Consider the following 142,109-nt stretch of genomic DNA (forward strand, 5'->3'; position numbering starts at 1 on the left):
ACTCGGGTGGATACCCGAGTAATATTGTGCTATCATGAATAATAGTAGGATTTCTGGTGAGATCTTCAACTAGAGATGAGATAGATCGAAAAGAAATTAATAATAATCTAGTACATTGACCGTTTTTTCCCTTTCCTTAACACTTTATTGTGCCTGATTTACCAGATGGAAGACGTAACTTGGTGATTCTTGAGAACCAAGGCCAACCTCGAGCTTCTCGTGTCAGCGTTTCAGCCCCGCAGAGGGAATGTGCATCCTACAAAGTATGAATAAAACAGCTGAGATTTTACTCCCAACTTTTTAGTAAATTCCTTCATGAGAAGTCAGAATCTCTCTCTAGGGACCTTCTGTGTTGCAAATATATTTAAAACTTGCATTTGCACTGTGGTTTGCAGTTCCGTATTACTTGCATCTGCACTGTGATTTATATTGGCATATTAAGAATGAAACGTTTGGTGCCCTGAAGACGTGCTTCTGCTGTGGTCCCGCTGCAGCTGCAGGTTGGGTGCAGAACAGCAGTCGGTTCTGTCGTGTGTTCGAGGACCTGGGCTACTTGTGCAGTAAAAATTTTGCACAGGGCTAGATTGAAATTGAGTAAAAAGATGGGAAATCTCCTAACTAATCTCTGCTAGAACTGCCATAAAAGATGCCCGTGCTCTGATTCAGAATGATGGGAGTGAAATCCAAAGAGCTTGAGGCTGGAAGAATTAGCTGCTAATCTCACATCTCTACAAAAAGACTGAACAATTCCTGTTTTATAGCCCTGAAAACGTAATGGAGCCCTGGGGATCACTGACACAACAAGCTTCTGAGAGCCACTAGCACTTAGCAAAATTGACTTCAGTTAATAAAAAGATTCTTTAGGGAAGAAAAAAAAACCCAACAAAACCCCTGCTGGTTTGGAAAGCTGCACAACAAGTAACGGTGTTGATGGTTAAAGAAATTTCAGTTCCTTGCAGTGGGGCTCAGTGACCTGTAATGACGGTATCTAATGGGCAAACTTAAATGGAAGGAAAAGTAATTTAAGTGCTAGACTGGTGGGGAAAAAAAGGGAAAGGGAGGAGAGCACAGTGGCCCTTTGCTCACCCTTTATTGAAACATTTCTTGAGCGAGTTGTGTATGAATCTGAAAGCACATGAGAGACTACAGCAATAATAGGTGCAAAGAGAACAGGATTGTGCAGTGTGCGAGATCTGGAATATTAACATGCCCCATTATGAAGAAACATTTGCCATTATTCTGACTCGTGCCATTTTCGGCTAGTCCCAGGTAAAAGAGAAGCACTGAATTATAACTGATACCGTGCCGTTCTTGAAAGTCCTTGGCTTTGTTTTTTAAGAGCCCATGGTGAAATCTCGTGGGATTCTAAACTGGCATGTAGAATTGAGGCCAACTTAGTTTTAATAGTGTCCCTTTCTTAGGAGAAAACACATTTTCTGCTTTTAACTGTTGAGTACTAGAGGTTTTAAGAGAAATTCGGAGGGGAATCACCCTTTCTATAGTCTATTGAAATGCCCAATATATATGAAGAAGGCAGAATAACAAAAATGGGACAAATATTGCAGAAAACAGCTTTGAAAAGTTTCCATTTGCCTTGTTTAGGGACTTAAGACTGCAAGGAACCTCCTGTTATCAGTCACGAGTTCATACATATAATCTGTCACATAATACTTGTTTTTTTCTGAGAACAAATGTGTTATGATTTATATGTCCCACAGTAATGGAATAAATGTTTTTATCTCAGTGGAGTTTAAAATAGTCACTTGTGAATGCCAGGGGAATTTATCTGCAACAGCAGTTCCACCATTATAAAACAGCTTGCAGCTTTTTCTTGCTGAATATGCCACTGTAAAACAAAATTTTAATTTTGGCTCTCTGTATGTGTTGCAACGCAGATGTCTCCCTGTAACCTTCCTCCCTGACCAAACGCGGAACAGTTGGGAGTGGGAATGGACACAGTTTAGAATGAGAAGCGTCATTACGGGAAAACACCTCTGTTTTCCTTACCTGAGCAGTATACTGGGAGGAGGAAGAGGGGAATATAAAGTTCAAAATATTTTCATTTAGTCTTGGATGTGAATGTGAAATCCTAGGTGGTTGTAGCAGGAGAAAGAAAACTGAAGTCTCATGCAAATGTTTTGCACTGTCTTCCAGGGGATGATACGTGGAACAGACTAGACTGTACGTGTGGGTGTGTTGTGAAATAGAAGTGGAATAAAAATTGTTATATATATCATTCCAGTTGCTGTTTAGTGTTTTTCTATAATTTTGCTCTTTATTTTGATCAGAGGTTGCTGAGAGATAATTCAGTCAGATAATCAGCCTTCTCAGCCTTTTTATCTACACGCAGAGATAACTGTCATCTTCTCCCGTGCTCTCAAGCTCACTAGCAATTCTTCTCGCAGAAGCTCTGGGGCTACTGGAGGCTCCAGGCTATGTCTCTCAGCTCTTTGAGCATCTGCTGGTGTGAACTTGGTGATTCTGGCCATGCAAAGATGACTTTTCTCTCCATCAGGATGAGCTATTTGAATGTTGCTTAATAAACGCTGTCATCTGATGGGGGGAAGGGAAGAACAGCTCATGCCTTACAGGAAAACAGGTGGGACCAATAAGAAGAAAGATGAGCCAAAAATCACGCAATTATTTTGTGCTGGCTTAATGGCTGCCTTGTTCTGCCCAAAGGTAAAGGCATAGTTATCAGCGCCATTTATCAGGTGCACCATTTTAGTATAAACTTGTTTAAAACAGGGTAGAGCCCCTTTTTCATCGTAATTAGACAGTAACCCATTGATTCCAAGTGGGCCTTCATTTTCTAATTATTTAGTACATCATATAATGTCATTAAACATCTTTGAGAGGACAGGATTGCTCTAAAAGCTTTAGCTCCAGAGCTCTAATATTAGGCTTTTGGCATTCATCCCTGTGTGTGAAAAGCAGTCAGTTTGTTTACCAGGAATTTGGATTCGCATTACTGGGGGAATTAGCAGCGAGCTATTAGTCTGATTCGAGCACTTAACAATCGCTGATCATCTCCTCCCAGCCTGGGGATAATGGAGGTGATCAGCTGTAAATGGAAAGCACGTGGGGCTATTTTCATGAAGGCACTTGGAGAAAGTGCTGCATCCCCGACCTCTGCCAACCCTGGGGTTTGCAGAAACCCAGGCCCTGGCCGCTTCCTGGAGAAGGGATGGTCGCTGGAAGAAGAGCTTCCATTAGAGACCAGCCCACGCTGCGCCCGCGGCGGGAGAGAAGTTCGGCCGCAAAATCCCCAAGGTAGCGGTGATGATTAGCTGCTGATTGAGGTAGTGGTGATGAGCTGCTGGTCGAATTTACCAGTGGCTCTTTCCATGGGGGAAGGAGCTGGAAGCGCGGTGGGTCGGGCTCCGTGGCAGTGCCGAGGGATGTGTGGAGCTCAGCGGTGGGTTCCGGCTGCTCCGCTGTCGTCCCCAAAAGCTTTGTCTTGTTCATGGACTCCTCAAAGATTACTTTGAAAGTTTTATTCTTGTCTGTGTGCGAAGTTGCCTACCTTGTTGGCAAATGGAGTGACTTGTGATTTTTAGGATGTATTGAAAAAGATACTTCCGTTCTTTGTAGGGGTGAACCTGTCCTGGTCTCTCCTCAACTCAAAGTGGCCTTTTGCTGCCGCAGGTTTAGAGACGTGCCAGAGACGTGCCAGAGAGCTGCAGCCAGGAGTTACCGTTTGAACGAAAGCTTAGTTTTTCCTCATCTGCAATAGATATTGCGCCCCCTTTAAAAGGAAAACTGCAGTCACTTGATTCTTACTGAAACACGTGCCTTTGTTGGAGGCAGTGGGAATGATTTTAATGAGGCAAGGACACAATTTTGGACTTCCAAATTCAAGGCTTATCTCTGGCAACGCCTGGCTCGTGACCTCGGGCGAGAAACACGCGTTGCTTCTGCTTGTCACCCAAGGAACAGCTTCCCCAAGGCAGAGCCTGAGCTGCTGCTGGAGAAGGAGGGGGCAAACGCCCTTTGTACATGTCACCTTAGACCGCGTTAAGGGATCTAAAGCCGTGTCAGAGTTGTAGAAGCCGGGTCTGAAGTACCTGACAGCGAGTGATGTCTGCAAAAGCTGTCGTTAAGAGATTCTGTTGAACTCTGTTCTTTAAATGTCTTTCCTGTAATACCTCCGGCAGAAGGAGACAAGGCGTGTCGCTTCTATTAAATGTGAAGGAAGGCAGGAGACTTCTAGAGTTGCAAGATAAATTTTATTAGTGAGATTTGGCATTATTTTAAAAATAATCTGCATTACAACTAGAAGGTTCCCTCCTTTTATACACTTGCTGAGAGCTCAATGTTAAGACTGTCAGGGCAGAGAATTTCTAATTTTTGTATTTAGACCAGAGGTACTCAGGGGATGATGTATTCCAGATTCCGGGGAGCAGAAGCTGAGGGGTTTTTGCACATTGCTCAGTCGTAGGGTTAGTAAGAACAGTTCTGAATGGGTTTAGGTAACCATGCCAGTCTCTTATCATTGCTGGCGCTAACGAACTGAACTGATACTGGCATGACATTTCTTAGTAGCAGTTACACTTGTGTGTGCTGTGTAAGTGAGTGACTGTGATATTTGGAGATCAGGTGTTAAGGAAGTCTAAGTGAAACTGGGTTTGTACTCATCACAGGTGAGTACCTGTGAACGCAGGTGTCTTTAGAGGTGAATTTTCTTTGCAGTTACTGATGAACAAAGGTGCGTATGTACATGTGAAAGGGACATAGGACACTTGGGAGAAAAATCCAAACTGACACGTTTTGCTTTAATTAAATCTAGAGTAGGATTTGTCTGAGTGTCAAGCATTTTCCTACATAATCCAGGACATGACAGGAGGCTGCAATTGCAATCTACAACCTTCTTAGGGGCAAGGGGCTACGGGTCCACAGCGCCGTGGACGTGAGCAAGATGCTAATCCTGTTTTCCATATCAACCTGTCTTAGAGCACTAAAGGGGGGAAAAGACAAAGGTGGCGGTGCAGAGGAGTGGAAGATGGATGCAGTACACTCTGTGTGTGTGGTACAGATGGCTCAGGGAAATCTACTCCATTATTCTCACAAATACCATCACTGATTAGTGGAAGAGTGGAAAGAAAAACATCTTCGCTGTCACTCTCCACTAAATTCTGGAGATGACAGACGCTGTTACACTACAGTCAGGAGTCTTGACATGTTTCTAGTCCCACCATAAGGAGGACGGTCTAATGTAGATACTAGAATATGGTAATGTGGACTCGGTTTTCATTAAAGAATGGTAGGAAACGTGGGAACAGTGCTGTCTCTTGATCCAAATAGCTGTATTTCAGTAGGTAATCGGAAATACCAGAATTCATATTCCTTTATTAATAAGACATGATATTTGTTCCTACTGTGTGGAAATAAGATGTTGCCTCCCTGTGCAACAGAGGAGATGGTTCTGCTCCACGCAGCCATTTCCTGGCCCTACCTTCCCAGGACGTAAAAAGAAGGCTGGAATTTGAAATGGAAATATTGCCACTGCAGAAGGACGATCACTCAGCTGGTGCTCCCCTGGCAACAGGAAAAGCACAGGGTGAAAAGAAATACCCACCCATTCTGCATCTGCTCAGTATTATAATATTGTTTGGCTGTTTACGGTATCGCTCGGGTCTGCCGTACCCAGGATGAGCGAGGGGCACCACACGTGGCAGAGGAGGATTTCAGCTGCCACCCTGAAAGCCTGGGCTGGCGGATGAGGCAACTCGTGCACACAATTGATTGTGGACTATTAACCTAGGCCCAGAAATCAATATTCACTTAACACCACATTTTAACAGGCAAATGCAGTACAAAATAACAGCAGTTACACAGTGCACACATTTACACTCGGAGTAAACAGGTTTATGAAGCAGAGCTCGGCAGAGGAGGAGGAGATCAGGCAGGCGGCGTGGAAGGGACAACGACAACGAGAGCACATGGAGAGGTACAAGGTAGTGGCAGCTTCCAGAGATTTTTGCAACTGAATGTCCTGGGGGGTTTGTGGTCAATACAACTTCAATGAGCTGTATGTATTCCCTAAGTATTACTAAGAAGGTTCATCCTAAGGCTGGGAAAGGTCATCCTTTGCTGGAGAAGACTACATTTACTGGAGTTGAGCACAGAAGTCCATCTTAACCCACAAAATCCAAGTCTGTTGCTAGCCGTGATAATGGATTATATATATATATGTTGCAAGGGGCAAAACAGAAAGGAGCAAGAGTATAAATTGTAGTATAGTATCCTTGATCTGGGATGGTCTTTTTCATATACTTAAAAGAATGGATTTGAAAATGGGATTGAAAGTAATCCAGAATTGCTGTTTACCAGGGACTTTATGTTTATTGAACTTAACTTGCAACCCACCCTGGAACGTGGACTTGCAGTCTTTAGGATGGAACGCTGTGCTCTGTGCCTTGACAAGCTTGAGTAGTGGACCCATGTGAACATCATGAAGTTCAACAAGGCCAAGTGCAAGGTCCTGCATCTGGGTTGGGACAACCCCCAAAATCAATACAGACCGGGGGATGAAGGCATGGAGAACAGCCCCGCAGAAGAGAACTTGGGGATACGGGTAGATGAAAAATTGGATGCGAGCCAACAATGTGCGCCTGCAGCCCAGAAAGCCATACTGTATCCTGGGCTACGTCAAAAGCAGTGTGGCCAGCAGGGCGAGGGAAGGGATGCTCCCCCTTTACGCTACTTGGGAGTCCTGCGTCCAGCTCTCGGGTGCCCAGCACAAGACAGACATGGACCTGTTGAAGCGGGTCCAGAGGAGAGCCACAAAACTGATGAGAGGGCTGGAACAACTCTCCTATGAAGAAAGGCTGAGACAGTTGGTGTGCTTTGTCCTGGAGAAGAGAAGGCTCTGAGGAGACCTTATTGTGACCTTTCAATGCATAAAAGGGGATTATAAGGAAGATGGAGAGAGACTTTACCAGGGCCTGTAGTGACAAAACAAGGGTAAATGGTTTTAAATTGAAAGAGGGTAGGTGTAGATTAAACATAAAGAAGAAATTTTCACTCTGAGGGTGGTGAGAGCCTGGCCCAGGTTGCCCAGAGAAGCTGTGGCTGCCCCATCCCTGGAGGGGTTCAAGGCCAGGTTGGACGGGGCTTGGAGCAATCTGGTCTGGTGGGAGGTGTCCCTGCCCAGGGCAGGGCGGTTGGAAGAAGATGATCTCTAAAGGTCCCTTCCAACTCAAACCATCCTGTGATTGTAAGCCTGAGAAAGAGCTCCAGAAGGTGGGGTGGTAGGACACACTGTGTCAGGTCCCTCCCTGCAGTCGGAATGGAACCCTGCCCAAGTTCTGACAGAACTTGGACCTTTGTTTTAAAATATTGTGCTGGAATATTAGCCTGACTGTTACTCAAACTGCGAAGGTGGCAGAAGCAATACAACGGTGGTCACTGTATCTGCAGAGCTTGGTGCAAACCGACCGGGGGAAGGTCAGGGGGAGGATTTCAGTGTCTGCCGTTCTGGGTTAAGGCTCTTCCATTCCACTTTTCCGGAAGCCTTCTCTTTCCCAAAGGTAAAATAGTGGGAGGTGCCTGGATATGGAATACGGTTAATAATATGGGAAGGAAAGATGCTATTTATGCCAAGTTAACGTGAGCTCAGCAACAGGGGCAGGAACAGAGCCAGAGACGGCCAAGAAACAGCAGCTCCAGAATAGACAGAGGAGGCCATGGGCATGCTGCTGTGTTCGGAGACGTCTCGCTGTGCCTTCCCTTCAGCCACCTAGGAAAGGACAAGGAGGAATGAATCCAAGTTAAACACATTTATGCTGAAATGCTTGGCTGCAGAGCCCCCGGTTCTGAGTGCTAATGTGGGACTACAGGAAACTCCTGTGGCCTCCTGTCTCTGCTCGTCTGTTAAGGAGTAGCTTGAGGTAAAGAGGTCCAGGGCTCTGCATGCACGTGGCATCCCTTGCTTTGGTGTCCAAAATCGGACATTTCCAGATCCAAGGTTTTCCAGCTACTGTCTCTATACCACTTGACTCGCTGCTTTGTGAAGGCAACAAAGCAATGCATACCTGGGACATCTCTGAAGCAAGAGCTGTGCTGGCACTGTCTCCTTGGAAGCTTAGGGAAGATGAATAAAATAAGTCTTCCTGCCTTTCTAGAGCTGTCTGCTTCAGGTGCATTTGAGACCAAATGGTATTTTCTGCAAACAGAAGGAAAGCAAGAGTCTTATTGTGCTTTTCCTGTGCATACCTTGGAGTCGTGAACAGAAGCCTAGGGAAGCTATTTTAGGAAATGCACTCACAGGCCGCGTGGCTTTGATTTAGAAAATACGTATTCTCTGTTCAGTCAGTGCCTTGTTGGCTTGTGGGTTTACTTGCGAGGTCGAGCAGATTTGGTCAAAGCCAATTTGCACTGTACTTGAGGACCTTTGGGTCCCTCTGGGATTTTCCCAGCTGTCTGTTTTGTAAGGGGCAGGTACGTAATACCTCAGGTGGGATGTTTAGGTTGAAGGTGTATCTGTAGCGCTGGGTGCAAGGCTTTTCGATACAGCAGGAGGTAGGTTTAAATATTAATCATTTATCTAATGCTGCTGGTTTCTTTGATATCCTTTGGAAGCTTTTACAAACATAAAATATTTAAATCTTATTAAGGTCTGTTGCTAAAATGCTAGGGACATAAAGAAATACAGACTTAGGATTACATGGTTGCATTTAACAGGGTTTTTGTAACTGCAGTGCTGCTGAATCCAGTGACCTGTGTCAGGAGCTGCTTCTCTTGACTAAGTAAGTGAGGGCCAAAGGCAAGCACAGGAGAGGAGGGGGTGGGGGGGGGAACCCAAACCCCATAATCCTGGTGCACTGACGTGGTTACAGCAACCTATGGACGCAGCGTGTCTGACCTCCCCGCGTGGTGGGAGTTTTTGCAACCCCTTCGTTTGAATGCTGTTTGGAAATAGCTTCATGGGGTTTGAGATGAACAAAAGTGTTGCCAAAATATACAGAAACAGTTCTGAGAACAGATCCAGGCTGGTCCCATAGGTTGGAAAGGAGACCACAGGGACACAACGCATTGTAGGATCTTGAAATTAACAGGATTTGAGTTTCCCTGTGCTGAGCTGTTTCTCTCGTTCTGTGATGTTTGATGCTTACCGAGGCATTTGTTGCTCTCAAACATGCCGAGTATCTGGTCACACTTCTCCTTCTGGTTGCCACTGCTCTCGCATGTGCACCACAGGGAGATCTCCACGCTGGAGTTACTGATGTAGTTGGGCGTCATGGGCGTACCTGTCCCAGACCCCCAGAAACTGCAATCAGGATTCACGTCACCAAACAACGGCAGCCTCACGTGTCCTATTCTACTAAAGGGAATGCTGCCCCGGGGGCAGGGGCCCTCACCCCCGCGGGGTGACCCGGGCCTGGGGACTCTACATGAACTCTGCTGTGCTGCCAGGATGTGCGGAGTTGCTGCCCCTGACTCGGGCAATCTGGCGGAGGCTGCGCTGGTAACTGAAGCTGCTGCAGGTGTTGGATCGAAGGGTGAGAAGCACCCGCCGGGACATGGCAGCAAAAGCCGGACACGCTGCGTGGCCAAAAGCCTTTTGCCAAACGAATGCTGCGCAGCCATAGTGTGCCGTTCAGCCAGAGTTCATTTAGCATAAAAACAGCAAAGACATCCGGAAAAGCAGAAGGCACAGCCTAGATTTAGAGCTTCTGAGGTACTGTTCTTCTTTGCAGCCACTCTGAAAAAGCACGAGCAGGTTGGCAGCAAATGCCTAAAGCCAAAGATGACCTCCCTTCTCGCGGCTGGTGGTGCCATGTTCTGGCTGGCTCTGAGAGGACAGTGTGTGCGAAGCTAACAAACCATCAGGAGTCAAACCGTCAGGGAATGTCCTGTCTAATCCCTGTGATGGGATGTGACTCCTGCCACAGGAGCAACTTGGTCCCTGCAGGTCCTGGTGGCCAGGCCTTCAGAGCAGTTTGCGCCAGCTGATGGTGTAGGTGCTCAGAAATCTTGGGCAAGTGCTGCTGATTTGACAGCAGAGGATGGGACAAAGGAGAGCGATAAAGGCCATGGCAGAGCTCTCTTTGGGCTGTGTTTACCTCGGAAGCAAGAGGGAGCACCAGCGTCAATCGGGCTGAGGCATATTAATCGTCAGACTGAGCACTGTCTCCTGCGGGAGAGCAAGAGGGTCCTTCAGAGCATCAGAGCGTGCCTGCGAGTTTGTGGCCCAGAAGCATCCTCCCCGTGCGCTGCTGCGTGTACCACTTACCGATCATCCCCATGTAAGCCTGCAGGCAGGCGGCGTGGCCCTGCGGAGCGCAGCCGTCCGGAGACGTGTCCGCGGGCTGACAGTTCTGTTGGAAGTCGGCCAGCCGGGATCTGTAGGAAGGAAAAGGAGACTATCAGTGCCTACGCTTTGCTCTTCTTTTGGCTAATGCCTGCTGCTGCTGGACCTACTTGCAAATATGGTCTTCTAAGCAGGAGTCCAGAAGCCAGAGGCAGTTGGGTTTGGTGTTATACTGGAAGGAACAATCAGGAACAATAGTTTTCCGGCGTCGTTCTCCACAAAGTTCATCTTGACATGGACAGAAAAGGATCCTTTTGGTGAAATCCTCAGGGACTTTCTCAAAGAAGTTCCTTAGCCCTCTGTGGCATTTGCGGCGGTCACACGTGTCCTCGCTTCCCGCTCCCTTGGTGCAGATGGAGGCGTACTCTGTGCGCAGGCGAACGCACTTCTTGCTCAGGTTACAGACATGAGTTGCTTTCAGGCACGGATTTGTTCCATCTCCTGCTAACTGTGAGCCTGTAAAGCCAAAAGAAACCCAGAAAGAGTGAAGCAGGTCTCCAGAAAATATTCTGTGTGGAAAAAGGAGTAGCCCTTACTTGATGGTCAGATTGGGAACATGAAAAAGAGCAAAGCAAATTAGTCCTGCTGTGTGCCTGTAGCGTGGCAGTGCAGTTACCCCAGTTACAACATCGTATTTCCTACTGGTTCATGTCGGGTGTTTGTTTCAGAGAATGCATCATTGTGGGTTATTCCCTGCTCCATGGGCCTGGATCTGTGGCGTTATTTACACTTGGGGGGGGGGGACAAACTCAGGCAAGTATCCAGAGCAGGCGTCCCTCTGATTAAAGGGACCATCACCCCAAACTGGTCATCTTCATAACTTTCAGCCCCTGAAAAGGTAAGAAAGGGCAGCATTATGTCAGGAAACCATTACAATCCTTACCTGATAACAGAGCTGCCAGTTTATTATAATCTGTCTTCCAGTGTTCCTCATTTGCTGGATTCTCATAAGGAGAGGTCTCCAAATTGAAATAACCTAGGTGAGATACAAGATATTTTATGCAGTGGGAGAAATGCTTTGTGACCAGCATTTGTTTGGGTTTTTTTAAAACTGATTTTTTTCTTATTTGTGCCTGGTTGTTTCCTCAGGCAGTTCAGAAACACTCTGTCTTGCTGAAAGCCAAATGCCAAGAATGGTTCTGCTGGAGATGCAGGAGTGTTACCGTGTCAAAACGGCACTACGTTTCGTTGTGAGATTTCCTCTGGCTGGAATTTGGCCTGCAGCTGGGGCAGCCTTTAGCGGGAGGCCAGGCAGCAGCATCCCACCAAGGCTGGAAGGCAGCAGCGTGCTCAGGGATGCCGTTACAGCGTGTGTCATAATGACACACCTCCGTTTTCAGTGATGGACAGACGTGACCATTTTGAGGTGATTTTCACAGCGGTCTCCCCTCACAGCACTAACTCTGTCTCAGAGTAGCTATCTTTGTTTCTTAGGGTCTCTGGTGTATTTGAAGGGCCGGCCCCAGAGGGGATCAGTTTTCTCTGCTTATCAAACAGAGCAGCAGAGACTCCTCCACCCCGGGAGATGTGGCTCCAGAGCGATACCTGCAGTGCTGGGGAGAGGCCTTTTGCAGTTGTTTTCAGATGGGGGCAGGGTCGAGCCTTACAAGTACCTTGTAAATTCGTATTATTTCATCTCACCATCTGTCATGCTGGAGTGAACGGTCCAGAAAACGCGTAAGCAGTGCTCCTGCCTCTTCATGCGGCGGTGGCACCTGCAGTGCAGCAGAGAGCTGTTCCCCAGGTCCAGCTCCGCACCCAGACACCTCACCCTGCCCTCCTGGTCCAGCGGGAGGAGGCGACTCTTGGCCAGGGCACAGCTCTCCAGGACCCTGTAGGTCGCGTTGCAGGTAGAGTCGGAGAGACACTGCTGTTCCGCCGCGATGCAGTCGCTCCTGGGCAGAGCCAGGAGGTCTCCTTCGAGGAGGGAAAAGGCCGTTAGGGTTACAGTCGTGACGTGTCACACGGGCACCTTGTCGTTGTTCTGTGGGCATCCTGCATGCAGCAAGGACCCCTCTCAAGGGGCAGAACGGGTTGGGGTCTTTCATACGGAGTAGTAAGGAACAAGAGCTGTCTCCATTTAGAAACAAAAGGATGACTATTAATGTATGAAAGAGGGAAGAAAAGGTTAAAGAAAAGTCTCAAGAATAATTTTGCTTAATAAACCCTTTTTTAATCACCATTAACTCTTTCAACTTGGCCAGGATCAGGGATGGCTCTGTATTTTATGGACTAGCAAATCCCTGTGGAAACCATGGCATTGCTGAGGCTTGCTCTGAAGAAGCTCCACTATCTGGGTAATGAAAACCGCAGTGCAATAAGCACACAGCAACACGGTGCTGTGCTGTGAGTCGGTGCTGCTGCCACTGCTAAAGTATCTACTGGTCATTAAGAGATGTACTGGGAAAGCCATTTGTAGGGTGTAAAAATAACTGCTTTCCTGAGCTTGGAAACGTAAGAATAAGAATGGGGGGTTTTTTGCATAATAGAAGAAATCCTTAACATAAGATGCAAGTAATTTCTTATAGAAGTGCTGATACACAATAAATTTAAGAATATAGAACCCAGTCCCTGAAATTCCTGCCAAAAATGCTGGGATGCAGGCTTGGCCTGCCAGCTTTCATCTGTTGGTTGGTTGTGAACTCTGTATCTGTGTGTGTGTATTTGCATAACACGTGCATTGATTACACACATACATGTACCACCTCATATGGAAGCATTAAATAATCTCAATTTAACAATATAATCCTTAAAACTAGACTTTTTTTCATCTTTTTTAAATTTTTATATGGGCTGTTGTCTCCTGAGGATAATCCTGGGGTAATACCTAGCATGATTTTGTCACAGGTAGGTGAATTTAGTCTGTAATCTTTCTTAATTTCTGTAGTATATGAATCTGTGTTTATAGTACAAGTACAATGAAGACCTGGAACAAGACTGTTTGCTAATAAAATTTATATATAGGCTAGTATGGTTCTTCCCCTCAGGACAATATTGCTTGGCTGATTTTAGGAAACGACTGTGCTGAGCCTTACATCTGCCTTTAATGTTCTTTGTTCTTTCATCTAATTTTTTCTCTCACTTCACTTTTGCTGGCTTCATCAGTTTATTTGCTGTAAGCAGTAGGCTGCATAATTCTATGCTCAGCTGCTTCTCAATCTTTCTACTTTTCCTACAGCCCAGTAATACTATTTGGGTGTCTCTATCACAGTTGTACAAATTTCTTTGCTTTTCTAGCAACTTATTGTACTTTGTTCATCTGGCTGTTAAATAGAGACTGTATGACTTTCTAAACACCCTGAAAAACCAGTCTCTCATCAGAAATGCTTTGTACGCAGCGCAGTGGGTTTTGGTTAAGCGTTACAACTAGGCACAACCTTAATGAATATCACAGAACTGATCTGTCCCACCAGGCACCAGGATGGTACCCAAAGTACCATCTCCCCCAGCATCCCATCTCCAACAGTGGCTTGCAGCAGCTGCTGAAGGAAGTTCGTAACAGGATGGGCTGTATTTTCCCAGCCTTAAGAATTCTGCTCAGCAAGCAGCTGAGCTTGAAGTGGCATTTTTTAAAGTGATATGGTAATTGCCAGGCTAGAGCAGAGCTGGGTGGAAATGGAAGGACTGTGTTTCTACCACATCTATAGCAGATGCTTCAGGTGAAGCTGCTGTAAACCTCAAATTTAAAACAGTCCTCCTCTACAGACATGGCTTAATAGCTATGCATTGTCTTAAGTCCTAATACTTGATGTGTTGTTTCATTTTCTAAAACCTTGTCTTAATAATGTGAAAGAATGAGAAAGCTAATTCTTTCCTAGACCTATGGGGTAGGTTGCAGAGCATGTTAAATATGCATGTGTATGGGAGTCCCTTCTGTAGTTAAAAAAAAAGTTAAAAGGTAATAATCAATTCACAGACTATGATTATTTATACCTTAGAAAAAAAAAAAAAGAAAAAAGGCTAGGTAATAAAACACTCTTTTATTCTCCTTTTTCACTGAACGTCCTGTCACGTATATATGTATTGTTTTGCTGGTGCACCATGCTACTGATAGAGAGGACGACTGCAGAAGGGAAACCTTTCCTTTCTAAGCACAGTCAGCAAAGAAGCATTAGTATTTGGACACGGGAAATCTATTGTAATCGTGTGGCCGCAAGTGCTACCGAGGTCTCGGTGCCACAGCCCGGTTTTATAGCAGTCATTGTGATATTCGGCAGCTGCAGCTTTTTCTGACTGCGAAGCACCGACATCCCGTAGCCGGGTCCGGGAGCGCTTCAGAGCGGGTCCGTAATTTCTGGATTTCTAGTCTAATCAGCCATGAAGATGGCACAGGAGATGAACTGGAAAGAGGAGTTATTTCTCTCCTCGGCTCCTGTGACCTGGCAGCAACAGGAGGCAGCGCGGAACGAACCGCGGCATCTCCGGGATGGTCCCCGCGAACCCAGCCGTCCCCCAGAGCTCCCGGCCTGGAGCGGCTCCGAGCAGGACGCGCGGAGGGCGGCCGGGGCAGCGAGAGGGGCAGGAGAGCTCTGCTCGGAGGGTCCCGCCCGCGCTCAGCCCGTTTGTGTCCCGTCTGCGGCCGTGGGGGCTCAGCCCCGGGCTCCTGCCCCCGGGATCCCCGCGTCCCCCGGCGCTCGCCGCCGCGGCTGCAATCCCCGCCGCGGCTCGCCCTTCCCGCCTGGAGCGGCCGCCCGGGGCAGCCGGAGCCGCTGGCGGGAGAGACGGGCGGCGGGGGGCACCGGCCCGCCTCCCCCGCCGCGCTCCCCGCCGCTCTCCACCTCCCCCCGCCCCGCCCGCCGCCCCGGGCGCTGTTACCGGCTCGGGAGAGGAGCAGCCCCAGGAGCAGGGCGAGCCCCATGATGGAGCTGGAGCTGCGGCTGCAGCCGGCGCCGGCCGTCGGTCGCTCCGCGCTCTGGGGCCGCAGCCCGCTCACATGCCGCCGCCGCCTCGGCCCGGCGCCGTCTGCCCGGCACGGCCCGCCCCGTCGAGGTGCGGGTGGCGAGCGCCGCCCCGCGGCCCGGCCCGGCCCGGCCCCCCCGTGCCCGGCTCCGGCTTCGGGGGGAGCGCCGGTGCCGGCGGGCTGCGGGGCAGATGGCGCGGGGGCCCGGAGGGGTCAGGTCGCGGGGGTCAGGACGCGCCCCCCGTCAAGGTTTTGCGGGGGCGTTTCGGGAGGGGCGCGTGTGAGCGGGCCCGTGGGGAGTTTTGGTTGTTAGTTTGTCGATTTACAGAGTTTTGATCGTTGGTTTGTCGGTGGTTCGGGGAGTTTTGATGGTTGGCCTGTTGATTCCCGGGCGCCCGGCGCCGAGAGCGGAGGTCCGGTGGCCCGGCGAGGAGCTGCCGCGGGGGCGCGTCGGTGAAAGAAAGCGCGGCTCAAACAGCGGGGGCGTTCCTGGAGGGGACAGACACCGACGGGCTCCTGAATAAATCCCTTGGCGCTTCTCCGGTCTGCGGGAGGGACGCGAGAGCTTCTGGCTCCTTCCCGTCAGCTTCCTTGGGAAGGGTCTTACTCCAGCGTCTCGGGTGTTGCTGGCTCTGCCTCGGTCGAGCTGTTTGTGGCCACGCTGAGGGTGGCATTTCTGAGTGCCTGGCCGGCATTTAGGCAGCCGTGCTGCTTTTTGAACAGATCCTTTTTTTTTGTCTGCATCTGAAGTTCAAATTAGCCAATCCGAAAAGTAACAGTCCAACATGTGCACGTCAAACATTAGTATATGAAAATGAGGCAAACAAACCTTTTGTTGGTCAATTGTTTGCACAAGTGGAGACCGACCCTGTTTGCCCAAAAAGCCCAACAGAAAGGCTAATAATTGTGCAAACACATTGAGTGTTCACAGTCCGATTCAGCGGTGCCCCCACTCTTGAAAATGGTAAGTCCTTCTGCTCACTGCAGGGAGCTGCTGTGAGAGAATTCTTCTGAATGTGAACAGGTTGTCCACAAACACTGGAGGCCTCTTAACTTTGTGCTTAAGGAGAAGAGAAAATTCCTTCTCGCCATGGCTCAAAGTCTGACCAAAGTCTAAGAGTTGGAGGAGCTTAAGGAAAGTGGTGGATGGGACAGAGCCTTTTTAACTTTGTGGGGAATTGTTTGCAGTTACCATTCAGGAGGAGGAAACGGAGCAGTTAAACTGAAGAAAAACTAGGAGCAAAGAGGCAATAACAACACTGAAAAAAACCAAGTGGCTCGGTCCTGCAAACTTCTCAATGTTTTTGTGAGAAATGATAAGAATAAAGTGGATCTGGAAGCTTTTAATCATGATCCAGATTGTAACTGTGGCGCAGCAGAGACATGTTTGGATGGTGACTATGGCTGGGATATTAATACAGTAGTGTGCAACTTGTGGGGAATAACAGGCAGGAGAAGAAGAGATGTTGCCTTCTATGTCGTGGATTTGTATACTTGCTTTGAGACTGTAGGAGCATCTTTCCTAAGCAACATGAGTGATTGTTAAAGGGAAGAAAACGGGGCACTACATTTATGTTCCAGGCTGCCTGTCAGTAAAACCAGTGCAGAGCAGCGATAGATGGCAGCTGCCCAGATGTGCCCTGTTAGAGCTGAATGCTGCAGCTATGAACTGCAGCAGTTTTCACATTGCATTGGCAAGTAGACAAGTAGAGGAACCCCAACTGAACGTCTGGTGAGGGTCGGCCAATTCACTACTCTTCACTCAGCGTCATAGCCTAAGACTGCAGTGGACAGTCCCTTTCTCGATTTTTGCATGCTTATGTGTATTGTTGCCTGAACCCATGACATACAAGGTTATTTGGTTATTCCCCCTCCCCACACAGACACAGAGCAGCACTGTAACCTCATTACAGGTCTCAGGGAGTTGGATAATTACCAGTCTCTCACAACTAGAGCTTTCATCACTCTTTCCATTTGAAATTGTATAGGCTAGCTCTGACCTATGGGGGTCATCTACCAGTGTAATGTATAATATCTCAGGAATTAGTTTCTCTGATTCCGTGCAAGGTCCAGGCCTTTGACCTTCTCAAACAGCTGCAGAAACAGTGATCAACTCTGATCTGATTTCCTCAGCTTTTAGCACCAGTTCCATGGTTTATGTTACCTCTGTTGCTCTTTGCAGGTTCAGCTATGTCCCGGCCGATTCGGGTTAGTGATGTCCACAGGTCCCGTGATGAAACAGCTATGTGAATAAGGCTCGTAGTAAGTAAATTCTTGTCAGATCTTTGCCAATATTTTGTTTTACTCAAAACTGAACCTTGGGCATCAAGGTTGCATAGGGATTAAATGCATGCAAAAATTGGACACCTTGTTCCTTTCCTTCTTGTCCTGGCAGATTTGTCCATGGCATCTTGTCAACATCTCCTACAGTAAGCACCATTCCATTCATAAGGCTTAGCAGTACCGGGGCAGCGTATCATCACTCAAATACTTAAACACAAGCTTGTGAGAACTGTTACCATTTATACATGGGGCCTTGAGGCAGAGTTGACCAAACTCATCAAGGGAGTCAATTTGCAAGCAAAGTCTTTGAGTCCAGAGCTATGCAGTCACAGTCATGTCTAGCAAAAGGGTATTTCACCTGCTGATCCTGGAGTGGTACTAGCACTCACAGAATCACAGAATCACATGGGGTTGGAAGGGACCTCTGGAGATCATCTAGTCCAAGCCCCCTGTCAGAGCAGGTCCACCTAGAGCAGGTTGCACAATGTGGTCACACTCTTCCTAGTGTCTAAAAAGAGTTTGCTCTTCAGCAACTGGTTGCAGGGTGTCGTCCCTGCACGTATACGAGTGACGGGCTGTCAAACTTCAAACGAGCCAAGGGAAACATTCAGTAGAGTAGTCTGCCATGGTGAAGTAGGCAATCCGTTACCTTGCAGAACCAGAGCCAGTGTTATTACAGAGCTGATGTTCCTTTCCACAGAATCCCATGAAGACAGAACCTGCGCCATGACTCCAGAGTGAACCATCTTCCTCTGCTTTTATTCTGGGAGGTAAATGCTGCTCTGCCCGAAGCGCATTGAGATTGGAGAGGACAGCTGCATGCAAGGTGATCAGGCATCGGGTTTGCATTGCCTGTTCCACCATTATTATTTTGTCCTCATGGAGATTTTGTAGTTTTGACTGTTACACTGAGAATTATCAGCCAAAGAGAGCAACTGCTTTTATAGCAGCCATGGAAACTCTCCCTCCATCCCGGTATACTACAGGCAGCATGACCTGTGTAGCTTTGTACGTGTCCTCCCCTCACCGCCCCACCTTCCCCCGGAATACTGCCTTACTCTGCTTTTCATTTTTGTTTTATCATTCCTGAGTCTGGATCCTCTGGTCCTTGCAGCACAGATTACAATCCAACTGCCTCCAATGGAAAATACTAGCACCAAACCTCATGTTCACAAAATTCATTGGAGCCATCACAGTTTGTCTTCTTTGAATCACTTTGAGGCCATGAAGGACTTGATACAGTGCATGAAAGTTTTCCTCTGCCACATGAAGAACTCATTCAGCAGGCCTGGACACATGGCAGGCGATGTCTATATTATGTCTCATCACAGACTGTGTGTCAGGTGCACGCAGGATCCTCTGTGAAACAAGATGCCCGTTCACCACGCTGGTGCTGTTTCCTCATTAGTTGCTCCTCTCCTTGGTGGCAGGAAGATCCCTTCAGTACCTGCAGGAGGACAGTTTCCTCTTCTGTTCAAATCAATAGCAATGAACAGTCCTTTCCATTACTGGGGAGCCCTTTTGAGCGAACTGAGAGCACAAATCACTGGTTTCCCTCTGAAATGACTGTGTATCACTGTATTAAAGCAAGTGGCAGTTCCAGTGACGTGTAGGCATTTCTTCTCTCCATCTGCAACTGCCACAGCCAGTGAGGAGTGGGTTTGACCAAGCAAGTAATTTGTTTGCAGTATGTGCTGAGTTACTTAGTTGTATCTTATTTTGAGTAGTAGTAATCTTATGAAGATTATAGCACACTGGTGCTTCTGCTGCTTTTTTCAGGCTTTGATCACTGCAACCCTTCTGGAGTTAAAGCCAGAGCAGGTTACTGCACGAAGCAGAAGATGCTGAGGCCCTGAGAGCTGGTCCTGGGGCGTTTGTAGGGATACAACGGGAGCAGCGCTGCAGGAGGCAGCAGGGAGGAGGGCTGTGCAAACACCCCTCTGCCTGGGCTAATATTTACAGCGCCACACTCTGCTCTCTGCAGGGCTAGAGGCAGACAGCAGACACTCACAGTTCATATTAACACCTGTACACTACAGAAATATTACCCTAATGCAAACAGCCTAGCAGAAGTTAATGTCTATATTCATAGAAAACTAAATAAAAACCTCTCTCATTTCCTAGCATGAGTGGTAGTGCCCCAAACAGCTCCGGTGGCTCATTGCCAAAGAAGGTTCAGGGGTTTGCCATCCATAGCAGCTACCCAGTTTTCTGCTTCAGTACCTGTGCTACTTGGACACTTCTGGCTCAGATAGTTTTATTCTTTTGTTCCTATGAACAAAGCATTCAAAGCTGCTCTTGTATTTTAGCCTCAGCGTGGTTCACAGCAGGAAGATGGGAGATATCTAGGTGTCTGTCTGGGTAAATACAAAGTCTCATAGTTAATGGATAGACTATATCTTTGGCAAGAATAACTGTAAGTTATCCTGCAGGAAAAAGGAACTAGTAAATTTACGATGATAATAACTCAGGGGGAGCAATTGACATGCTGAACAACAGAGCTTCAATCCAGAGGGATGTTGAGAAATGAGAGGACTGAGCCAACAGGGGCCGTGTGAAGTTTCGGAAGGAGAGTGGGGTTCTGTAGCAGGGCAGAGACCCCAAGTCCCTGTTCTGGCTGAGGAGCAGCCCCGCTGAAAGGGCCTGAAACTGCTGTGGACACCAGTGAGCTCTGATCCTGAACAAGACAACCCCACACCACACTATGAGGAAGAACATGGCCAGAGCCTGAAGGAAGTCATTCCTGTCTACTTAGCAGTGGTGTGGCCACTGCTGTGCACAGCTCCCCACCCCTGAAGTTCAACGGGGATGTGGAGGAACTAGAGAGGGCCCAGTGGAGGGCTACCAAAATAGTAGCAGGTGACCTACAAAGAGGTAAGTGGAGCTGGGCTTGTTTGCTTGGCAAAGAGAAGTTTCAGAGGCGATCTATTATCAGCCTACAGCTACTTGAAGGTGAGTTGCAAAGGCAACAAACCCAAACTCATGTTGGCAGTGGCAGGTCACATGAGAAGCGACGATGGCCACAGTTTCTAGCTTGGGTTGTTCAGGCTGGATACTATGAAAAACTTTTTCGCTAAGAAGCTGGTGCTGCAGTGCTAGAACAGATTATCCAGAGACATGTTGGAGTCTGTTTCCAAACGTGTAGCAAAAGCCACAGCTGACTTGCTCTTGTGTTGGCAGTAGAACTGCCTAGCACATAGGGTTTGGATTAGAGACTCTGTAAGTTCCCTCCCACCAACTAGTCAGGGCAATGGTGAGTGTGTGCATGCTTGGATGACAGATTCAGAAGCAGTCCAAGTGATGAGCAGCTCAGAAGAAAAATTATTAGTAAAAGGAAAGCCAAAATATTTCTTCAAGAGAAGAAATGAAGAGCTCCTTAGAACAGCACTGCTCTACTACCTTAAGTCTATTTTTTTCGGAGACAAGAACATAGAAAAAGTGCGTAGCTTTAATAATGTATTACAGTAGATTTTGGTTCAAAGACATTTAAGTGATGCACTGAGAGCCCATTGTTTGGATCCTGGTCTATCTATGGCGTACATTGTCAGAGCAGCTACTCGCTCTCTCCTTGTCTCAAGTGAAGCTTGGTTAGGATGCAGGACAGTGGATCTGGCAGCAGCGAGACAGACCTGGGGCAGCAAATGTTCAGAGGCATGTGCTAGATTGAACATGATAACAGGCAGAAAAATAATGGAACTGAAAACAAGATTTTACTGTTCCTGTAGGTTGGCAAGGTACTTAAACAGGTATGAGAGCAATCAAGGTACAGAGCATGTATTAGATTATTTCCCCTTGATTCAGTAGCAGCCCTACAGCTGCTTTCCACAGTGAAATGGGCTGGGTTTCCATTCATTCAAGCCATGAGACAGGGGCCTCCAAGGTGCGTTAGGCAGCAAACATCAGCGGTCCCACAACCTTTCAGTGCTGTGGAAGGCAGCACAGGAGGCAGCAGGCATCCTGTTTTTCTGTTGGGTTCTCACAGCTGCTTGTGGTAGGTTTGTATTTTAATCACTCCTGTGTATTTTCTCCTCTTTACTTGTAAAAGAGATGGGCACATGGCAGGGAGCAGCGCAGGGGCTGTTTACTTTACATCTTATCAGCAGCATTAGGTGCTTTAGAGACTGCCAGGAAAGACCTGGGTACGAGCCGCTCCCAGATGGCAGGACTTTGGACCACAGCATAGAACTGCTGTGTCCAGATGGACAAGGCTGTCTCTACTAGTTCTGCCCCTGGCAACAAGGTTTCCAGGATTTCCAATTCCTTTGTCTTTCCTCAGAAAATCCCTCTTTTCTCTCCTATCCCTCCTGTTCTTTTTAAGCATCCAACAAAGTACTTACCTTAAGAGCTATCAGCAAGATACAGCTGGGGGTCCAGGAAGACACCCCACTGCGCTCAGAGAGGCTTTAACTGAGGTGTTCACACAGCGGGGAAGGTCAGTCAGTGTAAGTGTGAGGGGAGGCTCCATGTGCCGCACACGGTGTACTCCAGAGCACTAGGGCTCTTTGGCCAGTAAGTGAGAGGCAAGCTTTGCCTCTGAGATCTTGCATGCAAGCCAAATGGGTAAAGCTGCCTTTTTTTTTGTAGTAGTAGTATATAGACACTGTTGTGGTGGTGTTTTTTTTTTAACTAACCCATCCTGAAAGGAATCTATGCCAATAGCTGAGGCACCATGGCAGGTATGCTCATGCACCTCTTTTTCCCCAACGATCTAGGTAATTTGTGATAAAATGGAAGATGTTATGAGTCTTATGAGGAACAGCTCAGGGAGCTGGGGTTGTTCAGCCTGGGGAAAAGGGGCTGAGGGGAGACCTTCTCGGTCACTACAACTAGAGGTTGGGTGTGGGGTGGGTTGGCCTGATGAGGCCGCATGTGGAATACTGTGTCCAGTTCTGGGCTGCCCAGTTCCAGAAGGACAGGGAACTGCTGGAGTGGGTACAGCAGAGGGCTACAAAGATGATGCCTGGAGATGCCTGGAGCATCTCCCTTAGAAGGAGAGGCTGAGGGATTTGGGTCTTTTTAGTCTAGAGAAGACTGAGGGGGGATCTGATCAATGCTTATAAATACTTAAAGGGTGGGTGTCAGGAGGATGGGACCAGTCTTTTTTCGGTGGTGCCCGGTGGTGGGACAAGAGGTAACAGGCACAAACTTGAACATAAGAAGTTCCATCTAAACATGAGGAGGAACTTCTTTACTGTGAGGGTGGCAGAGCCCTGGAACAGGCTGCCCAGAGAGGTGGTGGAGTCTCCGTCTCTGGAGACGTTCCAAACCCACCTGGTCACGTTCCTGTGGGACCCGCTCTGGGTGGACCTGCTCTGGCAGGGGGTTGGAGGAGATGATCTCCAGGGGTCCCTTCCAACCCCATATCATTCCGTGATTCTGTGAACTCCCTGAAAGGAGGGTGTAGCCAGGACGGGGGGGGGGGGGGTCGGTCTCTTCTCCCAAGGAACGGGAGATGGGATAAGAGGGAACGGCCTCAAGTCCCACCGTGTGTGTGGGGGACACGGGTGTTTAGATGGGGAAATTAGCAAAAATTTTTACACCGCACAGAGCCCACGGCGGCGGCCGCCAGAGGGCGCTGGGGGCGGTGCGAGAGGAGCGTTTCGATTGGGCAGCCGCCACGTCACTCAGAGGCAGCGAGCCTATCAGAAGGCCCCGCCCCGCCGCTGCGGGAGGAGGATGCTGGGCCCTGAGCGACGGGCCGGTCCCCCGGCCCGTCGCTCAGGGCCCAGCATCCTCCTCCCGCAGCGGCGGGGCCCGGGGTCCCGGAGGAGCCCCACCGCGGTGATTGGGGCCTGCAGCGTGTCCCCGCTGTGCCCTGGGGCTGGATGCTCCTTCCCCGGGCCGGGCCGTGGGGGATGAGCTCTTCCCGCAGCGGAGGCGGCAGCAGGTGGGCGCTGTGGGCTACCAGCTCTACCCTTCAGCAAGTCCCCAGGTGAGGCAGTTCTGGGTCTATTCGCTCTCCTACAACCCTTCTGCTTCAGTTGCAGGTATTACTGGGGAGAAGTACCCGAAATGTCACTTGAAGCATCCCCTTTCCCTTTAAATGAGTTAAAAGCAGCTTCACTGCCCTTCACTGCCTTCACTTGCCCCACCCCCCACCCCCCCCAAAAAAAAAAAAAAAAAAGGAGGAGAGGGGAGAGGAGGAAGACATTGCTGGATGGGAAGGGTTTAAGAAGGTTTCTAGTCACTTGCGAGTGCTGTGCTTTGCTCTCAGGGCTGCCTGGCAGCCAGGTATGCTCATACTCCAAACAAGTAGAAGGAATAAAGCTCTCTTGGGACATGCAGATCAAGCTGTGGAGACAAGCTCTGTCTCTGTGTCTCTGTGCCTGGGAACCTTCTAGCAAGTATCCTGGTCAAGATGGACAAAGACTTCTGGAAAACACTTCTGTCCTTTGTCCTAGGAGCCTATTTAGTCATACGTAAGGAAGGTGCCCTTTGAGGGAAGGGGGAGTGGGCAAAGTGGAGCTATGCTTATATTAGACCTCTCCAAACCCAAGGACCCTCCTCTGGGCTGTCACACTTCTGTTCTCAGGCAGCCCGAGCACACTGACCAGACCTGGCGTGCATCTTGTGAGACTTTGCACCTCGGGTCTCTTTAGATGAGAGATTAATACATTACCCTGATGCCTGCTGGCTCTTCTGAGCATGACTTCCCTCTGCAGTGTTCAGCATCAGTTCTCCCATCCTGCCAGCTGCTTTCTGAGGACTGGAGAATAAAGTGCAGAGTCTGCTGTGCTTGCAGTGTCCTGTCTCTGTCCCATCAGCGCTGTTGGGGCTGGAGTTTGACACACTCTGGGACATGCTGATCCAGGTGATAGGCATCTGTTGTCCTGATGCCACCTAGCAGATGTTCTGCTGTGGCACAGAGGGACCACTTCACCCTATTTCAGAAACACAGCTCTGCTTGTAACAGCCTCAGGGAACTTGCTGTTTCTTGCCTGGGCTGGTGAATGAGAAGGGCTGGCTGCTCTCTTGGATCTGCAGCAGCAGGCTCCAGTGACTTGCAATCTCAAGAAACCCTGCCAGGAGAAGCCATGGAGGGGCCAGTATGTCTGAGCCCAGCTAAATTTAAGAGTCATCAGACCCAGTGAGCCTGAAAATATCACATTTTTCTAAGCACTTTCTACATTTTTATTGTCTGTATCTTTGCCAAACATTCTTACCTTGTTACTGTTTAACTGCCCTAGTCACCAGCTCACAGTTCCTGTTATCGCCACGTTGCCTTTTGCTCACCAAACCCCAACACCACAGCAGGAGAAAGGCCCACAGGCTTGTTAAAAAAAAACAGTGGTGTATCTGAATGGAATTTGGGAGCTATTGAAGAAAAGGGCCATGTTAAATTATATCAGTTGTATGGACTTCAGGTACATTCCTGTTTGTATAATAAATGGCTTGAATTTGTTCTTCAATAAACTGTACAACACTTGCTTAGTGCTGTTACTTCCCCTGCGCTTGTCCTGATTTATGTAGTGGATTCTCAGGGTGAATAACTTTTTCTCCCTTACCTGGACTAATCCTAAAGTTAACAGATGCTATGATGTGGTATGGGATCCGTTTACTTGATCAAGGGTTTTTTTCTACGTTGCCTGGGAAAGACGGCAAAAAAAACCTGATTTTGAGGCTTTTAGAGAGGCAAAGCTGGATATTGCATTGAACCTGGCTGTAGTCAGCAAAATGTATGTTGTCTTACATCGTGGTCAGGCACAGCAAGGGATGTGCCTCTTTTGATCAGGCTCTCCCAGGGACTTCGTGGTTTCTGGGGAACACAGTAAACAGCAAGATGTGCAAGGGAGGCGGGGGCAGAGACTTTACTCAGAGCTGACCATGCTGATTCTGTGCATTTAAATTTTCTTTTTCTGAATTTACTCTTGCTTGTGCTTGTTGTGCTTTCCTGAGGAAAGGTACATGATCTGGGATTTGTGGAAGGTACAGTCACGACATGCAAAGATGGGTCCCTGGGAAGCCAAGACCCTCCTCTCTGAATGGCAAACTTGCATCTCAAGCACCTGCTGAGGACTCGCTTACTTTGGACTAGACTTTAGTTCCCCTTTCCAAGAACCACTGCAGGGTTGAAGCAGAGCCAGGCACAAAGAGCCCATGTTCTCAGCTTTGGCCAGGCCTCCAGCGTCTCTTTTCTGCAGGCACAAGGCAGTAATGAACAGTCCCCTTTCTTTAGCCTGTGCCAGAAACTCCGTGTCATTGACTTTCTGAGAATTGGAGACATCTTGGATCTTTACAGGCTGCACTGCTTCCTCTCATTGCTGCTTTTCATTCCTGCCCTTCCACGAGAGTTCATGTGCTTCCCTGTCAAGAGTGCTGAGATGTCAGGGGCCTCAGGGGACACACGGGAACATGTCACAGGCCCCCACTCACAAGATGATCCACCGCGGTGGTGCTGGAGGGCTGAAGGGCCTAAAATGGCAGCGTGGCCTAGCTGGGCTTTCTGTCTTCTCCGTTTCTGGACGCGGGGTCCTGCCTCCACTGGCACAACACACACAGGGAACAGAGGGCCCCCCCCCCGGAGCAGGCTCGATGTCCCTTGCCCTGCGCTTGCCCGGCCGGTCGCTGCTGGGGCCGTGCTCTGAAGGAAGGGCACAAGGGCCCGCGTGGTTTTCCCCCACTTGTGTGAGCGTCTGTCAGGGCCTTTGGAGGTTCAGATCCCGGGGCTCGGAGAGGCGTCTCTCTGCGGCAGCGGCAGCTCTTCCCACGCCCACCACTCGGGGCTCCCAGGAGGGCTGGCGGAGAGTCCCCGGCCGAGCGGGCCCGGGGCGAGGCGGCAGCCGCGCTGGGCCCCCGTGCCCCGCCGCCCGCCGGGCCTCCTTCGCCGCAAAGGTCTGTGGGGCGGCGGTAGGCGCGGGGCGGAAGCGGAAGCGGAAGCGAGCGGAGCCTCAGGCCGCGGCGCCTCTGTGGCGGCAGGGCCTCTGGGCCGCGGCCCGGCCCTTCCGCTTCCTCCCGGGAGCCGGCGGCGGCGAGTGACGGGCGTCCCTGCGCAGCGCTGAGGGGCGGCGCGGCCCGGGGCGGCCCATGGACCGGCACAAAGTGAAGCGGCAGCGGCTGGACCGGATCTGCGAAGGTGAGGCGGGGCGGGCAAGCAGCGGCGGCGGCGCCTGGGACCGCGCCCGGCAGCGGCCCAGCGCTCGGGCGATGGGGAGTAGTGCAGCCGCAGCGGCCCGCCTCGCTGTGGCGGGAGCCCTGTCCGGCCGGCGGCGAGCAGGGCTGCGGGCAGCTGGCCCGAGTCCTTTGGCCGCGGGCGGGCCCCCGCGGGGGCGCTAGTGCAATGGCTGCCGGAGCCCTACGAACGTAGGAGTTGTTCTGCTCACTTCAGGGAGGAAATAGAGCCGGCGTCCGAGCGTGCTGCAGTGGGAGAGGGGGCAGGTCAGCGGGGAGTTGGCCTGGAGCGGGTTTATAACTGGTTTCAGGAGCCAAGACTTAGATGGCGTGCTTCTGAGGGCACCGCCTCTATTGTCTCCTTATTAATAAAACATGCTTTATTTTTCTTTATATAGTCGTGGCAGAGTATGTGTTTTTTTCCCCTACCTTCATTTCCCTGTGTTTGTTTCCTTTTTATCTCTTTTGTTTTTACTAACTCCTTCCTAAATACTATAGAACTCTAACAGAACTAGTGACTTGTTGGACTAGCAAATGAGGGTTCCAGAACTCTTGCCTTTCATGTAATCGCTCCTGCTGACTTTCCTGACAGGCATACGGCCTCCTATCGTGAATGGCCCGATGCCAGCACGGCCACTGGTTGCACTCCTGGATGGACGAGATTGCACCGTGGAGATGCCCATCTTGAAGGATGTTGCTACAGTGGCGTTTTGTGATGCTCAGTCAACTCAGGAAATCCATGAAAAGGTGCGCAAGAAAATTTGCAAGTATTCAGACACAGAGCTCTGCCTCTGAGAGTAACCAAAGCAGAGACTGATTTGGACTTGGTTTTGTTGTAGGTGCTGAATGAGGCAGTAGGAGCTCTGATGTATCACACCATTACGCTTTCTCGTCAGGATCTGGAGAAATTCAAAGCCCTCAGGGTCATTGTGCGTATTGGCAGTGGCTATGACAATGTTGACATCAAATCTGCGGCAGAATTAGGTATGATGACAACATTAGGGCTCTGTTGCGATCAGAACTGAATGTGAAGTAGAACTCTGCACGTGTTTTTCAGTTTTATAGCTGAGTGCATTTAAAACCTTTTATGTAAAAAGATCTGGAGCTGCTTAGTCTCAGGCATCTTTAGGAAGCTGACCAATATCGGAGCTGGTAGGTGGCTTGAAAGAAAGATTCTCAGTTCTCAGAATGCTTTGCTGTAGGTGTCAGGGTCTTTGCTACTGCTTGGGATTCAGAAACCTGAATACAGTGTCTAGATAACTTTTGGTGAGGCAGCTTTGTGGTGTTTGTGGAGAAAGATCTTAGCAAACTGGTGTCTGAAAGCAGCCTGCAAATGCTGATGCAGGATAAACTCACTGTAAATGTTCAGTAAGTGAGTTTTTTATATGCAGGTAGGTTCTGATTCAACATTTTATTAGTGATCCCTTTAGAGACCTAGGCATGTGAAGAGTCTTTGGATCAGGTGACAAAAAGCTGCTATTTATTAAACGTATGGCAGTGAGACTTTTGGACCTTGTAGTCTTCTAGGTGAGGTGGATCATCTAAGTACTCTCCCCATTCTTCTTTAGGTTTGTGTCAGTGGTTTGAAACCTTTCTTAATGTAATGCAGATCAGATTAAGTTTAAATCAAATGCAAGTATTTATATATAAAATTGAAATAGGCATTACAATTTCCAGATTGATAAGAACAGATGAATTGCAAATAAATGAAGAGTGCTTATTTGTCTAGTGCTTGAATTAGGTCTAAAGAGTTTTCTCTCTGGGTGATTCAACTGAATAGTCTCAAGAGTTCCTGGCGAGGTCTTTGACTCTTATCCAGCCATTACATTTTTGGGCTCAGTTTGGAACCTAATCTACTCTTAGGGTTCTCTACTTAAAATCACCATCCATATCTTTGATTCATTCAGATTGAGAGCTTTCCCTTTTCCCCCACTCCACACTCATTAACCCAAGGAAAAATGGGTCAAAGTTCTTTCACCGTCAGACTGCTGCTTACCGCTTTTGCTTTGGAGCAAAATGATGATGACCCTTATGCGTGGCCGGATTTGCTTTTTCATGGACAATTAATGATTATTTTCGTGCTTAGCCAGGCCCTTTAATTCATTCTGAGGTAAGATACTGTTCCTTATGTGTTCTGAATCTTCAAATCAGACCAAAGGGCTGTTGTGTGTGTTTCTGTTTCCTTATATTTAGGCATAGTATTGCATGTAAACATAAATTTGTATCTAGCTGTGTAAGAGATGAATGCACGTGGCTTGTTTGAAGTTGAATGAGATGGTAACCAGTGAGATTAAAAGAAGTTACATTTCCATTTCTCCCCTCCTCATGTCATCCAGGTTGTCTGTGTGGCATTATGTTGTAATTGCAAAGGATTTGATAGAGGAAAGGAGTCAGATATCTGGGACTGTATGTGGCCATTGCTCTCCTAGTTCTCTTGGGAGAGCGTGGTCTAAGTTTAGTCGAATCTCTCCTCTGTAATAGACTCATAAAAGAGTGATGCATTTCTGAATTTTATGTGCCTTCAACCATTGCCTAGATTTTAATTCCTTTTTGTTTCTTTGTTGGTTTGTTGAATGAAGGATAGCAGCAGTGATGGTGCCAGCTCCACCCCCCCTTTTTTTTTTTCCTTTTCGTAGACTGCTCAGGAATTACTAGATTTTGCTACGTTTTTCCATCTTTCCCTTTCCTGACAATAATTTATTCTTCCAAGACCTCAACTCTGTGTGCATTAGTAATCTACCTGATAGTTCTAACCATGGGTTTTATGGTCCCTTGTGGTTATTCCAGAGTGGGAGTGTTATGTGTTGCTATTTTTAAGCCTAACTTCAAATGGATTTAGAGAGGCTCCTGTGGCTTCTCTCTGCATTTAATGAGTTAGTTACTTATTGTTGCTCCTGGGGAAGCTGGTGCTTGCAGTGAGCATCTGGACTGTGAGGCATGAAAGAGCTCAACCATCTGTCTTAACTCTTCTACAGTCTGCCAGTTAATCTGTTAGGAGTATCTCTGGAATGAGTGCATCTTTTTGGATGCAGGTCTTCTAAAACAGTCAGTTTGTTGAATCACTTGTATGACCCAGTTTTCTCCTATCAGCCTGTTGGGTTTTTTTCTGGTGCGTGTATCAATCAAAGGGGTATTTATAAGGAAAGAATGGTATTTCCTTGGGGTTAAAAAGCTGGTTGGGTGGATCTGTGTTGCTGTAGAATGAGCTTCTGAAATGAATCTTGTGTTTCTTGGCAGTAGTTCTGGAGCACTGAATTGTCTTTCAGCGCTTATGCCTGAACAGCTCTATGTTGGTTTAACGTTGTGATGCTAAAAATCTCATATGACCTCTATGGCTTTGTAGGCATTGCAGTTTGCAACATCCCTTCCTCCTCAGTAGAGGAGACTGCTGACTCCACCCTCTGCCACATCTTGAACCTCTATCGCCGTGTTACTTGGCTACATCAGGCGATGCGGGAAGGGAATCGAGCCTCCAGTGTAGAACAGATTCGAGAGGTGGCTGGAGGCGCTGTGCGTATCCGTGGGGAGACTTTGGGCATCATTGGACTAGGTAAGTGATGGGAATTGTTAGATCGAAAAATGAACCGTGAAAGTTTTTGGGAAGCTAAGAGTCGTAGACTGAAAAAGGTGATAATTTTGTAGCTGTTTGTTGTGAAACACACTGACTCATAAGGAATGTTAGTGCCCTATTCTGTGATGCTGGATATCTTCAAGAGTTGGGTGTATGTCATGGGATTGGGGACTTTTTTCTCATATTCAAATGGCTAGAAGAATTGGCATATTCAGACAGATCTCAATGACTGTTTCCCTGTGTGCTAGGCTCTGTATCAGTAACAAAGCCGCCTGAAAGCTATCAATTCTTTCTCGAGGTTCTTGTAATCAGATTATTATTGCCTCTGACTCAGGGTCCAGATTTGGTTTGAAAAACAGCTCCTTCTAGGCTAAGCTCTGACTATTGCATGGGGAAGGACTAGAATTAGACACATGGGATCAGCACAGAATAACCTCCTGGATCCCTGTGTCAATCTGACGGGTTTCCAGGGCTTCAGTACCTTGGGCCCTGGCAGTAAACTCCAGTGTAGGCTCCCAGTCTGCCCCAGTATCTTGTCTTTAAAATTTGTTTTACCTTTCCTTGATGATTGTGGGTTTTCTTTTGTGAAGGCCGAGTTGGACAGGCAGTGGCTCTGCGAGCCAAGTCCTTTGGCTTCAACGTGATTTTCTATGATCCCTATCTGCCGGATGGAGTGGAGCGATCCTTGGGTTTACAACGAGTAGGAACCCTGCAGGATCTACTAATGCACAGCGATTGCATCACATTGCACTGCAGCCTGAATGAACATAACCATCACCTCATCAATGACTTCACTATTAAACAGGTGCAGCAGGAGCTTGATTTCCCCCACAGAGCACTGTGGAAATGAATGCAAACAGAAACTGCTGCTTTCACAGAGGCTGAGAGCGTGTGAATCCTGCTGCCTCTGTCGTGTGCCTCCAGCTGCCTTTGGAGGCTGGGAGCGTGTGGATCCGGGTGCTTGTGCTTTGTGCTGTATAGAATTTCACGTTAAGAGAAGAATAGGATTGGCTCTTTTTGCCAAGTAATTTCATTTATAAAGAATGTTTTAGGTGATTCAATAATTTCAAATTACCTTTAAAATGCATAATTGACTCTGCTGTTTAGAGCCAGATGTGGTGTGGTTGGGACTATAAGTTTCTTTGCACAGCTCTGCCAAAGCCTCTCTGCCTAAGCCCACTGCAAAGTCAGTCTCGGGCTCTACTCCACTAGTCTATGAATTCAGTGGTTTCATGAGAGACATCTGGACATAGTAGTCCAGTTTCGTATAGCTGGATACTTGATTCATGTCCTCTTTCTTTTTTAATGTAGTAGGATGAATATGGAGTGTAGAACTTGAGAGGTCCGCTTTTGCCCTCGTTGTCGTGTGGTTTTGTTTGTTCATTTTTAAAGCAATTTCTCAAGCATTGCTTGCAGGCATTTCCCCTGTGGTTAGCTTTGCAGTGAGAGCACTCCTAGTTCGTCCAGGCCTCATCTAATCACTGCAGGCTCCTGCTTATTTCCAGTAGACTTCCCAAGATTCACTTAGCTTCCATGAAAAGTCTCATTCTCAACCCACTTAATATTTTTCTTCTTCCAGATGCGCCAGGGCTGCTTCTTAGTGAACACAGCCCGGGGAGGGCTGGTAGATGAGAAAGCATTAGCACAAGCCTTGAAAGAGGGGAGAATCAGAGGAACAGCATTGGATGTGCACGAGTCTGAGCCTTTCAGGTAATGCTACACCTGCATGCCTCTGCTGTCCTGTGACTCACTACACTGGATGATCCTGTTGTTTTTTTGTTATTTGAGTTACAGTGATTCCCAAGAGGACAGATGAGGTTATCACTGCTGGAGAGAAACCACTTTTTTTTTTTTTTTTTTTTTTTTTCCCCCTCCCCACAGCTTTGCTCAGGGGCCCTTAAAAGATGCACCCAACGTGATCTGCACCCCTCACACTGCCTGGTACAGTGAGCAGGCTTCCATTGAGTCCAGAGAAGATGCAGCTAAAGAGATCCGCAGAGCTATTACAGGTAATGAGGAAGACTGTGTGCTCTGCAGCTGCTGCTGAATTAGTATTCTTTTGTTACGTTGCTGCAAGGATTATGATAATTGTTCTGAAAACTCAGACTCAGTCACTGGTTTCTGGAACTGGAGCATAAGTTGATAGTTGTCTCTTTGCCTTCTGAGAACCTTGTAACTAATGCCGGAGTGGTGCTTTCCCTCCCTGGAAAAGCTTTGTACCCAGTACCTCTTCCAAATCCTTTGGAACAGTTATACTGTACACCTCTTTTCTGGAGTAGTACATATTGTCTCTTGGGGAAAGTGAGGTTTCACAATTGCGGTTTCTGGCCAGTAATTTCCACAAGATCACAGAAGAGGGAAGGAAGGATCCATTTATTTTCTTCTCCAGAGACCAGTTGTCAGAGGAGTCTCCCCAGCCCAGTGTTATCCTGTGGAGGTAGATGGAAAAGATGTTGCACATTTTCATTCTATTTTCCTTTGTAAATGCTTCAGGGAATGAGCCCCTCCTACTTGTGTCCTGGTTTTTTTTTGTCATTCTTGGCGCTCTTGCAGGTCACATACCTGATGCTTTGAGGAACTGTGTTAATAAGGAGTACTTGCTGTTAGCAGCTCAGTGGTCCAGTATTGATCCTGCAACTGTCCATCCAGAACTCAATGGAGCTGCAGCTTACAGGTGAGACACGTAGGTTGTCCAAAGTTACCGCTTCCAGGGCTATCTTCCTACTGAAGTAGGCAAACATCCCTCTTTGGGTTTGAGAACTGCTTGTACTTGCATGCAGGTATGTTTCTGTTCCTATATACTATGTATATGAGCTCTTCCCAGAATCTTAACAGCAGCACTCCTGAAGCTGTACTAGGATTTAACATTTACTTGGTCATATTTAGTTCCAGCTGCATACTGGTGAATTTTTCCAAATCCTTGCAAGCCCTGCCCAAATGTAAGAAAGCCTGCTGAGTGCTTGAAAAGAGGTCTGGATCTTAACATTTAGAAGTTGTGCGTATCATTAGGGCTGTATAAACAAAGCACAGTTCTTATCTGTAGCCCAAATATGGACTATTTAAAGAGACATTGTCCAGTGGATTTGGGCAGTGGCCTAAATAGGGTGTATTTCTGTTTATTTGTCTGTTACAGGCCTGCCAAGTGATTGTGGGCAGGTTGCTTCCCTTCTGTTTTTCTCTCATCTGCAAAGTAGGAAATACATTCTTTTCCCTTCTCTGAGACTGCAGAGGTTCAAACATATTTATGGAGAAGGCAGAATGGAAGAATGGTTCATTGGCAATTTATGAGTATCACTCTCCTGTTTTTCATCTTAGATCTAGCTGGTTTATTAGTTCAACTCCTTACTTTTTCTGTCTTACAGCCCAGTGAAGGATAACTGGCAGCTCTCACTCCTCCTGCTGTTGAGGAGGGAATTCCAGCTCTTCAGGGTACCTTCATACAGTGCCTCATGCTGTTTTCCACTGGAGATAAACGTTGTACCTGTTTTCCAAATGCTTACTATGTGACCTGAGACAATCTCTGCCTGCCTGAGAACAGGGGTCATTTGGTATTAGGATATCACTGCCACTCTTCAGCTCCAGAGACTTTTCCTGTGTTCAATCTCGGAGCATTTCTGTTAGAAAGAGGGATTCGTGTTCAGCAGGTGCCTGAGGGCACAGCTCCTTTCCCCTTGTGTAAGTCTGTTGGGCAAGTTGGTAATTTCTCTGTTTCTGTTGGTTTTAGGTTTCCTCCAGGAGTAGTGGGAGTAGCCACCCCTGGGCTACCAGAGCCGCCAGTGGTGGAAGGGATCGTAGCTCATGGGATCCCATCTGTTTCTCACTCTGCACCACGTACCCCTTCCCCGGGAGAGACGAGCAAACTGGATGCCGACAGAGAGATTCCTGCTGACCAATAGCAGCATCTTTCTCTCCTCTCCTCTGGCAGCAGAAAAAAGTAGGAGGGTTTCTCCTCCTAGGACCTTCTTTAACACCCTACAGAGACTATTTCCTGTTCATACGGGACGGGAGAATGCATTTCATTACTGGCAAACTTTAGCTCTTGCCTTTATTTTGTAACCCTTTAGTTTTAATCTCTCAATGAATCTTTCTCCTTCTCTGGGGCAGGGCAGCAGTGACCTTGCCTCCTCTCGGAAATACTTGGTTTAACCAATGATTTTTCCCATGTGTCTGCCTCGGTTGTCTGTGGCAGGGAACTGTCCTTGTGCACTTGGAAACAGAAGCAGAGCTGCCTGATCAGGGATGGCCCTCGGTGTTCCTGACACCAGACTTCAGTGCACACTTTTCAGTTGTGACTTGCAGCTTAAGTTTAATTTGGCTGAACCTCTCTAAGTGCAGGCATGGGGAATATTAGAAAAATATTAGTGAATTGGAGAAGTTGTGACTATTGTCTTTATTATGCCCTTGGTAGAATGCAGCCTAGGCTCAGCTCTGTGTATTACTTTGCTTGTTTTAATTAAGATTTCCTGTGAGAACAGACATAGCACAGGCATTGCTAGTTCTTGACCATACAAAGTTTTGTCTATGCAGTACTAGGCCTGAAGTTAAAAGCAACAGTCTCAAGGCCAGCCTTGTGAATAATTTGGAAGGGAGTAAAATGTCATCAAATGTGTTCTGGTGGCCACTGTGTTTGTGAAGCTTCAGAATAGTATGCCCCGGAGTCCATGTAACTTGGAGAAGGCAAGAGAATGTGGAAATGGGAAAAACTTGGACTGGGAGACAGCAAGTGGCAATTATTTGCAGCTTTGGTTGCTGGTTCCTCACACACAGTATGGCCACATTTGTCCACAAGGTGTCTGTCATGTTAGAATTCTAACCTTTGTGCTACAGTGGGTTTTTTTGGTGGTGTGGTGTTTTTTTTTTTTTTTTTTGGCGTAGCTCCATCAACTAAAAATAACATACCAGTGCTAGCGACACTTTCTCTGTGCTGATGGAGAAGGCAGCTTTTAACAATTGACCAAATTACTTCAGCTCTGCCAGCATATACTCATCTCCAGTAGCGGGCAGGGCAAGACAGTGGGTTTCCACACCATGCTTTGTGATGCTAAAGGAGAAAACATTCTCAGCTTGTCAGCTGAAGCCAAGGCAGGATTGCTGCTCTCAAGTCTTTTCCCATTTCCCAAATGATTGAATATGAATCACTTCTTTGAGGGGTATGGAGTCTTCAGCAAAATAGGTTCCACAGGAGAAGATTTTCCTTAATTCCAGATCTTCCTTTAATTTAATCTTGTTACACTTTAGTTACAGCCTTTCCATGCACAAGATGTAACAATCCTGACTGATTTGTTCATGTTGTGTGGGTACATTACAGTAGGGGCTATCTGGGAGGCATACCTTACGCGTGGGTCTGTCTGCCTCCCTCAGTTTTTCCCTCGGTGTGTGTCTGTGACTGGAACCTGAACAGCTGGGAACAGACTGAAAATACACCTTGAGGTGTGGACAAATTCCTCTTTTTAGGCTGTTAAGAGTTTGGGAAGCTGAGGAAAGCTTTCGCAGTCACCAAGTTTTCAGTTTTTTTGCTGGTTTTAAATTTTTCTCCAATACTGTCTTTGTATAATGGCTTACTACTGATACAGTGAAGTGATTCATTCCTTTCTCCTCCACCCTCTCACTCTCCCCCAGCAATTTAAGAAAGGAAAATAGGCAAGAAGTAAACTCCAGGTGTTTTCTTACAGATTTTACACTTTAACTGTTTAGCATTAGTGAGATGATATTAGTTCTCTAGTGCTGAGTGTCTTTTTTGATAAGGTATTTGTCTCGGTGAAGGTTCTTGGCTTCTGTGTTTTCATGGATGATGCTGATGCTACTTAATTCATATACCTCCTTGGCTGCTCAGGTTTAGCAGATCGGACTGGGACTGGTGGTAGGCACAAGTTACAGAAGAACTTTTTCTGAACAAAAGCTTAGAGCTCAGAAGCACTTTGATTGCAGCTGTACCTAAAATAACCAGCAGCACTTTCCTGAGTTCTCTTATCTCTAGGAAATCTAAATTTTACAAGCTACTAGCTCAGAAAGCTGTTCTGACAGGCAGATGGAAAAAGTTTTCAGGGACTGAGAGCTTGTCTTCTGTCTGTCACCGCTTTAGGTAAGCAGCCTGTCAATAACTACTCTGTCCTTGTTTGCTGCTGAAAATTCCCACCCTGCTTAAAAGTTCAGGTCTCTGATTATTTTGTGGTAAGGGGCTTCTCGTCATGAGCTTTGTGAATACAGAGGATTGGAGTACATTGACTTTGTCTCTTCTAGAGCACAATGCAAGAAAAATTTATTTTTTTAAAAGAGGCAGCAATTTTTTTTTCTTCTTAACTGCAAGTATCTCTATAGACTGGTCAAATAACTGAGCAGAGGAAGAGTGGAAAGATCTCATTTGGGGGACACAAGTTTCTCAATTCTTATTTTTGGTGCCTAGATATACTGGTGACTAGGAAGCATAGGAATGAAATAATTTATGTCATAAGAAACATTTCCAGTTATGGGTACTAAGGAGTTGAAGCTGACAGCACTGGTAGTGGCTCTGTTCTGTCCAACACTATGTTGGCTTGTGATTGGGTATGAAGGCAATTTTCCCCTTGATTAAAGCTACAGCAGAAAAGGTTTAGGTAAAAATGAACAGAACCCTTATCAAGACCTGAAAGAAGGACTTTCTTTGTGCTTATAGAATTCCTCTGCCTGTATGCCATTGGTACCTCTGCTTACAGACTGAACCTGTTCTCACCAGACGAAGGCTGTTCCGAACAGATTGCTCAAAGGAAAATTGACCAGAACTAAAGTACCCTGTGGTCTGCTCCATCCCCTGGGTGCCACGTCCTTTGTTAGCACTCTCCTGTCTGATACGCTGACTCACAGCTCCCTTCCCAGGCTCAGCGCAGTGTACAGGAGTGGAAGGATTTTTTTTTTTTTTTTTAAATGCCTTCATTCAGAACTAGCGCAGAGCTTTAATCCCAAAGAACAGAAGTCTCCCAGGGTGAGGCAGGAGTGCTCTAGCTGCACTAATCTGCTTACAGGAGGTGCTCACACTGTCCCAAGGTACATTCTGTTTGTCAGGGTCACTGCTGCTGACCAGCTTTTTTATAGAGGACTCAGAGTTTCAGAAATATATTTTTGTAGACAATGACTAAACTGTGAAACATTGAAATAAAGCATGTAAACAAAAACTTACAGCACTGTCCTCTGTACAGATGTTTTTCTCACTTCAGTTCTCTCCTGACTCATTAGAAAATGTTTGATTACTTCTTGGATATATTTTAATAAAGTTCTCCAAAGAACATGGCTGCTGTCTATGGAAGGGGTGGCCTTAGATACAATATTTAAGGGGAGGGTTGAAAACCTGTACAGCCGACTCTGCGTCAATCCTGCTTTTCTCAAAGTAGGTAAGTTGGATCTTCCACACATCAGCTGCTCTGGCAAGTGCCTTTCTTTGGATTCTGGAGCAAGGACCATTGATCGAGGCTGGGATGGTAGCGGACTGGAGAAGAAGCCATCTTCAGTGGTCAAGAGACAGCTTTGGTTGTAGCCTCGTGGTTGCTTACATGAGTTCTCACAAGCTGAAATTGCAGTAGCTGGTTTTGCAGCCTTTTAAGTATGTAGTAGCTGTCTTCACCCTTTTACAGTAAGATAGTATTTGAAATTAATACACAAAATTAGCCCTTGAAACTAATTTTTCTAACATCTAGTAAAAGTCAGTGCAACAGAATTAGCATAGAAAAGTGGTTAGGTATTTCATAAATTGAAGTGAATTCATGTTTTATGGCCTATGCTCCCTGTGTTGATCATTAATGGAAGTTAGGAAGCCCCTTCCTATTCTTGGTGGGTTGTTTGTCTAGCTGGTGCTGCGCCCCTTTGGAATATCCAACACTGTGCTTAGGAGATGGGATATGGGAAATGCAATTTCCGTCTTGGAGCTGGTGGAATGAGAAGGGGACGTTGGACTACTTGGAATCTTCCACAATGTGGCACTATTTCTAATACATAGTTGATGATCTTGTTTCCATAAAGAAACTTAAGGCATGAGGGCAAAGCCTGGCCTTCAAAGAATGTAATACTGATGGTGGATTTACCATGGCAATCACTTAGACGCAAGGCATAAAGGCTCTGCTGCTCTTCAGTAATGTTTAAGGTAGATGTTGCCTCCTGTACTTATTTTTTTTAAAAGGAGGTGGGTGTTAATAAAGCAAGTGGTGTGCAGCAAATCAAAACTGGCAGATGCTGTGCAGCAGAGGAGGAGACAGCAGTGTTCTGATGTTAGTTCTTAAGTTCTGTGTTACTGTTCAAAATACCGAAGTCAGACCCTTTTGAACCTTCTCTTGATGTGAAAATCTGTCTTAGAAGCTGCTCAGTGTTTTATCTGTGTGCCACATCAGAACTAAAATCACACCATAATGAGTACAGATAATGGGATGAAGTATGCTTGTGAGGACAGGTACTTTGTACAAACTGGTGTTGGGCATTGGCTAACCCGTTTCCCAGTACAGTAAATTGCATTCCTCTAACCAGAGAGTAACAAAGATGAAGTATTATCAGCTACTTAAAACAACCTGGTGCAATCATTTGGAATAAATGAAAGTGAATGCAAGCGATTCGCCCCTGCTGCTGCAAATTGTCAAATGTGACTTCCCTCCGAGTGAGGAAAAAGCGCATGCACAAGATAACTAATTTCCATGAGAACATCCTTGTTCTGGTATGGAGCACAGCACCTGCTCCTCGTTACAGTTTCTGTCAGGGCTGGTGTGTCGTTACTGCACCAACCGAGAGAGGCTCAAGTCGCTGGTCGTTTCTCTAACTGTAGGATTTTTGAGTATTTTGTGGCATTCAAGTATGTTGAAAAGGAGCAGGTTACGGCATTGCGCTACTCTATGTGAGAACTGTTCAAATGTATCAGCTAATCGTGACACCTGCATACATTAACATAATGATTTTCCATCTTTCTCACCCTTTAAGTAAGTACCTTTTCAAGACCTGCCTCACTGAAAAGCAAAGCACCGAGACCTGTGACGGGCTGCTGTTACTCTGGGGCCAGCGGGATTTACTCCTGCCAATCTGAAATACTCAAAACCCCAACTCAGATCCCACGTATCAGCCTGTTACTGTACTGATTTTGTGAGTGTTTACCTCGAAATTTAGGTTAAAAGCTCCCTAATTTCTGTGATAATTTCGGGTTTTGATCTTGGCGATAACGAGAGGCCCTTGCGGCAGGAAGGCCGCCTGCTACGGCTCCTCCCGGCGGCCCGGCTCCGCCGCGGGGCCTGTGCCTCCCGGCGGCCCCTCCGCTGCGCGACTGGCCCGGCTCCCTCCGCGGCCGCCGCCAGCCCGTCCCGCCGCCGCCCCTCAGAGCCTCGCGCGGCCGCCGCGCGCGCGGGGCAGTGTGGGGCAGAGGAAGCAGGGGGGGGCGGGGAGGGGGGCGCGCGGGCGAGGTGCATGCCGGGATCGGGGCGGGCGGTGCGCGGAGGCCCAGCGCGGGGCAGTCGCTTGCTCGGTGTCTTGGGGCGGCGGCGACCGGTGGGCTTGGGCCGGCGGCGGAGGCGGCTCCTGCCCGTCGGGGATGGCGGACGCGGCGGCCTCCCCCGTGGGGAAGCGGCTCCTGCTGCTACTGGCGGCGGGGCCGGGTGAGGGCGAGGCGGCGGGGCCGGAGCCAGGGCCTGCGCTGCCCTCCCGGGCCTGGCGGAGCGGCACGGTGCGGGCCATGAGCGGAGCCGTGCCCCAGGACCTGGCGGTGAGGCCCCGGCAGTGGAGGGGGGGTGGGCTGGGGGCGGCGGGTGGTCGCGGGCGGGGACGCCGCGAGCCGGGCCTCCGGCGTGTGCCGCGGCCTCCCGCCGCCGGAGCGGGCCGGGGCTGGGGCCGGGCGGTGCTGCGCTGCGGTCGAGGCGCTGGGGCCGGTGCACCGCCTTCCCCGGGCGGGCGGCCTTCTCGGGACGCGCGGCCTGCTGCCGGCCGGGGCGGGCTACGGGGCCAGGAGCGGCGGGCCCGGCCTGCGGCGGCGGAGCAGCCCTGGCGGACGGCAGGGCAGGGGCCGCCCCGAGGCGGGGAGCGCCCGCAGCCGCTGTGCGGGGGTTGGGAGCGACCCGGCTGGGGAACGAAGGCGCCTGGGAGGTTTCTGCTCTCCGGTGCCGATGGGTCTGTGTGGACCTTGCGGGTGGGGGGTTGCGGGACGGCGCTGGTCAGCCCAAATGACACCCCTCTTCTGAAGGCGTAGTTTGGAGCAGGGTTTATCGATTTCATTCTGTCTTAGATTTTATTTCCTGCTGTAGGAATTTGTGATTCCTGTAACGTGTTTAAAGACTCTTTAGCATTTGTCTGGTTTATTTCTAGTATAGCTCACTGAGGGGCTTGGGTGGAGATCTTAAAAAGAGCTGTTAAAAGATACTTGTGCTGCTTCTCTTTGCATGGCTCAGTTCTGTGACTATTCGCTGTAAGCAATGGCGTGCTTTGGAGAGCTGATGGCATGCTCTGAGAGCGGCAGCTGTTAACATGACCCATGTTACCTGTGGGGAGTAAGGTTCTGTGTTTGTGAATAATTTTGTTAGTTCTTTTTATGATTGCCTTTTTAAAAAATTGTTGTTGTTATGATAAGTTCTTTGGGCTTCTTTGCAGAATTCCAACTTTGGGAAGTTTCCTTGACTTCCTACAATCATGCCACTTTCTTTGGCCTTTTTTAGAACCACAACTAGGGCTGTCGGTAGGAAGTAGTATGCTGATTTTAGTTTTCCAAACCCTGTATCTGCAGTTGAGAGCTGTGGTGATGAACTCTAGCTGCTCCCGCATTTGTTTCAGGTGGAGGAAAAAAAAGAGCATGCAGAAGGGGGATCTTCAAAAGGAAAATGGGATAAGTGTTTGAGACTCTGAACTGTGAAGATATATAGGGGCTCACTAAGACTTGGTCTGGAGAACTAGTCTTGTAGCAGGCTGCATTTGACATATGTACCATCAGTGCTCTTGCATTACGGAATCATCCATCCCAAATACGCCTATGATGTAGCAAACTTTTGGTGTGCCTGGTCTTACTACTGTTTTGGTGGAAGGACTGGTGGAGTGTTGTGCGCTTTTTTTTTTGTGGGTCTCTGTCCAGTAGAAGCTAGTTACTTGTTTCCTGGTTAGTCATTGCTGTCCAACCATGTGACACCTGTTAAAGTACCCTAACAAAACAAAAATCAACTTCTGTGCTTGATAGTGTGGGAAGAATAGGGTTTTTTTGGTGTGTGAATTCATTACCTTCGTTCAGCACTGCAGTTCTCACTCCAGTTCCTTTCATCAGTAACCTTCCCCTTAGCACAGTACCAGTGATGCAGCTCTCTCTAAACAGCATATTCTCCAAATCTGCACAAGAACTTTTAAATGTGAACTGTGTAAAATGCTCAAGTTTTTTCAGAGTTCTGTAATGTGGAATATTTAGTGTTGCCATGGTACCTTCCATGCATAATGAACACTGCTTTGACAATGATAACGATGTACTATCAGAAAAATAAGTCATCTTTCTAAACTCATTCTGCCAGAAGAAGCGGTGAGTTGGCACCAAGCAGTCAACCACAGTTTAGGAAATACTCATCTGAGGTAAAGTAATAGTGTGGACTAGGTCTGAAAAAGACTAGGAAAAAAAACCTATTCTACTCTTTGGGTTATTGAAGTCTGTGCTTTCTCGTGTTTTCCTGTAAGGATGGTTTCACTTACTAGCCCATAGTTTCACATTGGGCTTTTAGAAATACAAAACTGTAGTCTGCCTTTCCAAGGCAGAAAACTCAGGAATGGCCAAGAAGTGTAGAACTTAAAGCACTTCAGAAAGCAGCTGAAATAGCTTGCTTTTATTATTTCTGCCCCCCCCCCCCCCCCGTATTGGAATTTTAGGAAACTGTTGCTTTATCTGGTGGGGTAAAGCCTCTGAAAAGGTTTTGGTTTTTTTTTTTTCTCTGTGTAAATTTGGTTACAGAGAGTAGCTCTTAAATATTCTTACTTTGATAAAATGTGAAATAATCTAACTATGGTTATGGTCAGTTCTAGTTGTGCCCTCTCCAGAGCACCCAGAAGAAATCCAGAGGAAAAACTGTGCTGCTATTAGAAAACAGCTTTGCCTCTTCTAACTAGAAACAGATCTTACCCTTTTTCTCAAAACCTTTGTTAGGACAGAATCATAAAAGACCTGTCAAACTTCAGCTCAGTTTTGTCCTAATATCATAAAAGGACATGTTACATGTTAATGGTGAAATATCTCAATGTGTCATACGCAGGACAGAACTGCTTTTGCTTAAGTGGAAAACAAGAGTGTGAGAGATGACTATTTTAACGCATAGATGAGCCATAAAAATACCCTGGAAGTTGGAAGGCCTAGGACACAAAGTGTTTTGAATAGGACTGTTTTGGAATAATCCACATATGCTTGTGGTAGATGGTAGAGAAAGAATTGGGTTGGGTTGGTTTTGTTTTGTTTTCCCTTTATGGATAGTAAAATATCTCTCACACAAGTTTTTTTTATGTCTGAGTTTCTATCTTTCTTACAGTAATCTGCACATATAATTGAATGTATTCTGAAGACATTTTTCACTTGTAGATGATATGTACATTATACATCTTAATGAAAACATGTAGTGGTCTAAAGTATCTTATTCATAAGGGATTTCATTTAATAAAGTTGATATTTAGAAATTATCTGAGTTGTAGAATGAGCTTAATTTACTTTGCAAGTATCAGAGCTGTTTGAGTTAACCATAACTATCAGGGTGTTTCAATTAGTTTTCTAACTAGGTCACACTGGAAAAGAATATCTTCCTGTCTGGAGACTGTGTGTAGTAGATGGGGGATGCTGGAACCCTGCAAGGCTGGATTTAGATTTACGTGCTCTCAAACAGTTTTCAGATGCTACTTCAAAGTCATCTTGACAGTTGAGAAGAATGTGGGAAAAAGAGCGTATACTGTCTGTTTGGGATAGGCTGTGCAGAGGTTCCTGCCAGCTGTGCATTTGTGTCTGCTGCAGAATTTCAATTCTCTGATTGGAGCCGAGTGGGGAGTTTGTAGAGGCTTTCAAACTGGAACAGATATGGAAAGAGGAGTTTTCAGACAGGGAGCTGAAACTGGAACTCTGTGGAAGTGGTGGGAAGGTTCACAACAAGCTGGGGTTGTATGAATCCAGGATGTCTGTGCCACTGTGCTCGTCTTCATTTCCTCCTGTCCTGCAGAGGTGGCCATATTCCTGTCAGCAAGGTGCTTGTGTGCATTTGCATAGTGAAAGAGAATATGAGGGGGACGGACCACAGAAAGGGGTCTAGGCTTTGACTGGCTCATGTCTCCTGTTGCTGCTGTTGAGGGTAGAACACTGGGCTGGAGGAATGTTGGTAAGACCAGGAGGCCTCTCTTTCATGCTTCTTATTGTAAAAGAGATGTTTAAGAACAAACAGGATGATGATCATTTTTTCTTTTCAATTTTGACTTGCACTGGAAGTAAAAGGCAGTTCTTCGAAGGAGAGCTGACTGCAAAAGTAGTGGATGTACATTTTCTCCACTTATTCTGTGATACTTTATTGGTGGCCTAGCTACAAAACATTACAAATCCTTGTTATGCCACAGCTGTTTATCCTGATAGCCTTTCTGTCTTCCCATGTGTGACAGACAGGCATCCTCACTGAAAATTTGCATTCATATGGTGAGCAATGTCTTCTGTGGCTCCAGTGATTACTTTTCTCGGGGCTTAATGGGATCATGAGGGATTCTATAATCATTTGTGCTACTGAAATGCAAGCACCAGAGGTGATACGAGGGGAGTGGAATACATCTGCATTTGAAGCTTTAGTAAGTATAAGTTTACATGTTTTATTAAAAAAAGGGTCTTGGCTTCTTTGGCAGTGTAACTGCAGTAGAGGACCCTCAAAAGCCTCCTGGCAGATCTGAGGTGGTGTCCTGATTATTATGTTATAGGTGAGGAGTGAGGTGGAGACCCCAGCTCAGGAGTCTTCCCTGATCAGCAGACAGCGAGGGGCAGGGCGGACGGTGGCTGTGGAAGGAACTGGGAGGACTGGTCTTGGCAGTGGTGTTACTGGGGCTGGCGATGAGCCTGGGAGGTGAAGGGCTGTTCCTCCAAAATACAGGTTATAGAGAAATAACAGTAGCAAAATTTGTGTGGCAACGTGCAATAGAGGCTTATTCGCCTGCATGCATTTGGTGAAGCCCTTTGCAGAGTTGTCCTTACACAGCACTCCCTGATTCCGTGTCAGCCGGGTACTGTCTCACCCTCCTGTCTTCCATGTTTCTGTTAAACAATGCACACCAAGTTCCTGTCTTTTTTTTTTCCTCCCCTTTTCCTTATTTGAAGACACTTGTTATAATTTCTTGACCGGGTAGTAATTACTGTACACGTGCAGGAGTTTCACTTGAACTGCTTTATTTCTGGGGATTATGGAAATGCCCACTTTGAAGGCTCACTGGGCCTATGTGGCATTCATGCAGTGTTTCTGATATTTTAGAAAGCATCACGCTGTCAAACGCATGCTATGTTGATCTGCACGTGTGCAGTAATTTCAATACATTTTAAACCTATCAGACTTGCACAAAATAAATATGTTTGGGGGAGTCTAGGTAGAAATATGGAAGCTCTAGATTGAGAAGGTAAGCTTCTAAGGTAGAGAAACGCTGCCTTTATACAGCAGTCTGGGTATTTTACATTTGTGTCACTGAAAGAGCTGTACTGGACAAGGTGGAAGGCCCTCCTAGTCCCCTCTCTGCCCTGTCCTCTCTTGTGCTGATCGGATGTGGATGTCCTGACACAGCTGTGGAAGCAATCAAAATTGTTAACCTTCCAGCAACAGGCTGCAAGGTGGGAGTTTTAAATGATGCTTAGCAGCAAAACCACACACAGCATGACTGCTGTATGTTTGCACCAGTGAAGGGCTGTAAGTTTTTGCTTATCTGGTGGTGGATGCTCTGTAGAGATCACTGATTTGTAAATATTGGACTGACTCTGGAGGGTCGGTCTCTTCCTCCTCCTGCATGGTGTTTGTTGCAGCAGAATCAAGGATTTCATATTCCCTAGTTCAGACTTAGTGAACCATGGTTATTTGACTTCAGAAAATTGCTGCTCAAGTGGGCTTACTGCTTAAAATGTATATTCAAGGAATCTCTTACTAGAGTTAACTCATCTTCTTTATATTTAGTGGTAATTGCATCTACAAGTTTTATTTATACTGATATAAGCGATAAAAAAAATTGTAGTGTTCTTGCATGTTAAATTCATAGGAGTATTCAGATCCAGCTTTTGCAAGTGACAGCTGGAAGGTTACTGTGTGCTGGCAAAGTCTGTCTGCAGGAAGCTCCTTGGAAGTGTTTGCGTTTGCAGATCAAACTGTTTGCCTTTGAAGAAGTTGAACGTTCGAATTACAGGCACAAGAGATTTAGAGATTTCATCAAAATTATTTGTTTTGACCTTTTTGAATATTGTTTTCTAGTGTTGAAGTCTAACAACAGAAACAAGGAAAAAAGCTAGAAAAATAACATGTACTTTGGCAAGACCTTAGATTTTTTTTTTTTTCCCCGTCATTGTCAAAACATAGCAGATTTTTCCTTTGGCAGTTTATTTTCTTGGGTGGACAGTGTTGACATGGTATGTACATGGCTTGCTTTTTACCAAATAAAATGCCATAAGCTGGGAAAGTAGAAACCTTATGTTTTACAGTCTGTTTGGTGAATATACCATCACTTCATTTAGCTGAATTTTTAGTTATGGCTGCAGAAAGCAGTAGACTCAGTAAGAGCTGTGCAAATAGAGTAAAATTTAGCAAATATACTAGTACATATAGTCATAATTTAGGTCCCTGTCTTGACACGTTTGTTGGTATGTTTTTCTCTAAGGTGGTTGCATGTGTCACACTTCAAATAAATCCAAAAGACAGAATCTTTGTAATGACAGTAGTACAGTGCTGTAACCTGTAAGGGTTCTGGGCTACAGGTTGGCAGCTGGGTGTCATTCAAATGGCTGTAGAAATTCAGGTTTCTTTAATATCCATCCTAAGATGTTTTCTCAGTTTTCAGTGGAGGTATCAGTGCATATACTAGAAATTTGAAAGGTTTCTTTCGTTTGTTTATGTTTCTCAGTGTGATGCAGGGCAGTGCCTGATGCAGGAATTCCTGTGGAATACTAGCAGTTGCATGCTTTATTCTGTCAAGTTTCAAGTGGAAGACTGATTATTTTGTAGGAAGTGAAAACACAGGGACTTGTGGATATGGAGCAACTTCTGTTTGAAATGCAAGTGATTATGACAAAGTTACTTGGGGTTTTTGTCTTGAGTTATTACTGTGTTACATCTCTCTGCTTTGGTGGCAGCCCATTTCCTAAATGTTTTGGATGAAAAAGGTAAGCCACTGTTATAACCAAGCAACTGCTTCAAGAAACCTGTTTTGTATTTTTAACTTCTAAAGGTACAAGACATTCTTTTTTCTTTTTTTTTTTATTTTTTCCTGTAGGAAAACAGTCTTCTGCATGTAGTTTGTATATACATATTCCTTGGGCAAGTTCTGTGTACTGAGTGGCTATTTTCCTTTGGCCGATCTTGTTCTGTGCTTCAGTGAATTCCTTGATTATTAATTAGACTGACCATTCTACTTCAAAGTCTGTGTTGTCATTGTTCACATTTCTAGGGCTTTTCCATGCACGTATTTTGACTTCTCTGTGTTGTCACCATGTACTTGAGGTCTTTACAGAGCCCACTTTTTAACCCAACTTCTAAGCTGTTGGTGGCTTCAAAAATATTTCTATATAGCCACATCATGTTCTTACAGAAACGTTTGGAGAAATCTCTTTTCAAGAAGACGTAGCCTATGTAATGAAAGCTTGTGTATCATGTTTGCATTTCGTAGTTGAATAGATTTCTAATGTGGTTGTAAAATACATTTACTCATACAGTAACTTCTCTCGGTGATGTTAGAGTGCTCTTTAAGTAGTCTTAATGCTTCCCGTTTCAACTGCTGATTACAGGACCAAAACAAAACTCAGTTTTACCTACACATAGTTAGTGTCCTGAGGTCCCTGTGCTTGTGACTCCAGTTTCTTGCGCAATGCTTCCTGCTTTCCCTGTGAAGTCGCCGGTGCTACCTCCTTTTGATTAAATGCGCTAACTAAGGTATGCAACTTCTCAATCAGTGGCAGATTTATTTTCTTTTGTAGTTTCTAAGTATGTTTTAATTTGAAACACTTGATATTGCAAGCTTATCTGTCATTGGAAAAAATCTTACTACTTCTGTCTTGTTCTCATTGATAAGTGATGGTGCTCTTCTGAGGTGGTGCTGAAAAGGAGTCCCTTTTCAGTGTCCCACCTACTCTAGATGGTGACATGCCACTGGCAAAACACAAAGAAAGATGGGGAGGTTTTCTTGTATAGTCAAGTTTTCTTTGCAGTTTTTGCATGCTTAGCAGACCTTCTGCCATCTTTCTGAATTTCCTCCAAAAAGCAATGGTTTTGTTGATGTCCACCTAGTTCATTTTGACATTAATAACTGTATTCAGAGATAAGTTTCATTTGTTAGAGTTGCTCAGTATGCTAAATGACATTGAAGTGGGTGATTTTGGAGAGAGGCTGACAGTTTCTTTGACATTCTTCTAAAAAATAGCATACTTTTCTACTTGAGAAGAACACCTTTGCTTTCTTATTTTCAGATTATTGAGAATTTGGCAATAACCTCCAGGTTAAAGCTGTTCTTTGAGATTGAGTTTAACTGTGGTCATGTGGTCTATCATCCAATAACTTAAAATAAATTTTTTACTTTATCCAATTTAATCTATAAAACTCAGCAAAAATGAGATGTACTACTACTTTATCACTGATGTTTTTTCAAGGAAGATGCCAAACTTGGAAAGCAAAGGAAAAAGAGTGAGGCAAACCAGAATTAGCAATTGGAATAGTAAATTTTTAGAGGCTGTGACTGTAAGAACTTCCAAAAGCTCCTCAGATTCTTCTCTGGTCTGCATAAGGTACCATTAGACTTGAGGCTAGAAATGTGTCGAAAGAAATTTTATGCCAGCTTTATCAGTGACATTAATAATTATGTGGCAATAATAATTCTTCTGCTCCAATACTTGCCATTTTAAAACAAATCATTTTAATCCTGATTTTACCATTCCTCTTAGACTTTTGTTAATCCCACTCTTACTCATTTTTAATGCAGTGCCATTTAATGCTTTGGATACAGTAAGAGAAAGTCCTTCATCTCATATGCAAGATGTGTAGTTAAAACTTTCTTTCACTTTTCACTCCTTCCATTTGTTGCCATTCATTTTTTTGCAGCCCCCTCCCCCAGCCCACACCTGAAACTTATGCTAGTATTTGGCAAGCCACTAGTATTGTCTCAATAGACTAAGAGTTACCAGGTTCGTTTATTCTTTGTCTTATACAGGTGTTGTATTTGCCGCTTGCCAATTATACAGCTACCAATTTTAAATTGTTTAAAAAGTCAGGGTATCAAACCTGCAATTTAAGGTGTTGCTTTTCCTTCAGAGTTCTGACCTGGAGGTCCTCATCCTTTTCTTGCCAGGCTGTGGAATACTTGGGATTAGGAACAGCCTGCTTGGATTTCTAGGTGATTTGTTTTGTGAAACAAGATAATCATCATCTCTATAGTCCAAATAGCTGCAGAAAGAAACAGTCAAAAAGGATTGTCTTGCTATTGTTTCACTGAAGTTGTTTTTTATGATACTTTGATTGGGATGCAGGCAGACATCGGGTAAGGATGCATTTTAGAAGAAATAGCAAGAAAAAGCACACTATTTGACAAAAACATGTACATGTTTCCAAAACAAATTTATTCTATGAAACTCACACTTTCCAATAGCTCAAGTATGTAGAGTTACTAATAGCAGAGAAAATTCAGAACTATTAATTTTAGTATAAATTAAGGGGAAAAGGTGTCACTTTTTAAGGATAGGTCTGGGCAGCGGTGAAAGAGTTCTTAGTGTTCAAAATGGGCTGGTGCTGCTTCAAAAGATAGTCTGTCTCTGGCTGCACAGCAAGGAGGTCTCCAATGGCAGGAAGTTTCTGTAGGAACGCAAACATTTTCTGAAATAAATTCCTCTTAAAAAGCAAAGCAGAGTGATTAGCATATTTGGCTCTGCCTGCTGTAAAATACACCACAATTACTGGATTCATTTCAGAGTGGGAGGGATTTTACATACATGGCTTGATACAGTGTGCATGAAGTGGTACTGTGTCTAACAAGCACAGGCTGAGGTTTCTGATTCAGCTGGCTTGATAGACTCGTGTTGACCGTGAGCCACAGGGCAGCGAGGTTCCTGCTAGATTCTAAATGTGACTTGGATAGCACTTGTTATCTGAGAGAGATTCCTGGCATCGTCTCTTTGTTTTTTGGAGTAAATCATAACTATCCAAATCAGCTCCTATCTGGAAGCATTCAGCAGCTCGACAGTATGAGTCTTGCTGCATAAAGTGGAAAAAAGCAGTGCAGCATGTGGGAGAGAGAATAGTCCAGTAGTTTATGTTCCTGCTCCTAATGTGTAAGAAAAAACTTGATGAGGACTTCAGCGGAAGAGTTTGGTCTGATGTTGTTATTGAGTCAATATAGTGGCTAGCTACTGTGAAAAAAAAAAAAAGATAATTAATTGCCCTTCCTATCTCTTGTGCATTGTTGCTTCATTGGACCCTTAAGCAAGCAGCACGGAGGACGATGGCAGGAAATGGACCCTTCCTTGTGTGTGCTCAGTTTCTGTGTGTTTGCTAAAGGTACAGGCTGTGGTGTGGGCGGTGGGACTGTGGTGACAGTGGTGAGGCCGTGTCCTGCTGCTCTCGGTGACAGCCAGCTGCTGGAGTGGGATCTGATCTTCAGCTAAGCTGGTCTAAGGGCTTTTACCTATCTAAATTTCAAAAATGTTAACTACATAAACCATCTAGAAAGAATCTCCAGCATTTTCTCAAAGTGCTGTTTGGAAAGTAACATCTTAAAGATACTTCGCACACAGAATTATAAATGCATGTATTTGTTACTTGCAGTGTATCAGGAGAATAAAGCTACTTGACGACTTTCTAAATTTTCAGTTTTGGAGAACTGTTTTGCTTCAACGCATGCCCCAGTTTGCATGGTGACTGAATCTCACGGGGAGGGGGCAGAAGTGGGGAGGCCACCCCTTTTACGTTTGGATTGTATTAAGTGGAGTCTCTGGAGTTCCAGGCTCAGTGCAGATCTGCTTGTGCTTCACCTTGTGTTGTGAACAAAATTGTACATTGGTTTTGAGTAATACCTTGTTACGAGGGTGAGGTAGTGTGGACTGAACCAAACCGGATGGCTCGCACGATCATACCTGTGGTAATGAAGGTTGTGGACAGAGCGCTGTGGTAGATTCTGTTTGCTATGGCACTTTGTCATTCTTCCTTTCCTACCTGCTTACCCTTTTGGAGGGTAAGGTACATACCTTTTTGAGCCACTGTGGCGGATTGACCCTGCCTGGACGCTGGGTGCCCACCAAAGCCGCTCTCTCACTCCCCTCCTCGGCTGGATGGGGAGAGAAAATACAACAAAAGGCCCATGGCTCGAGAAAAGGACAGGATCACTCAGCAATTACTGTCACAGGCAACGCACACTTAACTTGGGGAAAATTAATTTATTACCTATCCAATCAGAGTAGGGTGATGAGAAATAAAAACTAAATCTTAAAACACATTCCCCACCCCTTACCCCTTCCTTCTTCCTGGGCTCAACTTCACTCCCCATTTCTCTCCCTCCTGCCTTGAGCAACGCAAGGGGACGGGAATGGGGGTTGTGGTCGGTCCATCACGCGCTGTCCCGGCACTCCTTCCTCCTCAGGGAGGACTCTTCACGCTCTTCCCTACTCCAGCGTGGGCTCTCCACAGGGTCACAGCCTCCTTTGGGCATCCCCCTGCTCCAGCGTGGGGTCCTACATGGGCTGCAGAGGGACTCACAGGTTTTGTGTTTAACTCCTACTTTTGTGTGTATTTAGTACAGTATGACAGTAATATTTTACAGAAGTAAAGAAAAAATAAGAAAAGCTTGATTGTTCAACAAAATAATAATTTTATCAAATCAGATTTGAGATAGACCTGTCATTTTTATAGTTTTGTTTTCATTTTCATGCTGTCCTCTCTATTTTGGCCGGAACCACACTGAGGCTAGTAATCAGATTAATTCCTCGTCCTTTTTTATAACTGGCTCCTTAACTGTTGAAATAGTTGAAAGGTTTTCTAAAAATTCTAAAGTACATGAAGGCAGGTATTTTATTAAGCTCTTGCAAAAAAAGATTACTGTTCCCTGGGAACCATTGATTCATAAACATGTTCATCTTTATTAGAAATCGTTAAGTGCTGTTGTAGATTACTGTACACATTGAGTGTTGACTCACATGATACCAAAGCTCATCTTCAGTCACACTTACGATAAATATTTGTGGCCATTTATTAGCAGCTCGCTACTCCATGAGTGAATGGCTTTAGTAGAGTTATGATATCGCTAGTTCCTGCTGGTTTAATTCTGTTTCTGCCCTAGATCCCGTCAAAAGTGTTTTTGATTGTTTTGCTTAATTATCGTTATGCGTTATAGCAAAGTGCCAAGGAAATATAAAAACTATGTATATTTTTTAATTTTAGTAATATATTTAGTGTCTTCACTAAATATATAGTGTCTTAATCAGTATCAGCCTTTAAGCATAATTGTTTTGTTTAATAACTGTATTTTCTTGGTTATGTGATGAAATCTACTTTTTGTCTGGTTCAACACAAATTATTTCAGAGGAAGATTTTTCTCTTTAGTTTTTTTTTCCTAATTTTCCTGGCTTTGGGAATCAGCTGCTGTAAAACACCTAGTGTATGTATATGTATATTTCAGATTGCATTTTTTTGCCTTTGCTTGTAAGAAAGTTTGAAGCACGATAACTAGATTGGAAGCTAAAAGTTTTCTAAGCATCAGTGTATACATTATCTTTGTCTCACATAATGGATTCTAAAATAATACTTTGATTGCATTAGAAAATTGTTAGAAAACTACTGTAGTTTTTTTTTTTTTTATCTCATTTAATGGTGGTACTAGCTGCATGAGATCTCGGCTATGTCTCCCAAGTTGAAATCTCAGTATCTACCTTCTCTTCTTCCCTCTCCCACACGATGACATCGTAGTTCTTTCTGAATCATGAATAAGAGGTCGTGGACCAACTTGTTACCCAGTTTTACTTGGTAGTCTGCAACAGATTCCTACCAGTGCCTCCTTTCTGGGCATAAGTACTATTATTCCAATTTACAGATGGGGAAACTCAGCCAGTGAGACTAAAGGTCAAGGTCATGCAGGAAGCCTCTGAGGAAGCAGGGAGTTGAACCTGGGTCTCTGGCTACTCTCTAGCAACTGATGGACCATCCTTCCTTTCAAAACTAGGTAAAATTTATTTTAAGGGATATTTTTGAACTTGGATTTTTTTGCCATCTTCTGCTTTTTCTAACATATAAAACGTGAAAATGTAAAGATTTTATGTTTTTCATAGATGGCATCAACATTAGACCTTTGTGCAAATTCTAATGCAATAAGCTGCAGTATTTTTTCTATTATAAGCCATGTTTAGAGCCTGTGTGTCACGTGATGAAAAAGACCAATATATCTGTCTTATCTACACTAAGGTCTTCCTATTGTTGCTGCTTTTGTAGTGGAACTGATGTTGGAAAACTTCAGGGGAAATTCCATTTGAACCAGACTATACTCTATAGTGTTTTAAGGCCTGAATGTTGGGGTAATAGCTAGAGAAGAATGTGTCTTCTGGAAAAACGCTTCAGGCTGTCTTTGTATATCAAATAAAGCAGAGCAACAGCTCTGCTTTCTAGTGTCGCTTTTTATTGTGACAGGCAAAAAAATAAAAGGGGAGAAGGGGAGAATTAAAGGTGTGTATTGCACCCTCCAGTTGTATGCATTGGGGAAAAAAAAACCCACCTGATTTTGTAGATTAAAAAAACCCAAACCACCAAAGCATAAAAATCTACTGTTTGCAATTAGATATTGCTTAGGGAACGTGTTTTTCCCTGTAGGAGAACTTGGGAAGTCCTGCAGGTGTATTTTTGTCTAAGCAGCAGCATTATATTTTTTAGTGTGATACAGACGTATCTGCACTAATTGCATATCTAGTTGCTGTCATCAATACTGCTGTTCAAAGGCAATGGTATTAACAAAACACCATTGCTGTTCTTATCAATGGCTTGTCTAAACTGATTGTGAGCAGAGTTCGAAGGGTCAGCAGAATATATTGTTGGTAGATGTGACCCTATGGGTTGTAGGGTCGCTGATACATTTGAAGGGTAATTTATTCTGATGTAGGCAGAGCTTTAGCATATGGATGTTTTCCTCTTGACTCGGAACTACACAGTTTTCAAGTCAAGATAAGAAAAAAAACAACCCAGAGAACTCAGTTATAATGCAGCTGCCTTGCTTAAGGCTTCTGGGTTTTTCAACAGAAGTAGAATATTTTTGTTTGCCACTTTAAATGTCAAAGGGAAGTTCACTCTCAAGTCTGTCTCATCTGTCCTTACTTTCCTTGCTTTAGGCATCTCTTTCAGGATTCCTGTAGTGTTTTTCTCATAGAGTCTAAGCATATTGGACATCAGTTCATGAATGTACTGTAGTTATTTTCTGTAGTAACACAAAGTGGTTTCTATACAAACACTCGATGTGCTGTGCAACTCAGCTTCTGCTTTTTGTGCTGCCAGTACACAACATGATTTCTATCACAGACTCTGGAAACAGAAACTGAGAATGTTGCTGTGTATATTGAGCCTTTCATCCTTTTTGTTGTTGTGTGATCTGTTGGAAACTACTGACAGTATCATGTGTGGCGTTGCTTGGATCTGGAACAGCTGCCCTGCATATCTGTGTATAAGAAAATACTCTCTTGGGTATTGACTTAAAAGTAGTAACACCTTTTTTTAATGGTTGTAAGTCAAAGTTTGGCAGGATTCTATTGCTTGTGTTGATTATACGAAGATGGAAAAAACCTGAATATTGAACATTGAACATAAAGTGTGTAAAACAAACTTGCCATGACTACTCTGTTTTGCAGGGGAGAGAGATGATCTTAATATAATAATGTTGTGAGGCTTTTGTCTCTTTTTGACCCAGTTCATGGGTTTGGGGTTTTAGAAAGGAAAACTATAAGGTCTGTTTTCCGAGTTAAGTGATGATAGAGTAGTTCAGTTGAAAGGGGCCTACAACGACCATCTAGACCACTGCCTGACCGCTTAAGGGCCAACCAAAAGTTAAAGCATGTTATTAAGGGCATTGTCCAAATGCCGTGTAAACACTGACAGGCTCGGGGCATCGACCACCTCTCCAGGAAGCCTGTTCCATTTGACCACCTTCTTGGTAAAGAAATGCTTCCTCATGTCCAGTCTGAACCTCCCCTGATGCAGCTTTGAACCATTTCCAGGCGTCCTGTCCCTGGATCTCAGGAGAAGAGCTCAGCACCACCCTCTCCATGTCCCTCCTCAGGAAGCTGCAGAGCAATGAGGTGGACCCTCAGCCTCGTTCTCTCCAAACAAGACCAACCCAGAGTCCTCAGCCGCTCCCCAGAGGATGAGCCTTCCAGCCCTTTACCAACTTGGTTGCTCTCCTCTGTTCCCATTCGAGGACCTTCTCATCCTTCTCCAGTGGTGGATCCCAGAGCTGCCCAAAGAGCTCCAGGCGAGGCTGCCCCAGCACTGAGCACAACGGGACCATCCTCTCTCTGGACCATCTGGTCATGCTGTTTGATGCCTCCCCCCAGCTGGGGTTTGCCCTCTTGGTGCCAGAGGACACTGCTGACTCCTGCTGAGCTCTGCCCACCATCACCCCCAGGTCCCCCTCTGCAGGGCTGCTCTCCAGCCGCTCCCCTCCCAGCTTGTACTTGGGTCCGACGTTACTTCTTCCCAGGGGTGGAATCCGGCGTTTGTTCTGGTTACATTTCATGGCACTGCTGATTGCCCAATGCTCTGATCTATCTACATCCCTCTGCAAGGCCCCTTGTCCCTTGAGAGAGTTAGCAGAACCTGCTCGTTTGGTATCATCGCTAATGGCGCGTTCCACTCCTGCACCCAGATCATGGATATCAGACAGCTCTGGCCCTAGGACTGAGCCCTGAGGAACGCCGCTGGTCACTGGTCGCTGGCCAGCTGTAGCCATATTCACTGCAGTCCTCGGACCCCTGCCGGTTCTTCGTGCAGCGCACTGTGAACCCGCTTATCTTGCAGTTGGACAACTTGCCCACAAGGATGCTGTGAAGGGCAGTATATAAAGCCTTATTAAAGTCCAGAAAAACTACATCCACTGCCTTGCCTTCATCCACTGGGTGGGAGGTCTTGTCATGTCATAGAAGGAGATTAAATTAAACAGGACTTTACCTTAGTGAATCCATGTTGTCCAATGATTGCGTTGTCCTTTAAATGTCTTTTAATAGCACCCTGTGTGATTTTCATAATTTCTCCAGGCGCTGAGGTTAGACTAACAGGTCTGTAGTTCCCCAGGTCTCCCCTCGTGCCTTTCTAGTAAATTGGAATTACGCCGGCTGGCTGCCAGTCAGCAGGGACCTCCCTGGACCTTTAGTAGGTGATTGAGAGGGCTCTGGCTGTAACCTCTGCTGGCACGTTACAGACGGCATTGCTGCTGCTTTGTATGTGATGAGTACACAGTATTTGTCAGAATATTTAGGGAGCCTCTTAAATGTGGAATAGTCATCTTGAGGTTCATCACAGGGTATTTATTTCAGTTTTTTTCTTTTGTCTTTTTCTTTCTTTCTTTTTTTTTTTTTATAAACCAGGGAGTATTATATTAAATTTGGAGCTAAAAAGTACAGCTATTCCACCTCATCAATTTATGATGATTCATAGAAATGTGAGGTGTCTTATGGGCTAAGACTGAAAGAAATTTCCTTATAGTCTTACTTCATGTGTGTCAGAAGGCAAATTCAGTTGTTTATGTCTTGTGTGAAGTAATAAATTAAACATAAACCTAATAGGTATCCTTATTTATTTGGGCCAGAGTGGTAAGCTGCACTTCATGGCTTGTTTGAATTTTGTCTGCCTTTAGTGATCCTTGCCATCTAGTTTAAGGGGACATGCTAGTGAGGGGTCCTGTCTTTGTAGTTATTTATAAAATCTCCCCTCCTTTTCATCAAATTCTTAAATATCTTGCTAAAATGCATGTATTCCAAAGTCAGCATTGTTCTGATAGTTCTTTTTGACAGCCTTTTTTCATATAACCTTTATGATAAAAGAATCATAACAAGATGTTTACCTCGCTAATACTGTACACATAAAAAAATAATTCCGTTTTGTTATTCTTACGTGACAGACCTCTCTTTATGTCGCATTCGGAAAAGGTGTTCAGTACAGTTTCTGCTATTTTGCTGAAATGTGTTGAATTGAAGGAGGGATATCTTGAAAGGTCCAGTCTTTCTCTGCAGGGCCGCTTGAGCAGTAATGGAGTTCGAGAATTCATCAGGAGAGTTGCTTCATGTTCTCTCCCTCTCCCCTGGAGTCTGAGCTTTTCAGTCTGGGGGAGGAGTGCATGAGTGGTCTCTAATACCCTTCAACGAGGGTCACTGCTAAAGCAGAGGGCTGTCTGTCTCTGGTTAGTACCCTGTTACCCACAGGGATCTTGTAATCATTACAAAACTGGGTTTTGACTGTCCAGCTTAAGGTGTTTCTTAGCTGATGAGGAATTTCTTGCTGGTCGTCTGAAACGTTTGATTATATTTGTGTAGGATATAAGTTCTGTAGATGGAAGATTGGAATGTGACTGTATTTTACCATTTAATAGCCCTAGTTGTTAGGAAGTGGAATGAGACTTGTAACCTGTGTTCCTGTTCTTAGCATTCTTGCCATGTAATTTCATATGACTTTAACATTTGTCCTTTGTGATAGAAAAAAAGAGGATGGTATCTCAGAACAGTGATATAGAATTGTAATGTGGTTTATATTGTCGTGCTTGGAAGTAGGGCAATGAAAAATCTAGTGAGTGGGTATTTCTGGATAATTTCATGCCATCCAAAATACTCGCACTTTGTTCAGGGAGTTTACTAATGTACAAGGCAACGCAAAACTTCTGATTGAGACTGGATTTCACAAACACAAACTTTCCTGGCACAAATCCTGAAGGATTTAATTCTGTGAATGTCAGTTAACCATACTGATACAGACTGCCTGTTGAAGTGCCAAAGAATTGTGTCTCAATTCTCTAAAAAATTCCGATGTAAAAGAGTCTTGCATTGGATCATCAGCTGTATTTTGGGATAAACGATTTTCAGATCTTCAATTTTGTATGGGCAAGTGCAGCATTTGGAGCCAGTGGTATGTGTTTGGGAATAAATGATTTTTCATAGGTTAGTAATTGCTGTGAATTTGATTCCTGTTTCTTTTGTAATGTTTGATAGCTATGTAGATGTGATGTTCTCAGTGTTATCATTACCATACTTACCCTGATTTTTCTACTAAAACTGTCTCCTTATCCATAGGGATTGTAGGAATCCATTTTTTTTAATCAGTGTCTGAAAAGAGCTGAAATGCCTTCTAATTTATTTTTTTTTTATCAGATCTTTGTGGAATTCGATGGTTGTAACTGGAAGCAACACGCCTGGGTGAAAGTCCATGCTGAAGAAGTTATAGTGTTGTTGCTGGAAGGATCGTTGGTTTGGGCACCTCGAAGTGATCCCGTTACGCTTCAGGGGACTCGAGTCTCCCCGGCACAGTGGCCTGCGCTGGTGAGTATTTGGCCGAAATCTTCTCTCATCCTCAGAGGTTTACATCAACTCTTCTGTGAAACATGAGGCTTGTATATCATACAGGGCACTGTGGCGAAAATAAGGGCAGACAAGGAGGGTTATAAACATGCTCAAGTGACCTGCAGCAGAGGTGTAGGAAAACACATACATCACACTAATTGTTGTTTAGTCTTGTGTGCTTGACAAGTAGAACATAACATGGGTCTGTAATAGAGGCACCCTATTGAACACGCTCGAGATTTCCCCCTGCCCCTGCAGTTTAATTTCGTCTCGGAAACTGTGTTTATGCAGGATCAGTTTCTTTCAGGTGATTCCCAAGTGTCTTGATATCTGAGTGATTTGGGGGTGTTACCATAGTCGGCGTGCTGACTGTGTAACGAGTTGTGTCAGAACCTGTTAGAAAACTGTTAGAAGCAAATATGGGTCCACTAAGATCCCAGAGTATTTTTACTGTAACTCAAGCTATATCTTGCTGAAAAAAATGTTTCCATCCCCTGTACTCTGGACAGCCACATGACTAGTCAAGCTTTCACTGAGGACTGGAGGCCTACCCAAATAACTGGATGGGAATTAGCCAAAGCACCAGCATACATAGTACAATGTAGACAATTCTGGGAAGCCAGATATTTAGCATTACGAAGTGGATGGTTGGGTTTTTTGAGGGAGTGATTTTGGGTTTGGGTTTTTTCTTGACATATATCACTTATGCATGTGTATTCATCCTTCCTCATCTCTTTCTTGTAGTCATGTTCACTTTTAGGAGATAGTTTTACATAAACTGAGAAAATAAATTTTATATTAATACTCTCGTGTGCAGGGTAATGGAGTGTGAACAAACGGTAATAGCTGTTAAGGGAAAAATGTCATGAATACTTGTGTGTTAAAATCATGTAAGTGTGAGACAGATAACACGTTCCAGAGACTCCAGTGGTTGGCAGCTTTCTCTTCCATCAGCAGATTACGTTATAAGGTTATAATTCTGATTCTACTAGGTATTTTTAGTGATTTATCCTGCAGCTTGAATATCAATAGTACACTTGTTACGAACTTCAGTTTTGCATAAAACACTAGCAAAAAAAGCTCCTCTTTAGTAGTATGCCTATAAATTACACCTGACTTCTGTATGGGAATGAAAATGCTCCTTTCAGGAGGCTATAACTGAAATATATAGAATAGTTTGAACCATTAACCAAAGCGTTTTTTTAATCTGAGCATCAGAAGAAAAAACAAATACCACAAAAGGTGTTTTCAGCTCTAAGTTCCAGTGAAGCAGTGGAGACAATTTTCTGTAATTCCTATGCCATGCTTGCAAAAGTTATTGGCTTAGACATAAAGTGTAATAATTTGCATTAAAACTCAGACACTGGGTGGTGCAACTTGAGAAAGGAAACTTTTTATTCGTTGTGATACTTAAATAGTATGTGAAAACAACTGTTGTTGGCCTGGATGTGTGTACAGTCACTTTTATAACCTTTGGTTTTTGTTTTTCATCACAGACCTTCACTCCTCTAGTAGATAAGCTGGGTTTAGGCTCTGTGGTGCCAGTGGAGTTTCTTCTGGACAGACATTTACGTTTCCTGTCTGATGCCAGTGGATTGCGCTTGTTTCAGGTATTTGAACTGTGTTCAGTTAAAGCGCAAATTTAACTTTGTGCTCTGTTTGTCAGATTACTTTTTTTTTTTTTTTTTTTGCCGTTCCACCTACATAGTCTTGTCTTCCTCCTTTCGCTGCCCTGTCATGTATTTATGTTTGTTTCCCTGCTCTTCCAGATGCTTACGCTAACCTGCATCTGTATTGGAAAAGTCCTAGTTCCTCTCCATATTGGTCAGTTGGAGAGCAAGCTGTTAAGCATTGTGTAGCTGATAATTGCAATGGAAGTTTTGCAACAGCTTTTGCTTAGCTAGTCCTTTTTTTCCTCCTTGCATGTTCAGCAGTGTTTTCTTAATTTTACTTTTTTTTGGATTGTCAGTCTCTGAGAGCAGTCCAAGAAGAGCTGTCCCTTTAGAAACTAATGATTCTATTACCTTAAAAGACTATACTTATGTTAAAACTGTTTATTTTCGGCAGATGGGAACAGAGAGTCAAAATCAGATTCTGCAGGAACAGCCTTCACTAAGAGAATCTGTCAATGCATTGATCAGTGACCAGAAGCTTCAGGAGATATTTAGTAGAGGTGAGACCATTTCTCTCTCAGAACTACTTTGTCATGGAAGAGTTAGACTATGCTGGGATTTATGAAGGAGAAGTGTAATAGTATCTGTTACTGGTTGATTTGGAAGGTGAATTTTCTGTATTGTTTTGCAAGTTCTTTACAAAGAAGTGTTGTTTTGTCATAGATACAGGTGAGCAGTTGCTGAGATAAAACCAGAAATATGATCACTGAAGATGTAGTTAAAGTAGGACAACATATTATTGATAACGTCCATGTGTTTACAGCTTCTCTTATTTCAAGTTATAGTTTTGAATTTTTAAAATTGTAGTCCTGTTGTATGGTTCTGTTCTGTAATTCTCGAAACTTAGGAGTGAAATTTCTCTGTAGTTGATGATCTTTAAAAAAAAAAAACACACCAACAAACCACCTTGTTATGTCAAATTCAAATTTTGGCATTTTGATAATTAATACATAAATTGTTTAAGTTGTAGCATGGCTGTGGCTGCTCAGCATAGAGTTAATACCTTAATTGTTGTCTGGATTGTGTATTAGGGTTAAGCCTGATTTCAGTTTTTGTTGTCAGAGTGGAGTAGTGAGAGTTCAAGAGAGTTCAAGTGCTAAAAAGATTTTCTACCCAGAGTTTGAGGTCATGGGCCAGGTGGCCACCCTTGATGTAGGCCACTGTATTACATTTGAAGGACAATGTAATTCTTCATTGGGGATTTGGTGCCTTTCAGTTAAATAAAATGTTTATTGATAAAAACGCTATGAGGACAATACTTCTTACGTGAGCAAGTAGCTTCAGAATTGCTGAGTTGGGAGCCGCCTTCTTAAGCGCCTAGTTGTGGTTGTATCCAATATAGGCTGTTGGATCGTGTGCATTTTGGTGACCTAATATTAAGGGGGTTTTTGCCTAGAATTAGGGTAGGAGGAAAGCTCTGCATGCTGACGTGGAGGGCGATGGCAGGGTCAGAGGAAACCTTTCTGTAGATGATCCCTTACCCATGTCAAAGAACTAAGATTGATTTAGAGACACTGGATATTTGTGCAGTTATATTAAATTTTCCGTGGTTACAAATACATGCTTCTGTTCTGAACTGCATGCAGTTTATTCTGGGATTTGATACATCTGGACTGAGTCAGAATGCTATGACTGTCCCCTGGGTTGATGCTTCATAATTAGTGACTTGTAGATTAGAAAGCAAAAGGTTTTAATTAGCAGGGAGCCCCTGTCTAGCTTGATTTTGTGAAAGGAGTGAGTTTATTTTGATCTTTCGCATTCTTTTTTTACTTGTAAACTCCATTAATTTTGTCTTTACAATAGCTTTGAGTTACAGCAGTGACGGCTTATTGAATTTTTACAATAGAATGCTTGGCTTATGCAGGATTTGCAGCAGAAGCCCTCGCATTTTAGTTTCTTTCCACCTGAAAGGTGACACTTCAAGCCAGAAGAACTCTTTTTTTTTTTTTATTTTATTGTGTGACTCTGAACTAGTATGACAGAAAGCTTGGCTGGAAAATGTGCTGAAAGTCCTTCTTTTCCAGGTCCTTACAATGTCCAAGGCCAAAGAGTTAAGGTGTACCAACCAGAGAATGAAAATAGCTGGCTCTGTGGTGTTGTGAGTCATCAAGACCCAATGACTCGTCTTATGGAGGTGTCTGTGACTGAGGTAAAAATACGAAACGCTGCTTTGGTGTTCCTAAAATACCATTCCTCAATATCTCATGGAGAATGACAGCTTCACCAAAACTTGTACTTTTGGTTCTTTGTTATTTGATTTAAAAGATGTGTCATTATCCATGCTGTGATTCACAGATTTTTTAAATTTTGTTTTGTTATGATGACTTTCCACAATAAATGATGATACGTAGCCCATTTCTATAAAAGAAGCTATCAGAACTTCTTTGAAAATGAGTGCTGTATCAAAAAATACTGGAAGTGGCTTTCTGGATGGAAGAGGGTGCTGATGTGCAGAACTTTCTGGGTCTGTTACGGTGTGGTCTCCCTGTGCCTTCTCTCGGCTGCTACCTGACAGCGGTACAAGAGGTTTGAAACAAATGTAGAATAGACAACAAAGTCTTAGTCTAAACAAAATTGATTGATGTATTTTAGATTAGGCTCTTTACTTTTGCCCTGTTCCTATCAGTAAACCTGGTGAGTGTTGTAAACAGCACAGAGCATCTGTGCACTGCTGGAGTTGTCTGGTTTGTATTTTAAGTGTGGTCTGACAGTTCAGTCTACAGCAGCCCGCTCAATGGCTTCCATTTCCAGGACCAGATAGGAACACGTCTGTGGTGCTGTGTGTAAATTGCTGTAGCAGCAGCACTCTTCTCGGGTTTTTGGGTCCTGTCCTATGTCCCAGGCCCTTGTCCCCGTAGCCTTTTCGATATGCGGTAAAATTCATGTGCAGAACGAACGCACTGAACATGCCCAGTAAATCTTGTGTACACATGCAGTGATCCTGCACTCTGACTAATGGATTAATTGCTGGTGCACAGGAAAAAAGTGTGCTACTGTGGTAAATAAATACAGTACTTTGGAGAGGCACTGAAATTGTGGAGTATATGTTTTCAGCAGATACATGCTAGGAAGCACGCAACTTACTGTGTATCTCAAAAGGTAACCTCCAGGTGCAGTTGCAGAGGTTGGGTATTCATCACTCCCTTTCGTAGAGTCATAGAATGGTTTGGGTTGGAGGGGACCTTAAAGATCATCTAGTTCCACCCCCTGCCATGGGCAGGGACACCTTCCACTAGACCAGGTTACTTTTATGGAGACGCTAATGAGGATAGTTAGCACAAGCTGGTGTGCTTCGTTCCAGAATGTGATGAATGCCTCTGGAGACACTCAGTGGAACAAATATGCAAGGAAACAGTGGTAGCAATCAAATCTGAAAGTTTTTGAAATAGAGAAGGAGCAAAAGGATAGAAGGTAAACTGGAAAGGTGTAATATTATTAAGGTAGTGGGACAGAAAGAAAATGGGAGGGGGGCTGCAGAGTAACCCTGTGTTTAAGTGTCTCTTACGTTGATACTATATATTCTGAATTAAAAACTAACCTCTTTTCTTCCTCCTACCTCTTCAATATCTGTCTGCATAAAAATTAGAGTGGTGAAATAAAGTCGGTGGATCCTCGACTGATTCACGTGGTGATGGATAACGCTTCTCCAAGCGAGGTACTACAACAATTCGGGTCTCGTATATACAGTGTGAAACTCCATAAAGATTAAGATATAAAACATCTAAAACACAGAAACAACTGAAAACTTATGCTGTGTTCACCGTGGGCTTTTTGGGAGGAAATTGGTAATTGGAAGAGGAAAATTTTCTTTACCACTTTGAGAGATGGTCATGGCTTTGTTTAAACAATCTTCTCTTTTCATTCAGGCCTGTTTTACTAAGTTCAGCATGGATCTTGCGGGAGGGGTTCAACAAACATAGTTGTTGTGCTCCGTTTTAAAGTGTAGCGCTCTGATAAAGAGCGTCTCTGTGCTCACTGCCTTTTTCTAATGGGATCACTCTGTGCTTCTTCACAGACCTTTTAGGCACTTCTAAAAAACACCCTCTGGCTTCTCTGAGGCAGGCTTGTGTGCTTGTGGCTTTTCATTCCTCAGTTGAGAGGTTCCACGATAGCATTTAAACCTGTGTTTTTACCCTAGGCTAAAGGGCAAGCTGTCTCCTGTGCTTTGGATAGTGGACAGGAAGCGTGCCCTTCAGAAGGACTGTGGAGATTAGACTTGTAGCAAAAATTAGTGTACAGATAATTTTCATACATTAGCAAGAACTATGTTGGAGTATTACCATGTTGCATGTTTCCCAAAATCTGCCATGAATGTGGTATGTGCTGCTTTGCTGTAGCTACTCAGCTAGAAAGTTTATTGTGAAGATCCTATCCTAGTACAAAAAAAGACAAGACTACTTACGCTTGTGTTCTGTGTTCACGTAGTGTCTTTTCTTAGATGTCTCAATTTGTGATTAAATGTTCCTAACCTTAAAAGAAGCGTAAGTGATTCTGTTCTAACAGCAAAATGTTCTTTGAGCAGGTATCCTGATTGTTCTGTTTAGTGATTGTGTGGTTTTGTCTGTTGTAGGGAGGGAGCCTAAAAGCACCTAAGTCATCTAAAGGGAAAAAGAAGAAAGAAAGTCTGGAGGGAAAGGATGGACGGAGGAGGAAAAATGCTTCAGATTCTGGGTGTGATCCTGCAACAAAGAAGCTGAAGGAGAGGGGTGAGGTGGACAATAATGGTAGTGACGGAGGCGAGGCAAGCAGAGGTCCTTGGAAAGGAGGCTCCAATAGCGAACCAGGACTGGATCCAAGGGCCAAACAGTTGCCTTCATTCATTCCTCAGATTAATCGCAGTATTCGCTTTGCCACTTACACCAAAGAGAATGGCCGAACACTAGTAGTTCAGGATGAGCCGGTTGGCGGTGACACACCATTGCCCTTCACTCCGTTTTCCTCTGTGGCTGGGCAAGCGTTACTAGTTGGATCTGGATGTAAAGAGACAGGAAAATCACTGGAACAGGGTGGCCAAGGCACAGTGACTTCTGCAGCTGCAGTTACTACAACTGCTTTGACGCCAACAACTGTGAGAATCTCTGATACCAGTTTGCCAGCAGTTACTGGGCAGGAGAAACTGAAAACAGGCCGATTGCAGGCCCAGGGAGAGGTGAGTAGGTCACAAATCCAGCATTTGTGGATTTGCAAAGATCTGTTGCAAAGACGTGGATTTGCAACAGATTCCTGTTAGAAAGTGTGTCCTTGGTATTGAGAAAATTACTTTTCTCTGATGAGTCCCCCCCTCCCAAAGGAAGCCTTCCTGTTACCTGATCTAAGAAAGAACTCAAAAGAAAATGAAGATAACTTGGTGGAGGAGTTGCAAGAGACAAATTTTTTTATCACTCTTACCTTTATTCAGCCTTAATCTGAGAAATGGAGCCTTAAAATCACTTTAAGCACTGCACTTGATATAATTAATTTTGTGTCATGTGGAAGATAATCTACTCAATATCTCTTGCCTTTATATAAACAAATATGCATGAGAATGTGCACTGAGTTGAACATTTAAGTTACTTAAAAAAAAGCCTCCAAATCAGAAAGACAATGAGTCTACATTTAAAGGACCTTTTCTAGATGCCCAGCTTCTCTGTTACAGCTATGATATCTCCGTAGTAGAAAAATGAGCAGTCGCATCATATACAGTCTAGGGCTGAAAACAAGGAAGTAAGTAAAACATTTGAGATAGGTACCTTTTAGAATAAATTTTAGTAAAGAGCTCAGTCCAGAAGCAGCTTGAAGACCTTTTAGTTATGCCTTTGTTTTCAAGGGGAAAAGTGGAAAAATAGAAGGGAAATCCCTAAAATCAAAATAGAAGACTCTTTAAGTAATCAAATGAAGGCTTATAAAAACAAAACAAAACCCCACCTCAGTAGGTATAGCAAAAATTAAGAAACCCATGGTCTACTATATAAAAAAAGTGAAGAAAATGTGAGATACATTAGAGAGCCCAAGATGATTGCCAGGAGGTTAAATGGGTTACTTTCATCCCTGTCTTTAGTATTAGCTAATGGAAGGGGGAGAATGTGGGGTGTTTACCTTGGGATAAGGATTCCTAGATGGTGAAGTGTAAAGGAGAAATAGAATTGTAGAAGATAGGAGTGTTGCATAATTAAGTTGTTATATGGCAATATAACCTGCTCTCTCTTCCACCACCCCTACCCCCCAAATTAAAAAAAGAAAAAAAAAAAGAAAAAAAAAAAAGAAGAAAAAAGTTCAGAGTGGGACTACCTAAAAATTGTGTAGGTGAACAGTCATATCATCAATGGTATTAAGGAATAATTTTAGTTGTACTGAGAAATTTTGGTACCATGTCTTCTTCCTTCCTTCTCTCTACCCACAAATCATTATTTTAAATCATTATTAATTATCTGGTGTCAGGATATGCAGGCAGACCTCTAATCCATTTCAAACTGTTTTCCTTGAGGGAGGGAACCTGACATAAATCAGTAAGAGTGTTGTAGATAGTTCACATGTATTATTGCTTCAGACTGTCCACTTTATCACAGTGTGATTTGGTCCCTGAGATTACTTATAAGATTGGTTTGTATTCATATTTATATGCTTTTTAAAATTGTTAGAACTCAGTTTGTGAAAATTACTTTGGCTCTAAAAAGAAATATCTGAAATCCTAATGTCTGGGGCATGTCATGGGGGACATTGATATGTTATTAAAGTTATTACAGCTGGAGGCTGATAGCAAGGAACAAGCTAAACATTAGTTTGCAGTGTAATAGGTATGCAGTGACACTAATGACCAGTAAGATATGTTGTACAGAGGCTGTGGTTGTATTTAACATGGCCTTGGAGTATAAGCGTACTAATCATGAGTATTCCTCATGAGAAGAAACCCAAGGAATAGAACTGCTGAATGAGTTGCAGAATATAATCAGTTACAGTAGGACTGTAAGAATTGGAAAATCTGAGTAAGTATAAATTGAGAGGAGAACAAGTGAATATTCCATATCACAGTTACAGGTCTAGTAGAAATCTGCAATAGTAGTTTCTAGTAGAAATCTGCAATTCAGAAAACTTCCCCAGTATTTAAAGATTGTAAAAAATTAAGCCCTTTATGCTTAACCTCTACTGAGTAATTCCCTGGAAGGCACCATGTCATAGGCATCTATCTACCTGTCGGCAGCCATGGAACAGTTTGTTCACTAACTGCTAGAGGGCTTTCTTTGTTTAATTAACTTTGTAAACTAAGTTAATTATTTCAAGGGTGCTGGTTAAGTGGGAGAAGCTCCAGGGTGATCTTGGGGGAGGGTGAAAGAGAGAAAATTATTGACAAGCAGTTTCATTTAATGTTCCCTTCTTGCTGATTTGAATTAAAACAATCAGCAGTTTAAATAACTTGGGTTTTTGTGAATTATTTGACCTTGAGTCTCACTTTTGTTCTCAATCATGATAAGAAATTCAGTGTTCATTTTCTCCATGTGTATTTAGCATGTAATGGACACTGTTAGCTCATTAATTTCAATAGCTTGTAGGCAGGAAAAATTAGTCTAGCAGAATCTTTAAAGAAGTTCCTTCATTGTAAGTAATTCTGCTGGAAGTTTCTGTTACAGGTGAATAAGGAGAATGCTAATTGTACAATTAGATGAACCACAGTATTGCTGAATCAAACAAGAATCCTTCAATAGACTAATGCTTTTTAATTTTTTTTTTTTAGAATTCCCGGAATTCACTTTTGGCCTCTTCTGGATTTGGAGTGTCTCTCCCAAGTGCTCCCCAGTCCTTGGTATTTGGGGGTGGAAGGAGCCAATCAAATGGAGTGATGACTCCAGAAAGCAAGCCTTCTGGATTTCCTTTTGGCTGTAGTACTGGACAAGAGGCTCAGAAAGATTCTGATCTGTCCAAGAACTTGTTTTTTCAATGCATGTCCCAAAATCTACCTTCCAGTAACTACTTCACAGTCATTTCAGAGAGCTTGACTGAAGATGCTTCTAGTCGGGACTCGCTCAAGCAGTGTACAGAGGGTGTGGGTGCTGGGATCTGTAAAAGTAAAATTCTTTCAGCGGACACTAAGCCAGGAGGCCAGTCTGGCAGTTCTATGGAGCGGAAGCTGCCTGTGGAATCTATGCCTACCCTTACTCCAGCCTTTTCACGAAGTCTATTGAATACTCGCCCCGCAGATAGTCATGAAAACCTATTTTTACAGCCCCCAAAGTTATCAAGGGAGGAACCCTCAAACCCTTTCCTGGCATTTGCTGAGAAAGCAGAACTTAGTCCTTTCAGTGGCTTTGCATCTTCATCTCAGACAGGAGTTTCTACTCCGTCTGTACCTGTGGGTCATAAGGCTACTTCTGGCTGGCCGGAATCACTCACCTCTGCAGACTCTTCTCTAGCTAAGAAGAAAACCTTGTTTATAACAACTGACTCCTCAAAGATGATCTCCAGTACTCCCGGTTCAACAGTTGCTGCTGGCGTTCAGGGCCCTTCCACTGTAGGGAATGGCCGTTCCAGCTCACCAACCACCAACCTGACACAGCCTATTGAGATGCCCACACTTTCCTCCAGCCCAACAGAAGAAAAACCAGCTGTTGGACCTGGGCAGCAGGACAATCCTCTTCTGAAAACTTTTTCTCATGTGTTTGGCAGACACCCATCTAGCTTTTTCTCTTCACAGGCAGAGTTTCCCCAGGAGAACAAAGCTCCTTTTGAAGCTGTGAAAAGGTTCTCTCTAGATGAGCGGAGCTTGACATCCAAACAGGACTCGGACTCCAGTACCAATAGTGACCTGTCAGATTTGAGTGACTCTGAAGACCAGTTGCACGCCAAGGCTTGTATGAAGGGAATTCCAGACCACCTGATGGCAAAGCTGGGCCCCAACGCCGAGCGCAATGCTGAGCTGCTGCTAGGCAAAGGGAAAGGGAAGCAAACCCCAAAGGGCCGCCCCCGCACAGCTCCCCTAAAAGGTGATGACTTGAATGCAGGGTGTCTTGGAGGCCAAGGAGGTGGGATACTGGGATATCTCCTGTGTGATGAACTAACCACAGGTGTAAACCTCAGTAGGCAGGACACGGGACATTTACAAGGCTTGAGTTTAATGATTCTTGTACGTGAGTTAACATGTTCACTTTGAGAAATGTTTATGCATACATTTATCAGGACAAAAGTGTGGTATGCTGCAGATTTGAACAGTCTTGTTGGTTTTACACAGGTATGAGCGTACAGATCCCTGAAAATATGTTTTTTTGGGGCAGTATCCTTTTGCTTTTGCAGTTAACTAATGGATTTTTACTTCTACTTTGCCTCACCCAGTTGGCCAGTCTGTACTGAAAGATATGAGTAAGGTGAGGAAGCTGAAGCAGTCAGGTGAGCCTTTTCTCCAGGATGGGTCTTGCATCAATGTAGCTCCACATCTGCACAAGTGCCGGGAGTGCCGTCTGGAGCGGTACCGCAAATTTAAGGAACAAGAGCAGGACGACTCAACTGTGGCGTGTCGCTTCTTCCATTTCAGGAGGTGCTCAAATTCTTCCTTCCTTCATATGTAGTCTGTGGACAGAGCTTGGACCATGTCCAAGCACAAAGTAATTATCTTTTACTTACTTAATGTGCTTGGGTACAATAAAGAAGACTTTGAGTGTCTTGCATTTCCTCACATCACCTGAGTGGAATTCCCTCCCTGGGCAGGAAGAGCTGCTGTTGGAAAATACAGCCATGTGCTACGAAGTGAGCCTCCAGGCCCAGCTCAGGAGATGGAATTTGCTTTATTGTGTGGAATTTAACTGCTGGGTAGCAGTTTGTGTGCAGTAACTGTTCTCTCCCTCTTTCATTAAGGCGTTCAGAACAGAGATAAAATTTTAATTTGGTCAACAAGTAACTGAACATTGCCAGCATGAGGCTAGTGTTTGACTAGGTTTTGTTGAGTACAGAACTGATTTTTAGTAGAACACTAAAAATGTTTTCTCTCTGTGTTCTGTGCGTCTTCCGGTTCTTTGGCCTGTCCTGCTTCTCTTCATCTTCCTTAACTGACTATTCTAGCAAGTGCTATGCATCTTTTTCCAAAAAGATGTTTTTGCACTTTCTGGCATATAAATAATGAAGTGAATTTTTAGTAAGGATTATAGCTGCTTCTGTTCCTGAACCTGTTAAAAATTAATCTAGCTTTGAGGTTAAAGACAAGATTGTTTTTGCTCGAAAATGAAGTTACCTTTAATATTGGCAGGAGATGTTCAGGGTTCTGTAACTTACGTTACACCTTTTATGACACAAGGACTAGGAGGGTCAACAGCTACTGATCGAACAGTTGTGACTTGTCTCTATGGAGAGCAGTGGCAAGAATAAAATACAATACATTTTTGTATGTCTTGTAATGTGAACTGTTAGAACAGTTGCCAAGTGCTAGTGGCCCTAACCAGAACTGAAATATTGGTTTCCCAACAGTTGGGAAATAACTTTCTCCTGAGTTAAACTAGAGAATGAGAACCATGCACAATTTTACAAGCAGCAAATAAATTGAGTTTTGTCATCTCTTTCTATTAATAGTATAGAGAAATACGACTTACCAAGCTGTAGCGATTTCCTGTATGTGGAATTTCCCACCAATGCTTACTGGGACCTGGGGATTCATTCTAGTGGGTTTTGCGGCCGTTGCCTTTGTGTACCTTATTTTCTGTGTTATTTAGATTTGCGTAATAATTGTACTGGCTGTATAGTATAGCACTCTAGCTTGAGCCTTTTTTCCCCCCTTCTGGGTTTATATGCTGACATAGATGGCATTATAAGCTAGCTAAAGGTGGTTGAGCAGCTTCTCAGTTACTTCATCCTGTTTTCTGCAGGCTGATATTTACCCGGAAAGGTATTCTACGAGTAGAGGGTTTCTTGAACCCACAACAGAGTGACCCTGATGCCATGAGCCTATGGATTCCTTCCTCCTCCCCTGCAGAGGGGATTGATCTGGAAACTTCCAAATATATCCTGGCCAACGTTGGGGACCAGTTCTGCCAGCTCGTTATGTCAGAGAAGGAGGCAATGATGATGGTGGAACCACATCGTAAGCTGGGCTTTTGATGGGTTTTTTGTCCATCTTCTCTGTGTAATGTGTGTACAATGCAGTGGAATAGAGTTGAAAGTGTAATGCAATTTCTTGTTAAAATGCTGCTCCTTCCAAAGAGAAGGCTACGTTCACTTCTTTGGGGTGTGTGTAATTGTGGGACCAGCATTTGGGATTTTTCTTTTGGATCAGTGCAACATTGCTACCAAGGAAGCTAACAGTAACTTCCCCAGACATCATTAAATTATTTTTCAATAAATAAATGCAGAAATCAGCTGATCCATACTCCTAAGAAAATAGAAATAAGTCCAGAACACTTACTACAGTGACCGCCTATGCTTCAATGAGCAGCTTTACTTACATATTCCTAACCTGTTACACTCCGGGGACATCCCATAAAAGCTCAGGGCGTTCTAGGGAGGGAGCAGGGCCTGTGTTCAGCCTGCAAGGACTCAGCTGAGCAACCAGTTGCCAGGGTTGCTGCTGCAAGGAGAGTGGGTTTAGAAAAAAATTTCCTAAAGGTACCCAGTTCAGCCTGTTGCATGGGTAGCTCTGAATATCTGATTTTTCCATTTAGCTTCTGGGATGTACAAGGGCAGCCATTTGGAGAGGACTTCCCCTTCCTCAGCAAATGTGTTGGTTTAGAATCCAAAGAGTTGATAGGCATCCAGTTAGTAAAACTAAATATGCTTGCTTTATAGTTTTATAAGTTCATGTTATTTGTTCATAAAACTAGCAGAAGTTTTATGATTTTGCTGTAAGTTCCGTAAGTGCTTCTTGAAATTCAGTTACTAGAGAACTCTGTGCATTTTGGGACTTGACCTTGCACTTAAAAATGGGGATTTTAATTGTGTCACAGGACTAGGAACTCAAAGAACTTGTCTCTGGGTGTAAAAAGTATGTGTTTCTATACTCTGAGCTCAGGTCATGTTTCTGTGAATTATTTATTTATCAATGTTACTGTGATACTCTCAGGTGGGAGAAATGCAAAATGTCAAAGCAATGATTTCTAATGTTCCCTCTCTTTATAGAGAAAGTGGCATGGAAGCGAGCAGTACGTGGCGTGAGGGAAATGTGTGATGTATGTGAGACAACACTCTTCAATATTCATTGGGTTTGCCGCAAGTGTGGTTTTGGTGTCTGTCTGGACTGTTATCGGCTGAGGAAGAATCGTCCACGTAGTGGTGAGTACTGGATTTTTTTCCTCCCCACTGTAATCTTTGACCTGGCTGCGTTTCAGCAGGGTTAGTTTCTGGGAAGCTGTTGAAGGTTTTGTGGGAGAGTTAGTAAGTATTTGCTTGGGAGGCTGGAGGTTTGGAACTTTGGCAATACTGTCTTATGCTGCTGCTGTTCAGTTCTTTGTTTCCTTAGATGCCTGTGTTTTATCTATTTGGTTAGACTTTGATTATTAAAATTACAACATTAGCAGGCATAGGCTGTGTACTCAGAGAGACCACTTTATAGTTCCATTTTTTCCTCAGGGAGTATAAAAGAAAAATTAAGTAGTATCTTAACAGCTTGGAACCATGACAAGATGAGCTAGTAAACAGACGTTGCAAAGATCTCCTTTCTGTAACAAGGAGTTAGATTGATGCAGAAACATTCTTTATTGTAAAGTTTTAGTGACTTTTGTACAAAATTTTACTTTTTTTGTGCCTTTATTCCAGAGACGGAGGAAATCGGTGATGAGGAAGTCTTCTCATGGCTGAAGTGTGCAAAGGGTCAGTCTCATGAACCAGAGAATCTTATGCCGACACAGATCATTCCTGGTACAGGTAATGCTTAAAACCTGAAAGGAAAATTTCCAAATTTTATCTCAATTCTGAGCAAGCAAGTGGAAAAAATACTAAGATGGTTGGCGTTCTGTGTGATACCTCTTCTAGCATGGATTTAGAGGAGAGTTCCACTTGCTACAGCGGAAAGGTTGAAGGGAAGGTAACCCAAGTCAGATCAAGCCGTGAGTTTCAAGTTAACACCCTTCACATACTAGCTGCGACTTCTTGCGCTCAGCTGTTTTTAGTTGTATCAGTAAATTTGGTTAACTTGCAAGAAATATCTTTTCTGTTGGGGGGAGGAAAAGTGGTCAGTGCTGACCATTAACTTGACTGTTTACATAAGTGGTCCTAAAGATCATGGAATCATAGACTGGTTAGAGTTGCAAGGGACCTTAAGAATTATCTAGTCCCACCCCCTGCCCTGGGCAGGGACACCTCCCACCAGACCAGATTGCTCCAAGCCCCGTCCAACCTGGCCTTGAACCCCTCCAGGGATGGGGCAGCCACAGCTTCTCTGGGCAACCTGGGCCAGGCTCTCACCACCCTCAGAGTGAAAATTTCTTCTTTATGTTTAATCTACACCTACCCTCTTTCAATTTAAAACCATTTACCCTTGTTTTGTCACTACAGGCCCTGGTAAAGTCTCTCTCCATCTTCCTTATAATCCCCTTTTATGCATTGAAAGGTCACAGTAAGGTCTCCTCGGAGCCTTCTCTTCTCCAGGACAAAGCACACCAACTGTCTCAGCCTTTCTTCATAGGAGAGTTGTTCCAGCCCTCTCATCAGTTTTGTGGCTCTCCTCTGGACCCGCTTCAACAGGTCCATGTCTGTCTTGTGCTGGGCACCCGAGAGCTGGACGCAGGACTCCCAAGTAGCGTAAAGGGGGAGCATCCCTTCCCTCGCCCTGCTGGCCACACTGCTTTTGACGTAGCCCAGGATACAGTATGGCTTTCTGGGCTGCAGGCGCACATTGTTGGCTCGCATCCAATTTTTCATCTACCCGTATCCCCAAGTTCTCTTCTGCGGGGCTGTTCTCCATGCCTTCATCCCCCGGTCTGTATTGATTTTGGGGGTTGTCCCAACCCAGATGCAGGACCTTGCACTTGGCCTTGTTGAACTTCATGATGTTCACATGGGTCCACTACTCAAGCTTGTCAAGGTCCCTCTGGATGGCATCCCTTACCTCTAGTGAATCAGCTGCAGCACTCAGCTTGCTGTCATCCACAAGCTTGCTGAGGGTGCACTCAATCCCACTGTCTGTCATTGATGAAGATCTTAAATAGTATTGGTCCCACTAAGGACCCTTGAGGGACACCACCTGTTACTGATTTCCAGTTGGACATAGAGCCATTGACTGTAACTCTTTAGACAAGGCCATCCAGCCGATTTCTTACCCATTGAATAGTCCGTCTGTTAAACCGGTATCTCTCCAATTTAGCGGCAAGAGTGTTGTGGGGGACTGTGCTGAAGGCCTTACAGAAGCCGAGATAGATGACATCTGTTGCGCTTCCCTTGTCCAATGATGCAGTCACTCCATTGAAGGAAGCCACTAGACTAGTCAGGCACGATTTGCCCTTGATGAAGCTGTGTGTCTGTCTCTAATCACCTCCCTGTCTTCCATGTGTTTTGACATGTCTTCCAGCAGAATCTGCTCCATGATCTTACTGTGCACTGCCATGAGGCTGACTGGTCAGTAGTTCCCAGCGTCCTCCTTTGTACCCTTTTAAAAAAAGGGTGTGATAGTTCCCTTTTTCCAGTCACTGGGACTTTCCCTTGCCAAATTCAGCTTCAGCTGTGCCTTAGCTTTCCTGATCCCATCCCTTTACTTCCAGACAGCATCCCTATATTCTTCCCAGGATACATGTCCCTGGGAACAACAGGTACAGTAATGCTTCTCCTCAGGTCGCACAATCTATCTCCTGGATTAAAAAATCATCTTTAACACACTCCAAAAGTCTCCTTGACTGCTTACAGCTTGCTGTGCTGCTTTTCCATCAGGTGTCAAGGTGATTGAATTTTCCTATCAGGATCAGAGCCTGTGAGCATGATGCTTCCTGTAGTTGAAGAGAGAACACTGTGCCAGCAGGCGCCCCTTGGTTAGGCAGCCTGTAGTAAACACCAGCAGTGAGGCTTCCTTTGTTGGCTTGGCCCCTAATTTTTACCCATACGCTCTCAACCTGTTCATCACTGTTTTCAAAGACAGCTCTGTGCGATCAATCTGTCCTCCTCCATAGAGAGCAACCCCGCAGCAGTGCTCCACTTGTGCGATTTGTCCCCTCATGTTTCAGTGATAACGATTAGATCATAGCATTCTAGCTGCACAACAAATTGCAGCTCCTCCTACTTCTTCCCCACGCCGCGTGCATTGGTGTATTGGCACTTCAGCGGGGCTACCAACCTTGTCGGCTCTTGAGAGGAACATGCCTAAATTCCTTTGAGGCATTTCACAGGTGTTTCCCTAATGCATTGGTTCCTAATACATCAGCAGCCCCTGGCTCTTCTCTGTTGCTCAAATCTCCATCTCCTTCCCCTACTAAATCCAGTTTAAAGCTCTCTGTGTAAATCTGGCCGACTTGTTGGCAAAGACTCTCTTGCCCTGCTTGAGCAGGTGAATCCCATCAGCTCCCAAGAGACCAGACTTCTCAAAGGTAGATTAGTGGTCATAGAAGCCAAAACCTTGAGTATGTCACCAGCCACACCGCCAGGCGTTCACCTCTTCAGTTCATTACCTCCTTCCTCTTGCTGGGAGGACAGATGAGAACACCACCTGCACTCCTGATCCCTTTTAATGTTGCTCCAAGGGATATATAGTCTCTTGATGGTTTGAAGTTGCCTCATTGTGGTATCATTGGACCTTACATGGAATAGTAGGAGCAGATGATAATCTGTAGGATTTGCCAGGCTTGACAGCCTCTCAGTGACATCGTGAAATTAGTGTTAATACAGTTCTCCTCACTATTCAGAGACAAATGTCTTGTTATAGTATGTGGTCCTAAAGACGCTTAGCAGTAGTACTAAAAAAAAACCCCACCCCTCTGAATATATATTATAGGTAAATCCTTGTTTTAGATTTCTTCATGTGTGATATTAAAGATTGTCATTTTTTTTCCAGCGCTTTACAATATTGGAGACATGGTTCATGCAGCACGAGGCAAATGGGGTATTAAAGCCAATTGTCCATGTATTAACCGGCAGAACAAATCGGTGTTGAGACCAGCTGTCACTAATGGAATATCACAGGTATGTAACTTGAGGCTGAAATTGCCTTGTTTGACACTGTATTTCTAAGATCTATTAAAACGTTAGGTCGTGCAGACTAATCTGTCGTGAAGCGTAAACTTAATTTTTTCTGTATGTATTCTGACTGTTTTAGCTTAGCAAAAATCTTCTGGGACAGTTTTCAGGGATGTGTGCTTCAACTGTTATTTACTAAGTGGGTATTTGGGCTAATACTTTTACGTGGAAGTTGAGTAGGAAGCTGTTCATGTTGATGCTGTATCTTGACACAAACCACTATGACTAGCTTGCAACATGTGCATTTATTTTGTTCCACTTCCGGAATGTTATGCGGAATCTAGAACAGTTTTGGTTTTGTTCACACAAAAGTCCTCCTATAAAAAAAGGAATCAAAAAGCCTGGGCTTGTGTTAAAAGATGACGTGGTAAGAATTCATACCACTATACAAACTCTGATGCACACAGAGAAGCAGCTCCTGTACTCTGCTGCTACATAAGCATCGAGAAACTCTACTGTGCTCTTGAAGCAAACGAACAAACAAAAAATAAATGCATTGGATAACTAAAATGTCTCCCAAGTCAAACTCTTCCCTTTATTCAACATTTAGCAGTTGTTTATATTTTTGTTTTAGCTTCCGACTGTAAATACTAGTGCATCAGCCTCTGGGAATGAGAGCACCTTTTCCTCTGGAGCAGGGACAGCAGGAGTGGGGCAACCAGAAACAGACACTGCTCCAAAATCTGAAGCAGCTGATAGTAGGATAGAAGAATCTGCAAAAACAGAGTCGTTACCAACCAATAACACCGGTGAAATAAAGACTAACAGACCGCTCTGTCCAGAAACGGCTCCATCATCAGCCTTACACTGGCTTGCAGACTTAGCAACGCAAAAAGCAAAAGAAGAAACAAAAGGTGAGCAGAAGACATGCCCTCTGGGGTTGGAACTAAAAGATAAATGATAACGTACTGCTTGGTTGCTGTTCTTTGTGAGAGTGCCTAGCCCTAAATAGAAAAGAACATGGTCATTTTTCTTCCTTTGCCTCTTAGAACAAGTTTTATTTTACACGCCTAGAAATATGCAAAGCTGGAAAGATGATGATATCACTGAAGATAAAAATATTGTCTTGTCACTCCCAGTTTATTTCAGTGCCAGTTCTTGTATTTACTTTCTAAGTAATAAGCAGCTGGTATCCTGATGTAAAATGATGGTAATTAATTTCACATGCGGCTTTGTCACTTTACAACTATTGAAGTAAATAAAGCTGTTTTGTGTGCTATGGGAAGAGTGCATTTCTGAAGAATTGAGAGAGTAGAGTCCACTTGGAGGGTCAGATGAAAGCTTAGAACTTCTTTAATGTTCAATAGTTTGAGTGTGATTCTTAATATGAAATAACTGTTTACAGAATACGCCTCCCAGCTGTCAGAGGTAGCATGACTAACACAGGATTTCTTCTTGTCCGTATGTCTAGCATGAACTACTTTATATGTCGATGTTGAATGTTGATGACGGTTCCACTAGTTTTGCAGGGGTTAGTCACTGTAGTGTTTTGACTACAGTTAAAATCTGAAATATTTCATATTGAAACATTAATTCAGAAAGTCAAAGAAATGTTTTTTAATTGACTCTGTTAGAGTTGTGTTTTCTTGTGTATCAAACACATTTAGATCAAATCTACTGTGTTATTCAAAACCCTACCAGCATACTAAGGGTAAAATCTATCTGAAGTATGCAGCATCTTTGATTCTCTTTGAGGTGCCTCACTCACTGTTGCAGTGATAATTTACCTTTATCACAAGATTGTGTCAATATCGTATTTAATGCAAGAGCAAATAATTTCGGAGAACTTTGTGATCATTTAAACTTTCCCTTTTGTTCTTTTTTTTTTTTTTTTTTTAATGTTGATATTTATCTTGCAGAATCAGGATCACTGAGGTCAGTGCTTAATAAAGAATCCCACTCGCCCTTTGGATTGGATTCCTTCAACTCCAGTACAAAGGTTTCCCCACTAACCCCAAAGCTGTTCAATAGCCTCTTGTTGGGCCCTGTGACGTCCAGCAGCAAAGCGGAAGGCTCCAGCCTCAGAGACCTGCTGCACACGGGGCCAGGAAAGCTTCCTCAGGTCCCACTCGACACAGGAGTCCCCTTTCCTCCTGTTTTTTCTGCAGCTTCTGCGGTAAATAATTTTGTATTCCTTCAGTGATACCTGTTCTAGGAAGGAATCGCATGAGGATTTAAGTTTTCATCTAAATGTTTTTATAGTATCTTATTCTTAAATGTTGAAACAAATGCAGTATCTCACCAAAGCTCACCTCCCCACAAAGTTGTAGAGAATTGTGATGCTAATTGTTAGTTTGTGGTTTGGTTTATTACTGCTCTGGAGAAGCTATTCCTTGCAAGATACCAAGAAAGTTAGTTAAATGCAGCCTTTAAATTGTTTAAATTATAATCATCATCCCTATAAAAGCTCACTTTAAATTCCGCATCTTTAAAAATATTGCAAGAGAATACCACAGAAAAAGACAATAACCTATGAGCAAATCAGTTCCTTAAAAAAACTTATGTATACTTGAAAGGCATTTAAGGTAGAATATGAACTTAAAAAATTAAGATGTAGTTGCTGTTTCTGGATGCCTTTTCTGGAATAAGGATACTTTGTTTCTCTTCATCCTGGAAAAGAGAATGCTTTGGGGATCTGATCGATCTTATTTTGCTGTAAAGAATACGGAGGTATTCCTTTTACAAGGATGCATGGTAACAGGGCAAGAGGCAACGGACACAGGTTGCTTCAGGGGAAATTCTATCTAGATACAAGAAAAAATTCCCTCTTAACGTTCAAGCAGTGGAATAGGCTGCTTCTGAGAAGTGATGTAATCTCCTTCCCTGAGAAGTTAAGGTTTGGCTTGATCCAGCCCAGGTCCTTGCTGGATACGCACCTGTCTCTGAGCTGATTTTTTTACTGTTGCATGTTTTTCTAATAGCAAGATGTCCATGACTAAAATCTGAAGAGAGCAGATATGCATTAATATGTATGCTGTTGCAAGACTAAACTTACCTCTGGATTTACATCTTCTAGGGGCCCAAAGGTAAAGCCAGCCTGCCTAACTTCTTAGATCATATCATCGCTTCTGTGGTGGAAAATAAGAAGACGTCTGATGCTGCAAAACGAGCTAGTAATATAGCTGACACACAGAGAGAGGTGAAGGAGATGGTAATGGGCTTAAATGTACTCGATCCACACACTTCTCACTCTTGGCTGTGTGATGGTAGACTCCTTTGCCTTCATGATCCTAGCAACAAAAACAACTGGAAGATCTTCAGGGAGTGCTGGAAACAAGGCCAGGTGGGTGATGACAAATAGCCAACCCTTCTGTTTATAAGTATCCTGAAATTTTAACCTGTACCTTGGTTATTGACAAGTCCATTCAAACTTTACCAATTGCTCCTGAGTGAATATGATGAATGAAGATTTCAGCTGTAGCGCAAGAGGCAGGGGGCACAGCAGCCCTGTCTGCTCCGTCTGTACTGACTTGAGCCCGTGTGCCCTTGCACGTTGACCTTTTCTCAGCTTACCAGTGTGAGGGTGTTTGCTGTGACAGCCTTTTCAGTTGTGGTGTGATTTATGCAGAACCTGCTCTGCTACAGCCCAGTATTGAATCCACTCTGATTTCCTCCATACATCCTAGCATCTATCCCATACTTGATGCTTTATAGCCTCAGGGAAAAGTCCATTCCTCCAGTTGCAGCACGTACAAGAAGAAAAGTGCTGCAGGCAGTAATTTCTGCTGAAATCTTTTGGTGTACTTGATGCAGTGTCTCATCCTGAACCTACAGCCTGTGTGAACCCAAGTATTGTTTTGAACTCGGCATCTCATGTATTGAGCACTCTCCTGGATTGTCTGAAGGGTCATCAACTAGTTAGGCCTTCAGTCAAGAGACTGGACCTTAGAACTGCTTCCAGCGTAGCCACTTTTTCAGATCTCAATCCATAGTGCTACAGCTTAGACTTCTCCAGAGAGTCATAAAGTTTGGCCTGGTCAGACAAGCTGAATCTTAAAAAAAGGGCGAGTAGCTGCTGTTGCAGGGGAAGTGAATCCGTAGCTGTAACAGAATGTGGTGTCCATCAGTGTTCAAATTGAGTTCTTAGCACTCAGTTCTGCAGCTACCTGTGATGGGGGAAGGGCCATCTGTCAGTCTGGTTTTGGTAAATTTGCCCGAAACCACAACAGCTGACTACTCAGAATTGAGACCATTGGTCTTAGACAGTTACCTCCATCATCATCTTTTCTGGAGAAGTCCTTTTTGCCAGCTGTTCTGTTGTTATTGTGCTAATGCTCTTGGCACTCACAGTCCGTATTTATTTGTGGTTGCTCACAAGACGTGCTGAGCTGTAGTGCGTGTTCCTCTTCTGGCATTTAGGGTCCATTCCTGCCAGAAGTAGAGTACTTTTCAGATGTTTAGCCTGTCCCACGGGACTGCACATTCTCTGGGTCGCCTGGGCACAAGGATAACTAGCACGTAGCCATGAGAACTGTGGAGAGGATTGTGGCACCACCAGCCACAGTGTTACCAGTTCTTGTTTCTGACTCCTCTAGCCAGCTCCTAAGAGGTGGAAGAGCACCTACTGTGCAGCACACCCTTGCTTGTCTGACTAGAAACTTAGCTTGCTGCTGGTATTGCCGGCTTTCCCCCTAATTGCAGTGATCTTCTTGTCCTGATTCTTTTAGTAGTACATAAGAGTCTCATCTCTTTTTTGAACCTGTTGCATCTTTCTGATTTCTGGAGGATTTCAGATCATTCTTTTGCAGTGCTGTGGTGTCAGATCATGCCTGACTTGGCAAAGAGCTCCTTAGTTTCTGGTCAGTATACTCTGATATTCTCAACCTTCTCTGTCAGCAAATAATACTGTCTCTCTAAGGAGGATCCTAAGTATTTTGGAAGCTACTTACAAAAGATGTGCTTGTCAGTTTCTCTGCAAATGAGACTGGCTAATCACCAGGTGCAAGATGCTGCACTTGGCTGTAGTGATTGGATGACTTTATCATTCAAAGGACCCCATGTATAGCAACAGAGTAGGCGAGTCCCTTGGTCATTCAAGGATTCTCTAGTGGTGTTGTGCTCATTTGAGTTTCCTGCTGAAATGTGGAGAGCAACCAAACTGAACCTCTCATTCCTGCACAGGAGAGAGCAGGTGACCCAGGCAGGCATCACTGTCTTGATAAGGCTATTCTAAACAGAATTTATTCAAGCAGAGATTCTCTCAACAAACTCTGCTCTGTCACAGTTCTCCCTTGGCTGACATCCTCCTGTAGATCCCAGCTGTACCTTTAAAAGTTAAGAACATTAATTCTACCGTCATCCCACAAATCACGTTCCCCTTCCCAGTTTGTGGGCTGGAAAAGGTTATGTGGACGACAACCTCTTAGCTACCCTCCCAGCACAATAAATGTACGTTGGACAGTAGATCTGAGCCATGTGATGATCTTAGTCTTGGTCGCATCCCAAATTGTTAAAAGAGAAAATTCTTTTCCCTTAATGTTTGGCTAACGAATGGCACTCCTCCAGCATCATGCAGAAGAGCAACATTTTCTGACTCCTTTGTCTTGGAAATTGTCAGAAATAACTTAAACTCTGTCTTATCCCGGAATTCACCAGGAGACCACAGCATTAATTCTTTATGAAGCCGTTCTTCAAGAGCATTTTGCTCTCCTGAATGTGGGGATACTGTCAGGATTCTCATCCTGTAGCAACCTGTTCTTTTCAGAATTTTCATGCTAGGCTTTCCTCTTTTTTGAGATACTGAAGATTTGCGGTGGTGTTAGAGATTTTTATTTGTTTTCTCCTTGTAGTCTGAGAGCAGATCTAGCAGGAAATGTTTACCAGCCAAGTCCACTATCCTTTTATTTTGCAAATAGCTGTGTTCTTCACTAGAACATTTTCTTTTTTCCATGAGAAGTTCTCTGCTTAATAGCTGGAAGGGTTCTACTAGGTTGAGTAGAATTTTATGTTATTATTTTTTTTAATTGTTATATTCAGGTGGTCAAGTTGAACACAGCAGGGATCAAAATTTGTCATTATTTTCCTGGCCTAAGTCTGCCTGGCAACAGTTTCTGCCCATTATGTTAAAGCTACTGTTATTCTACTCCCCATCCATGATTCCTAGGCTTTTGTAGAATATGATTAAAACTTTTCTGTTGCCTTATTGTTACAATTCCTGCTGGGATCATGGAATATATTTAAACTTGGGATCAGTGTATCTGCTCTGTCATCATAGGGAGGTTTGTTGCTTGTCAGGGCCTCACATTTGGGACATAGTGGAAAGGCTGCCAAAGCTTGTCTGTCCCTCATATGTTTACCCTCTGCTACTCTTCCATACCAGCACGAACAATACTACTGGGGAGACCTGGGGAGTGTCGGGTGTGACTGTACAGCTCTGGGAGTAGTGTTCAAGGCCATAGAGCTCCGGTGGTTTTCTTAATCCTGCTGGTGAGGGGTAGAGGGTGCACTGATCCTGCATGTCAACCATTGTTTGCACAGCTGGTTTTGACAGGAGACCTTGGGGGCTTATGGTTATGGGAACCTCTTTGAGGATTGAGGACTGCTTGGAAGAGATGGGATCCATCGAAGTGGGGCAAAAGCATCTTTGCCAACAGGCTTGCTAGCCTGATTAGGAGAGCTATAAGCCAGGAACGATAAGGGAGGGAGAGTATAACCAGCAATCAAAAAAGGGATTTGTTGATTGGGTTGGCAGGCAAGCAGTGTGGAGTGATGTGAGCAGGAGAAATCTCAGACTCAAGAAAACAGGGATGAAAGATGTCCACCTGAAACTTACGCACATAAGTAAGGAATTGTGTACATCATGGCATTGTGAGGAAAGCTCTCCTACCATTTTTGGAAAATCAGCATGACCAGGTGTCTTTCTGAAGTGCCTGTGCACTAATGCAGATGCCACAAGGAACAAACAGGAGGAATTAGTGTGCAGTTGCACAGGCGCAATCTCATTGGTATGATGGAGAAGTGGTGGGATAGCTCATGCAGCTGTAGCATGGCAAGAGGGTAGGTACAGGCTGTTCAGGAAGGACAATTCGGGAATGACAGATCAGGAAGACGAGGAAGGAACATTTCTCTTTATGTGAGGGAGTAGCTGGAATGCATGAAAATACACAGGAATGGATGATGAGCTATTTGAGAGCTTGTGAGCCAGGATTAGTGAGCAGACTAACGTGGACAATGTTGTGGCAAGTATCTGCTGCAGACCACCTGATCAAAAAAGAGTGAAAAGGCCTTCTTCAGACAACTGGAGGAAGCCCTTTGTTCACACTTCCTGGGCCTCATGGGGCCACCATGATATCTGCTGGAGGAACAACACAACAGGTCACACGCACTCCTGAAATTTTGTGGAGTGCATTGATGACAATATCCTGACAAGGAGCCACTTAGGGAAGGGCACTCTTTTGGACCTTATGCTTAAACACAAGGAAGAACTGCTTGTTGATGTGAAGGTAAGGGGCAGCTTTGGCTGCAGTGACTATCAGGTGGTAGGGTTTGGCTCAAGATCCTGAGAGGAGGGAGCAAAGCAAAAGCAACAGCACAAGCCTAGGCTTCAGGAGAGCAGACTTTTACCTTTTCAGGTATCTGCTTGGAAGAATGCCATGAGATATGGTCCTGAAGGGAAGAGGGACTGAGAAATGCTGGTTGAATCACGCTTAACCTGCCTTGTAGCCTTCTGTGATGACTGGCTTGGTGGATGAGGGCAGAGCACTGGATGGTTTTTATCTTAACTTTAGTAAGTCTTTTGGTACTGTCATAATGTCATCAGACAAACTGATGAAGTACGGGCTGTCTAAGTGGACAGTGTGGTGGATTTAAAACTGACTGAAATGCCATGCTCAGAGGGTTGTGATTGCAGTCACTAGTGGTGTACCCCAGGTCTGTATGGGGTTGAGTACTATTTAACATCCTTATTAATGACCTAGATGGGACAGAGTTCATATACCATCAGCAAGCTTACAGATGATACCAAACTGGGAGGAATGGCTGATGTGCCAGATGATGGTCCTGCTATTCAGGGGGACCTGGACAGCCTGGAGAACTGGACCAAGATGAATCTCGTGATGATCAGCAAGGGAAAATGTGAAGTCCTGCACCTCAGGAGGAATAACAACCTGCAGCAGTATGTGCTGGGGGGCAGCCAGCTGAAAAGGACCTGGAAGGTCCTTTACCTGGAAGGACCTTGGGGTCATGGTGGACAAGGAGGTGACCATGAGCCAAGAATGCATCCTTGGAACAAAGAAGGGCAGCAGTGTGCTGGGCTGCATTAGGAAGAGTGTTGTCAGCAGGTCAAGGGAAGTGATCCTTGCCCTCTACTCTTCGCTGGTGGAGGCTTCACCGGGAGTGCTGTGTCCAGTGCTGGGCTCCCCAGTACAAGAAGGGCGTGGACTGGTGGAGCAAGTCCAGTGAAGGGCCACAAAGATGATTAATGGGCTAGAGCATCTTTCATATGAGGAGAGGCTGAGAGCTGGGGCTGTTCAGCCTGGAGAAGAGAAGGCTTGGGGGCTTGTGGGGAGGAAATCTTACCAATGTGCATAAATACCTGATGAGTGGGAATGAGGAAGAGGGAGCCAGGCTCTGCTCAGCAGTGCCCACTGACAGGGCAAGAGGCAATGGGCACAAATGAAAATCAAGGAAGTTCAACCTGAACACAAGAAAACACTTTTTTTTAGTGTGAGGGTGGTCCCTTCCAACCTAAATGTTTCTGAGGTTCTGTGGGGGTTTTTTGCCCTACTGATTTCTTAAACCTCACTCTTCTGGAGTTGAGGTTTCATTGCTGCCTTCTAGAACTTAAGAGCTATGTTGTGTTATATTTGAAAACCAAGGCCGTTGCCACTATCCCCAAAGTTTTTTGTTTTTTTTTTTTTTTTCCTTCCTTCATTTCTGAATGAATGGTTGTCCTGGCTTAGGGACTAAAATGGATGCTAGTCCTGTTAGAGGCCATTGGGCAATCTAGGTGAAGCAGTGGTTAGTTACTAGAGTGTTTTTAAACAACATAACTTTGGAGTTCCTGGTCTGTAGCTCTGTAGGTGTATTTGCCTGATGGGAACATCTGGGGGCAACTGTGCTCCTCAAGATTGTACTGGCCTCTTCATGTGAGTAAACCCAACACTTTCAGGTCATTGTTAATGTATAGGGCACAGCTTGGAATTGATTCCAACTTGCACACATATGCGAACTGTGATTTGAACGTAGGTAGCAGTTACTAAACCTAGAGTTCTTCAGGTGGGATAGTCCATGTGCAAGTTCACTTCATATCCTCTTTTCCTTTTCTTTGAGTCTTGTAACTCTCTCTAGAGATTGTGGGGTGAGGAGGAACTGACGAGGTCTTGGCCAGTATTGGGAGGATTGTCTGGTAGACCTTTTCATGGTATTGTCAGTTTAGCAAAGGGAGAGGCCACTCAAATCTCAGAGCGAAATGTATATACATGGTTAACCTAAACATCTTAAAACCCCTTTTGCAAGTGAACAGCCACTTTTCTGCTACCTGGTTTTGTACTAGGGAATTAATGATGATCCATGATTATGCATAAAGAATGAGCGAAATAGTTAAAAATTCCTTATCAGAACGTGAATATTTCATATGAGGAGGCTTTACTACAAAGGCTGTTTCTAGTGGTAGTTGCATTTGTCCTTAAAAAAACGAGAGGTGGTGGGACTCCACACCCCCAGAGACTTCCCTCTGTACTTCCACAGAGAGATTGACTTTGGCTGCCAGGCCCCTGCCCAGCCGCTCTCTCACTCCCCCTTCTCAACAGAGCAGGGGGAGGAAATGAGGTGGGAAAGTTTGTGGGTCAAAATAAAGACAGGGAGATAACTTAGGGATCGCTGTCACGGGCAAAACAGATTCAACTTGTAAGCAAGTAATTTAATTTATTGCCAATTAAAAATAGAGTAGGATAGTGGGGAACAAAGACAAAGCTAAAAACACCTTACCCCCACCCACACTTCCTTCTTCCTAAAGGCTCAACTTTACTTCTTCATCACTGACTCTTCTACCTCCTCGCCCCGCAGTGCGGCACAGGGGGATGGAGAATAATGGGGCTTGCGGTCAGTTCGTAACACTGTGTCTCTGCTGCTCCTTCCTCCTAACGCTTTTCCCCTGCTCCAGAGTGGAATCCCTCCCACAGAACACTATTCTTCATGAACTGCTCCAGCATGGGCCCTCTCCATGGGCTGCAGTCCTTCAGGAATAGACTGCTCCGGTGTGGGTCCCCAACGGGCCCCAATCACGGCCAAAAATGTTGCTCCTGCATGACCTTCCTTCCAAGGGCCGCGGCTCCAGCTTCCTTCAGGGCATCTCCCTCTGCTGCAGTGTGTGGTCCTCCACAGGCTGCAGTGTGGATATCTGGAGCACCTCCTCCCCCTCCTTCACTGACCTTGGTGTCTGCAGAGTTGTTTCTCCCATTTCCCTCTCCCCCCTCACGCCCCCTAAGCAGCTGCGGAGCATATTTTACACTTTCTTATCACAGAGGTGCCACCAGCATCAATTACAGGCTCAGCTTTGGCCAGCGGTGAGTCTCTTGGAGCCAGGTGGAGCCATCTGTGTCTATCACGGGGCAGCTCCCAGCCCCATCTCTCAGAGCCCACCCCAGCGCCAGCACCTCGCCGTGTAGTACACTTCCCTTGGGAGGTCTGATACAAAACTGCTTCTAAGGCAACTGCATGTGGACTGGATCTGAAGTTTGCTCTGACTCTGGTTATTTGTTTGATGCACAAAAATCGGATGAAAATAGATTTGTGGTGCCTTTTGTATGATGGTAGCCAGGAGTCTCGGTTCTTAAAGTTTGGCTGCATGTGTAAGAAATTTGGTTATGGTGGAGTAAGCATTCATCTTTGTATTCTCAGCCCGTGCTTGTATCTGGTGTCCATAAGAAGTTGAAGTCAGAGCTTTGGAAACCAGAAGCTTTCAGCCTGGAATTTGGAGATCAAGATGTAGATTTGGTGAACTGCAGGAACTGTGCCATAATTTCAGACGTGAAAGTGCGTGACTTCTGGGATGGCTTTGAGATAATATCTAGTAAGTAATATCTATGGCTGACTAGTTTAACTGAGCAGTTTGTCTTGCTACCTTCAATTCCTCCTTTTCCACCTATTTTATCAAAAAAGTAATAATTTAAAAAAAAATCCAAATAGCTATCCATCTCATGCAAAGAATCTGTTGCTCCTTAGTTGTAACGCACCCTAGAAAATACTTTATGGGTGAAGATTAAGGCAGGGCTGCCCAAGAAAACTTCATCTGTACTACAGCGTTGTTGGTGTGTGTTACTTTCATTTGTCAAAAGATGATCCATTTCATGGGAAACTACTTTTTTTTTAACATTCCTCAGTGAAATTAATCATCAGTTACCATTACTAAGACAGTAAGTAAATTGACTACCCTTCTCTTCTTCCAACCTCAACATTTATTGTAAAACTAAAGGGAACCTGCAGAGCTAAAATGGACTGAGGCTTTTGATGCTAAAACTCAGACTTGGTGGAATTCATCAACTAAGTAAACTTGACATTGCAAATTATTTTTATAGTAGATCATCTGCAATTACAAATACAAGTTTATTTGCATTATGAATAGCAATGCTGTATGTGTACCTTATGTTATAATTACTTAATGCTTGAGTTCTTCTTTGAGAACACCTTCTGTGAAGTGTGGATGTGGAAGCGGAAGCTAACCAGCTAAAATTCCTGGTGCTATAATTGGTCAGATTAAACTGCTTCTGAAAAGCAGAGTGCTCTTTTTCAGATTGTATATACCTAGATCAGAGTGGTCTTATATTTACAGATGTTAGAGTTGTAATGGTTCATTGCAATGTTGCTGACTTGAGCATTGTGTATAAAAATGTTTTCTGTATTTATTGCTTTGTGCACATAGCAGAAATGGTGAACTATGGCATAGTGGAATGTTTGTTCAACAGCAAACAAAATGATAGATTTGTAGGCCAAGAATATTCTCTTCCCTAGTCATTTTCTAGTCAAATAGCTCCCAACTTTTGAGTTGTTTTTATATGATTCCAAGTACAGTGTCTTGTATTTTGTACGTTAAATTTCATACTATTTCTGTTGTTACTCAGAAATAAGTGGCCTAGAAGAATATAACAGTGTGGTCTTTCTGTGTATTAACGGTAACTGGGAAACTTCACAAACTCTTTATGTTTGTGCTTGGGTCATTTATGAAAACAGTTAATGTGTATGGGTCAAGTTATCTTTCAGAAAAGTTATGTGTAGTTTTTCTTCAGGCAGATATGCTCCTTTCAGCTACATCAGCTGCTGCCTTTCTTTTAGACAGTGCCTTTACCACACCTTGTATGAGAAAAGTTAGTGATCTGGGTTGGAAAACCTGAAGGCTTTTGCTAGGTTCTTTTAAATACATTTTATTTAGTGTTTTTCAGCCATTTGCAACCTTCAGTTTAGAAGAGTATTGTTTGCTAATACTCCAGAGATTTCACACACTAACTTATATGAAAACTGTTTGCAAATTATATAATGCCGCTGACTTCTCTGAATTACGTGAATTTTAGATTCCTCAAATATGTGGCTGGTTCACACATACACACACCACCCCCGCATTAAGTTATTGAAGAGATGTAGAACAGCCACTGAATTTGGAGGTGTTATTGAGATAATCCCTTAATTATGCCATATCATACTGTAGTTAATTTTAACTTGTGCTGTTTACTTCTAATATCTTTGAGTTCTAAGTGGACTTTTGGCAGATCTAACTTTTCGGTTTGATCCTTCTTAGACCTGCTTTTCTTTGCTGATCAGATGTTTTCTGGTTTTTGTCCAGTTCTGTGTAACTTGTCAGATCTGTGTGTTTGCTTCCAGGTAGCTCTTCACTCTGTCCCTTGTGAATAGCCTCTCTACAAATTTCTTCTCCTTGTTGGGAACAAAGATCCTTGATGTATTCAAAATCTTGAATACGGGAAGTTCTGAAACTAAATTCAAGTCCTTGAGCTTTTCAGTTCACTTCCTCTCTAAAATCCATAGCTCATCAAAATACGGTTTCTTTAAATCAGTCACTTAGGTTTACATAGCTGCAGTTCTTAATTGCTTTTAATTTCAATAAAGTAATTTTTTATATTGCAAACTAAGGCTGTCTTCTGTAGCCTGTTGATAGATAACGCAGATGTGATTCACGGGGCTCCAAGTGGTAGTTCCTTAGATGCGCTTTCTCTTCTGGCGCTGTCAGCGGCTCTGCTGGGTCTGGGTGAGATCGGTCGCTTGTTGTTTGGCTGACAATCCATGGTAAGGTAGGAAGTGGTGAAGGGTGTTACTTTCTGGGGAAAAGGGGATATGAGGGTGTCAGACGACAGCACACCTTGTTTTCCAGCTGATGGCTTCTTGTAGAGTTGCGAAGAATCTGGTAGAAGAGTGAACTTTATTTCTCTCTAAGTGTTATGCTGAGTTGTCTGAGCTGCTGCGCATACCCCTCCAGACACACACTCTCAGCCATTGTAACACCTGTGGCAAAACAGCGGTTGATGTGGTCAGTGCTGTCATATTGTACATCCACTGTTGCATACGTAACGTCACCTTTCTGTGCTACCAGCTTTGTGTTACCAGTCAGGACTCACGTACAACTCTTGAAGTGAAGAACAAAAGTTTGAATTCAGCACCCTGCTAACTTGAGTGCCTCCAGCAAAGAAGAATTAAAAAACCTAAAGGCTGTCATCTTCAGTAACCTTCCAGCTTTATTGAGTGTGGTATACCATGGTTTCTTGCTTTATACTGAGGTTAGGGTTGATTTCAGAGCATGAACCAGTAACTTTAATTTTATAGAAGCACCACTCCTCTTGAAAAATAAAAACTCCTCTAGACTTTGGTAAAAGTAGCAAGGCAGAATGCTTTGGAAAGGCTTGCTTTTGAAGTTGAACACAAACTAATCTAAAACTTGGCAGCTGTGCAAGATCTGTCACACTTTTACTGTAGGTAATGATACCTATATCTAACTGTTAAACTGTTGTTTGGTCACACTGTGATAATGCTTGGAAGCCCAAATTAAAATCAGGATCCATTTTGCTGTGCAATGTAAGAGGTCTTGCTACAAAAGACTTCCAGCTTGAACAAGGTAATGGGCTGTGGTAAAAAGATACTACATGAAGAAATCTTAATTTGTTTCTTGCAGAACGGCTCAGGTCTGAGGATGGTCAACCAATGGTACTAAAGTTAAAGGATTGGCCTCCAGGGGAGGACTTTAGAGATATGATGCCTACAAGGTCAGTAAACCTCAGTATCAATGGCTACAGGACTGCTATAGCGCTACAGGAGGAAAACATGCCTTTGTTCTTTTTGCTGTCTAGGTTTGAGGACTTAATGGAAAATCTTCCTCTTCCTGAATATACCAAGAGGGATGGCAGACTGAATTTGGCTTCCAGGCTGCCAAGCTACTTTGTCCGTCCTGACTTGGGTCCCAAAATGTACAATGCCTATGGTATGTGAGAATAGTTCTGCAGATGTTGATTTTTGTGACTCTTTATTATACCTACGCCATATGCAAAGCTGCAGCATTAATCAAAACTCAGTGTTTATCCTAGAGCATGCTGTCATTTTTTTTAAAATTGGTCCTGTGATCTATTCCTGTGGTAGTCCTCTCTCTGTCAGATGTACCCTTTTTGCTTTGTGGTTTCCACAGAGATACACATATGGTAAGTTAAGTTTGCAAACAGTTATTATTTAATACATATAATATGAGTCATACCCATACAGGGTTCAAGGAGAAATTAGTAACTTTTTGAGACCAGTTGATATGAGTTGATTTTGAGAGGAAAATTAGCCAACTTCTGAGTAGTTTGATCTGTGTGTTCTTGTTTCTGACCAGGGCTGTAATTTTCTTCATCCATGTCTAACAACACAGACAACATGTAAGACAAAACCGTCACCGGTTCAGTTTTGTTCTCTTAAGACAGTAGTTATATAGTAGGTAAAGAGCATACAATTGGAGGAAACCTTTGTCTGAACACACACCCTGCATGGGGCCGTGAAGCATTAAACTTTCAAATGATTGTCAATATAGCAGAGTGTGGGGGACAGATGAACAAATAATGCATGTCGTATCAACTTGAGTTATTTCAGTTCCTGAATGTACTGACTTTGAGGTCATGGCCAAAAGCAGGTTTGGAGACTTGTAATTTAAAACAAATTATTGTTAAAGTTCCAGGATACTTCTAAGTAACCAATTGATTTGGAATTATATACTTTTGCAACTTAAGAGGAAGATAAATTACATTTAGAGTAGTTGCTCTTTGTATATACTGAAGAATGTCAAGTGATACTGATAAGGAAAAAGTTGCAGCTGTCTTGCAGAGCAAGTACATGCAAGCAAACTTAGCCTAATGTAACTGCTGTAGTTCTCTTTGAATATTGATGCAGACGGTGTTGCAGGGCTTTTAAGGTTTGACTTTCCAATTATAGATACACCTACAGTAACAACTCACCTGAGGACATGAAAGATTTTTCATTGTTTTGTCTTTTTAAAAAAATGTTTTTGCTCAGTGGGTTAGACTTCAAGTCGTAAACCAACATACTGCAGTTCTGAGAAAGTGTTTGTGGTATTATTTTGGGGTTTTTTAGCAGTATGACATCACAAATAAGAGTTAAAAAAATAGGGAGTTGTGAATTTAGGCAAATTAGGCTTATTCAGTATTTAACAGTGTTCAGTGGGTTGGTTTATGTATTACTTGATATGTGAGTTGAGTGAAGGCAGCTGTACACCAAAGAGTTTATGCTGTAATCAAGCAATATGTATATGGGTGCAACAAGAAGCAAGGTAATTGGTGATGGCTAAATTGTCTTTGTATATTGCTAGCTGCTAGCAAGGGAAGGAATGGATTCAATTTGTTGAATTTATCTTAAATGTCAAAGTTTTCTTTTCCTTTGTATCAGTTTATGGAGGGAGCGTTGATGGTACTTTTTTAGCATATACTGTAGCCCTTTGCTGTTTGATCCCTCTTAGAGGTATAGGTCTTGGTCTGAAGAGAGAAAGTATTACACTTTGTTTACTTTCAAGCTAAAAGTTTCAAGAAGAAAAATTAACTTGGTCTGTCTTCAAAAACAGTTTGCTCTTAGCTGCTTTACAGACAAATTAAAGGGTGGGCCTGGATATAAAAACAGTAATTTTGTCTATGGTGAATGAGAATAACTTTTCTAGCGTATTAAATGTATTTTGATTGTAAATATATGGCTTTGTTTTCTGAGTATGTGGTGGAAAAGAGTTTTCAATAGTGCGGTAAACTCTTTCCTGTACTTAGCATGTTAAAGCATTGAGGTAGAAAAATTGTGACTGAAGCTTGATTCTTAAAGTGGTGCTCAGTTACCTAAATAAAAAGACTATTTACAGAAGTTAACTGTGAAGAAATCTTAATCCATTCAACAGGTTTTGTGTGTAAAGGACTCTTAAATATTGACCAATTTTTTTACATAAATACCTGAACTGTTTAACATAAGACTTGCCATTGATGTTGTATTTGTATTTCCCAGCATACTCTGTGTGACTTAGACCACTAGCAAATAATTAAGGAAAGAATGACACTTCTTAAATTATATTCTGCTGCATCTGGCAAAGCACAGTTTTAAGATGGAAGCTGTAAGGGCCCTTGCTTGAGGGCAGTAATTAACCTATCTTTTGTGAATTTGGCCTGTGTTTTTAACCTATATGTTATGTTTATCCATATTTGTATTTCAGTTGTGCTTTCTTAAAGTTCATGTCTAAATTACCTACTGGTTTAGCTATTAGTTTCTGATCCATTATGAGAGGTACTGTGCAGTGAGTTCAGTTCCTGTGCCCAGAAGCTTATATTTTAAATAGAAAGGAAATAAATATGATGGTGGTCCTAAAATATAACCAGTAGTCTTGCAGTCTTACTTACGTTACTGTTTGGTGATACAAAGATTTTTTTTAAATATTTTAATATTTTTCCCCGTGTTACTTGCTAGAGGAGATGGTAAAGCAAAAGTAGAGAGAGAGAAAGTGCTATTGAAGGGTCAGAGGCAGAGAGAAGAATGTGTTATATGAGAAAGTGAAAGAATTAAGCAGCAAACATTTGAAATCTTTCTCCGTTACTCATAGCTACTTGAGAGAGGAGTAAGATCATCCAGTGCATAAAGGTATAAGCAACTGAGAGTCTGCAGGCGTTTGTCCTTACTCAATTGTAATCCGAATTGTTAAAGATGAGTTGGGCAATAACTGCTGTGAATTCAACTGATCATACAGATTTTACAGCTGAATATGAGAAAATAATGAACTGCTAGAGGCTTATGCTTGTAACAGGCCCATGACTTGCTGCACACAGTGTGATGCTGGTGCCACTTACAGCAGTCGGGGTTTCTCTTATATCTCCAAGCAAAGCAAAACAGTGCCAAAGAATGACTACTAACTGTATTATGAAAGCTAAGTTCCCTACTATGACTGTATAAATGATCCTCAGAGAGACAAATTGTAAACTACACGTTCAGACTTTGTTTTTAAAATGCTTGTTTTCTCATGACTTGGGTGAACTATATTTGCTACTTCTATATCTTGTAAAATAAAAGTGCAAGTTATCAGTAAATTTTTTACTTATGCTACACATGACAAAAATAGCTAATTCAGCTGCCCTTTGACACTGGTTTCTGCTCTCATTGCTGTGTAAAGTTAGCTTTCTAGAAAGATCTTTCAGGCAGGTTATTTCTATAACAGCTAACATAGAATTTGATTTTATTTTATACTCTGTTATAGGCTTAATTACTGCAGAAGACAGACGAGTTGGTACCACAAACCTGCACTTGGATGTGTCTGATGCTGTTAATGTCATGGTGTACGTTGGGATTCCCATTGGGGAAGGAACCCATGATGACGGTAATGTTTGAGGAAAGCTGTTTTCTGTCCATTAAAAATCAATTGTGTGTGTGAGAAAGAAGACTATACCTTTTACTGTTTAAGCTTGTCATATCTATGAGATATAACCTAAATATACAAGGCAGTTTGCGACATCTGTCGCACATATTTAAAAATGCAGGAATGCTTCATTGGTTCCCAACTGTGGAAGCAGCAGAGTTTGGCTAGAAATTAGATACCTCCCTGAAGAAAGGAGGAGAAGGGGTGGTAAGTTACTCTTTGTTCTCCTTGTATTTGAATAATTACAGTTAGTTCAGTTTGAATTCATGACTGAGCTTTGTGATTAGCTCGCAGTTAACACATTTCCTGAATTTTGTTAAGATGAAGCTTGATGTGCTTAGAAAGGGCACTGTATGATGCAGCAGTTGCAGTAGCAATGTAACTGGATTTACTGGCTTAAAATGCTCTTTCCTGTGTCAAAAATCAGAAGCTTTGTAATCATATTGCTTTCATGTGCATTCCCCTTTCAGAGGTTTTGAAAACAATTGATGAGGGAGATGCTGATGATGTAACAAAGCAGCGAATCCATGAAGGAAGAGAGAAACCTGGAGCATTGTGGCACATCTATGCTGCCAAGGATGCTGAAAAGATACGGGAACTTCTCCGAAAGGTACGCTGGTTACAAAGGAGGCTTGATTCTACAGGATTCCTTGGCAAGCTTGCTTAGAGCAGCTGAATGGTACAAATTGCTACCAGCATCAGGTGCATCGGTATTCTGATGCTGTCTTTGAGGACATTAATAGTTATTATGTTCCCAGGTTTTCCGCCTGGTCTAGAATCCTCATAGTAATGCACGTGTCACTAGTTAAGACCTAAAGGAGCTTAGTGAAAGTAATGTCAACCTTGAAATAGTTTGTTTGTTATGTCTTTTGGTACAGAGCTTTTTGTGAGCCAGCAATATCAAGGTGCTGGGTCATGGTTTCACCCCCACCCCATCTCTTGGCCCTAGGTTGGAGAAGAGCAAGGCCAAGAAAATCCCCCAGATCATGACCCCATTCATGACCAAAGTTGGTACTTGGACCAGACCTTACGAAAGCGACTCTACGATGAACATGGTGTACAAGGCTGGGCGATAGTGCAGTTCCTCGGAGACGCTGTGTTCATTCCTGCAGGTGCTCCCCATCAGGTAAAGTCTGACAACTCTAGGCCATACTAACAAAAAGAATTGAATTTGAGGCACAACAGCACTGCAACTTCAAAATAACTCTTAGTATTGCCAATGTATTCTTTTTTCTATGTATGCAATTCTTACAGAAACTATTTGAATTGCATCTTAGTCATTATATTAGTAAAAATTATATAAATACCTGAATGACATGTACAATACTGCGATGGAAATAAAAATTAGGGGGAACAGTGGAAAAACACTTCTGTGTAGTAAAACTTCAGCCAAGGGAACAGAATTCCAAAAAAGTGTGGAGAACAGTAGAGAACTTTCTTTAGGGAACACTAATGTAGAATAGGAAACGTGAAATATCATGTATTTTGTTCTGGTTTTACTGTTAAACGCAATTCTGTGTGACATAAATAGGCTTCAGTTCCTATTTCTGTAAAGTAAATGTGAAACAGCCTAACATGGCGGGGCAGGGGAGGTTGGGGTTTCTTTTTTTTTTAGGTTTTGTATGGTTCATTCAATCTTGATGCATCTGTCATTTGATACGGGGTTTTTTTAGGTCCATAATTTGTACAGCTGCATTAAAGTGGCAGAAGATTTTGTATCTCCAGAACATGTGAAGCACTGCTTCCGTCTGACCCAGGAGTTCAGGCACCTCTCTAACACTCACACAAACCATGAGGATAAACTGCAGGTAAACGTTTCATGACAGTAGACACTAAATATATCCTGTGTTTTGCCCAGAACTAGAAATATGTGGTTAATGATTTAAGAAAAAGTAACAACTGTCCACAACTTTGGAGGTTCTTATTTGATAAGTATTTAAAAAATAATTAATGCACCTATATCTGCAGTATTATGTAAACAAAAATTAGTAATAAACTTTTGGATTTCCAGAGAATGTTCCTACTATTGGACTAGTGCATGGTATTAATAAGTTTTTAAATGGCTGAATCCTGAATGGCAGTGAAGTGTAGCAGGAAAAAAAAATATTAAAAAGGAAAAAGTAGTACTTTGTTTTGAAGAGATGTGTTTATTTGACCAAGGACACTTGTATTTGTTTCTTTATTGCTTAAAGGAAAACCACTCTGAAAGTGAAGGCTTGCTTATTTAAATCAGGGATATGGTTTAGCAGTGGGCTTGGCAGTGTTAGGCTTACGGTTGGACTCGATCTTAAAGGTCTTTTCCAACCTAAACAATTCTATGATTCTAAATTAGTCTCAAATGGGAAAATTAAACATGTTTTGGTTTGAAGAAGTGTGACTGCTTAAACTAATAATTATGCACTGAAGAAGTACATTGTGTATAAGACAGTAAGTTGTACAGAGAAGACCATAGGAGACCTTTTTTGATTTCACCTATGTGTCCTTCTGAAGAGTTAGTATCTAGTTAGTTTGCGAATTTTGTTGTCAGCATTTTTTGTGTATTAGTAATCTCCTGCATGTAAAATGAAGGAGGGTGGAGACCCGCAGAATGGCTGTTCTTGCAAAAGTGAGTACTTGATATATAGCCACTCTTCAGCATGTCACCCAAGAATGTCAGAACTTATGTTATTTCTCTCAAACAATTCAGTGAAAAATTGCTATAAATTTCTATATCGATTTGCACAGGATTTTAAAAGAAAGCAGAAGTAGGTCAGCCCTCATTATGGGGATCCAGCTTCTAACACTGTACCTCTTCGGCTGTAGTGATACAGATGTGGAAGTGTTTCTGTAAATAAATAGGTTGTAAATGAATATTGCTTATTATTAAAAAAAAAAAAGTAACTGCTAGCAAAGTGGAACTCAGTACTCCTGTGGAAAGGAATACTGGTTGTATTTGTGCCTTGCAGCCAAACTTTACCATTTTTCTTTGTAATTTTTCATGTATATTTTTATAGTATTTATAGAAACATTTGTTTATATTTTTTTATATATATTAAAAATTACAGAGACCAACTGACAAATTATACAAAAGACAGATCGTATGTACATCAGGAAAAAATGATGGTGCTTGGCAGTTAGTTGAGCAAGTGCAATTAAGCTATTCACTTAGAGGTGAAACTGTTCTATTCAATCCCTAGGAACTGAATTAAAATCATTTAGATCAGAAAAATCAGCAACAAGATAGAGCTTTGATTGTTAAATAGCTGAGTGTGGAACAGATTGCTGTGAGTACTAGTGGATTTTTCATCTCTGATCTTGCTTGCTTTCTGGAAGATGCACAAATGAGAAGAATTTCTAGCCTCCATACAAAGACAACAGGATGATGATTTGTTGCATCATCTTAATTTACATAGGGTTAAACCATATGATTTTTTGCTTCTTTTGGGTTTGATTCATGTGAGCCTGTAAGTGGCTCGGATCACAAGGACTTCATAGTGTAATTCTTCCTAGCTCTCACAAAAGAGACTTTATCTTTAATATGAGTAAATATCTGTTGTTGGGTGACTAGAAAATGGGTTAATAAATCAGTGCAGGTGTCTTAAAATATTTGTCGTGTAATCATGACAGTTAAAATTTGTGCTGTTGATATCCCGAAGCAGTGATAGTATATACTTTGTGTATGCTTGCCAGCTATCAGGAATTCGGTTGTCAAAACTGATTGCGTAGGTGTGTAAGACTCTCCGTGTTAGTCTGTAGAAGCTGATTATTTTTTTTCCTGTTACAGGTGAAGAACATTATCTACCATGCAGTGAAAGATGCTGTTGGCACACTGAAAGCTCATGAATCCAAACTAGCTAGATCGTAGGAATTGCTAATTCCCAAGGCCCTGTGAAATCAGCCTTTTGCTCACAGCCTGTCCAGGGACTGCGCACGACTGTCTCTGCTGGAGCGGAGGCTTCGCCCAGAGCTGGTGTGGTCAGTATTACACACACTCTTCAGCCACTGTTTTCTACGCTGCCTCAACACTGACGGTCTAATGGAAGGTCGCGCTGTTACATGCAGAATCCCAGATTCTAACGAAAGGTGCCATGTCCCTTTCCTGTGGCCTTTTGCGAATTGGAAGAACATGGAAACCACTTGGTGTTCCTGCATATTATGATTAGAAATGGTATAAAGAGTGTGGATGGTTTTTTTCCTCATGCCTAGTTAGTCTCCACAAAGTTAGAAGGAATGTGCTGGAGGTGGGTTGTCCTGCTGCAGACTTAGTTGATAGCTGCTGGAGGAGTGTGACCAACAGTAGCCCAACTGCAGAAATTTAAGCAAACTTCCCATGTGAGATACAGGCCAAGGAAAAGAAAAAAGCTATTCTCTGCACTCCCCTTCTTGTAGCCGTTTCTCTATACACTGTAGAGTTGCAGAAATAAAGGGAGAACCCACTTTTTTTCCCCAGGAGACTCCAGAAATAGGAGAATTGTGTATTTAGTGAAAAACTAGGTTTGTAGTGAAACAGTTAATATTTCATGAAAGTAGATATTTTTAGTATTTTTGAAGTACCACAACTGTTCCTGGATTTTCAAGGAAAGGCGCATTACATTTAGTCTTCCTTTCAATAAAATCAAGAAGAGATTTTTAGAAAGCAGTCCAAAATAGCACAAAAACAGCCAAAGGAGAAGTGAATAGAAATTGACACCCCACCTCCCTTTCCCATATTCCTCACACATCTTCCCCCCTCACCCTACGCCACGCTGCTTCCTCGGAAAGAGAAGTAAAAAGGAGTATAAACTCTGTTCTCACGTGGAGATGTTGTACATCTCTCCCTGCACTGGTGACTGCAGGCAATAGTTCACCCAATACCAGTGCTCGCTGAAAACATCTATCCTTTCCAAAGTGAAGGAAAAGTTAACTTTCAGTGTCAACTTTGTCCAGAACTATTTTAAGTAAAATGTTCCTGCTTGATAGAACTGTATTCAGAATTTACTAATGTCAGCATTGATGCAATGGATTTCATTGTCCGGGTACATGGGGAAATGTATCTACCTTATATCCAGCTGTACTGTAGTGCCACCTGCAGGCCTGTTAATATGTTCACGGTTATTTCATTTTTTTAAAAATAAAAGTCATTTACTGTAACAGCCTGGGCGGTTTCTTTCAGACTTGCACACTGATCTCCTTGCTTTGAGTTTGTCTCCGTTTCTGAGTAGTGTGGGCTGCCTGCGAATTTCTTGCCCTGTGTCTGCCCAAACCAAAAGGTTTGGGTGGTTTATGCCTGGTGTCCCCAGTACGTGCTGGGAGCACCCAGCCACCTGCAGAGTCTTGGTTCTCAGCAGTAGTTTGGGTAGAGGATCTGTCTTGTCATAACATCTCTTCTGCTGTGCCCCAGCACCTCACTGTCCTCCCGTCAGGCTGGGTTCGGAGCTGCCCTCTTCATGGGAGGTACGATGGGGTGGTGAAGGCTCCCTGGTTTCTGACCCCGGGGCGGTGGTGGCCACGGTTCTGTTCACTGACATGTGCCACGCTGCCCTGTGAATATGGATTCAGCCATATTCACAGCCCACTACGGATGGAAGGGATTATCCCAGACCCATGAACCATTCAACTTCACCACATTCCTGTTGCGCAGAATTTCTTGTGCGCTTGTGTTGCACTCTGTGCATACAGCCCATTCTGAATGGTTAATTATAGCTGAGATGTTTCCCTCATTGTGTGCGTGAGCAATTTAGAAGTAAAGATCAAAAAGACAAAAACTTGTCTGTGTGTAGTGCAATAGCTTCAGTCATTTCCAGTGCAGTGATCTACACAAGAGTTCTGTATCTCACGCTGAACCTTTCTTTGGTTTGAGTCTGTCAAACACTGTTTCTGTCTCTTGAATTTTCCTCTTTTATTACTCATAGAGTACAATCAACATAAAGCAATATTCAGCCAAAATCAGAGGAATGATTTGCATAAAAATTACAGATTAAAATTAAGAAATAGATAGCAATCCAGCTTTTAGACCAGATGAGGACTGGAATAATTTGTAAATTGATCTGGTAAATCAGTCCTAGTAACTTACATTTGAAAATTTTATCCTTTATTTGGATTGTATGCATCGGGAGACGGAGACTACCACTGCTTTTGGCAAGTTTTTCCAAGTAGGTAATTTTTTTTCTATGGGGCACAAATTTGCATTTGTGTAGATTCAGAATCCACTTGCCAATTCTTGCTTGTTTTCCATCAAGAGAAGGTCTTCAGTTGATTAAGAGCTGTAATTGCCAGCTCTTAGGATTCTGTTCAACTGGTTAAAACTTAGCTGTTGCTGTACAGCAATTTCAGAATTTCTGAAGTAGAATTTTCATGTATTGTGTATCTGCAAACACATAAGTTATTAATACTAATCAGATATATAAATATGTATTATAGACCATATATAACATATTTATGGATGCATATATAATACATTAGATATATAGTACACTTTATATATGTATACATATCTAAAACCCAGACAACTGCAGGGGTTTGTTTTCTTTCAAACGTACTGAACTTCTCTCTGCTCTAGCCTTACCGGCCCAGGGATACTTTATGGTACTTGTACCTAAGAATGTAAAGCTCGTTGCAAGTCTATCCTGTTCCTGCTGGCAGCAACTGTATTTGCAGTTTCTACTACATCCTTTGACAGAGTTGTGAGATTTAATTCTGCTTTGTTTGAAAGTACGTACCTTTCTTAGCTTAGTAATTTAACTGGGCTCCAGAGCCTTCTTTTCTAAGAAGTTTGTCCTCTGTTCACCCCTATGACCCTAAATCACACCCTATGATTTTCATAACTTTGTAGTTCTTTTATGTGCCATTTCACTCCCCTGAGGCATTTGTCATCCAAGATGAACAGTTTTGGACAGCGGAGTTTTTGCACAGAACGTGCTCAGTGCCTCGGATTGTTCTTGGTGACTTTCTTGAGCCTCCTTTTTGTTCAGCGACCCCATTTTTGAGGGATTTTTGATTCAAGCTACGTGCAGGTTTTTAAAGTTTGTTCATGCATTTCTGTGGTGAAATAACTACTCATTTCTGAAACATTCCTATTGCTGCATTTCTTGCTAATTGCTAATCCCCTTACTAATCTAGTAGGGATGACTGCAGTGTCTTTCCTGAGCAGTGGCAGCCCTTCGGGGCCCGTCACACGCATGTTTACAGGTGTCCGGTGAAGGTGCTCGCACAGGCGTGCCTTGGGATCCTCTTAACAGGGTTTGTGAGCAGGATCCACACTCGCCCTCCGTACACACCACTGGTTCTGTCATACTTTGTGTGGAGCTTAAAGCAAAAGTAGCCAGCTAAAGTGAGGATAAAATATTTTTAAGATGTACAATCAGTAGTTCTTTTAAGTGTTTTCTAGTGACAAACATTTAAGGGGCAGCTGATACGTTACCTGGAACATAAGCCGATCAAAGAAGACATTGTAAATCAGAAATTTTTGAGGGAAAATAAAAACTTCCATTGCATGTCTTAAAATTCAGTTCGCTGCAGTTGTGACATTTGTTCTACTGAATGCTGTCTTGCCAGGACTGAATGGAGCTGCACAAGACAGTGGATGGGTGGGCACCGCTTTTGAATATTGGCTTTAAGCTCTGCCTGTTGTTTAGCCAATGTCCTGTGGAACTACAGACAAATGGAAGCAGGAATTCAGGATTATATGACTGTTGACCTGGCCTGCCCGAGTGAATTTGGATTTCGTTCACAATACCAGAGTTTGGTGAGTGCTCAGCCATGCGAGGGCACACTCAGCAGTTTCACAGAAGCCTTCAAACGTTACACAGGACACATCCATATTTTTCTCTCAGTCTCAGATGAAGAGGAAGAAATAATGTTTATGCTCTGAAGGTTTAACTTCTTTTGAATCCAACTACTCCTTCCTTTTTTTGATACTGCTTTAAAATGTAACAGTCTGCAAGGGTTAATTTTACAACACTTAAATCTTTTCTCTGTTTATAAACTGTACTCTGAGGCAACTGAACTAGGCAACATATATATGTGGAAAACTAAGTACTTAATACGTCAAAGATTGTGATCCATTTGTTGTTCCTCTGAAAGATTCCGAGGCAGCCGCTTGTAGCACCCAAGGGTGTGAACTGGAGCAGAGGAGTTAGATGTCAAGCAGTAACTTGAATTTACCTGCAATACGAATAAGTTGAAAGAAGTTACCAGGCATGGATATTCCTTAAAATTATTGCTCCTATGTACATATGAGTTCCCTCTCTTTCCCTTCTTCGGACAACCCTTTGATAGCACTCTGAGCTTCTGCAGGTCCAGGGTTTTGGCTGAGCTATGACACATGCCTGTTACTGGTGCATCAAGCGTATCTTGTAAGTGTGGCTTTGGTGGAAACGGAGGGTGACACGACACAGTGAGTGAGTGACGTGCCTGTGGACAGTACATCTCTCAGGCTCCGGCTACCGGTAAGTAATCTCATCTTCCGATTGTCGACTTCAGTGTTTTCCCATACTTTCCCCCTCTACCCCAGATGCTTGTGGTCGCTCTCTCCCAATGCATCTCAGAATGTGACATCAGCCCACAGCTTCCTTTCCTCTTAATTATCAGTGTCTTTAAGATCCCTGTTCTCAACCTTTGAAAAAGAGCTGCATGCTCCCACCAGGCAGAATTCACTTTTCTCTCTTACCTCCTTCATCCCCGTGCCTTACTAGAGCTTTTATTTTTCTCTCTCTGCCTTTATATAGGCTGATATGAAAAATGGAAAAGTGAGTTTCAAGAGCTAGATATAACAAAATACAGCTCCTTCCCCTAGGAAGGTCTCTTCTAACTAAACAGCTTTCAATCACAAAGCAAAACAGGTAAAGAAGGGAAATATTCTCAGAATAATTTCCAATTCTAGGGCCTTACCTCCCACATTGTCAGTTTATACTGTCGGCTCGCACTTTTTCTGTGCTTGCCTTAAGCATTTCCGCTTTTGATACTCTTCCATGACAATCTGCACCGTTAAGCTTCAGAGAGAGGGTTCCCATTGCATTCTTCCACTTCACCTTTCTTCCTGAGCCCTGACTAATTGCCGTTCCTTTTCATTACAGCAGCTTCTGCCTGAACCTCAGCTTCAGCAGGATCTCTGGATCTGACCTGGCATTGTTCTAAGTGTAGCTTTGCTTAAGTTGCTCTACTCAAGGAACAGTTAGTTTGGTTCCCATGCCTTATTTTTTAGGACATAATAGATTGATAGATATTTGGTCACCTAGTTATAACCATTTGTGGAACACAAATTTGTCATGAGTTATTTCAGTAGTAGCCTATCTGTTAGAAAAATATACAGCCTTAATTTGAAAACAATTGAATTGCTTTCCTGGGTAGGTCTTAGAATCTTAATTACACAGCACTATACAAATTATTAATACCTTAATAAAAAGAATGCTACCAATAAATCATTCTCTTTTAATTTGACCTGCAGCTGGCTTTTCTTCCAAAAATAGCCCTCCAGTACTGGTAGTTTCTCCTTGTGGGAAGGTAAGTTAATGAATTAATTTCTCATTCCTCTTTATGATGTGGAAAGAAATTGAGCTACTTACTGCTAGTTGTAAATTGCTAGCTTAAAATACCTTTCCCGGAGTTGCTCTAAAGCTCAACGTGGCACTTAACAATGAGCTGCCACTTAAGCCGTTCACAAGAACCACCCGCTCAACTGATCTTGACGTTCATATTAGTTTTTTTCTTATACCCTTTATTTCTAATGCACTGTAAATCTTCATACTGCTCCTCGGCACATTAAACAGCTTAAAACACTAAGGCACGTTTTATTTAGGTGCACTCACCCATTTAGCGCTTCCACACTCTTCATACATTGTACTCGCCAGGTCTCTGAATTTTTTCTCTTCTATTTACACCTTTCACTCACCTGAGTATGAAGACAGTTCAAGTACCAGAGCTGTTGCCATGTGGGTCTCCGATAGGAAACTGGTGCAGTTAGAAATAGAATTCTTTTGGTGAAGGTTGAGTGTGTTGGCGTTACCCGGATGTGTGAGAGCAGATTCCTTTTTTCCTATTTGTAGGTCAGTTATGCCATTGATGGTGTAAATTGTGCAGTCCCTTATGCAATCATTTTGCAGCCATTCATATCCAAAAGCAGACTACGACAAAATGTTCTTTGTCGCTGTCTGTAGAGACATCTGTGTTTTCAACTCTTACATGTAACGGAAAGTTGCTAATGTTCTGTATTTTTCATCATTGCTCATTATACTACAGTTCATGCATTCATGAGGAAATTCTTCCCTAAGCAGCTCTTTGTTTTTGCGCTGATTCTTTCTTTGGCCTCTTTCCTTTTCATAAAGGCTATCTGGCAAGTAATGAGACCGCTACAGTGCCTTCCTCCAGCGTGGGTTTTTTTTTTTTGGTTAGCTGAAGAACCACAATAGTTGTAGCAAATTAAAAACGGTTTATGTAACGATCATCTTGCTGGGGCTCAGAGATCTGTGTACGGGCCCCGATCAACTCCTGACCAACGGGGGAGGCCAAAGGGGCCACTGATCGCCTCCGGCGTCGGCTGGGGAGGACTCTGCGAGCAGCGCTGCCGGCCCAGCCGGCACCTGCAGCCTCCAGCGCTCGCCTTCCCCCCCCAGCCCTGCCCGCGGAGCTGATCGTTCCTTGGCCTCTCAGATGAAGTTTCTAAGCATAAGAGCACTGGGCAACAACTGGATTATCCTGGAAACTACAGCAGCAGCCTCATCCCTCTGCTGTGAAACCCCGCGCTGTGTCAGCGCCTCCGCTCTGCGTCCGGTTTGGGGTGGAACTGGGGCTCGAGGGACTTGGAAACGCTTCTGAACGGAATCTGTTTGTTTGCAGCGTTCCATCGCTGTTGCCTTGGCCTCTCCGGGGTCGGTGGCTCCTGCCGCGCTCTGCCGCCCGCCGGGCAGCCCTTTCCCTCCTCCCAGTCTCTCCCGCCATGGCGCAGGTTGCTCCTCTGCCATCTTCCCGGCAGGTCCCGCTGTCCCCGGCTCCCACCGTTCCCCCGGGACCCGGCGGGGGCTGCGCGAGGCGGGGCGCGCCTTCCCCCCCCCCCCCCCGCTCCGCCGCGGCGGCTCCTCCCTCCCGGCGCCCGGGCGGGGCTGCGCCTGCTGCAGGGACCCGCCCTGGACGAGCCGCCGGCAGCCCCGGGAGCCGCCGCCCGGCGCCGCCATGGTCTCCTGGATCATCTCCCGCCTGGTGGTGTGAGTGCGGGGGGGGTGCGCGGGGCGCCCCCGGAGACGCGGCCGCCGCCCGCAGCGGGACCCCGCAACCCGGGGGGGGGGGGGGGCGGGGGGTGCTGCGGGGCGGGGGCGGCCTCGCGAGCGGCCGCGGCCGCGTCCCGGCGGGTCGGCGCAGGCCGCCGCGGCCCGCGGGGGGTCCCAGCCCCGCCCAGGGCGGCCCCGGGGGACCGGCGTCCCGCGGGGACGGCGCTGAGGGGTCTGTCCTTCCCGCAGGCTGATCTTCGGCACCCTCTACCCCGCGTACTCCTCCTACAAGGCCGTGAAGACGAAAAACGTGAAGGAATACGTGAGTCGGGGTTGGCCGTGGCGGCCCGGTCCGAGGCCGGGCGAGGGTCTCCGGGGGGGCTCGGGGGTGCCGGAGAGGGCGGGCGCTCACCCGAGGGGGGGGCTTCAAGCCGCGAACGTGGGATGGTTCTTCTCCAGAGATGCTGAGGGAGGAAGGGACAGCAGGGTAAAACACTGCAGTGTGTCTTGGATGCATCCTTCGCTGCATCTTTCAGTGCATCTGAAAGTCCGGGACAAGTCCTTTCCTCTAACGTTATCCTTACTCTGGGTCTTTTTACTGCTTTTTCAGTGATACTTTTGTTTTCTTTCCAAAACGCTGAATGATTTTGCTTGGTTTGTGTCTTCCTGTCAACGTGACTTGCAATCAGTGTTTTCTGTTGGTCAGGATTTCACCCTCCTTCCTTTCTGGAATCGTTTCCCCTTCTCTGTCTATACCATTGTTACAGTTACCGTATTTAAAATACTAAATGTTTCTTAGTGATGTGTCATCTTCTTACAGAAGGGGTGTTCTGAGTTGATCAGTGGAGACAAGCTATTTGGCTTATGGGTGGGATGAATTTCCATTATCTAGAGCAAGGAATAACCTGATGGAGAAGAGAGGTAACATGGGTGAATATAGGGTATAATTTGTCACTATCGCTTTGTGGTGCAGTCGGAGACTCTTCGTCCAGCTGGCTTTGTTTGCTCCTTACAAAATGACACATCAACAATAAATATTGCAGGATATAGTCCTTTTTTGTGTCATGATGCTTCAGCCCTCTAGAGTTGCCTAGACCTTTCTGTGTGTTGGCCTGAAATTCAGCCCGCTGGGTTTTGAAGGAGATGCCAGCTGAGGTGAGAGTCTCACTCATAGTGGGCAGCTTTACAAACCTCAACATCTGGCATAGGTGTTCTGGGTTTTGTTTTGGGGTGATTTCTTTTTTTTGTAAATACCGGTCTCAGTGGAGAAGTCAAAATGTGAATGTTCAGGAGGCAGCGATAACTAATACAGTGTTTTGAGTGAGTATTAGAGTTACGGTCAGAAATACGATGAGCCTTACTAAACTTTGAACTTTATTAGTAATAACATTAGAAACTGAAAAGAAAGCATGAAAGAAACTATCTGAGTAATCTGATGATCCTGTGACTTCATAGTTATCCTTGAAGTTAGATTCAAAGTAGTATCGTGTTACTGTTGTCTTCTCTGGCCTTCCTCTCCTCTTTCCTTCCAGTTGCCTGTGACTTTCATTTGTTGCATGAAATGCGTGGCTCTCTGTCATGGAATGATTGTGTTCCAGTTACAGAATCTGTGTTAACTTTAAGACAGACTCAGATTTCTGAGTTTTAAATTGAAGCTTTGTGGGAAGGGACCTGGGGGTCCTGGTGGACAAACAGCTCAATATGAGCGAACATTGTGCTGCTCGGCCATGAAAGCCGACAGGGTGCTGGGCTACATCAACCAGGGCATCACCAGCAGAGATAAAGAGTCATTATCCCACTCTGCTCGGCGCTTGTCAGGCCTCGCCTGGAATACGGTGTTCAGTTTTGGTCCCCGCTGCACAAAAAAAAGATGTGATCGGGCTGGAGAGGGTCCAGAGAAGGGCCATAAATATGATCCAAGGAGGGGGAAGCCTGCCACGTGAGGAAAGGCTAACCGTATGGGTTGGTTTGGCCTTGAGAAAAGAAGGCTCAGCGGAGACTTTACCACCATGTTCCAGTACGTAAAGGGTGGGTACAAAGAAGACGGAGACTCCCTCTTTACAAGGTGTCGCATGGAAAAGCCAAGGGGTAATGGGTACAAGTTACTCCTGGGGAGACTCTGAATGGACACAAGAGGAAAATTTTTCACAATGAGGACAATCAGCTCTCGGAATAATCTCCCCAGGGAAGCAGTGGATTCCCCATCATTGGACACTTCTAAGATCCAGCTGGACAGGGCGCTGGGCCATCTCATCCAGACCAGGCTTTTGACAAGAAAGGTTGGACCAGATGATCCTTGAGGTCCCTTCCAACCTGGTATTCTGTGATTGTTTTGTTGAGAACTTGAGGGGGGAAAAAAAAAACAACCTCATTTTTTTTAAAACAGTCTATAGTATGCTTGTTCTGGAGCTCAAAGACTCAGTAAATATGGAGCCTTTGAATTTGTAGGCATTCTTTACAGTAAAAGCCTGCTTGCTATCTGTGGGTAGGTTAGTGGTTGAGGTGCATAAATGCTGTGTTTCCTTGCAGAATGTAAACATTGTATTGATCTGATTTTCTTTTGGTAGATGTTACCTAAATTGCTGTAAGACTTCCTTAATCTGATGGTGAGAAAGAAATGAGATACAGTACTTGAGTATCATAAAGTCGTCTTAACAATAATGTCAACCAATCACCTGGTTGTAAGCCCCACTAGGGCTGATGTGGAAAAGTATGGAATTAATTTTTGGGTTTTGTGTAATGCTTCATTGATATAGTTGTCTTGAAATAGATAGTTCTGGGTTGCTGCAGCAGAAAATTTTCTCTTGTTTTTGATTTTAATAGAAATGCTGGACTTGGTTCAAGAAAATGTATTTGAATTGCTAAAACTGATAATATATGTAGGTTATTTCTCCTTGAGAGGACTACATCAGAAATAAGCGTTTAGATGTTGGACTGCTGTCTGTCTAATTCACTTATCTTTGGGGGACTTCTTCCTTCTCAACATAAGTGAGAAAAAACAATTTTGTTAAACATGGGAAAGGGAGCCAGTATCTGTTCGTACTGTTCTTCATGTGAAAAGTCAGTGGGAACCTTGCTGCACACTTTCAAACTGCACGCTGTGTCTGTGTGCTACCACTTGCTCATAGTGCTTAAGAACCAACATTGGTGGGGGAGAAAGATCTTACGGGTGTATCTGTGCTAGAGAGTCTGGTGTATTGAAGATTGACTTGACGCAGATCAAGCTGCCGCAAGCAGTCTGTCACTGGCACCAGACAACAGTGCAAACTTATTCTTCTCCCCCACCATATAAATTTATGGTAAGTCCTTGAGCAGCTGTGACAAACTGCTTCTAGTAGCTCAGACTGTTTTAAAAGTAATTTCTTTTTACGTGTCATCTTCAGCGTTGGTCATATCTACATTCCAGTTATGCTTTCGCATTTTCTAAATTTATTTAGGTTCTCGGTGCAGGCTGGGGAGACTACATATATGTAGCTAGCTGAAGCTGGTGGTCATCAGCTTGAGCAGCAAAGACCTGACTCCTTTTTAATTGACTTTAAAAAATACATAGCCTGGTTTGGCCCTCTGTTTTTGAAGGTGTTTGTACTCTGGGGGTTACAAACATCATAAGAAAAAAAAAATAGTCATTCTTCCCCTCTGCTTTCTGTTCCTCTAGTTTCTGGTTGTCTGCACTACAGGAACTTCTAGACCTAGACTAGTTTATTTAAGAGCTCTATTTTCTTTTTGTCTTTTGGCTGTAGAACGTAGGCTAAAGGGTGGCAGGAGGAGACAGAGGGCAAGAGAGCTGTGTCCAGAATCGAAGATGTGAATACGCAGTTTATTTAGACAGTTAACAAAGCAACGTTTTCTATTCTTCCTTCTAATACTCCGAGCATTCTGTTAGCAGAACGAAAAAGTGTAATGAGCACCGAGCTTATGGTTGCATCAGGCTGTCTACCGCTCCTGAGTGGCATGAGCTAATTTATCTAGTCACAAGTTTTCACTACGAAAGAGCAGATGCTGTAAGTTCATTACTTTACACTTAATGACATTTAGCAACAAAATACCAGCTGGAGATCAATCAGTATAGAATCCTTTCTGAATTCTTTAATCAACTCATACCTAATCACCTGGATAGAAAAGTATCTTCTTCACGTTTTGTCATCTTATTATTCGCAACCTTTTCCAGATCTTTCATGAAGATGAGCAGCACAGATCTCAACACTGATTCCTGTGGGATTCCACTGGTAACTTTCCTTGTTGTGCAAAATGGCCATTTATTTTTATCCTTTGTTTCCTCTCTTTTAACCAATTGTTAATCCTGGAGAGTCCCTTCCTTTTTATCCTTGACAATTTAGTTTCTTTGAGTGTTTATTTAGGCCTGTTGGAAACTTTGTAGAAACTCCATACACCCTGCCTGTGAGGGAAGTGCGATAGCAAGAGCTTATGGAAACCTTCTAAGAGCTCTGCTACGTTTGTGAGAGAGTATTTTTCTGAAAAAAAACCAAACCCATATTCCTCATTATGTTATAAATATCTATGTGTCTGCTAATTGCTTTTATTATTATTGCCTTCATTTTCCTAATACTGAAGTAAGACTTACTGGTATGTAGCTTCTCTGAAATCTCTTGCCCATTGGGATCCCTGTTTGCCACCTTTGATTTGTCATTATTTGCACACTTTTTCATACAAGAGCTGGTCTATGTTGCTACATGGAAGAGTTAACCACTCGTTTTGTAGAGTTCCTTTAGAAGTGAAGTGAATGACACTGGGTCCTAGTCCTGTCCCAACTGATGATACAAGGGAAAAAAAAGCAGGAGTGCCATAAAATACAAGTTTTACTACTTCCTGTTGAGAAAAAGTTTCATAATAAAGTGAAAGTAATTTGGGCTACTAACCACTATCTTCAAAATCATCCACTGTGTTAGAGTTGGAGGCAGCATAATTTTGATGGGGTTTTTTTAGAAAGTTTTGGAGGGTCTTCCGTGAACAGATCACCAAATTTTCCAACACAGGCAAGTTTGGGGAAACATCTGTTTTTATAACTTCATTTGCTGTAGCAAAGACTGTCACTAAACTGTCCATGTAATTTTAATATATGGATTAATGTGTGGATTTAATACGTGGAATTTCCTTGATTCAGTTTAGTTCTCCTTTCCCATTCTAGATGACACTAAGAGTGTTGAGTTGTTTTTAGCAAAGATGACCTCTTCTTTCTATTTATCTGCTACATACATTTATTTTTACTTCTTAACAGCATAGAAAACTGGCAATTTCCTTTCTTAAAGGCCTTTTCAAACCGAAACAATTCTATGACTCTTCTGCTATTGGAAATTTTTGGGTAGCAGTTTTTTTCATTCAGCTGATTGCTCTTTAAGAATAATGAGCCTGTAGGTGAGAGAGAGAGTGTGTGTGTGTGTGTGTGTTAGGGGGGAAATTTTATGTTTGCTTTGGAAGTAATACTGCTGCAGAGAACGATGTGAGGAAGTAGGGAGACAGACGATAGGCATACGGATGTGCCAGCAGGAAAGCTGGTTAGTATTCGAGGGTAACCTCCTGCAAGCTCAGGAGCCAATGCATCCTGACAAAGAGGACATCGGGCCAAAATACCAGGAGGCCTCCATGGATGAACAAGGAGCTCCTAAACAATCTCAAACAGGAGAAGAACGCTTACAGAGAGTGTCAGCAAAGACAAGTAGCCTGATAGGAATATAGAAAAATTGTCCAAGCAGCTAGGGATCAGGTTAGGAAAGCTAAAGCCCAGATAGAGTTAAATCTGGCCAGGGATGTCAAGGGCAACAAGAAAAGCTTCTACAGGTATGTCAGTGATAGAAGGAAGACTATGGAAAATGTGGGCCCACTCAGGAAGGAAACAGAAGACCTGGTCACCCAGGGCATGGAGAAGGCTGAGGTACTCGACTTTTTTGCCTCAGTCTTCACTGACAAGTGTTCCAGCCATGCTGCCCAGGTCACAGAAGGCCTTCCAGTCCTTAAAGGGGGCCTACAAGAAAGCTGGGGAGGGACTTTTTATAAGGGCATGTAGTGATAGGATGCGGGGTAATGGCTTCAAACTGGAAGAGGGGAGATCTAGATTAGGTATCAGGAAGAAATTTTTCACTCTGAGGGTGGTGAGACCCTGGTTCACGTTGCCCAGAGAAGCTGTGGCTGCCCCATCCCTGGAGGGGTTCAAGGCCAGGTTGGAGGGGGCTTGGAGCAACCTGGTCTGGTGGGAGGTGTCCCTGCCCAGGGCAGGGGGTGGCACCGGGTGGGCTTTAAGGTCCCTTCCAACCCAAACCGTTCCATGATAATAGCATAAAGTACACTTTGTAAACTATACTCAGGACCTTAAACAAGAAGATAAGGTTGATGTGACATGTTCTCTGCTTTCTTACCTCTTACTGAGCCTTTATTTAAAAAGAAAAGAGAAACGCTCATGTAATTTCTGGGAGTAATGATTAAGGCAAAGAATGCTTATTAATGAGTTGGATGAAAATACTGTATCATCTGATTTGGGGTTTTTTTCTTCCCAAGAAAAAAGTTATATCAAGAAAATAGAGGGCTACGGTTGAGACTAAACTTTTGCATGTGGGTGCATATATATTTATTATGATAATAATAATAATATACAAAAGACTATAACTTCTTAAAGCGAACTGCTTACTCATTTTACATAGCTTATTTGGGACTTTAACACTGCTGCATCATGATATTGCTACAGGGCAAGCGTTCATCACTGTATCTGTATGCATTTATCTGTTTAGAGCACATTAATCCTACATGTTTTCCCAAACTATAATGTACCATTTGGTATGTGACCCTCTCCATTACTGATTATATATGCCTTCTTGTTGAATTCATCTTCATGGGTGGAGATGATGAGTCATTTTTACTGAGAAGAAATTTCACTTTTTCTGAGTTCTGATGGATGTTGATTGAGCAACTGCTCTTTTGCAGGTGAAGTGGATGATGTACTGGATTGTGTTTGCCTTTTTCACCACTGCAGAAACACTCACAGACATTGTTCTTTCTTGGTGAGTTCCTTGGTGGCATGGTTTGGGGGTTTTTTTGGTTGGTTTTTTTTTTATTAAGTAACAGAGAATTAGTGTTAGGATGCCAAGAATAAACTGTCTCTGCTTTAGGAGTTTTCAGTCCCTGTGAAGAGTCTGCAGATTTGTAGGTATTGTGAGTAGTAGCTGTTGTCTTAGCTGTTTCGTCTCCTATACTTACGAACAGTTAGGTATCTGCAAGGGGATCTTCATTCATTCATAACATGAAATATTTTTGAGAAGCTGTAATGTGAACTGATAAAAGTTATAAAAGTTTGAGAAATGGTTCAAAAAAAAAAAAAGATGGTAGAAGGAAGGGACCTGTCCAGGAAGCAGCTTCTTAATCCTTTCAGTGCTGTGTGTCATGCTTGGCAATATGGAGGCCTCCAAAAATGACAAGTCATCATTACATGTCTTCAACTGAACCTTTGGGACAGGCTGTCTTCAGTTTCTTCATAGTGTTTGAGCTTTGCATACACCTCTGAAAGAATACCAGTCAAGAGTTGCATGTTTTAAAGAAACATGAAATGGCTACATGTGCCTTACAGAAGTGCTCGGCAGCTTTGCATAAACTTTGAAAAGCAGATAAAGATCTAAAAAGTACTGGTAAGTAAGTCTGTGTACCTACAATGGACTGCTGAAAACAGAAATCTCTTACTACTAATAGAGATGGTAGAAAGTTTGCATTCACTTGTTTTGGTCTTGGCTGCTGTGTCTTCCCAGAGACTTTATTGGGTAGAGGGTTAGCGATGAAAGCTTACATGCTGTGTCCTCTTTTTCATTTACACTGACCCTCCTTTTGTGCCTCACCGGAGGAGTACCTACTGGAAGTTTCAGAAACTGAGCCATCAGCCTTAGCAGGAACTTGAGATTTATTGAGATACGTAGTTGAAAACTTTGGATAATGAGAAGGAAACTAATGTAATATTAACATCCAGTGGATACTGTCTGAAAAAAACTTCAGAATGATGAGAGTAGCTATCAGATTGTAATTTGGTGTGTTTGCAGGGCTGAGAGATGCCCTGTTTATGGAGTTTTCATGGCTATGGATGAAAGACTAAATGAGACTCAAAGAAGGTATGTCCTAGGATTCCAAAGAGGGTTCTGCTGTTCTGACCTGATATATCGATTCTTTTGTTTCTGAGCCGTTGTCTTGCCTTTGCTCTTTCTGCCTATGCTGCTCTCTACCAGTTATCTCCATCTGTCTCTGTGCAGATCTTGATTCCAGTTCTCCATCATTCTCTCTCTCCCCCTCTGTTTTTTTTTTTCCTTCCCTCTTTCTCTCAGGTTTCCCTTTTATTTCGAGCTGAAAATTGCATTTGTGATTTGGCTGCTCTCCCCTTACACCAAGGGCTCCAGTGTCCTCTACAGGAAGTTTGTGCACCCAACGCTCTCCAATAAGGAGAAGGTACTTACTTGTTGTTAGAAGATACTGACCTTTCTAGGAGCTGAGTGGCTTCTGATACGTTTATGCCACAATAAAAACTGAAATGCGTGAATCATGCTTGTGCTGGCATTCGTGGATGTAGAACGATCCTGTCTCTGACAACAATGTCATGCTGCAGCTCACTGACAATTGTAATGTAGCCCGTAGTTTGCCTAGTGCTTAGAGAGCATGTTTGGCTAACCCAGTGTCATGAGCCCTTGCAGTGACTGTCAGTAGTTAATCTCTTTGACTCATGATAGGAGCAGCATGTTCTGTGGCCATGCTGTTATTTTCACATTGTCAGCGTAAGCAACTACTTTGTTTCAGTTGTCACAATTTGGAGATAGCATACTTTAAGTAAAAGTTGCGTTTGCAAGCTTTCTGTAAGCAGCAGAGAAGCTGCAGTTACATGGTCAGCGACAGCTGATGGGGGTAGCCTGGAAAAAGGCGTCCAGGTGAGCTTTGGGTTTGTAAGGGTAATGGTGGGGAGACTTTGGTCATGTTTGTAACGAGGAACTAAATGCCATGTTCCACATTGCCTTCCTAGGAAATTGATGAATACATTACTCAGGCTCGTGACAAGAGCTATGAAACCATGATGCGAGTTGGCAAGAGAGGGTTAAACCTTGCTGCCAATGCAGCAGTTACCGCAGCTGCAAAGGTAATGCAACACCTTCTGTAACATTCAGGAATTCCCCAGTGGTTTAGTTTTGTGTGCCAGCAATTAGTGCTATGGGTCTGTTAGGGATGCTGGTGCTTGTTGGTACCAATCCACTTTTCCTTTCCTCCAGTTTGCCTTGCCGTTAATCCCATCCTTTGGCTTATGAAAAGTGGAGGGAGAGTGGAATGGATTTTACTTTAACCTCTTCCCCGTTGGTCTTGGGAGCATACTTTTCTTTTTTCTTCTCTGTTTTTTTTCTGGAGTACCCTAGTAGGGAATAGAGCCATTTTCTTTTCTTCTGACTGATCCCGTCTGCGATGATCTTGGTGAAGTGCCCTTGGCCCTAATTATTATGTCCTCTTAGGGCCAGGGAGTTTTGTCTGAGAAGCTGCGAAGTTTCAGCATGCAGGATCTCACTCTGATTCGGGATGAAGATACTGTGCATATGCGAAGCCATGAGCCACAACTGCACCCCTCTGGTGGGAGTCTTCTTGAAACCATTGAGGATTCAGGTACAGAACACCCCTGCTGGGCCATTGCATGAGGCCTTCTGTGGTGTGCCAGGAAGGGGGAGTAGGGGTTCCCTGAACTTTCCATGCGTTTGGTCTCAGAAGGACTACACAATTCTAAATTATCTGGGAGAAGTTGCATTGCCTTGCCTAGTCCCTTCCCATATATTAACACATCTCTGTACTTTTTGGATTATCCTTCTTAAGGATTGTGGACATCTCCCTTTCATGTGGTCGTTCAGGATGGGCCATTTTAGACTTGATGTGATTTTCAAAAGCGTTTGCTAAAACTTTCTCTCTTACTCCTTAGCTTCGTGTTACTCCTCAGGAGAGGAGAGCAGTGTGGCACAGAGGTCTAATGGAACCCCATCGGAAACTAGAACAGACCCATCAGATGAAGATGCAGGAGACAAACTTCCTAAACGTACACAGAGTCTCAAAACTCCTAAAAAGATGATGAAAACTGAGGTGAGCTGGTGTGTAAATTATTTCTAGCACCCACACTGATTTGTGAGCTTTGTTGGAAGGCTCTGGCTTCATAGCCTCAGTGCATTTAAAAGGTGTTTATATAAACTTTGTTGGACTAAGTCTTTGCTGATTGAGTCCTACATCAGAGGACTTGCTGTCTACTTGCTATACTAGTCTCTAGCTTTTATATTTTTATCATGCCTGAAAGCCTCTGTCATAAGCCGGGACCCAGCTTTGCTTTCATTCAGGTTATGTGTTGAAGGGTGGGGCGTTAGATATTTTTTGACATGTTTTGTTGACTACATCCTCTCTCCTGTCTGTTGCGATCTGAATATATAATACTACTGTGACCTTTATACCTGGGACAGTCACTTTCTCCTCATCTAAAATGCAGTGGTTCTGTACCCTCTTAGGCCTCCTGGACTTCTGCATATTAGAAATGGGGAAAATGCAATTTCCCCCTCCACACCATTCCCCATCCCCCCTGCTCCCTCCCACCTCAGAGTTTTGGGCAATTAGTTGTTGTTGAGCTATCCCCTCCATATGATCATGTGATGATCCAAGATATTTACAGCCATTCAGAGGGGACATGAGTTGCCTGTGTTATTATTATTAAAACAAACGATACACAAAAATAAATGCAGTTGTGTCCAAGAACCATTTTAGCTTAACAGTCTTTTTTTTTCAGCTCTTTGTGTGTTTTGTAGAATATGCTTTTTGAGGTGCTGCTTTCCAGGTTTTGACTCTTACTCAAACATTTGTTGTGGTTTGGTTTATACATGATAAAAGTCTTCTCCCTTTTTGTGAAGTTGGGGTCCCATTTGCTTGATTCAGCTCTGACTCCTAACTTTATTTTTTATTTTTATTTTAGATAAAGAGTTGAGCTTTTCAGGCTAAATATTAAATATTTTGGAGGAAAGTAATTGCTTAAAGCATCATTTTAAGTCTTACTGTTAACCTTGATTTTACAGTGTACAAGGACACCTTTGTGTGTGACTAAGTACTCTTTGTACCAGAATCACAGAGCAGTTGAGCTTGGGGGGGACCCGTGGAGATCACCTGGTCCAACCCTGCTGCTCAGTCTCCGAGGATGGACATGTATGCCTGAAGATGCATTTAAAATCAGCCTGGATCTTTTTTAAGTTCCCAAGGCTTACTTCTGAGTTGACACCTCTGCTTTCTTCTCTAGCATATTAGGCAGGAGCAAGGAAACGAGAGGAACAAAATTTGATTCCAAACTTCCTAGCGGGGAATTTTTAAAGTAAAATTGTGAATAGACAGTAATGAATGTTGATTGTGAATACAGAAATTCCAATAAAGCCCTTTGCAGGCATATTAGTTTTTATGCTCAGTCTGCTTGGGTCTTTGGTTTAGGTGTAGGAATTGTAGGAGGACTTTGACTGAGATCTCCAAAGTTGCCTGGAAGGGCTGAACACGTTGTGGATCATGAATGCACTCTTTTTGCCAATATCTAGAATGAAAGACACTGGGTGAAGTGTGCAAACTAGTTCAAAATGTTTCTGCATCTTTCAGAGAACAGGATTTGGAATGGCAGTCAAGAAGCAGAAAAGTTACCTCCGTGAAGTGTTATGTGAATGTTACCAGCTAGAAATATTGCTATGTCTAATCTTTTGTTGAGACAGCTGACTTCAGTTTTATTATCACATTTGTCCTGTTTTAGAATGTCTTCCTCTCCTGGTTGCCGTTTGGTGGATATGCTCAGAGTAATTTGTTTATTAACCACGAACAAATTGAATGGTTAAACAGCCTTTTGAAAAAAAGGGATGACGTGAATAGGGTCATTGTGTTGTAGTTGCTTTGTCCTGTTTTCAGTCAGCATTCTTACGTATTTCTGTTAGACATTTAGGTGTTAAACCACCCTAAGATGCCTCTTTTTTTCTTTCTCCTCAGCTTCCAGTGAGAAGTGTGAAAGCCCGCCCTAAGAAGAAAGCTGCAGGCTCTCTTGCTTCTGGCGAGTCATCCTAAGGAGACCTCCCCTTCCCCAGCAACTGTCTCTGTCCCGGGATTTGCCTGTCGCTTTTGAGGGGAAACTCCCCAAAGGAAGGGAGCTGAGATTCATGTACATAACAGATACTGCTTTGTAGAGCTCATTCCAAGGCAAGGGGGAGGCTGGGATTCAGAAAGCGGAGTAGAGGATGCACATCCTCAGGAATTTTCTCCTTTTCATCTCTCTGTTGGAGGGAATGCTGATATGTCTGTACATACCCTGTTGCTTTGGAATTCCCACTGTATAACCCTAGTTGGAGAGAATCTTTGCTGGAAGAACTGACTAGGGTTAAAGACATCCATTGCACAGAAGCTGGAAAAACATTAGACACCAGAGTCCCACAGGGGTGGGTGGCTCCCTAAAATGTCTTATCTTGCTCTGGGTATTCTTCTGCAGCTGTGAGTTGTTCAGAAGTGCCCACCGTGATTCATCCTCCTTAAGAAAGGACCGTACCTGTCACGTCTATCCCTTTTGAGAAGGTGACTGAAATGATATATGCTGAGTGCTTTTGAACGTAAAGGACTAGCTTATGGGAGAAGCATACTAGATTCCCGTTACTAGCACTGGAAGATGAGGAGATAGGTTTGTTTTTTTTTTTTTTTTCAGGAAGGTGAAGGGAGGTAATTGAAAAACTGAGTACTGAAGAAAACGTGCTGTTATATGCACAGGTGATGAAGTAGCTGCGGGCATTTTTAAGAGTTAACTATTGAGAAGGAAAGTTGGGCATCCATAAGATTTTTTGGCACTTCTTGAAGTTGCTTGAATTTTATTTCAGGTTCTGTTATTCACTTTGATTCCTGTGAGAGCATCAGAGTGATGCGAGTCCCATGCAGTGGGAATAGCTGGCAGGGAGACTGTTGATTTGCCATTTAGTGGCTGAACTCCGTGTCATCCTGCTGCTTGTTACTACTGACAAATTCTTTCATTTTAGCAGATGACTGGGGAAAATCTGGCTCAATATAGTCTGTAGGAATACTAGAGAATTTCAGAAGCCCTTATTTCTCAGCTTTAGGAGATCAGATCCTCAGGGCACGAGAACTGATAAATAGCTGATGTATGAATTTCACTAATTCCAGGATTCCATTTATGGGGGATAAAAAGCAGAGAGTGGGGCACAATACTGTGATTAATGAGTCCTCTTGCTTTATCCTGCTGCAGCCCTTGCACAAATTTTCTGTCTGACCATGTGCCATGTTTATCAGTGTCCTGAAACTTGAGCAATATGTAACACTTGGGACAGAACTACATTGAATGTAGAATACGTATTGTGGGAGTGAAATTGCTACTGCAGAGAAAATTTGCATCATGCTAAGCCATACTGGATTCTAATCTGTTGAACATTGTTAAGGGGAGATCCCCTATACACTTGCCAACAGAGTCAATGGGAATTTATGAGATGAGTAGGGTTCCTGTCCCTGTAATGGGGGGAGCACCCATTATAGATCACCAACTAGTTTATCAAAGGAACCTGTCTCCTCTGTCCCTGCTGGAGACCATTCTTAGCTCTAGGTGCAGGCATTTGTGTTTGACCACGTCTTTTGCTGTCACATTTCTGAAATTACAGTGGATTCTTCAGAGAGCCCAATATTTTGCTACTGACAATGAATAGAAGCACTTCTGCAGGTGACATCCCACAAGTATTTCTGTCCTGCCCTTCAAAAGTTTGCAAAGTTGAAGGTTAGGACTGAACTTTTTCTTGTTTCCCTCTGTCTTGGTGGCAAATTGTTATGAATTGACTAGTTATTTTAGGAAACCAGTTAAGTTGGTTTTACTTTTATTTGTAGCTTTTAAAAATTGGAAGTCTTGATAGACCATGTCAGAAACTCACATCTTGTCAGAAATACTTATCCTAAATTATCGACAAGGCCTTATCCAGGAGCCTGCAGAAAATCCTTGATTTGGCTTTGAGTTTCACAGAAAAAAGACCCGGTATTTTGTTCTTTTTAGTTTGTCAGCAAATATTGTATAGGTGTCTCACTAGTACATGCAAAGACATGTCATGAAGCAGGAATTCTTTCTGTGTCCAAAGGAAATTCTTCTTTCCATATGAAGGATAAAAATCTGTACTGGTTATGTGGAAGATTCAGTTGTGAGGAATTGCTGTCCTAGATTTTACTGTGCTGAACAGGACAGAACCATTATTCCCTATATGCCACGTATTTCTATGACCACATTTCTGGATTATTTTTCTTTGGTAACTAAAAATTTCCATAGCAAATTATTTATGTAAGTCATTGTGAGGGACTTGGTTTGGAAGCCAAGGATTGATTAGTCTCCTTTTATGCTCATTGTCATGCCCTTTCCTTGTGCATGCATTGTGATAGTCTTGAATTACTCAGTTTTCATGCAATGACTTTCCAGAATGTTTTCTAGAATCAGTTCATTTGTAGTAACTCTTCCTGCTTTGAAGCCGACTCAGTTTGAAGAAGACTCAGTTTGGGCATTTGAATTTACCTTTGTCTTCCTGAGCTAGGTCCTGTGCTAAGTATCTTTTACTTAGCATCGATGCTTGATGTCATTAGTCTGTGGGTAAGTACAGGTCAGTCTGACTTTTGTTGTACAGGGGAATTAAGTGACTACTGGTTGTAAGAGAGAGTCTGGAGTAGAGTCAGGGACTATTACTGAGTGTGTGATATGAAGCTGGTGATGTCAAGCAGAAGAACTTATCCAGAGCAAGAACGATGTCTTAGCATGGACACTATTTTCTTCTTCAAGTACAAATGTGACTGCTAGATTGTGCTCTGCTTGATCAAAGCCTCTGCAGACCTGCAATCACCCACGTGACCTCTTAGTGAGTTTCTAGATATAGTTCTGCATTGGATGGCATGGTCTTGCATAGAAATTCTCTTGTTAATGAGAACGCTGAATGTGCTGTTTTGATAAAATGCTTTTATCGGCTGTTGTTCAGTGTTTTCAGCAGGAAATGCTGAAATGTAGTTTCTCTTCAGTATCATCTGTGAACCTCATTGTGCAATTAAGCAAATGGTTAAATCTTCACCAAGCAGTAGAACCCATTGTGTTCAGTGTTTATACCCCTTTCCTAATATGCTTGAGCACAGAGAGAAACACAGTGAGAGAAAATGATACTTGAAGTTGGGGGGAAGGGGGGTGTGGTACATGCATGTCATTTGTGTGCCTAAAATTATCCTAAAATACCTGTACCGTGAGATACAAAGTGAAGCCATGACTGCCTTTTGGAAAGAAATGTTGTACCTCTATGCTTTACAATACTGGGAATCGCTATTCTGCTGTTGGAAAAGAAAACAGTGAAATGTGATTTCCCTTCTGAAAAACTTAATGATTTGCTGCATAAAAGGGAAAAATGTTTTCTTGCTTGGCAGTATCCTCCATGGTGGGTAAGAAATTGGAAAATATAGGGGAGACTACTGTCTGGTTTTAAACCCTACACTTCCAGTAAACATCTTAATTTCTTACTGTTCTGTATCAAGTTTCTGATTCTCCAACCTTATGTTTCTGAGTCTGGGGGACTGATTTCTTTTAGACTAGATAAACTTCCCTGGCATGTAGAGGGTGTATTGGAGAGAGGGATGCTGGTGTTCTTGAAATTGCAAAGCTTGTTCTGGGGAAGCTACATCTTCCCCCATTTTAGTGAACTGAGTTCCATTCATTGTCCTTTTGCAGTGCTGGGCTTTCTTTTTTATATACATCCTTCTCGGAACCGTGACTCACTCAAATATATGGCCAAGCCATTTCTGCCTTGAAAAGCAAGATTTCTAGAGAAACCCAACTTTCCAGAAATTTTTATTCTTTACCATCTTAATCAGCAGGAAATATAGTGCCTTAGGAGAAAAGTGGGATAACTATGGAATACTCTGCTGGTTCTCTGGTCTGCACATAGCATTGTATCAAGGAGGCTTGGATGTCAGCTGTGAAGTGTCATTTTATGCTTAAGAGCAGCTGCTGAATTGAGCTGAGTTTTACAGTCTGTCTTCCGAACATACACATAATGCTGGGAAGTGTGGCTAATTGCCTAAGAGAGAAATCTAGGAAAAAAAATATTCTTATCCTTCTTTCTGCTATAGACACTGTATTGTCACATTACTCTGGTACTTCCTGGGGAGACGCTGAATCTCATCTCTCTATGTAACTGGTCGGTACTATAGCTTTTCTTCCTTCACCCACTAAGAGTTTGTAATGTGCCACCTGGCTGAAGCATCTTGTGGTGCTGCTTCCTGAGTTGCTCCGTAAAGTCAGATATGTGGAAAACCAGCAAAGTATTCTGAAACTATATGAGCTCATAGAGTCGTTGGAGCTGGAAGGCACCTCTGGAGGTCACCTGGTTCAGCCTCCCTGCTCAGGCAGGGCCAACCTAGAGATGGATGCCCAGGGGTTCCTGTGTGCTATTTGTGCTCTGGACCCTACTGAATTTAGTGTTTAAGAGCTGGTATATGTAGAAATGCATATGCTGTATGGTGATGTGCTTTAGTGTTACCGAGGAGAAAGGATTCCTGGTCACCTTTCATCTGGAATTTGGCCCTACAAGACATTATAAACATAGCTCAGTCTTAAGTTATTTCTAGGTATTGTTAAGAAGCCTAGAGGCTTCAGGAGAGGTCTTAAGAGGTGTACAGAATAACTTGTGAGAACAATTGGTGTGAGCAGTAAATGAAGACAATAAACCTGCACAGCAGCTAAGAGCCCATCTTGTGAGATAGAATTAGATTGGAAAATGGTCTGCGTACAGTACAGAGTTGCCCAGGAAATACTGCTGACTTTCTGATCCTCAAGCAATACTTAAATTCTGCCCTCTACAGGTTACAGCCTGATTTTTTTCATACAGCACTTCTTGTCCTGTGTCTTACCTTCCTAAACTGGGCTTGAGCTACATGCATTGAGATTCTTGAACCTTTCATGACTTCAGAACAATAAAGTTTAAATTTTACCTCAGCAGCCAGCTGATCTGCAGGGAGGACCAGATGAGCATCAAGTACGTCACATTGCTTTGTAGTAGATGTGTTATCCTGGGGAGGCACCAGCAGGGAGCTCTGGAGGATACATTAATCTGGGAAATTAGTCTCCCCCGCCCCACCTTGGCCCCAACCCCGACAAAGCTGGTTTTGGATGAACGAAGTGCGGTACTTTGCTACCCTCATGTACACAACTATCTGTAGAATCCTGAAATTCAGTGTCAGAATTGCCAGTGCTGTTTCTGATGAGAACTGGAATCAAAATAATATGAAGTGAAAAGAAACAGTGGCAAACTGGCAGGTTTTTTCTGCAATTTTGCAGGTAAGTTTAGGTCTTTGTCTAAAACCTTTCCATAAACCCCTTGCAAGCAAACCGTTACTTCCTTGCTCTATTTCTTGGCTCCTATTCTTTCATGACCTGATTATGTTTCTTACATTTTTTCTAATTAAGCAAGGGACTACTTCCACTTTGCTGACTGTGGAGACATGAAAAATACTGTCTTTTAGAGCTGAAATTTAGCCTTTTTTCATTATTTAATCCTATGACCTAGAATCATACAATGACTTGTACGACAAAGCCTAAGGCTGGATTCGCAGGGGGAGCCTGAGCATCTATGGCCAGTAGCATAGTTTGATGTATTTCCCTTTTCTTGCAGTGGGTTCTGGCTGAAATATGCCTCCTGCGGACCCTTTGAACAAGAGCATTCTGTCTGCATTTAGCCAAATGATGTTAGAAGTAACATTTGTGGAAAGGCTGCAAAAGTGAGTGAACTGTAAAGGAGCAAGAATTCAAGTCTTCTGTAATATGTAACTGTCTGAGGTGATCTAAAAGATCTGTGGCAGCAGTAGAAATGCTTTGCTGTATTGACTTATCAGAGGTGGGGAATTCGGTCATGTTCTTTGCAGTGGGTCAGGGAGGAGGGTCAGACTGGATGGCAAGCATAGAAAATTTTTACATACAGGGGAACTAAGTTTTTATCATAAGTAATGCTTAGTAACTTGCCAAAAAAAAAAGCAATTTGAAAATTTTGGGTGACTTTATAAAAATTAGGTGGTAAATTATCCTGATCGTCAAGCCTAGTGTTAAATACAAACCTTTTGTATTCATGCTGCTGCCTTTTTGGGAAAGCATTGAGTTGATGAACTCCTCACTTTTGACTGATCTTTTAGATTATTTCTCAAATATTTTGAATGCCTCATAGAGATAAATGAAATTTTTATTTTGACATGTGACCAGGAATTCATGTCTAAATTCAGGCATTCTGAGCTATGTGTGAGACAGCGTTGGTTGAAGGAAAGCCCAATAAGAAAATGGAGAAGTTGAGACAGATCTGGCCAGGTAAAGATGACTGAAAGACCTTCCTTGAAGTGCAGAAATTGGAGACTATGCAGCAATGTGAGAAATGCTCGGTTTTGATTCAATATTTGCATGACAGAGTTCCTGTTGGCAATGTGCTGATCTAAAAGCAGTAAGGCCAGGAAGGGTTGTGAATTGCTTTTTGTCCACCAGAGGGTATAAGCGTAACATACAGTCACTGAAAATGAGCAGAGACCTGTCTGATAACAGTTGAATTATGATTGGTTGAATGGCAGTCTTTCCTGTGTATGACAGTCCTGCTTAGAAAGTGGGGGGACACAAACTGGGGCTCTAATGGAGAAGTATCAAGTGATACTGCAGTTAACCCCTGACTAAAAAGGCTATTTAAGCTTGCTGGGCTTTCTAATAGAGCCACTTTCCAATGAGGCTTGCTGAGACAATAGTGTTAGAGAATAACTGTCCTGAAATCTTTTTGTTTTCCATTCAAACCACTTTCTAGCTGCAGGAAGGAGCAATGGCAATGTTTGTGATTTATTACTGCCCGCTTTTGCAATAAACCACTTTCTGTGTGTTTATGTAGTTCAGTAGTGTTGCCCTAATTTATACTATGGATTTTGTAGTATTTCCTGGTAAGAATGAGTAGTTTCTTTCTATTGGATCTGTATTCTATGAAAATAGAAGCAATTCTAATCTAAAAATACAGATGTATCTAATGGTTACTATGGTAATTTGTGCCCATGGCAACAGAGAGTTACCATTCTAAAGAACAGACAGGTTCTTTCCTTTTTTGTCTTGTTTTTTTGGGGTTGGTTTTTTGTTGGGTTTTTTTGTTTGTTGTGTTTTGGGTTTTTTTTGTTTGGTTGGTTTTTTGTCAACAACCTAATTAACAGTGCAAGCATTTCAGGAAAAAAACACCAACTTTTATTTCTTAGCCATACAAGATCATATGGGTACAAGGAATTATGAAATTGTCTCACGGAAGACTTTTATAGAAAAGCTGATGAAGTACAGGCTGGATGAGCAGCCAGTGAGGTGGATAAAAATCTGGCTGCACGGCCAGGCTCAGAGCATGGTGATTAGTCCTAGGAAGGCTAATTGGAGGCCAGCAGCTGGCAACATTTCCCCGGGCTCAGTGCGGGGTCTGGCCCTGATCAACATCTTCATTAATGATCGTATGAGGGGACAGAGCGTACCCTCAGCAGTTTGCTGATAACAGAGCTGGGAGGAGCGGCTGATGTGCCAGAAGGTTGTGCAGGAAGCAGCAAGAGGTGTATCAAGTATCTGATCATACATCTCAAAATACATGGAAATCCTAATAGGAACACAGTAAGTCTGAGATTCTTTCTGTTGAGAGAGAGGTCTTTTATCTGCAGCATCATGGATGGAGACTTACAGACTGAAGAAAGGTCCAGGAGGTTACTGTAGGAAAGAGAAATAGAATTTAGAATAGGGCTGGGAATTCTTCATTGTCAGACTGTGGAAAAAAAAACAAAACCAAAAAAAAACCAACAGAAAATCGGTGGTATGTTTTTGTTCTATTTTTCCATCATATGATCAGAGTTAAATAAATAATGTTGTGCTAAATTTCAGCTACAGTTTGGGGATTGCCCTGATGTAGTTGAGACCCCAAGAGCACCTATTGCATTACAGGAAACACTTAGTAATGATTTAAAGAGTTATATTTATAAGAAATTAAGATATTATTAAGGGAGGTAGGAATGGGGTCTCATGATTAAGCCTCGTATTTAGAGAATGGTTGTCTCTGCCAGCATAGAGCTTATGTAAAGGCTCTCTACTAGCAACACTCAGTGTCAGTTTTGGAAGGAAACGTGCTGGATATAAGTTTAGCCAAAGCCAAATCACAGAATTTTCCAAGCTTTCTCTTTTTCCTAGGCTCTATTGGGGAATCTAGCAACTGAATGGAAATTACAGCATTGCTGCTATCACTTGCTAATTTGGGGCGATTAATATCTTTAATTAAATAGAATATAAACTGCATTTAAAAGCCAATTTTTGTAAAACCCAGCTGTTGTGACCATTCTGTATTTGCCATAGGAATACAGTAACTGATCGGTGGAGCCACAGTGGTGCTCAATATTACCTCAGAAAAGGGAAAACGGAGAAAAAGACAGCCCAAACTGAATGGGTTCAGCTAGCCCAGTCTCCTGTCTCTGATACCGCTCAGTCTATTTGATGACCAATGGGCAACCTGGAATTAACACACACATTGGAAAAGCCTCTTTGTGACACTGTTGCCTTTTTACTTATGCTCTGAAGCACGGTGATGTTAAATGAGTGGGTTACTGGGGGTTTTTTGGGTGGAGGGAGTTGTTTGAATTCTTTCATTAGGTTTTTTGTGAAGTCGTTAAAGGTTTGGTCACTTGCTGCGGTATAATGACTTAAATACAGAAACCCTAGATTTCTGTATTTAAGCATCCTAGTCTTGTGTTGTGCTTGCTTTGTTAGACTAGACTCTTTCTAGGTATATTTTTCCATTCTCTTTTGTGAAGACCATTAAAAAAACCCGTGTTATTTCTTCGATATCTTGCTCTTTTGCTCTCATATTTTCCCCTATTTCAAAGGACCCGTTGTTTTTCTTCCATTTCTCTGCAGAGTATGATACAAATCGGTGTAGATGTGCTTTCATTCCACAGGGTGGCAGCTAATCCTTATTTCCTTTCTCGGTTATTTTGACATTTCTGCTAGAAGCAGTTTTTCTGGCCAAGTTCCCCTCTGAGGCGTAAGGGGCATGAACCAGTAAATACAACCTTTCTGTTGGGGTTAAAGAGTATTTGGAAAAGCTTGTTATATTGTGGCTGTTGAGGATATACCAACTTGCTGAAGATTGTAGTAGCTGACAAGGCAAAAAAAAAGTATCATCCAAGGACTAAATTTTGATTATTACGTATTGCTACTGTTTTATGTGGGTCTCTCTTGTAAGTGGTGCTCCGAGCATAACTGAACACAAGTAAATGGTGGCACCTCTAGACAAAAGTTGCTTTGATAGAGGCTTACTTATTGATGTGGGTAGGGGAGAGGTTCTGGAAGTTATTTATTCACTTTTCACTTCCAGATTATTTTGACAGATAAATGTCTCAGATAATTTGAATTGAAATCTCTGTGTGTCATTACAATAGGTTTATAGGTTTATGAGTTGCAGGTGTGGCTTTTTGTTCTTTGCTATTGATTTTACGTAGTTTCCTCCCACCCCATGCCCCAGTTTCTTATTGTTGATGCCTGTGAATATTTTTCTTTACAAGGTTGCTGTTTTGTTATCTTCTCAAACTGTGCTCCTGAATTGTTTTAACTGTTCTCCATGTCTTTCTTATGTGTTTAGTCTTCTACCTTTCCCCCTCTCCATTGTTGAATAAAGATATGAAAATTAATACAGAGTCCTGCTACTTCTGCTGTGTAAAAATAAGGCAAGTTTGGAGAGTCTGTTGTGTTCTGGCTTTGTTTCCTCACTTAGATGTTGCCCCTCGATTAGGTTGTGTCCACTTTCCAGATCTTAAGTGAGGACTTGGATTCATGTCACAAGTGTATTTGTTCAGTGGCCTTTTCGCTCCTGCAGGTGCAGATCAACTTGATCTCTTTCTATGACCATGTGACCCGCCTTCTCGATGCAGGGAAGGCGGTGGACATTGTCTGCCTGGACTTTGGTAAGGCCTTTGACACCGTCCCCAACAGCGTTCTCCTGGAGAAGCTGGCAAATCACGGCATAGACAAGTGTACTCTTCACTGGGTAAAAAACTGGCTGGATGGCTGTGCCCAGAGAGTTGTAATTAACGGGGTGAAATCCAGTTGGCGGCTGGTCACCAGTGGTGTCCCTCAGGGCTCAGTTTTGGAGCCAGTCTTGTTTAGTATTTTTATTGATGATCTGGATAAGGGGATTGAGTGCACCCTCAGTAAATTTGCAGATGACACCAAACTAGGTGGGAGTGTTGATCTGCTTGAGGGTCGGAAGGCTCTACAGAGGGATCTGGACAGGTTGGATCAATGGGCCAAGGCCAATGGGATGAGGTTTAATAAGGCCAAGTGTTGTGTTCGGTCACAACAACCCCAGGCAATGCTACAGGCTTGGGGAAGAGTGGCTGGAAAGCTGCCCAGCAGAAAAGGACCTGGGGGTGTTGGTGGACAGCCGGCTTAACATGAGCCAGCAGTGTGCCCAGGTGGCCAAGAAGGCCAACAGCATCCTGGTCTGTATCAGGAATAGCATGGCCAGCAGGAGTAGGGAAGCGATGGTGCCTCTGTACTCAGCACTGGTGAGGCCTCACCTCAAGTGCTGTGTTCAGTTCTGGGCCCCTCACTACAGGAAGGACATTGAGCTGCTGGAGCGTGTCCAGAGGAGAGCCACCAAGCTGGTGGGGGGTCTAGAGAACAAGTCATATGAGGAGAGGCTGAGGGAACTGGGCATGTTTAGTTTGGAGAAGAGGAGGCTTGAGGGGGGACCTCATTGCCTTCTACAACTCCCTGAAAGGAGGGTGTAGAGAGGTGGGTGGTGGCCTCTTCTCCCAAGGGAATAATGATAGGACCAGAGTAAATGGTCTGAAGTTGGGGCAGGGGAGGTTTAGATTAGATATTAGAAAGAATTACTTTACTGAGAGGGTGGTCAGGCACTGGCACAGCCTGCCCAGGGAGGTGGTGGAGTCGCCATCCCTGGAGGTATTTAAGAAATGTGTAGACATGGCACTTCAAGGCATGCTCTAATGCCCAAGATGGTTGGTTTGTGTCTGTTTGTGGGGTTTTTTGGTGGGGTTTTTTTTTGTGGTTTTTTTTTTATTTATTTTGTGGTTGGACTCGATGATCTCAAAGATCCCTTCCAACCGTGAAGATTCTGTGATCACTGTAGAATCAAGTACAATTATTGTCACACATCTAGGAGATGAGACCTACCTAAATTGCAACTGCAGATTATCTCCAGGGAGGACAGAGGGTGGAAAGAATTTATATGTGCAAAGTTAGAGAATGGTGGATATCTGTTTCTGGGTGCATATGCAGGAGCATGAATGTTTGGCCAATACTACTTAACTGCTATACCGAGGCATGAAATACTAGATTGGGGAGGAAATAATTGCAGTCTTGCAGGGCAGATAGCAAGAACTCACTCACTAGAAAGCCTGTGGTGCACAGAACAGACACAGAGGGTGTGTGAAATTATGAGGAAAAAAATGGGCTGTGAGAAGAATTCTCTGTGGTTATCAACAGCTGGTCCTCCACAGGCCCTGCTACTGAGTAAAGTGGGTAGTTGTAGTGATGGGGATAAGCGAGAAATTCAGCTAGCAGGGTTCTACTGGCATCTTTCTACTTGGTGTTTTGGATAGTGCTAGGTCTCAATGGATGGACTGTGTTCTCCAGCTGGAACTTAGGAGTAATGGACTGAGTCACTGGTTTTGATTGAGTTGAAATCTTTTCTGAGTTTGAAATTCTACCTTTTTTTCTTTCTTTCTGTCTTTCTGTCTTTTTTCCCCAAGTGTAGTTTTCCTTTGGGACTCTCATGTAGGTGGAGCCTTTCTCTTCCCCCCCCTTGCTGTCAGTTTTTCTTGCCAATGCTATGAATGTCAAACCTGCCAGCCTTCCACCTCCGTGGATGTCCTTATGAAGGAGGCAGATTTGCTGCTGCTTCTGTTTCAGCCAGCTCAGAGTTGACAGTTGACATTCCCGGCCCCAGCAGTCAGAAGCTGCAGTGTTTATGTAGTAAATAGAAGGTGTTTGTCTGTATTTCTGGGCATATGCAAAAAATACTGTGTGGCTATTTTGCTCTCTGTATATGTCTGGGGACTTTTCCCAGAGGACAAATGTACATTCATGTGTTCGTTGTACACTCAAATACGGTACAGCAGCACTTGACCTATGCAGAATGATTACAGGAGCAGTTAATGAGTTGTGTGGGTTTGCGCTTTGAGTTTGCTTGTTTGTCAGAAAACTGCCAACTCTTGAATTTCAGATTCTTCTCCTTCTGGGCTAGCAGGCTCAAGTGTAAAGTACCACTGGATTTGTCAGCTGTAGATTAGAGATGATTGGCAAGCAGTTTAGTCTGCCAGCACAGCAATGGAGATAGTCCTTTTGGATCCCAGAGATTATTATCCGGTCAGGAGTATTCATCCTGGTTTATGGTGTTGACTTCCTAGAGCTGTCATTGTTTAACAATGTGAATAACCATGAGGCTTTGAAACCATTCTGCACATTCAGTAGGAGATCTGTGCAGTTCTCATCAGCCTGACTTCCCATGGAATCAGACTTCAATTCCCTGTCCTGAGCTGCGTGCTTTTTTCCTACCAGTTGGAGGGGGGATGATTTGTGTTCTTCCTAGCATATAGAAACTGTTAGAATTGTTTCTAAATCGTAAATGTCATTTGACTACCTGAGACAGGGATCAAAATGAAAACAAGGATACAAAGCAATGAAGTGTCTTGAGTATTCTATATTTGTGCTTTGATTTGACGTGTGAAACCAGGCCTCGTGTTCTTTCTAATGGACCATGCTACAGGCCACGATCGATGAAACACTGAGTTTCATTGTAGAGCCCCTTAGTCTGCTGGCTGTAAGTGGTACTATCGGGGGCACAACGGTATGTCCATGGTTTTCTGTGTTTAGCCTTAAAAATGTGTGTTAATTGTTATATTTCATATAATTGTGCCCAGCCATTTGGCTGCTTTCTGTCTAATCTGCCTTGGTTTACTTGTGTGTACCTTATGAAAAGCTTTTCTTGGATGGTGTTAAGTGGATGAAGACACTTCTGAAATGGATACATGTAAAGAAAAGGGTCAGAGATTCTATGAGAGAAATGAAGAATTATTTCAGAGAATGTCTGTTTAAACCCTCCAAACAGCTTTTGCACATGTTTGTATATTAGTGAATTACAGGTGAAGGAAGCCAAAACTTCCAATTCTTTAGCACCAAAGAAATATTGTCACTCTAAACTCCAAGAAAGCTGGAACAGTGAAATTTGTGCTAAATATGGACAAATAAACACAGCTTTTTAGTTAAAAATTTATCCTCTTAATCAGAATAAATTCTTCAGCACATGAACTAAATAACTGTTCTAAATTTGTTTATACACATCAAAGCAGTTTTCGCGGTAGGCAGTGCAGGAGCAAAGTGGTTCCGGTAGGAATGCAAACATGCCGTTGCTATGGAGCTTTTGCCATCATCATAGTAAAAGACACTGCAAATGCTGCCATACTCAGTTTGCAGAAAAAGCAGTCATAACCTTAATTGATTTTTACAGAATTCATTAGTTATATGTTGTAGCAGTGAAATAGGAGAAACAGTCCCACTGAAGTAATTTGGATTCTTTTCAGAAAGTGAACTAGCACACGTGCCAGGATTTATAGTAAATTTCCATGCAACAAGAAAGCAAAAGCCAGAAGCAGGGAAGACCTTGTCAATCAGCACGTGTGTACAGCAAAGGCAGGGACCGAGAGGGACGTGCATCAGTTGGATGAAGTCACTATACACAGATGTACACATCTGTGGTAGAAGAAAACACCCACCCTGAAGAAGTGACGTGAAGGAAGATGTTAAACACAAACAATTAGAACTATGAATTCTGGAAAATCCTGCTCTCTTTAGAACTACTCAAAATAGAAGAAGAAAGGGGCTACAAAGATGGTGAGGGGCCCGGAGCATCTCTTTTATGAGGAAAGGCTGAGGGACTTGGGTCTTTTTAGTCTGGAGAAGAGCAGACTGAGGGGGGATCTGATCACGGCCTATAAATACTTAAAGGGTGGGTGTCAAGAGGATGGGGCCAGTCTTTTTTCAGTGGTGCCCGGTGGCAGGACAAGAGGTAACAGGCACAAACTTGAACATAAGAAGTTCCATCTAAACATGAGGAGGAACTTCTTTACTGTGAGGGTGGCAGAGCCCCGGAAGAGGCTGCCCAGAGAGGCAGTAGAGTCTCTGTCTCTGGAGACATTCAAAACCTCCCTGGACGTGCTGGGTGGACCTGCTTTGGCCGGGGGGGTTGGACTAGATGATCTCCAGAAGTCCCTTCCAACCCCATATCATTCTGTGATTCTGTGAATTGAATACATTGTCTAGTTGAAGTTATTAATTTAATCCTAATTTGACACTGTCATTCATGTAGTGCATACATCTCAACCTTGTGTCTCAGATGGATTTGTGGACATAGAGGATGGTATTTTACTAAACTTTACTTACCTAAACCTTTAAATGTTTTCTTAGAAAATACACTCCGATTTGAATTTTGTGCATTTTTCCTGAATCCTTTTATGTGCGGAAGTGTTTGGTAATGAACGTTGACTCCTTAAAAGTAGAATGATCTTCTCCCTGCATGTGATTTTATGCAAATGAGAATAGCATACAGTCATATTTTCTTGCTGCCATAATATATATCAAATATTGATCCAATGATTTCTTACTGCTCAGTGTATCTTGTTTTCTAAAATTCTTCCCAGGCAATTAATGACATTATTTCCTCTTGGAAGATAGTCCTTTCAAGTTGTTTTTTAATTTGCTTTCCCCTTTTTTTAAAAAAAAAATTCATTTATTGCCATGATTTTCCTTTTACCTGGTGATGTCATCCTGTACCTCTGAAATCAGAAGAAATTTATCTTTTAGATATTGTAGATTCCTTTGGTTTTCATATCTACGTTCAACAGCTTTTACAACACATCTTAACTTGCATTATTTGTGGATTTAATATATAATTCACTACTGACTGAAGTGTGTCAGGTTTTAAAGTATTCTATTCGGTTCCTTTTCAACCACACTGCTGTTATCTCTGTAGGACTTTCTCAACATAATTGTTACCTTGGAAAATTAAAAATCTGTATTTATAATTAAACGTGGTAAAAGTTCCTGATAAAATTGCTCTATTCCTTTACTTCTGAAATCACCTGTGAGGGAGCTTACGATATATAATTTCATGTCATATATAATGTGCATACAGTGCACTTATCCCAGCATTCCCAGAAATAGTTTTCATTCATGTAGTGGGTGCTTATTTTGTGACTAAAGCTTAAAAGTCAATACCACTTCTTCTTCCTCAGTGTCTGTGAGTGCACAACTGGCCTCTGTCGTGCAGTAAATTCTGTGAATTTGTTCTTATTTGCCTGTATTGAATGCAGAGGGCTTTGACTCTTCCACTCTAATTACTTTCATAAATATTTTCATATGTTTAAAATATGTTTACAAAGAAATAGCTCATGTGGGAAGAATGTTTGTAAGGTCCTTGACAGCTGCTTGCCAGTGGATCCCACAATTTTTCTTGTCTGTCCCTGTTGTGTTCCATGGGATGGAGGCATGACTTGCAGCAGGATCCCATACACAAAGGACAGGGATTGGTCCCTTGTCTGCAGGCCTTGGGTACAGTTGTTGGATTTTGAGAGGTATGAGGGGGCATGCATTTTCTTGAAATGGATCTTTTCCATTGAATACCATTTAGTTTGTGGTAAGACTAGTCTAAATTCTGCAGTGTTGTAACAAACAAATCAGTCTGTGGTTTTGTACTTGTTTTGAGACTTCCAGTTCTTTCATGTCTGTTTTGCCAGTTACTAGCCCTCTTCTAAACACAACTTTTTCCTTGATCTTTTTCATGAAACTATGACAAGCAAGGAACAAATTTCACCAAACTGACCTTTCAGACATTTTAATTGCGTACTCCTTTAGCTTGAGTGCTACTCACTGTGCACCTTAAAATTTGGTACTATTTTTTTTTCTAACTGCAGAAAAAAGAATTAAACACAGGAGATACATTCCACGCTGCTCTTGAAAATGCAGCTTCCTCCTTCTACTGAGCCGCCTAGTACATTGTGCTGTGAAATTTCCATCCTTCCCCTTGTTATTGCACACAAAGCAATTATTTTTAGTTTAGCTTGACAGGCTGGTGTAAAAGGAAACCATTTGAGAAGTGAGGAGGGCTGAAGTTTTGTAGAAATTCCAAGCAGCTCTGCACTGAATCATCAGTCCCAAGAGCATGGAGACATTCCATAGAAATGTCACACAGACCTTCTGGCATATTAATCAGGAAGCAGCAATGAGCTTTCACTCAGGTTGATTTTAGACTTCTTGCTCATCTTGGGATAAAAACTCTTGGCATACCATCATAGAACAGCTGAAGCAAACCCAAGATCAAGATACGGATACAGCACAGACTTGGGCTATTTCAGCCATGAGGTGGGGGGGAACCTTACCTCTAGTTTGTATTTGTTTGACGTGTTTGTATTGTGTTTTAGGTTTATTATAATCACGCTTCTTTTCTCGGCTTTTACAAGCTGGACTTAGTAAAACCCTTAAGTCTTCCACTATTCTAACTACTATAAGACTTTTCCTATCAGGAGATGGTGATTTTTAACTTACTGTACACTTAAGCATTGGTTTATCTAAAGTCGTTTTTGCCTTCAAATTTTCTTTGAAGCAAGACTGGTGCTTTGTTTTGGAATTTTGGAATTTTTGGCACAGATCAACCTGGAGAAATAAATGAAGTAAATAATACGTATTCAGGATCAGTAACCTGCTGAGAGGTAGGGCAGGAGATTAGCTAGTTAAAATGTCTGCAACATTTATTTTTCGAAGTACTTAAAATGTTACTGAATGTAATGCAAAAAGCCTCCTGTTCACGTACCATCGAAGTTGGATATCTAAAAATAGACATACGAAATGCAAATCGGAATGTTAACAGAGTGAGTGCAATACAGCTACATTGTATTTCCTCCTGTTTTACTACTTAAAAAGTGCAAGAGGAGGTATTGTTAAATGCTTATATAATATGGAAATCAATTCCTTGGCTATACTCTGGGAATAACAAAAAGTGAATTTAGCTCCTTTTGTTGCAACAGCCTAAGGTTTGTCTCTCATACGTGGGAGTTTTTAACATTTTAATTGCTAACGTGTGGAATTAGTTGCTGCAACACATCTATTATTAAGGGATTGTAACTCTTTGGACACGGCCAGCCAGCCAGTTCCTTATCCACGGAATAGTCCATCCATCAAACCCATCGCTCTCCAGTTTAGAGGGAAGGATGTTGTGTGGGACCATGTCAAAGGTATCAAGCAAGAGCAAATACAGCAAAATCATGAGGCCACCACCAGAATGACTGGTTCCTGAAGACTATTGCAGAGCATAGAGTAATGTGTTCTATCCTACAGCCACCCAGCAACCAGAAACAGCAGTGTTAACTGAGGTGAGCGGGAAATCTCAGGGCAAATATTCAAGATGGTTTTGATACGGCATAGATACAGTTGCTTTGATGTCTGGATCTCTAAATTGTCCTTTAATTGTGGAAGAAAGTGAAGCTGAGTCAGGGAAATGTACATTAATAGAAGAGATCTTCTCATTACCTTTTTTCCAGGTAGCTTGCCATGTAGGACTTGAAAAAGTGCAAAGCTGCTTCGTTTTTGTTTATGTATGACTTACTAGAAGACAGACAAACTCTGATGTCAGATATAAAGTTGAACAAGACCCAAAGGTAAGAGAAAGGAAAATTTATTTTTCCTCATCTCTTTTTCTGCGTACTGGGAAAGTGGCCCTTTTTTGTTAGCAATGAGGTCTTGTAATTTGTTTTATTTTTCTTACAGCATAAAAGTGTTCAAATCTAATTTCCTTTTTACGATGACACTAAGTGTAGGGTCTAGCTCTTTAAACATAAATAAATAAATATAATAATCTTTTTCTACTAAGACAATAAGTATGTTTATTTGGTGTTTTGAGTGTGTGTCAACGACAAAATTAATTTGGAACTCTCAGGGCAAATATAATCAATTCATTTGTCCATGCTGTGATTTGTATATGCAATATGAAAGAGAGAGTATGTCTGGTTTTTAACTGCAAGATCATATTAATCTAATAAAGCACTGGGTGATATAATAAATCCTCTACGCTACTGAGAAGTATAGACATGAACTCTTTCTCTACATCTTACAGACTTAGCAGTAGGCAACAATAGCCATGTCGTTACATATATTGGAGACCGATGTTGCACCTGTTCTTCTCTGAAGGTTACCCAGAGCAATTAACAGATTAATTTAAATGTCATGTGCTACCCAAGAGTAATATTTTGCTGTCTGAAGAGACAAGCTTATATGAAGCTTGTATGTTAATCCCTTAGAATTAATTACACTCAACCATACTGAATGTAAAGCAAAACATATCTGATTAGCAAGAAACAGCTTTTGGGAATATTTAGTAGGTTAATTTTTTAAAAATTAAAATATCTGGAGAATTTAGAATATGCTAGAATCAGAAGGTGCTGATTGCCTCTGGAAACTAGCAATAATATTTAGGACTACTGCAGGTTCAAATCTAACTCAAAGCAGCTGTGCGTGAAAGTGGTTAGCAGTTTTTTGGATCTGAGAAGTGAGCTAGAGTTAACTGCCTGAGTGTTTACATTGCCAAGTGCAAATATACAAAGACAGGTATGTTTTAAAGATGTGCAAGAAAAATGGGAAAATAAATGTCAGTTAAATGTCACATATAATTAAATACATGATTACATATAATTAAATATGTGAAACCATTGCTAAAGATTAAATCTTCCTCAAAGACAGGAAAACATTTATGTTGACCATGAATTTGTGGCATTGTTTTTGTGAATTGTATTCTTGTACTCCATAATCTATTTTACATAGATCAGCTGATTCTTCACTAGGCCAAACTTTGCCAAACTAAAAATAACAGCAGTATAGAAAGAACTGAAAGGGCAAGGCAGGGGCCTGACTGCTTCCCTGCAGTAGGGGAGCAGAAATGTACTGCATTTCCACAGTTTTAGTTGCTGAGTATCGATGCACTTCTATATCCTCTAAACCCTGTAGTTCAAATATTTTTCTCAACAAGAAGGCTGAAATGAAAGCTGCTGAATTTTTTTAATATTTTTTTTACGATGACAGTTCTTTCTGTGAAAGGATGGATTAGAGTAAACTTTTCAGTCTAATGAAAGAAGGAAAATACTAGTATGTATATTCTGAAACACTCATCGTATCCTAGCCTTATATATAAGGAAATCTGAGGATCTACTCCAAACTTGACAAGCAGAAATACCCAGATTTTCCATTTCCTGTTGTTCCAATGGCAAACTTTAAACCCTTCCCCAAAAACTCAGGACACAACTGCTGAATTACCTCAGATATGTGGTCCAGCCAACCCAGGTTCATATCTCTGATGGTAGTGAGAGATTCAGAGGTAGAGGATTGCAAGGAATATTGAGCTGGTTAATGGTGCTTCTGTTTGCCAGTACCAAGATTTAATCCGGATTATGCTATGAAAGAGCAGTGACAGTAGAAGAGGGGAGAGTCTCTCTCTAAAATAAATCCAGGCTGAAAAACATTGTTAACCAGATGCAGTGCTCAATTTTTTCTGCATCTGCTGAATGTATGTCTCTGGTATTTCATGACAGTTCCATTGGTTTAGGTATTGTGCAAAAATGTATTTCCTTTTTGTTTCATGGTGTTCCTATTCATATTCTGAGAGATTATAAGATTATATATTTAGCCTTCTTTTTTTTTCTTTACATAGTTGTGTTGCATCCTACTTGTTCTTTTTGTAAAAGCAAGACTTTTGAACTTTTTGAGAATTTTTCTGTACTTTATTGAGCTTTGCCTTTGAAAAACTGACAGATCAGGTCTCCTTAACACGTCTAATTCTTGGCTGTGACTTTCCAATAGTGGGTGCTGATAATATATAACAAACAAAGCAAGCAAAGAGTAGTTTTTCTTTCTCCTGCCCCCACCGTCCAATATACCATTAGGTGATTCCTGAGCCAGAGGCTTCTCAACATTATGTTTAATAGCCACCAATAGATCTATCCTTTGTTAGTTTATATAGTCCACTTTGTAATTGTTCATACTTACAGCCTACACAACATCAGCCAATCTTGAGTTCCATTGTATATTACTACAGAAAAGTATTTTTGCTTATTTGTTCTAGGCTTGCTGCTTCATTACTTCATTGTGTTTGCCCTTTCATTCTAAGCTCACAACAAATTGTATTTGCTAGCTTCACCTTTTTTTAAGGTTCTTTTTGAAGTCTAAGTAGCCTGAACTGAGCGAAGAGAGAAGAGGGTGTATAATGAATTCTTATTATTTTTGTTATGGTTTCTGTCAGCACTTTCTTAGAGTAAAGCAACTGGTGTTCTTACTGCAGCTGAACATAAATCAGGTGTTTTCACTGTGTTACTTTATCCCAGGACTTCAGATTCACAGCACCTGATGGTCTTTATTGATGTGAGGAGAAAGAGGAAGTACAAGTGAGTCGGTGTTTTTATCCTGGGAGAAGAGGAACACAGAGAAGGTCTGTCTTTGTTAGGGGTAGGAAGTAGGTGATTGTTTCTAATTCCTGTTCTCCCTGGAAGTTTACGTTTGGGTGGTTCTTATCTCTGACAGCGTTTGAATCCCTAGATTCCTAAAGAGTCTGATGCTGGGAAATTGCAGCCTGAGACTGAGGAGTGGTTAATCACAGATGGGGTTCTCTGTCCTGGCGGTGAGTAACACTACAACACAACATGTAATTTGTAAATCCAGCTAGAAGGGAAAGTTATTTCCCTTAAGAGTACTAGTGTCCTTGTACCCCAGTACAGTCTTTCACGTGGTAGTTCTTCATCCTCCTAAGTATTTGTCTAACGTGTCTTGAGCTGCCACTAAGTCAGTTCAAAATGTTACTTTCACTTTCCCCTGCCTGCATTTATCAGTGTCGTTGTTTAACTAGACTAGACCAGTTTAGCTGGCAGCTAGAACCACACAGCTGCTTTTTCATCCCCCCTGAAGCAGGGGCGGGGGGGGGGGAAGAGGTGGAAAAAAAAAAAGCGGGGAAAGGGAGGAAAGAACCCTTCTGTTTTGAGATACTCTTTCTATTAAAATGATTAACAGAGGTGGAAAAATAACGATAATAATAATGACATGGGTCACTCACCACCTGGTGAATCAGCACCCTCCCAAGTAGTGATGGAGGATTCCTGCCCCTCAGCTGACCCCCCACTTATATACTGAGCAGGTCTATGGTATGGAATATTCCATTGGCCATTCCTTTATTTTGTCTATGCTTCCATGGGAAGCTGACATTCCTTTCAAAGCAATCACTAGAAAGAAATTTAACTCTTTCCTTGCTGAAACCAGGACAACCAGTCAGAGAAAACGTGCTGCTTAGCTTTGTCCATGAACCCAAAACTGTTCTGTAGCAAGTATATGCAGCTTTTGTAGCACCTGGGACTACACCTTGAGACCAATCGGTTTCTTCTTATAAACTGTCAGTGTATGAGATGTAACAGAGCAACACAGCATAAATTCTTGGACGTAACCCAAGTATTCTGTGATCGGTCTGTGATAATATCCCTGCCATCTTTCCTGCGATAGTGCTCCTTGAACAGCCCACATCTGTGGGAGGGACTAGATGTCAGTAGTGCAAACTGGAGATGGAGAAGGGCAGCTGTCTGAAGGATACCAGCTAACATAAGAAATTGGCCTTTCCTGGCTCACAGACAAAATATAGAAGACTCTGAACTAAACTCCTCCCCTGGGTACAGGACACTAAACGTCAGCTCAAGCAGCATTTAATAAGATCCAGTTCCTCAGACAGTAGCGAGATCCTTTGCTGACGTCATGATGCAGTTGTCATGGTTACAAAAGGATCAGCTGCTAAATACAAAGTATCAGAAAGATGAAAGTAGAGAAAATCAATGTCCAAGCAGAAAAGACACAGAGTAGATAATATGATTTGGAGGTCAGGGAGAAATAAAGGCAATGGGGACAGCAACTAGGGAACTAAGCAGGAAATAAAAGCGAGAGGAGAGAAAGTTCAAAGGTAGATATCCAGAGATGGGTGATCCGGGAGTAGACCCTGTGGGAACTTGACATGTTTATGTTTGTAATTAATGAAAAGCCTTCAAAGAGAAGTCTGGAAACAATATTCTATAGCAAAAGTCCCTTTTGGCTTATTCTCATTGAAGCTTTGCACATTATTTCCTCAGACAGAATGAACTGTGGAAGAGGAAGATATGTTCTGATACTGAAGGGTGGACAGTGACTTTTTCCCCCAAGATAATCCAGCTGGTGTCATCAGTGAGAAGTAGAGCTGAGTACGTGATGCAGGAAAGGAAATTTGCATAGAGCACTCCCAACTGTGCACTGTCTCCTGTTGCTTATATTTTGGCCAAGCTCCATTTGAAATTGCTGTTTTCCAAGATGTAACCTCTATGCTTTGTGCCCTAGTTTTGAGGAGGTAAAGATTTAGATGGCCTTGTTTGTTAGGTTGCTGAAAGCTAATTCAACCTTTTGTTCTGATAAAAAGAAATGACGAGAGTATCTGAGGTAATAAAGTGAGCCTGATAGACTGATGTGAATTAACATCACAGTGATTCCCTGAGCAAGTGGGTTGGGATCTTCAATTAATTCCTGCAGCAGGATGGGAAATCAGGTTTCCATAGATACTGAGCCAGAAGCAGCACTGGCACTCGCAGGAAACGCAAGCTTAGTTTTCCTGCAGCTTGCTTCCTAAGGAGGGTTTTCTCTCTCTCCCCTACTCCCCCGCTTTCCCCCAGCAGTCTCTATTCTGTAGTTTTAAAGGAAAAGATGAAAATGGACGTTTGAGGAATGGGTGGAGAAAAAAAAAATACTACTCCCTTACCTAGAAAATTGTGTACAAGAAATGCAAGGGATTTGCACCATTTTAAGCCACAATTTGGAATAAAACAAAGTATATTAAAACTAGGAGAGAAAAAAGGCTGTAGCCCATTGTGCTTCTGACAGCAAGGCCTTTGGAAGGACAGATTTATAACCGAGGACATAGTAAAAGCAGAGTACCTATTGTAGTGCAGGGCTGTAGGTAGTTTCAACATAGCTGTTGTTCACTCAGGTGATTGCAGCAATGTGTATATAGCACTCATGAAAACAAAACAGAAAAAAAGTGTTATATCTGCCAATTAAAATACAAAAAAGCCAAATTATAATTCTTGCTCGGAAGTTAACTGCCAGACAGTGATATATGGTGAACTCTCATTAAAAGCATGTAAGATATGTGAAAGGAAGGAAGACATTTGGCAATTATGTGCAATTTTAAATCCCTTTTGATTCAAAGTAGTATCTAGCACTGTATTTTTAATTGCTATAGAATAGAAATTTGGGAAAACTCACCACCTTATTTATTCCATGTACCAGACCATCAAATACAGAATGAACACTGATAACATCCATGAAGAAAGGCGGTAAACTGGGGATCTTTCTGAACAATACAGTCTTCAATACTTGACCTGTGACCTGTACCTTGCTCCTAGAAGAAATCTGTAGAATATATTCTTATTGATCTTAACTTAAATTCCCAATAACCTCTCATACTGACTTATTTAAAATGGTATTTATACATCCTGGCCAGCTCCATAGGCAAACACAGCAAAATAAAAACCATATTTGTTTTGGGAAGAGCCAAAAATGAAGAAAAAATGCTATTTTTTGGACTTGAAAGCAACTATTCTCCAAGTGACAGACTTAACCTCATAGGAAATGCATCCAGGAATTTTAAATGGATTAAACAATTATTCCTCTTCTTCGCTTTTTAGATATTACAAAAAAGACATAGTACTCCAGTATGGTTAAGGCAGTTCTTAGCTGGATCGCGCCCACACTCTGAGCTGTCAGTGTGCTCTTCGTAGCATTCCTGCAAGCTCAGGTGCAGATCAGGGATGGTCCCTGTAACGATCTGAACAAACCCATCTTGTTTTCCCTTAGAGGGAGAGCAGAGGGCGGAGGTGGAAGGAGTACGGTTGCGTACCAGGGCCGTGTCACCGGCTCCCAGGGAGAAGAGGGGCCTTGGCCTACGTCCTGTGCCAGAGCAATGTGGCGGTTGTGGTCACTTTAGGGTGTCCTGCAGTTTCTGCTGCCCTTTCCCACCACAGACTGAGTCAGAGATCTGCCTTTGAGTTGTTCATGTGCTTTGGCTATGTTTAGTCAATTATAAAAATGTACATATAGTGATATACTGTGGTGTATGTATGTGTATGCAGGATGACACCCACAATGCTTGTGCATGTGCTAGCATGAGATAGAAGCTGACTAATGCAAAAGAAAAGATACCTGTACAAGCATGAAACCATTTTCAAACATAAGCATGTGTGGGAGGGTGCTATGACTTTGGCTGGGGATTTGCTGCTCTGAACTGGGAGCCAATTAATTGCCTCTGCAGAAGGAGGTAGAATCTCCCTTCGGTACTATGGTTTGGGCATCAGGCAATGTCACCCAGGAAGAAACTCCCATCTCCTGAATTCTTGTTACAGGGTGGAGAGAACATGAGACAGATTGCTGTAGCAACACAATCATTGTTTTCAAGCTACTTCCTATCCAGCACTGCAGCGAGAGTGGAAAAATAACCCATGGGGTTTGAGAATTGTAAGACAAATCATCAGAACAGTAAGTCACCATCCTTGCTGTAACAGCCTGAGTGCTCAGCAGTGGATTAGTTTTGTTCTGTTAGCGAACCATCATAGCAAGAGGGAGAGTATTCTGCATAGATATTCCAGGTTAAGCAGAAAAGCATTATAGTTAAGAGCTCATAGGTATTTCCATGATGAATTCCTAGCATTTTGCTGTCTAACTCCCAAACCTTTTGCTTTCAGGGTGATTTGCCTCTGTGTTCTTGTGATATCTTGTAGATAAACACAATTTGTAGCACTGTTTGTGCTACTGAAAGTAGGAAATATCATTTAAAACTGCATTGTCAAATCACTAAATTTGCCAACTGGAGTACCGAAGCCCATGGAAGAACAAGATTAGGAATGCTCTTCTTTTGTTGTCCCTTTCACTTCAGGCTACAAATTCTTTGCCCAAGTGCTGCCCTTTCTCAGAGACATTTGCCTTAGTGCAAAAGGGAAACAGTCCACAGATAGCACTTGGCTAAAACCACCAAGTAAGGTAGGACCTTACATTGAGTAGGTCCTTCTTAGGCAAATTAAGTAGTGAGGTTTTCTGTCTTACAGCTTTGTGTCTTGCCTGAATCGCAGAACTTCAATATTTGCATGACAGACAGTAATTGTCCTCATGCAACTCCCCTTTGCCTTTCTGTCACGTTATCTAAAAATAAATGCTGCAAACTTGCCTCATACAGGCTGTAATTTAGATAAGCACTCGAGTACATACTTCAGTTTGAGCA

General features: G+C 43.2%; 4 protein-coding genes across 7 annotated transcripts; 3 read left to right on the forward strand and 1 right to left on the reverse strand.

The window, feature by feature from the left end:
* Positions 1-7,606: 7,606 nt before the first annotated feature.
* GFRA3 (GDNF family receptor alpha 3) lies at positions 7,607-15,173 on the reverse strand. Its single transcript, XM_074156567.1, has 8 exons — positions 15,131-15,173; positions 11,957-12,232; positions 11,199-11,291; positions 10,426-10,771; positions 10,238-10,347; positions 9,117-9,251; positions 8,037-8,167; positions 7,607-7,741 (listed from the first exon to the last, which is right to left on the reverse strand). The coding sequence occupies exons 1-8, from the start codon at positions 15,171-15,173 to the stop codon at positions 7,607-7,609; spliced, it is 1,269 nt and encodes a 422-aa protein (XP_074012668.1).
* Positions 15,174-25,042: 9,869 nt separating this feature from the next.
* LOC141469774 (C-terminal-binding protein 2) lies at positions 25,043-37,430 on the forward strand. Of its 3 annotated transcripts, none has more exons than XM_074155472.1 (9): positions 25,043-25,079; positions 27,199-27,353; positions 27,446-27,590; positions 29,950-30,156; positions 30,768-30,982; positions 31,757-31,887; positions 32,059-32,186; positions 32,731-32,851; positions 33,902-37,424. In XM_074155472.1, exons 1-9 carry the CDS (start codon positions 25,043-25,045, stop codon positions 34,071-34,073), a joined length of 1,311 nt encoding a protein of 436 aa, XP_074011573.1. In that variant the 3' UTR covers positions 34,074-37,424. The 3 variants fall into 3 exon arrangements, with proteins under 3 accessions (XP_074011573.1, XP_074011574.1, XP_074011572.1); XM_074155471.1 differs by lacking the exon at positions 25,043-25,079 and adding an exon at positions 26,366-26,571 and having other exon boundaries at positions 33,902-37,430; XM_074155473.1 differs by lacking the exon at positions 29,950-30,156.
* A 2,279-nt stretch (positions 37,431-39,709) lies between these two features.
* KDM3B (lysine demethylase 3B) lies at positions 39,710-98,627 on the forward strand. Its single transcript, XM_074155567.1, has 24 exons — positions 39,710-39,880; positions 57,695-57,862; positions 59,380-59,493; positions 59,951-60,056; positions 61,581-61,705; positions 63,143-63,211; positions 64,127-64,705; positions 67,265-68,510; positions 68,857-69,058; positions 70,377-70,591; positions 71,623-71,775; positions 72,259-72,366; positions 75,479-75,606; positions 76,235-76,514; positions 77,520-77,776; positions 78,677-78,943; positions 86,500-86,671; positions 89,774-89,864; positions 89,949-90,079; positions 93,362-93,481; positions 93,991-94,130; positions 94,470-94,646; positions 95,194-95,328; positions 97,284-98,627. The coding sequence occupies exons 1-24, from the start codon at positions 39,710-39,712 to the stop codon at positions 97,362-97,364; spliced, it is 5,235 nt and encodes a 1,744-aa protein (XP_074011668.1). The 3' UTR covers positions 97,365-98,627.
* A 5,961-nt stretch (positions 98,628-104,588) lies between these two features.
* REEP2 (receptor accessory protein 2) lies at positions 104,589-116,754 on the forward strand. 2 transcript variants are annotated; one of them, XM_074155718.1, is made up of 8 exons: positions 104,589-104,676; positions 104,929-105,001; positions 111,613-111,689; positions 112,992-113,112; positions 113,678-113,791; positions 114,156-114,303; positions 114,629-114,768; positions 116,680-116,754. In XM_074155718.1, exons 1-8 carry the CDS (start codon positions 104,645-104,647, stop codon positions 116,752-116,754), a joined length of 780 nt encoding a protein of 259 aa, XP_074011819.1. In that variant the 5' UTR covers positions 104,589-104,644. The 2 variants fall into 2 exon arrangements, with proteins under 2 accessions (XP_074011819.1, XP_074011820.1); XM_074155719.1 differs by having other exon boundaries at positions 114,162-114,303.
* Positions 116,755-142,109: the final 25,355 nt, after the last annotated feature.

The sequence above is a fragment of the Numenius arquata genome, chromosome 11 (assembly GCF_964106895.1).
Source record: "Numenius arquata chromosome 11, bNumArq3.hap1.1, whole genome shotgun sequence".
NCBI lineage: Eukaryota > Metazoa > Chordata > Aves > Charadriiformes > Scolopacidae > Numenius > Numenius arquata.

Coding starts and splice junctions, on each gene's coding strand:
- GFRA3 (XM_074156567.1), bottom strand. CDS start 15,173: ATGGGGCTCGCCCTGCTCCTGGGGCTGCTCCTCTCCCGAGCCG. Junction 12,233..15,130: donor GCTGCTCCTCTCCCGAGCCG/GTAACAGCGCCC, acceptor CCCTCCTCGAAG/GAGACCTCCTGGCTCTGCCC. Junction 7,742..8,036: donor TTGCTTCAGAGATGTCCCAG/GTATGCATTGCT, acceptor GTCCTTTCCTAG/GTGGCTGAAGGGAAGGCACA.
- LOC141469774 (XM_074155471.1), top strand. CDS start 26,523: ATGGACCGGCACAAAGTGAAGCGGCAGCGGCTGGACCGGATCTGCGAA. Junction 30,157..30,767: donor TTTGGGCATCATTGGACTAG/GTAAGTGATGGG, acceptor TCTTTTGTGAAG/GCCGAGTTGGACAGGCAGTG. Junction 31,888..32,058: donor CACGAGTCTGAGCCTTTCAG/GTAATGCTACAC, acceptor CCCTCCCCACAG/CTTTGCTCAGGGGCCCTTAA.
- KDM3B (XM_074155567.1), top strand. CDS start 39,710: ATGGCGGACGCGGCGGCCTCCCCCGTGGGGAAGCGGCTCCTGCTGCTA. Junction 75,607..76,234: donor TCACTAATGGAATATCACAG/GTATGTAACTTG, acceptor TTTTTGTTTTAG/CTTCCGACTGTAAATACTAG. Junction 76,515..77,519: donor AGCAAAAGAAGAAACAAAAG/GTGAGCAGAAGA, acceptor TTTATCTTGCAG/AATCAGGATCACTGAGGTCA.
- REEP2 (XM_074155718.1), top strand. CDS start 104,645: ATGGTCTCCTGGATCATCTCCCGCCTGGTGGT. Junction 105,002..111,612: donor CGAAAAACGTGAAGGAATAC/GTGAGTCGGGGT, acceptor GCTCTTTTGCAG/GTGAAGTGGATGATGTACTG. Junction 111,690..112,991: donor ACAGACATTGTTCTTTCTTG/GTGAGTTCCTTG, acceptor TCTTTCTCTCAG/GTTTCCCTTTTATTTCGAGC.